This window comes from Rhamphochromis longiceps, linkage group LG22, assembly GCF_057381845.1.
Source record: "Rhamphochromis longiceps isolate RC_006_pf linkage group LG22, R_longiceps_female_GT1.1, whole genome shotgun sequence".
In the NCBI taxonomy this organism is placed as follows: domain Eukaryota; kingdom Metazoa; phylum Chordata; class Actinopteri; order Cichliformes; family Cichlidae; genus Rhamphochromis; species Rhamphochromis longiceps.
In genome coordinates, this window is record NC_140577.1 from 2063200 (window position 1) to 2176851 (window position 113652).

The 113652-nt window shown below is 42.4% G+C and overlaps 6 protein-coding genes and 1 long non-coding RNA gene across 7 annotated transcripts; all 7 read left to right on the forward strand.

Annotated features, from left to right (window-relative positions):
- The first annotated feature begins 2391 nt into the window (after positions 1–2391).
- On the forward strand, positions 2392–6508 carry LOC146643061 (uncharacterized). The gene is made up of 5 exons (XM_085396892.1): positions 2392–2718; positions 3576–3725; positions 4982–5071; positions 5157–5219; positions 5475–6508. Exons 1-5 carry the CDS (start codon positions 2562–2564, stop codon positions 5867–5869), a joined length of 855 nt encoding a protein of 284 aa, XP_085253018.1. The 5' UTR covers positions 2392–2561; the 3' UTR covers positions 5870–6508.
- Positions 6509–18057: 11549 nt separating this feature from the next.
- LOC146643062 (uncharacterized) lies at positions 18058–22041 on the forward strand. The gene is made up of 3 exons (XR_014909220.1): positions 18058–18611; positions 19802–20005; positions 21213–22041. It is a non-coding gene; the product is annotated as an uncharacterized LOC146643062 (long non-coding RNA).
- A 7726-nt stretch (positions 22042–29767) lies between these two features.
- LOC146643063 (uncharacterized) lies at positions 29768–34346 on the forward strand. Its single transcript, XM_085396923.1, has 8 exons — positions 29768–30018; positions 30878–30988; positions 31593–31640; positions 32260–32349; positions 32434–32496; positions 32752–32891; positions 33146–33258; positions 33987–34346. Exons 1-8 carry the CDS (start codon positions 29862–29864, stop codon positions 34105–34107), a joined length of 843 nt encoding a protein of 280 aa, XP_085253049.1. The 5' UTR covers positions 29768–29861; the 3' UTR covers positions 34108–34346.
- A 12404-nt stretch (positions 34347–46750) lies between these two features.
- On the forward strand, positions 46751–50867 carry LOC146643064 (uncharacterized). Its single transcript, XM_085396924.1, has 3 exons — positions 46751–47077; positions 47935–48084; positions 49834–50867. The coding sequence occupies exons 1-3, from the start codon at positions 46921–46923 to the stop codon at positions 50226–50228; spliced, it is 702 nt and encodes a 233-aa protein (XP_085253050.1). The 5' UTR covers positions 46751–46920; the 3' UTR covers positions 50229–50867.
- Positions 50868–59940: 9073 nt separating this feature from the next.
- Positions 59941–87241, forward strand: LOC146643065 (uncharacterized). Its single transcript, XM_085396925.1, has 7 exons — positions 59941–60309; positions 61517–61627; positions 81857–81922; positions 84138–84227; positions 84312–84374; positions 84630–84769; positions 87104–87241. The coding sequence occupies exons 1-7, from the start codon at positions 60165–60167 to the stop codon at positions 87239–87241; spliced, it is 753 nt and encodes a 250-aa protein (XP_085253051.1). The 5' UTR covers positions 59941–60164.
- On the forward strand, positions 65753–71742 carry LOC146643066 (C-type lectin domain family 4 member C-like). The gene is made up of 7 exons (XM_085396062.1): positions 65753–66172; positions 66494–66610; positions 68619–68657; positions 68737–68841; positions 69097–69236; positions 69713–69819; positions 70548–71742. Exons 1-7 carry the CDS (start codon positions 66016–66018, stop codon positions 70666–70668), a joined length of 786 nt encoding a protein of 261 aa, XP_085252188.1. The 5' UTR covers positions 65753–66015; the 3' UTR covers positions 70669–71742.
- A 5732-nt stretch (positions 87242–92973) lies between the features above and the next one.
- LOC146643067 (low affinity immunoglobulin epsilon Fc receptor-like) lies at positions 92974–109647 on the forward strand. Its single transcript, XM_085396927.1, has 7 exons — positions 92974–93118; positions 94567–94674; positions 105461–105550; positions 105634–105696; positions 105952–106094; positions 108429–108562; positions 109291–109647. Exons 1-7 carry the CDS (start codon positions 92974–92976, stop codon positions 109406–109408), a joined length of 801 nt encoding a protein of 266 aa, XP_085253053.1. The 3' UTR covers positions 109409–109647.
- Positions 109648–113652: the final 4005 nt, after the last annotated feature.

A 113652-nucleotide genomic window follows, 5' to 3' on the forward strand; every position in this document is an offset into this window, starting at 1 on the left:
ACTTTCTGCAGGTTCTCAGCATTAACCAGGACAAAGCTGTCCAGTGTCTCCTCAGGTACAATCGAGCCCTCAGATGTGTTTACAATCATATCGCGATTAGATAAAATATCAGATCTGATGGCGCTGATCTTTCCCCTGAAGTGGTCTGCAAACTGCTCACAGAGCGAGTCTGTGGGCTTCTTTGGGAGCTGTTAAAATCAGGGTTAAATAAATGATCTATGGTGGAAAAGAGGACCTTGGGATTATTTTTGTTAATACTGATTATTTTGGCGAAGTATGAATTTCTTGACTTCCTTAATGTATTATTGTACATTTTAAGTTGCTCGGAAAATATTTGATGGTTGATAGTATTTTTATTTTTCCTCCATCTCCTTTCTGCTGCCCTGCAATTTCTTTTGAGTGTTTTGACTTCTTCGTTTCTCCAGGGTGATGCATGTTTTACGTTAATCTTTTTGGTGGTGAGTGGAGAAACGGAGTCAAGGCTTTTCTTCAGTTTGCTGTTGAAATAACTAAAAATCAAATCGCAGGGTGCAGGTAAAATCACAGGGGGGCATTTGACTAAAACCCTGGTAAGATTTGCAGCCACTTCAGAGGTTAGATAGCGCCTCCTCACAGTTCGCACCGAGGTCTCCCGCTGAATAAAACCGGTGATGTTAAAAAACACACAGTAGTGGTCAGAGACAGCCAAGTCAACAACAGAGGACACGCTGGTGGACAGCCCATGGGTGATGACCAGGTCCAGAGTGTGTCCTCTGTTGTGAGTCGGCTGCGTGACGTGCTGGATAAAATCCAAACAGTGAAGAATGTTTAAGAATTCTTTTGTTGCAGGGTCAGAAGGATTATCTATGTGCAGGTTAAAATCACCGGTTAAAATTATCATATTATATTTTGAATGCATGTTTGTTAAAAATTCTGAGAATTCCTTGATAAAAGCAGCGCTGTCTTTAGGTGGTCTATAAACTGTGACAGATAAAACTGGAGGGCTGCTGAAAACAATAGCATGGAATTCAAAAGTGGTAAAATGATCAAATAAAATTTGTTTGGTGGTGAGTGTGTTGTTGGCTAAAGATGCAGTCCCACCACCTCTCTTACCACTTCTAATAGAAAAAGAGAAATTAAAATTTGGTGGGGAGGCCTCAGTGAGAACAACTGGTGCATCCGAGCCCAGCCATGTTTCAGTTAAAAATAAACAGGCAAGTTTATTATCTAAAATTAAATCATTAATAATAAAAGACTTGTTCGACAGAGAGCGTACATTTAAAAGTGCCATACTGATTGAGACTGGTGGATTTTTGACAATAGAGTTGAATGGATGTTGATATTTTTGAAGAGGCCGGAGGTTATTAATGTTTTTGGAGTTACTGGATTTATGATAATTCTGTTGCTCTCTGTTTGTGATTATGACGGGTACATCACCTAATATGCTTAATTGGTAGTAGGCTTTCGAGCCTATACAGCTTGGAGTAAGACAACATGCATGAAGAGGATGATGTGGACAAAATACTCATTTGCCTAATAATTCTGCACTCCCTGTACCCTGGACCCCAGAGAGTTAAACATTTTTTTAAAGTAACACAAAAGTTACTTCTGAAGTAATTAATTACTTTTAGAATCTAGTAACTCAGTTACTTTTTTGAAGAAGTAACTAGTTACTATAATTAATTACTTTTTCATAGGAACTTGCCCAACACTACACACTCCAAACACACTAAACGTGACAAATCTCTCACATCTCAAGACTCGCTGTCAACCTCTCTCCCTCCATTTTATCTCGGCTGTAACATCTGATGATGTCAAATGAGGACACGAGGATGCGTGGCACATTACATGTTGCACAACGTATTCGTGAGTTTCATATCAGATAAGAAAAATATTTTCAGAAACCGTTCAGATGCACTTTTATCATTTTGTCCTATAAATTTGTTCCATCATGTGACTCGGCTGTCATATAAACACGTCTGTGTTCTTATTTAGTCACAGATCAGATCATCACATCTGTCAGGACAGAAAGACTAGCAGCAGTAAAAAGTACTGCAGAGGCTCAGGTTCATGTTCAGCCCAGGCTCTGTGCTGCAGCTCAGCCCCTCTCTCTCCACTTTCTTTACTGTTTCAATGGTCTCTGTCCAAAAAACAACAACAAAGAAATATCTGTGAAAAAGTAGAGTTCATAAACTCAAACCATGAATGAATAAATAAATAAAATAAAATGCAAACATTTTATTTTGAAGGAAATTTAGTTTAATTTGTTGAATAAACCCAGAAAGTTGATTCTGTTTATCTGGACTTTGTGTTATCAGTTTTAATTCTAACTATGAACAAAATGTGGTTTAGCTTTTCCTGTCATGACGTCTGTACCTCCTGTTGAAAGCAGCTCACAGAGAGACAGAGACAGCGAAGCGACAGCAGCATCAGAATACAGAGGACCAACGTTTACTTATGATTTACTGCAGAATCAGAATCAGCTTCACATAGAAAAGCTCCAGTTAACAGAGAAACACAGCGACTGAGTGACGGCTCTGCTGCACAGGAAACTGATACTGCTGAAAACTGAGCATCTTAAAATGTCTTCCATCATTGATGAGGATCCAGAGTTGAGCATGAATGTGAAATACAGCAAAGGAGAGGACAGAGGAGAGAGACTGGAGGGACTGGTCCTCCTCCATGAGAATGTGGACTCCTGCACAGACCGTCAGGTCCATGTTTCAACACAGGACGGAGGTAAGTATCAAATACTGAGGCATCAGGAATCAGGAGAGACTGTTTCCATCTTCTCAATAAAATATCAAACTAATACAGATCCATCAAAGCTTTTGGATCCAGAGACTCAGTTTATTCATGGTGTGGAGGAAAGTTCAAGCTTTGGTGAAGGTGTGCAGTCTCTGCTCTTATCATGGTTTATATGTTTCTATATTTTTTAATGTTTTCTGTTTATTTAGAGAATAAATGATAAAAAGTGTCTAGTTTAAAGTATCAGTGTGTTATTTTAGTAAGTGTAGAAACAAGCTGACAGAAAAGTGTTGGAGGAGTTATCTCACAGATCAGTGGTGAAGGCAGAAATATAAGAAACAAGGAAGTGTTGCTCGACACTGTGGAGCGAGTATAACCACAGAAACTACTCGAAGCACACTTGTCACAGCTAGTTTTAGCTGACAGGAAATCAGACCAATGAATAACAACTCTGTTTTCATTTCAGCAAATCATGGAGATATTGTTTTAATGACATAATATTCATGTTATAATAACCAACATTGTCTTCATGATCTGGTCTTTGTGTGAAACACGCTGATACACATTCGTCTGTTTCTGAGTCACATCAAAGCGTTTCTCTGTCAATCAGAGTCTCTGTTCTCACATATGTAAAAGTCACCTGAAGACAAACATGTGACAAAGTCTCCTGTAAATATCAAAACTGCTGGAATGAACTTGTTCAGCTCATCATCAGGTCGGCTGCAGGTGGAAAGTCTTTCTGACGATAAACCAATAAAATACGCTTGAAAAATGGGAAACAAATTATGATTAAAACATGTTTAATAATTAAATTAACAAATTCTTTTCTCTCCATTTTGCCTTCGTAGAAATAAAAGCCCAGAAGAAGCTTCCAGCTGTGAAAAGAAGCCGTTTCAGAGCTGTTGAAGTGAAGCTGGTGGTTCTGTATCTGCTGATTCTGGCTGGAATCACAACACGCTGTGAGGAGTTTTATTATCATGCTCATGATACACTCCCATGTTAAAATGAGCACCTTTGCTGCAGTAAAAACATGTTTCCATTCAGGACCAAATGAGTTTTGGTCTCTAAGGATAGTTTCCTCTTCATAAAAACTGCACGGTGGCATTTTAAATGGAATTCTCTGATCAATAATATGAGCTGCTGTGTGGTACAGCCTGACCAACACGTTGGTTTTGCTGACTGAGCTTCTAGTATTTCATCAGTCTGTTACTTAGCACTGATTAGCAGGTGTGTGTCTGTGTGCATGATTCCTGGCTCATATCTTGTGTGTGTTGTGGAGTGAATGTTCTTGTTGTTCCTTCAAACTCTTCACTCAACACGCTGATTCTGTGATTACATCAACAAAGCAGACAGGCAGCAGCATCTGCTGCAGACTGATGCAGGTGCAGCCACACTATGTTAGACAGTGGCCGTCTGTCATTGTGCGACTAGTTAGTTCACTTGGTGTATTAAGCAGGTAGCTAACAAGCCAATGTTAGCTCCATTCATCTGCTGGGATACATCAATTAATCTTTTTTTATTACATCAAATCACAACAACAGTTGCCTCGAGGTTCTTTATATTATCAGGTAAAGACTCCACAATAACAAAAACAACAACACAGAGAAAACTCCCAGCAGCTGCTGATGTTTGGATTTTAAGGTGGTTTGATTCTATGTTTTAAATCAGTTGATGATCTTCAGCTGACCTTTAGCTCCTGGTGGAGCTGTGACAGACTTAATGCTGGATCAGCAGAAACATCACAAATCTATGATGTGAGAACAGAGACGCCTGCAAAAGGACGTCTGAAAGCAGGAAGTTCCTGGAAGCTGCAGGAAGAAACATTTATTAATTATAAATAAGCAGAAAGAGGAAGTGTTGAAGCCTCAGAGCAGCTTTGACTGAATGTAAAAAGACATATTTTCAGTGAGAACAGGCACATGTCACATGAGTCAGAATCTATTCTTTCAAAGCATATAGATAACATCTCTGACTACAGGTGTAGAAATGCTGTTTGACTCTTCACCTTCTTCCTCCACACTGAAGCACAATTATTCTGAATCTTGTCAGTGGTTTTTGTTCACAGTTGATACGTATTTAGCTCATCAGATTTCCTGTAGTTCTAACACCTCCACCCACAGGACATGTTAAAGAGCAATGGCTGCAAGTTTCTGACTCTTATTGATATTTGACAAAGCAGAGGAAGAAGATTATTTCTGTTCAACGTTTCACTCATTTTATTTTATTTTATTTTGATTTCACTGAAATATTTCAGATGCTTTGAACAAGAGTGAAAACAACAAACTTCACTTCAAACACAATAAACTGAACCACAGTTACAACGAGCTACAGACTGAACATCAAGGTAAGAAAGTTTTTAAAATTAACAAGAAAATACTAATGTCAGATAAAATTTATATTTACATTTTTTAACATGTTTTTTTCTACAGAGACAAAACGACTCAACAGTCAGTTACAGGAAGAAGTGAAGAAGCTGAAGGAGAAGATAGAAGGTAATAAAGTTTGAATAACTGATAGAAAACATCAGTGTTACACAGTGATAACCTGATTGTGTCTTTGTTTTGAATCCTAAATGTTTGATGCTGTGTAACAGTTTCTCTGTATAAATGTAAGTTTCAGTTCATTATGAATAAGAGAGAAAACCTGAGTTTAAATGAAGCATTTACAGGGAAAATGACAGGAACCAAAGATTAATGTGATACAACAGGACACAAAGTCTGACTTTAAAACATGTGTTTGACTTTAAGGGAAGTGGTGTCCAGAAGAATGGACGAGGTTTGGAAGCAAGTTTTACTTTAAATACACTGAGAAGAAAACTTGGTCTGACAGCAGGAGAGCCTGTCAGGATAAAGGAGCTGATCTGGTGATGATAAACAGCAAAGAGGAACAGGTGGGTGTGTTTGTTCATGTCTGTGTGATCTTTGATGGAGCTGACAGTGAGTTACAAAGTTCTTCATACTGTGAATTAAAGCCACACATTGATGATAAGTATACATGTGCAAACATACAGACACATAAACAAAGCAGCACATTCATTCCATCAGAAACACAACAGTTAGAAACTATGGAGGAAAATAAAGGGGAAAAGATTGAGGGAGAGCTAACCTGTAAAAATGAGTTTCAGCCGTTAACAGTCAGCTGACCTGATAGTCTGAGGAAGGCTGTTCCACAGTTTGGCTGCAACAAGCTCAAAAGCACGATGGCCTCTGGTGTTCAAATCAGAGCGAGGGACAGTTGGGAGACGCTGATTAGATGATCAGAGAGGCCGGCTGCAGTGATAAGGTCCAAGAAGCTCTGCTATATAAGCAGGGGCCTGTTCATGCACAGCTTTATATGTTCATAACAGGATTTAAAAGAGGATTCTGAAGTTCACTGTAAGCCAGTGAAGAGAAGCAAGAATAGGTGAGATATGAGACTGCAGGCCAGGTTTTGTTTGCAGCCTTGCTGCTGAGTTCTGCACTAACTGCAGACCAACTATGGAGGACTGAGAAATGCAGGTGAAAAGTGAATTACAATAATCAGGCAGGAGAAAGTATGAACTCAAAGTTCCAGATGATTGAATCACAGTAAAGATTTGATCTTTGCAATATTTCTGAGCTAAAGGAAACAAGACTGGCTGACCTTTGACATGTGAGGCTCAAAATGCAGCTGTTGGTTCAAAATGATCTTTAACAGGTGATTGGATGTTACTGGTGAGGGGGACGATGTACTGACTGACCTCCTCAGAGAAACTGAGCCAAACAGCACAACTTCAGTTTGAGATGAAGGAAGTTTAAATCCATGAAGTGATGACAGAGAAGCATTCACTGAGGCAGGAGAGGCTCGACAGAAAAGCATTAGTGTGTGTGTCATCTGCACAGCAGTGCTAGGAGATCCCATTAAAACCATTAAGCAGATGTCACAGGGGCAGCATTTATAAAGAGAACAGAACTGGTCCAAGGACTGAGGCATGTGGGACTCAGATGAGGACACACGTTGATTAATATGAAGTATCTGTTTGATATTCAAAGATGGTCGCTCACAGTGGACATAGATGGCTTCTTTCACTCCTCTTTCAAACCATCTGTCCTCTCTGTCCAAAATGTGAACATATCCTTAAGATGCAGATGGACTGCTGAGTCTTGTCCTGTGGAGGTGGCTCTTCTGTGTTGTGCCATGCACTTGTGAAGTGGCTGTTTGGTCTCTCCAATGTAGAGGTCTGGACATTCCTCGCTGCACTGTACAGCATACACCACATTGTTAAGCTTGTGTTTAGGAGTTTTGTCTTTTGGGTGAACCAGTTTCTGTCTGAGTGTGTTGCTTGGTCTGAAATACACTGTGATGTCGTGCTTGGAGAAAACTCTCCTGAGTTTCTCTGATACACTGGCTACATAGGGGATGACAATGTTGTTGCGTCTGTCCTTCTTATCCTCCCTCGCTGGTGTCTGGTCTTCTTTTCTGTGCCTCTTTGCTGACTTTAAGAACGCCCATTTAGGATAGCCGCACGTTTTGAGTGCTTCCTTTACATGTGTGTGTTCCTTCTTTTTTCCTTCAGGCTGTTCTGCCCGGTGGTGTAGGGTCCTAATTACTCCAAGTTTGTGTTCCAGAGGGTGATGGGAGTCAAAGAGGAGGTACTGGTCCGTGTGTGTGGGCTTCCGGTAAACTTCGATGTTGAGGTTGCCGTTCTCTTCAATGTGCACGGCGCAGTCCAGGAAAGGCAAACAGTCGTCCTTTGTGTCTTCCCTGGTGAACTTGATGTTTTTATCCACAGCGTTAATGTGCGCAGTGAAGGATTCCACTTCTTGTGTCTTGATTTTGACCCAGGTATCGTCCACATATCTGTACCAGTGGCTGGGTACTCTTCCTTTGAAAGAGCCAAGAGCCTTTCTTGTGAAGTTGGTCCTGTCCTCCAAGGAGCTGTCTTCTTGTAGTCGTTTTCTGACAGTCTCCACGGCCTCTGTGGTGGGTATGCAAGTGAAGAGAGAGACTACATCAAAGGACACCATGGTTTCATCTGGATCCAGGGTAAGTTTCTGGACCTTGTCGGTGAAGTCGGTGGAGTTCTTGATGTGGTGTGGGGTGTTCCCCACGAGAGGAGCAAGGATGGTAGCAAGGTGTTTAGCAATGTTATAAGTGGCTGAGTTTATGCTACTGACTATGGGTCTGAGTGGGACAGCTTCCTTGTGGATTTTAGGAAGTCCGTAGATGCAGGGTATGGCATCCCCTGGGTAAAGGCGGTGATATGTGAGGCGGTCAATAATTTTGTCCTTTTCAAAGTCTTGAAGGCAAGCTATAACTTTCTTTTTGTAGCTGCTTGTGGGGTCTCGCTTTAAGGCTTCGTAGGTATTGTTGTCACTGAGGAGAGTAGTGATCTTTGTGTGGTAATCTGTAGTGTTTAGGACCACGGTGCATCTTCCCTTATCAGCTGGTAAAACAGTGATGTTGTGGTCTTTGGTCACAATGAACCCACCCGAAACTCTGGCTGATTGGGGCCCACACCCAGTTCCACACCTTGGCTCAGGCGATTAGAGGATCATCAGGGGGTCCTTTTGTCCCTCTGTGGGGGGTCACTCCCACTAGGTTTATATCTGGGACTCTCCACCATTTGACCTTAGAACTGAAGAAGCTTCTCGGATGAGAGGTGAAACGTCTTCAAGTAACTTAAAGAAGTCCAGACGCTTTTCTTTGCAAGCTCCTTTGACTGTGTTAATAAGAGGAGCACCATCAACAGTATGAAGGCTGCAGAGAAGTCAAGCAGGACTCAAATGGAGTCTTTATCCCAGCGCAGAAGAATCTGGTTAGTAACTTTCATGAAAGCTGTTTCAGTGCTGTGGTTTGTCTGGAACCAGGTTGGAATTGATCAAAGATCTGAAGGAGCTGACGAGCAACTTGATTTAAAACAGTGGGATGTAAGGAGGGTTGATCCCACTCACAAAGACTCTGGCTGTTTGAAAGTCAGCTGAAATGAAAGGGACTGGTTTCTAATAGAGAGAAGTCAGGGGGAGATGGCAGCAGGAAGGAGTTTGAACTCCAACAACAGAACTGGAGGAGAGACTTGGGGCGGTTGAAGAGGTACAGACTTGAACTCTGACCTGATACTGTTGATGTTGCCAGTGAAGAAATCTAAAAATGTCCACAGTCATTAGAAGACATGGGAGTGACAGCAGTTTGTCTCTGGGAAGACAACACTGACTGTAAGCCTGTCAAAGATGATACATCTGTGATTGGATAGTAGGTCAGACATGTGGAAGGTCAGCGTTATGTGTGGGGCCGACAACATGATGCACTACATGAAATGATGCTGCAGTGTTCATCAATTGTGTGGCAGTGTTGTTAGAGGGATCATCAATAAGTAAATTAGACTCATCTACTAAAATGACTTTATGAACAATAACCGATGAGAGAAGATTAGAGAATCCATTCAGGAAATGATTGCAGGATTTGGGAGGTGGATCGATTACAATACAGCAAACTGGAGATTCACATTGAATTATGAAGGAGAGAAATTCAAAGCAGTTAAAGAACCAGGATTAAATGGGAACCAGTTCAGATGATCCTTAGAAACCAAGTCAACACAAAACATTGAAATAACAGAAATGTTATAAAATGAGAGAAATCCTCATAATCCAGATTATTTTTCTGATTCAATCCAACTGAATCAAATGATTTGTTAACACTGATTCCACTGCAACACTGACTGAGCTACAGGAGGAGCTGATATTCATTGATTCTTTGGCTCTTTCTGATTTCTGCACAATGGAAGAAAAGTTTCATCACAGTTATTCTTCCTTCAGACATGTTCACAAGATGATGTCACTACAACAGAAGTGCTGAATTATGACTGGAGACAATATTTGTGTCTCTTCTCAAACAGGAATTTATCAATGAATTTGGAGGTTACTCTTGGATTGGTCTGAGAGCCAACCAGACATCAGGAGGATATGAATGGGAATGGGTGGACGGATCAGCGCTGACAGAAACGTGAGACATTAGTTTGTTTCTATTCCAGAGTTATTATTTAGAAGTGAAACACTGATGTTTTGGAAGATAGATCAGCAATACATGAGTTGAGCTATTTTCCAACAGCCCCACAAACTGAATGTAAAGAAAAGCAGAAATCCTCCTTTGAATGAACAGCTGTGCTTGAACTCTCTTCATCTGCAGTCTGTGATGACGTTCAGTTACAACAAGTCAGTTTGAAGGAATCAGGATTGAAACATGTTCAAAGCAGCGACCGACACATTTCACTTTGTTCAATTTGTCTTCATGTTTTTGTGCTGTAATGTTTCTTTTCTCACAGAACAAAAAGTGTTTCAGAGAATTCCTGTCTCTTCTTCTTTGGTGTTTGTAAAACTTCAGAACATATGAAGGAAGAAGCTTCAGTAAATATGACCTGATAGACACACATTTCAAAGTGATGTCTGTAAACAGCTGACAAAACAGTTTCAAACAGCAGAAAGTCAGCTCTGACTTCTTTTTATTCTCCATTTTTACAGCAGGAAGATTTCATATTCATCAAAGCTTGAAAGCTGTTTTAGTGTGCATGATGATTCTCAGAGAAAAGTCTAAAGGAGGGAAAGTGGGCGAGAAACCTGGGAAAGAAATACAGCAAATATTGGAAATATTCCAAAAGAGACGCATATTTATATGAATGTGACAATAGTTATGAGTTTAGTCCAGTTTCATATCAGATTTGATCTCTCTGACAGGTTCTGGGCAGAAGGATGGTCAGATCCTGATTCTGGTTCCTATGGAGTCTGCTGTGACTATAATAGGAAATGGATATGGTCATATGATCATGAATCAATGACCTTCATCTGTGAGAAATGAGTTTGGTGCTTTGATGTAAATGTTTGAATAATCCAACCAAAGACACCTCACTATGAAATGTCCTGCATGAGCCTCAGACTCAGCTTACAGTCTTTACTTGTTCATTCTGCATCATATATTGATTACATATATTGTCCCTCTGTGCTCTGTGCTGTACAGTAAGGTTGGAAGTCATCCACACAAAACCTTGAAGTACTTCATTACTCTGTAGTTCCAGCAAATTGTTCTAATAAAAGTCAAAGTGCAGCTTGTCTTTACTTTGCTTTACTTGGTTCATTCATCAGCCTGTTGGTCCTAAAACTTCAGTAAATGTCTTGTTTGTAAAAGTTCAGCAAAAAATATGTTTGATTAATAAGAATTTTAAAAGTTCTGATCAGCTGGAACATCAGAAGGACATTTTTATACCTCTGTGTATGTGAAAGTGACAGAAAGACATTAAATGTTAATTGTGTTATGTGAGTCATGTATATTTAATTTTGCATTTTATATGGAAGTTGTATTTTGATTTGAAAAACAAATATTTCACATAAAGCTTTAAGTGTTGATGACTTTAATTACAGATAAAATAACTTACTCAGTAACTTATTGTTTAAATAGTAAAAGAGAGAAAACTGCTTCAGAGCTCTAAGTGTCGCTATATTAAAGGTTCAACATTTAACTTGGAGACACTTTGAAATATTTCAAAACTAAAAAACATCAACAGAATATGAAGAAAACATCTCTGACATCATGTTCAACACATCTAAATATGAACTGAAGTTAGCATCCAGCTGATGCCAGCCTGTACTCTCATGTAATACCACTTTGTACCACAGGATGGTGCAGTGAGTCAGCATAGTCTGCACTGAGCTCACATTTGTATAGTTGTTGTTGCACTACAGCATTAGGTCAGACCACAAGTGTGTTGTTCTTTTACAATAAACAGCAACAATCAGAAAGTGTGTTTGGATTGACAACAACTGTGATGACACATTATAACCTGTTATTAAAGTTCTGCCCCTGCTTTGATCAAATGTGGGTTACTGCTGGTTAGTTAGTGTGACTTCATACAAACCTGTGTGTTACACCAGTGGAAGAAGCTTTTCCTTCATCAGTCTTCTTGTTTCTTACTATAGGGCTGAACAGCTACACTAACACTCTCTGGCTCTATGCTGCCCCCCTGTGGTCACAGTTGTAGTCAGTGTTGGTATGAAATGTTTGAAAGCTTCAGCACCACAGACAGCTGCAGGCAGCTCCACCCTCTCTGTACCATGTCTGCAACTTGTAACTTCAGTGTGTTCATTTAAACATTGAAATAAACTCTGGCTGCACATCGTTCTGCTTCTCTTTAAAAACAAAAACGGTTAAATAGTGTAAAATATGTAAATGTACAAAAGTTAGTGGTCCCAGAATAACTACAACTTTAAATAATTATAATCATAGCAAAGTTTGGCCTGATGGTGGCAGTAATGGAAACATTAGAGTACCACCATCATCACTTTCATTTTACCACATTTTATTTGAAGAACACTCAAGGACACTGTACACAGCAGAATAATAAAAGCAACAGAAAAGCAGGCAGTTTACACAATCATAAAGTCATAAGGCATAAAACTAATTTAACATAGCAGAGTGGAGAGGTTATGTGGGATAAGCTATTTTGAACCAGTGAGTTTTTGTCTAGACTTAAAGAGGGAGAAGGAAGAGATATTTCTTAAATCAGGAGGTCGTGAACTCCAGAGTCGAGGAGCAGAGCAGCTGAAGGCCACGGTGGCAAGACAGGGGGCGGGGCTAGAGAGAGAGAAGAAGGAGATCTAAGACACCGAGACGGGATCATCATCAGAGATAGATGATGAACAGCCTTAAATGTGTACAAAAGTATTTTGACAATGATGTGATATCTAACTGGGAGTGATGAGATCTATAGAAGGGGTCCTGGTGATGATACGAGCAGCAGAGTTCTGGACACATTAAAGCTTATTAATGGATTTTTGAGTAAGACCACAAAGAAATGAATCACAGTAATAGAAGATGATCTGGCTAGATGGAAATGTCTACCCATATCACTCATGGGAAGGGTTGCCGCTATAAAAATGATGGTCTTACCAAAAATAAATTATTTATTCTCAATGATCCCAACTAAACCGCCACAAGATTGGTTCAGATCTCTAGATTCATGTATGTCCAAATTCCTTTGGAAAAATAAACCCCCACGTATAAGCTTAAAAACACTACAAAAGACCAAGGATAAAGGAGGACTAGAACTGCCTAACTTTCAGCACTACTTCTTAGCCAACAGGCTTCAGTTTATCTCAGGATGGCTAAAACACACCCTCTTAGATGAACCTTGGCTAGATGTAGAACAAGCACTCTGCAATAATCTAGAGATCTCAGACCTACTATTTATCAGCTCAAACATCCAACGACATGAATGCTTTAAAAGCATCAACATCAGCTCTTCTCTGACAGCATGGTGGGAGTTTCTAAAATTGACGGCGTCTTCATTAATCCCATGCAAACGTACACCTATCTGGAACAACCCTGACATATTACAAAACAATAATATGATAAACTTTTCAGATTGGAGTGATAAAGGAATCAAATATTTAGAACATATACTAGAAGGAACAGAATTTATTTCATTTGACGGACTAGTTACACAATATGGGATCAACAAGAAAAGATTTTTAGAATATCAACAAATTAAATCCATAGTAAAAAAGAAATTTAAACCGGGTCAAGTTGAACTACAAACACCACCAAGTGTGGTTCAATTTCTTACTCTTAAAACCCCCAAATTACTATCCAAAATATACAGAATGCTTTCTAAAACAGATGAATCAATATCACTTCCTATTGCAAAATGGGAAGCGGATTTATCAGTTAACTTAGACCAAAACTTCTGGTCTCAGATTTGCTTAAAAACCTTTCATCTAATTAGAAATCCCAGTCTTCAATTAATTCAATACAAAATATTACATAGAGTGCACTATACAGGTCATCGGATGTTCAAGATGGGCTTTACGTCTACCAACAACTGCTCACACTGCCAAACCAATTCACCGGACAATTATATCCACGCTCTTTGGTTCTGTCCACCAGTTCAGAAGTTTTGGCGCGAGATATGTGAAGACTTATCGAAGTGTCTGAAATGTAACATTCCAACTTCCCCCTTAGTGTGTTTGTTGGGCAGCTTAGATAATGTCACTTCAGAAAAGAATATCACCCATATGGTTTTCACTGCCCTATGCATAGCCAAGAAAACAGTCCTCATGAACTGGAAAAATAAAAATAATCTTAATTCTAACCAATATAGAAATTATCTATTAGATTACATTAGTCTTGACACAGCCTCTGCCACCACATCAGATCAATTGCTCTGGGCTCCTTTGATCAGCTCCATCAACTAGTGGGGGTGGGGGGTCATAGTTTGGTCCCGCCTTCATTGTTGTGATTGGTGTGGGGGTAGGGACAGGCTTAGGGCGTCGGGGGGTTCCCCGGAGGCATCTTCCTTGGGGGGCTCAACCCGGGGTAGCGGTCATGTCCGGTTGGGGGCTCTGTTGGCTCTCAGGTGACTGTTTCCTCGCAGCTTCGTGCAGCGGGGCTAGGGGAGGGTCTGTGCTGACGGACGTGGGTTACTGACCTGGTAGCCTGGCTGCCCCTGGGTGGGTCCGGGATGGGCGTGAGGTTCTGGTGGCGCTCCGTCTCTAGGCTGGGGCCCTTGCCGGGCCTTGGGGGCTTGGGTCCTGGTAGGTGTGTTGCCGGGGTTGTGGGCGGGTGGGTGCATGGGGGCCCGGCCCTGGCGCAGGGTGCCGCCGGTGTGTCGAGCCACCTGGGGGGCTCTTCAACCGGTGGGGGAGATTGACACATCTTGCAGGAGCTTTCCTCTCCTCAGGAACTCTCTGCAGGAGGGGGAGATACAGGAGAGGTGGAGGAAGATCTCAGCCTGGGCGTCTATTGTCTCATGTAGTCTGGAAGATGAGTGGTGGGGGGGTGGGCGCAGTTTTCTCTGTGGTGGGGTTGGGTGGACTGTCCCAGGCTCTGTGGGGCCGGGAGGCGCTGCTGCACTGGGCCGCGGTCTGGATGGGCCTGGGCCCCCTTTCCCTGGCGGGTCGCGGAGTATGGGGATGCCTACTGGGGTCAGCGGGGGAGCTGGCCCCAGGGAGGGGTCACCTGCCCCTCCCTTCCTTCCCTCCCCATCTCCAGCTGCCTCCCTCTTCCTGCTCCACCACAACCACCCACACATGCAGGGCCTTGGAGTAGGGGTATGTCACCAGGGTGCAGAGGAGGCATCCCCCCCCCTCTGTCCCCTTCTGGCTGCCTCTGCCTCAATTTTATCCCACAACTTAGACATTCACATTACTCACACTCTCATTACACATACATATAGGATCTTGGGGGTGGGCACGATACACGGAGTCCAAATCACCATCAGGGTGTATACCTCACCCCTGGCATCGTTGCCCACCTCTCAATTTTAAATACACGTAGACATTGAGGGCTAGCAGGAGGGACCATGCGCTTACCTGCTGCTCTCTGGCAGGTAGCTCCAAGCCCTCCTGGGTTTTAAATGCACCTTAGAACACACATGCATCAACACTACAATGAGCGGGTGGAGGGAGGTTTGGAGTCTTCTCTCACCCCCATTCTCTGCGGCCTGCTGGAGCGGGAGGGCTAGGACTAGGAGGAGGAGTTGGCCGTCCGACTGCGGTCTGGAGTGTGGAGCCTTCCTGCTGCTGCGGAGTCGGGGCGGTCTGCCTCCCCCCACCGCAGGGAAAAGGGAAACACCACCTGGGTCTGGGTGCAGTGCCCCCCTCCAGGGGCGGGGGCACCTAGACCCGGTTTGTAGAGTACGCTTGGGGAGTGTGATCGTGTGTACAACGTCTCTTTATGTCTGTCTCCACGTTGGTTGAGTGTGGAGTAAGTGCATATGAGAGCATGAGGGTGGGAATGGATGTTTGTGTCTGTGTGTGCCTGTATGTCTGTGTCTATATGTCAGGTTGGGTATCAGACGCCACCTCTCTGGGGACATCTCAGGCCCTCCAAGGTATGGGGGCCTATCTCCCCCTACCACCACGTCCCCTGCCAGTGGCGGACCCCCTCAGACATCGGTGCGTTGGTGGTTCTTTGTGTCCGGGGATGGGCGTCCAGGTACACACCGGCTCACTCCTTGGCGGCCGCTTATCGGGGCCTGGAGCCTGGGGCTCGCTCGGGCCACTTCGGAGGTGGGGTGCCCCCGGCCTCTCGGCCTGGGGCTCGGTCACTCAGGCGCAGCTGGCTGCCGGCGGAGCTCACGGGCGCGTCACTGCAACTCCCCCTGGCTTCTGCTCCGCGGCTGCTGAGTGAGCCCTCATCTGGGACAGTGGCGCGGCTGCCCCTCTGTTGGTCTTCCTTGGTCTCTTGTGTTCTGGGGGCCTCTGGATGTCTGGAGTTTTGATCTCCTCCACACCTGCTTCACGCCCTGGAGGACGGGGCTGTGGCCCCCCACACCCTCTAGCAGATCATTACATGAAGGAACCTTTTAAAAAAACAAAAAACAAGCGCGTCCATGCTCACAGGTGTACACACGGGTGATCACACCCACAAACTACACCCTTTTTGGCTCCTACCTCAAAGCACACTGTGTTCTGTTGATCTTATGAGCTGCACAATAATGTTTAACATTTAGTATTTACTGTCATATTCCCATATATCATTGTGATGTTGTTTATTCTATTACTCTTGTTCTCTTCTGCTTGCTTTCTTTTTTCTTTCTCAGCAGGTGACCCAGGTGATTGATATATGCATTTTTTTTCTCTGCCCGTTCTGTTGGTTTTTGTCTTTTGCCCTTCTCCCCCGTCCCTCTTCTCAGCTGTTTCTCTTTCCCTCTTTCTTTCTCCCCTTCTTTCCCCCAGTCAAGTCTGTCCCGTATTCAGTAAGTGAAAATAAAATAAACAATAAAAGGTGAATCAAATGGACCATTACGGCAAGGCTGGGATGGTCAGTTTGGTAAAGTAAATCCGTTGGGCATCTTTCTTTGCCTTTAGACAACAATTCTGATGCAAAAGAGCCAAACGGGACAGGCAAAAAAAAAAAAAAAAAAAAAAAAAAAAGACCACAAAGAAATGAATCACAGTAATCGATCCGAGCAGTAACAACACTGTGAACAAGAACGGCAGCGGCATGTGGAGTGAGAAAAGGACAGAGACGATTAATGTTGCACAATTGAAAATATGCAGACTGAGTAACATCATTAATGTGTGAACTGAACGATAGAGTACAGTCAAGGATGATACCCAAACTTTTCACAGAGGAAGAAACGGAGACCGGCGAGTTATTGATCGTTATAGAGAAACTGTTGGTTCTGGATAATGTTGATTTAGAGTCGACCAAGAGAAGCTCAGATTTGACGGTAACAGCAGTCGGTAAGAAGATTTTTACCCAGAACTAAAATGAAAACCAGAGAGCAGAAACGTAAAAGAACAAAAACAATGGTGGGGTTGGCCCGGAAGCAGAGAGGAGAAGAGGCTCAGAACATGTGGACAGTATGAAAACGGAGGAGATGAAAGAACTTCTCTGGAGGTCGGACGTGTTGCTAACAGTGGAGGGGCTGCTTTGAAGATTGGCTGCAAAGGCAGAGTTTCTCTGGAGACTTGGAGGCAGACAGGAGCCCTCCTGGGGCTTGGCTGGATAACTCAGAGGACTCAGGATACTCGGAAGTTACACCTCCTCCAGCTTATCCAAGGGAACATCAAGGCGTTCCCAGGCCAGCCAAGAGATCTAATTTCTCCAGCTTGTTCTGGGTCTACCCAGTGATTCTATCATAGAAGCATGAACAGGTGGAGACGGAGGCTGCAGCCTGACTGCTCATCAGTTACCTGCTGAAGTTCAGGGTCTGGCTGCTGCGCTAGTTATGGTGTTCTTGATTACAAAAGCACCACAAGTAAACCAGGAAACACTAACTAGAACACTCAGCTGGAGGGATGAGGGAGATCATGACAAGTGTTGGAGTGACTTTGTTAAAAATTGTCATTGTTGTGCTTCGAATTGTGAACCTTGTTTAAACTGCATGATTGAAGATATCCTTGTTTCTGTTCTCCTCCCTGCATGTAGGATGGTGGGGGAGGCTACAGCTATAGTGTTCAACTGCAGGCACATTCCATGTAAAGAGTCTGGTTTCCTTATTTGCTCGGGAACGTCCACTTCCTGCCCTTCATGGGCTCACCTATGCTTGTATATGGTGGACCATTAAGGGGGTTAAGCCATATACAGGGTGGGGGGAGATGACCCTTTTATGAATAGGGATGTTGTTAAACGGTTGTAAACAGATGTTGTGTAGCAGGAAGTCACGTATACAGACACACACACACACATACAAACACATTCACAGTGTGTGTTCTCTGAATAAAAGGCTGCGAGGGGAGTTTGGAGTTGGCTACAGGGAGCTTGTGTCAGTTCTGGGAGGCAATCTCCCCTTGCAAGCAAACCGTACCAGTGGCTCTTGTGTTGTGTTTGCAGTCTCTCGTGGTCTGAATCCAGCAGGGTCGTATGTTCAGACCCAACAACAAGCAACACAAGGGAATGCAGACAATGAATACAAACAATAAGGGAACAGACCACAGGTGGGAACAAAGAGCAGAGTCTAATCGTCAGTTTTACTCACAGAGGGAGGATAGTAGGAGCGTCGTCTCCTCCGGCCTGAGGAAACAGGAGAGTTTGGAGCTGTTGATGCAACATCATTCCAGCTGAAGAGCCTGTGATGAGCCGGCCCGTAAAATCTCCGGCGAGCAAAACGGCATCATCCAGGTGGAGTCGGCAGCTGGTGATAGGTTGTTGCTCCACGTGAGAAGGAAATCTGCACTTTTTTCTTCTTGGTGAAGGAAAAAGGGAAACCGGATAATTGAGCCTCTGATGGCCCCAGACAGGAAACTCTTTGAGGATCGAGGTGGAAGAGCTTATGAGGAGGCAGGCCAATGAGCGGGCAGCAGAGAGGCTGATCAACCCCCGTGAGCAACCAGAGATGGGTGGATGATGCCCACTTTCAGCTGCAGAGCATCAGGTGCAGGCGGGGCAGCAGGTGGACGAACACGGCGTCTTTGAGGACCCCTTAGAGCCCGGTGAGTACCACTGAAAATGTGCTCCTACCAGGGGTGAGCCAACGCTTCCACTTCAGCTTTTCCTCAAGAAAGGAAACGGCTACTTGCTGCCACTTGTAGGTCGGAGTCTGCTGCTTTATTTTAGTGCTCAAGATCTCCTGTCATGTACCGCTGTGTGAGGCAAGGCAGGATAGCAGATAAAATGTGGGAGTCGGAGACAGAAACCAAACTTAAAGACAATTTATTACTGACTACAAAAACACCATAACTAGACCAAGAAATACTAAACAGACGAACACACAGCTGGAGGGAATGAAGGAGGCTGTGAGAAGAAACACAAGGGAACAGATCACAGGTGGGAACAAAGCTGAACATAATCAAACTAACGAGACCAGGAAGCAAAACTAAACAAGATGCACACAGGACGAGAGACTGTCAGAGTAAAACAGGAAACAGCAGAAACACACACTGAGACACAGACTGACTGAACACAGGGAACAGAGGGAGGGAGAGAAACAGAGACACGACTGGGGAACAGGCCAATCAGCATGGAGACAAGACTGACTTCACAGAGAGATACTAACACAGGAAGAGGGCGGGGACACAGAGGGGGGATGATAACAGAAAACCTGAGGCTAGATAACAAACTAAGACCTGGGACACAAACAGAGACACAACAATCATGACCAAAACTTCACCTCAGAACATGAAATGAACCAGAATCAGACGTCAAACACAAACGCTGGCTCACAGACCAGGACCATGAGCCTCCACACAGAAAGACTCCACCCAAAACAGGAACTCTCTTTCTGAGAAGTGATGGTGCTCACCACTGCAGCACCACGCTGCCCTGTTAGTTTCTGTGCTGGTAAAAATAAAGATGAATAAATAGTTCACTCTGACATATTTCCTGTGTCACAAACACTTCTTCTCTCTGCTGCTTCGATGTGCTTACAGTTTGTAGAAGGCAGCGTCTAACAAAGCCGTGTTATTATAAACATACTGCAGCTGCTGAGTTAAAGCTTATTATCTCTGTGATAGAAAATATTAAAAACAAAACTTCTTCCAGTGTTTTACATTCTTGTAACTGAACTTCAGATCTTGTTGAATGTTGTTTTCATTTGTACATAACTGACAGTCTGACGCCTCCTGACGTGTCAGAAGAACTGTGACTCGTCCTGTTTTACTTCCTCTTTGTTTTCTCTTCAAAGCTGTCGGACTTAAAGACACAGACAGACGGTGAAGCTGCTCAAAGATCTTTCAGCTCAAAATGTCTACAGAAATTCAAAGTGTTGAAGATTTCAGGGTGAAATACAGCAGAGGGTCCCAAGAGGATGGAGGAGTGAGAGAGCAGAGTGAGGTGGAGGTGTTAGATGATGGAGAGCAGCACCCTGACGTTGGCCTACAAGAAGCTGGTAAGCAGGAAATCATCAAAGTGACCAAACCAAAGAAAATGTTGGTGATGAAAGTGTTGTCCAGTGTCTTTTAAAGCTCTGATATCCGACCACTTTAAGACATATTAGTGTTCGTGTCACATGTGCCCAGAATATGTTTCCAGTCCAAACTGGCACACAGATCATTTGTTGCACTGGGCCTGTTTACTCCCAGTTAGGAGCTCCGTTTCTAACCGTCTGACTGTTTCAGTGTCTGTGGCTTCAAGTCCAACTGGTTCAGCTGCTGCTCTGCTTTCAGGAAGAGGTCTGTGAGTGACAGAGAGAAGCAGCCAATAGGAGCAGCACAGCTCTTTCTGCTTCCTCTCCAAGTGATAACATGACTGTAAATACAGCCAGATTGTCCACACAGTCATTGTTTTAAACATATGTGAATGTCGAGTTTGTCCGACAATGTTGTGCTTCCAAAAATGCGTCTTTCAGAGGTGCAGAGCAGCAGCTTGGTATGCAGCTCCAGTGTGTTAGCAGCTTCCCCCTGTAGTTAATGCAGCACGTTTAAATCAGTAGTTCATAGTTGTTCTGTGGTCTGACAACAGGAACAGAAAGATGCAGATTCATTGTGAGTTCAGCTGCATCAAAATGCAGTATGAGTGAGTGTAGAGAGGAGAGAAGCAAACTGATGGAAACAGCTAGCAGAAAGCTAACTGAGTGTAACTGAAGCACAAACACAGAGTAACACACACCCAGCACCACTCTGTTATAAATCAGCTTTAAAGTTTCCACAGTTCATGGTTGTTCCTCAGCATTACACTTTCCTCACAGCTCTGACCCGCGTGCAGGTGATCGTCATACAAACTAATATTCTGGGACTCTCCTCCATATTTGTCCCTCAGGTTTCTACACTTCTTTCTACGTTCCCTCACGTCCATCAGGATAGTTTTGCTCATTTAGTCCTTATATTGAGAGGAGGATTGTTTTTCTCTCACTGATCTATTCAAAAGCTGCGACCAAGAAGTGGCCAGAAATGCACCGACCGATCACAACAGCTGGAATGGACTAATGTTACTTTGTCCTTGTTTGAGTTCCTGTAACTTTTTAACAAACTCGACTAATTTGTTTGGTAAATCTGATTTACTTTCTACTGGGATCATTCCTACAGTGAGGATTAATAAAAAGCTCCAAAGTCTCTCATTAGTGCTTCATAAATGGACTTTTTGTTTTATCTTTGTAGATGTTCACACCGAGAAGAAGCTTCCAGCTGTGAGAAGAAGCTGGTTCAGAGCTTTTGAAGTGAACCTGGGAGTGCTGTATCTGCTGATTGTGGTGGGAATCATGACACGCTGTGAGGAATTTGATTCCAATATGTTAGATGTTTGATTTTGAACATTAGAAGTGAAATGATTTGATGCTGCAGACCTGATTGTGTTTAGTTCCTGTTCCCACACTGCAGAGTTTCTCCTACTTCACTGGAAAACACACAAACAGCAAACTTGTTACTGTAATGTTATTGTAGGGTCGACCTCACAACATAAAGCACTTTGAGGCTGTTGCTGTGATTTGGAGCTGTAGAAGTAAAACTGAATTGAATGATTAAGACAACGTGTGTCCTCCAGTTGGACAAACCTCCAACACCTAAGTAGCACACAGGTGTAATCCTAGTCAGGTGCTTTCAGTGTGGAGGAGCTCCAGCTCTGAGCCCACAGACACCTTTAGGTAGAAGCTTGTTTCCACCCCTTGTATCTCACTCTTTCAGTCAGTACTCACAGCTTGTGTTCATTACTGAGGTGAAGGTAAGAATGTAGCTCATCTGATAAATCAGCAGCACTTTCATGCTCAGCTCTCTCTTCACCCCAACAGACAGGATCACTGCACCAATCTGGCTTCTAACATCCTGCTGCTTTCTTTTCTCACTCGAGAACAAAATTCAAGGATTCATTAACTTCTTTACTTGGAAGAAACTCATTTCCAGCCTTAAACAGGCACAACACCCTTTTCCAGCTGAGAACCTCAGAATTGAAGGTGCTAAATGTCATCCCAACTACTTCACACTCAACTTCAACCAACCTACAGTAAGCTGGGCTCATCACTCCCACACATCCTGGAGAGAATGAAGAGCTCGTCCAGTGCTGCATGACCAGGATGGAAACCACACTGTTGCTCTGAATTTGAGATTTCACAATTGGATGGAGTTTCTCCTTCAATATTCTGACATAAACCTTCTCAGGGAGGCTGAGGAGTGTTTGAACCCACCAGCCCAGATTTACAAATCCAGAGGCCGAGTGCCCGACTCTCATGTAATGTTGCAGAGGTGTGTTAACCAGGACGGCCCAACAACAAGGAGTATTTCCTGGTGACCTCACAGTAAGATGTGCAACATTTAAGTGCACTGTAATTTCAAAAAACTTTTCCTCCTTATGTTGGACACTTTTTCACACAAGTACTTCTGTATTCCTTTGAAAATCAAATCAAAGAACACAAAAAATGAACTGCATCAGTTTTCCTGAAAGTGCAAAATGTAGAATTGAAAGGAAAAGTTACAGAGATCAATGTTTTTCATTAGCAATTTAGCAAAGTTGATGGTGGTGGTGTGTCTGTGTGAGTGAAAGACAGAGAGGGAGCGACAGATTTTCTGTTATAACCTTCATGTTATGGAGGCACAGTGTGAGCACTCAGGTCGCATCAGAGCACCGGGCCGTATAGTGTGAGACCTGCATCGTGACCTACCAACTTCTAACCCCTGCGAGTCAATCGTGCAGTTTGAGCAGGAGCTGAATAACGTGACTGAAAAAAATCGCACAGTGTTTGCCCAGCTTTAGGTGTACTGTCGTCCGAGACTTGCACCGCAGTGTCGGGGTTTGTTTCCCTGTTGGCCATGCTTCTTGTTGTGGTCACCTGTTGTCTTCCGGTATTTTCTCCCTAAGTGACCTTTCCTCGACCAATGAGATGAGCGGTAATCTGAATTGTCATACTCGAATTGTCATAAGTGTGCTGTCAGCTCATTGGTCACAAAGCAGGAGAGGGGCTGGGAATTATGTTTTCAAACAAAGCGTTAATTCCATTAACATTTATAGACTACTTTTGATTCTCACTGTATTACGGGACAAAGTGCGTCGCTTATTAGCTCAATACGGGACGAGTACTTTTGTTTCTAAATACGGGACGATTCCGTTTTTTAAGGGACGGTTGGCAACCCTAATCGCATAACCACTTAGCTGGCCGCGGCTGAACTAGCAGGCTCAAGAAAGGAAAAAACACTAAACACTCATAATAAACAAAACTGTCACAACATTGCAATACTATGAAAACACATCTTAAACATAATTAAACACATTTACTACTATTCTGACTGGTTAGTTGTTTTTTTCAGTGCATTGAACTGCAATAGCGGTGCTATGTGAGCTAGGCTAACTCACCAGAATAGTTCAAAAGGCTCGAAGAAACACTCCGACTACTTCGAGGTAGGTACCCGTCTTTGGTTCACCGCTAACGACAGCTCTCTCACAAATATTAATTGAACCTCTTTTCTCTCTTTCAACTGGGAAAAACCGTGCTCCGCGGCAGCATGGAGGTTTTCCTTGCCGTCTTTGTTCTTCTACACCACACCTTCACGCGCACCGAGATGCAGGTGATGCCTTCAGGGCAAGCCCGGGAATTAAGCTATCAGACGAGAACTACGATGCATTCAAAGAACCCTGTACTTCTGATTGCTGTAAATCTTACGAGGGTTACATTTGTTTCTTTTTTCATTCAAGCTGAAGTCCGGGACAAACTGTGTTCCTTTTCAAATCAAATCAAATGACTTTTATAGTCACATCACATGTGCAGGTACACTGGTACACTACATGTGAGTGAAATTCTTGTGTGCGATCTTCACAAGCAACAGAGGTGTGCAAAAATACAATACCATAAGAACAAGCAAAATATAAGAATGGCTAAATCTGAGAATTATATGAATAAATATATGTACAATATGAATGTGTATACTAAATGTGTTTTTCTACGTGTGTGTACATATGCGTGTGTGTGTGTGTGTGTGTGTGTGTGTGTGTGTGTGTGTGTACATATTTTACAAATTAAATAGAGTAAACAATAAGATAAAATACATAAAATATACAGAGGTTGGTAGTTGGACATGTGCAAAACAAGTGGCATTTATATACAGTGTGTAGTGCATAATGTTGAAGTTCCAGTAGTGAAGCTGAGGTGTCTATGACGTGTTCAGCAGTCTGATGGCCTGATGGAAGAAGCTGTCTCTCAGTCTGCTGGTTCAGGACCGGATGCTGCAGAACCTCCTTCCTGATGGAAGCAGTCTGAACAGTTTATGGCTGGGGTGACTGGAGTCCTTGATGATCCTCCCCGCTTTCCTCAGGCACCGCTTCCTGTAGATGTCCTGGAGGGACGGAAGATCACCTCCAATTATCTGTTCAGAGCACCGCACTACTCTCTGGAGAGCTTTGCAGTTGTAAGCGGTGCTGTTGCCGTACCAGGTGGTGATGCATCCAGTGAGGATGCTCTCAATGGCACAGTGATAGAAGGTCCTGAGGATGCGGGGGCTCATGCCGAATCTTTTCAGTCTCCTGAGAAAGAAGAGGCGCTGCTGCGCCTTCTTCACTGTTTTGTTTGTGTGTACTGACCACGTAAGATCCTCAGCCAGATGTACTCCAAGGAAGCGGAAGCTGCTCACTCTCTCCACAGCAGCGCCGTTGATGGTGATGGGGGTGTGTACTTCTCTGCACCTCCGGAAGTCCACTATCAACTCCTTTGTCTTTGCGACGTTGAGGGTGAGATGGTTGTCTTGACACCAGTGGGTCAGGGCGCTGACCTCCTCCCTGTAAGCCGTCTCATCACCGTTGGTGATAAGACCCACCACTGTAGTGTCGTCCGCAAACTTCACAATGATGTTGGAGTTGTTAGTGGCTGTGCAGTCGTAGGTGTAGAGTGAGTACAGGAGAGGGCTCAGTACACACCCCTGTGGAGCACCAGTGTTCAGTGTGATGGGGGATGAGGTGATGCTGCCCAGTCTGGCCACCTGGCGTCTGTCAGACAGGAAGCTAAGGATCCAGCTGCAGAGGGAGCTGCTCAGTCCTAGATCCTGCAGTTTCCTGTCCAGCTTCGAGGGAACGATGGTATTGAATGCTGAGCTGTAATCTACAAACAGCATTCTCACATACATGTCTCTCTTCTCCAGGTGTGACAGGGCAGTGTGTAGTGTCAGGGCTATGGCATCATCAGAATCAGAATCAGAATCGTGTTTATTGGCCAAGTATATGTGCAGACACATACAGGGAATTTGGTTCCGGTAGATGGTGGCTCTCAAGCACAGCAATGTAAATCACACGCGCGCGCGCGCACGTGCACACGCACACGCACGCACACACACACACGCACACGCACGCACACACACACACGCACACGCACACACGCACACACACACAGACACACACGTGTCTATATATACACATTACACATACATACACAAAGCTGTGTAAACCAACTATAAATAACGAATCTAAACTTATATACATAAAATACAGAAATGAATGAGGTGGAATGAATACTACAAAATGTACATAAGGTGCAGTTGCAGTCTGGCAGTGGAAGCAGTGTGACAGGTCAACTGTTAAGAAGGGAGATGGCGAGGGGAAAGAAACTGTTCCTGTGTCGGGTGGTCCTGGTCTGCAGGCTTCTGTACCGTCTGCCAGAGGGCAGCAGATCAAAAAGTCTGTGTGCAGGGTGTGAGGGGTCTGCGATGATTTTCCCTGCCCGTTTCCTGGTTCTTGAGAGGTACAGATCCTGGATGGAGGGCAGGGGGGCGCCGATGATCCTTTCTGCTGCCCGTACAGTCCGCTGCAGTCTGCTCCTGTCCTGTTTAGTGGCTGCTCCATACCAGACTGTGATGGAGGAGCACAGGACAGACTCAATGACCGCAGTGTAGAACTGGATCAGCAGCTCCTGTGTCGACTGTACTCCCCCAGTTGTCTCAGGAAGTACATCCTCTTCAAGGAACTTGAAGATCTTCACAGCTGACACAGGGCTGTCTGATATGGTGAGGGGGAGCAGAGTTGAGGGATGTCTCCTGAAGTCCACTGTCATCTCTACAGTCTTAAGCGTGTTCAGCTCCAGATTGTGCTGACTGCACCAGAGTACCAGCTGCTCAACTTCCTGCCGGTATGCAGACTCATCACCATCTTGAATGAGGCCAATGACAGTGGTGTCATCTGCAAACTTTAGGAGTTTGACAGCCGAGTTCTTGGAGGTGCAGTCGTTAGTGTAGAGGGAGAACAGTAGTGGTGAGAGGACACATCCTTGAGGGACCGGGTTTCAGAGGTGATCTCCCCCAGCCTCACTTGTTGCTTTCTGTCTGTCAGGAAGCTGGTGATCCACAGACAGGTAGCTGGTGACACGATGACCTGGGAGAGTTTGGAGGAAAGAAGTTCAGGCACAATGGTGTTAAAAGCCGAACTAAAGTCCACAAACAGGACCCTGGCATAAGTTCCCGGGCGGTCAAGGTGTTGCAGGATGTAATGCAGCCCCATGTTCACTGCATCATCCACCGACCTGTTTGCCCGGTAGGCAAACTGCAGAGGGTCCAGCTGGTGGCCTGTAATGTCTTTCAGATGGGCTAACACCAGTCGTTCGAAGGATTTCATGACCACAGACGTCAAGGCGACAGGTCTGTAGTCATTCAGTCCTGTGATGGTGGGTTTCTTGGGAACAGGGATGATGGTGGAGCGTTTGAAGCAGGAGGGAGCTTCACACAGCTCCAGGGATGTGTTGAAGATGCGAGTAAAAATGGGAGCCAGCTGTTCAGCACAGGTTTTGAGGCAGGAGGGTGAGACAACGTCTGGTCCGGGGGCTTTCCTGGGCTTCTGTTTCTGGAATAGTCGGCTCACATCCTGAGTGTGTATTCTGAGTTTCAGGGAGGAGGAAAGGGGGGTGAGAGGTGTGGTGGTGGTTGTTGAGTCTTGATTGGGGAGGGTGGGGGTGGTCGTTGAGTCTTGATTGGGGAGGGGCAGGGTGAAGGGGGGAGAGGTGGACCTGTTGTGGCGGTATGCAAATTGTAGAGGGTCCAGTGAGTCGGGTAGTGCAGAGCAGATGAAGTCCCTGACCAGCTTCTCGAAGCATTTGCTTACGATGGGGGTCAGGGCTACAGGTCGCCAGTCGTTCAATGAGGAGATGGTGGAGGATTTGGGTACAGGGACGATGGTGGCCATTTTGAAGCAGGCTGGGACTACAGACAGAGAGAGGGAAAGGTTGAAGATGTGCGTGAACACTCCAGACAGCTGAGCCGCGCATGACTTGAGGACGCGGCCGGGAATCCCGTCCGGACCAGTAGCTTTGCGTGCGTTCACCTTCCTGAAGCACTTCCGCACATCCTCCTCAGACACAGTGTGCGCACTGACGTCATTTACCACGTAATATTTTCTCTGAATGTGGGACGATTCCGTTTGTACGGGACGGCAACTCTACTAACTAACCTTATGAACATCCACCTGCTGGCCTCTGTGGAAGCTCCGCCACAGCCACCACCAAACAACTGAGTTATTTTGACACATCGGCCAGCATCTGGCCAATCCAACACCTTTCATTGTTTATACCGTTACTAAAAAAATGAAATAAATAATCATCGGCCGTAAAAACAAAAAATCACCGCCAGTCCAGCTGTGGTTACTAACAAGAAAATGCACTCGCGTTACTATTTTTCAACAAACAGACGGTTGAAGCTGTGTTCAGCTTACTGCATCTTATATCAGTTGCACGTGAGTAGCTGTAAGTAATCTGGATGCTACAGATTGCCCACGGACAGCAATCACTTTCTGGTAGACGATCAGTTTTTGGCACAACACCTGGAGCTCAGGAGGCAAAACAATGGCACGAGTGCTGCTGTTTGACTGAGGAAGAATAAAGTAGTCGTGGTAAGCCAATCACATGACCACTTCAAGATGACAAAGCAACAAGGTTTGTAAATTGTGCCACGTAAAACCAGAGTCATGATAAACAAGATATACGCGGCGTTTTTCCCTCAATAGTTTCGTCACGTTTGCTGTCTAAGGACAGCGCAGCGAGACCTCTCTGCTTATGAACAAAAAATAAAAAAAACAAAACAAAAACACCCATTTTGTGTTGGTGGAAAAATGCACCATGTCGACCAATTAAAAAATGATATGGCAACATGACATTTGGTTGTTTAGGAAGAGGGAGATGTTTTAGGAGTGACAGAGAGAGAGAGAGAGATTTGTGACATTTAGTGTGTTTGGAGTGTGTGGTTAGTGTGTTGTCTTGTGTAGTTAGTGTGTAGTGTTGTGGATAGTTTTGTGTTGTGTGTCAGAACAATGAGGCGACTGCTGTCTCCAGGTAGGAACAGGAGTGTCACACCTGCTGCTGTCAGACCTGCAGGTATCAGGCTGTGATGTTTCCTTTATAGTGGACAGAAATATTTGGCACAAATAATTTGTGTGACATCTTGTTGAAGAACAGCTGATTGTTCTGTAAATAGTTTGAAATGGTTATTTTAAAAATCAAGGTAAAATTAAATGGATGCAAATAACTTTGTTGTTTGCAAAACTTGTGCATAGGATTTTAAAATTGACAGTTTATATTTGCATTTAAAGTTATGAAATATGATCATTAAACATGTTTGTGGTTGTTACAGTTTTTTGTCTGATTTTGATCAGTTGTGTTAATACAGTTTGTCAAAATGAAAACATGACTGTAAATTCAGACACGTGAGGTTGTGTTGAAGAGAATGAGACCAAACAAGGCAAGTAAATAGTTTTTAAAGGTGAAATGTGGAGGAAACATCAAAAGTAGTTAAAAATGGATTATACCCTGGACCCCAGAGTGTTAAACATTTTTTTAAAGTAACACAAAAGTTACTTTTCAAGTAATTAATTACTTTTAGAATCTAGTAACTCAGTTACTTTTTGAAGAAGTAACTAGTTACTATAATTAATTACTTTTTCATAGGAACTTTCCTGACACTGCTATCTACACACTCCAAACACACTAAACATGACAAGTCTCTCACATCTCAAGACTCGCTGTCAATCTCTCTCTCTCTCTCTCTCTTCCCCCCCCCTCCATTTTATCTCGGCTGTAACATCTGATGATGTCAAATGAGGACACGAGGATGCGTGGCACATTACATGTTGCACAACGTATTCGTGAGTTTCATATCAGATAAGAAAAATATTTTCAGAAACCGTTCAGATGCACTTTTATCATTTTGTCCTATAAATTTGTTCCATCATGTGACTCGGCTGTCATATAAACACGTCTGTGTTCTTATTTAGTCACAGATCAGATCATCACATCTGTCAGGACAGAAAAACTAGCAGCAGTAAAAAGTACTGCAGAGGCTCAGGTTCATGTTCAGCCCAGGCTCTGTGCTGCAGCTCAGCCCCTCTCTCTCCACTTTCTTTACTGTTTCAATGGTCTCTGTCCAAAAAACAAGAACAAAGAAATATCTGTGAAAAAGTAGAGTTCATAAACTCAAACCATGAATGAATAAATAAATAAAATAAAATGCAAACATTTTATTTTGAAGGAAATTTAGTTTAATTTGTTGAATAAACCCAGAAAGTTGATTCTGTTTATCTGGACTTTGTGTTATCAGTTTTAATTCTAACTATGAACAAAATGTGGTTTAGCTTTTCCTGTCATGACGTCTGTACCTCCTGTTGAAAGCAGCTCACAGAGAGACAGAGACAGCGAAGCGACAGCAGCATCAGAATACAGAGGACCAACATTTACTTATGATTTACTGCAGAATCAGAATCAGCTTCACATAGAAAAGCTCCAGTTAACAGAGAAACACAGCGACTGAGTGACGGCTCTGCTGCACAGGAAACTGATACTGCTGAAAACTGAGCATCTTAAAATGTCTTCCATCATTGATGAGGATCCAGAGTTGAGCATGAATGTGAAATACAGCAAAGGAGAGGACAGAGGAGAGAGACTGGAGGGACTGGTCCTCCTCCATGAGAATGTGGACTCCTGCACAGACCGTCAGGTCCATGTTTCAACACAGGACGGAGGTAAGTATCAAATACTGAGGCATCAGGAATCAGGAGAGACTGTTTCCATCTTCTCAATAAAATATCAAACTAATACAGATCCATCAAAGCTTTTGGATCCAGAGACTCAGTTTATTCATGGTGTGGAGGAAAGTTCAAGCTTTGGTGAAGGTGTGCAGTCTCTGCTCTTATCATGGTTTATATGTTTCTATATTTTTTTAATGTTTTCTGTTTATTTAGAGAATAAATGATAAAAAGTGTCTAGTTTAAAGTATCAGTGTGTTATTTTAGTAAGTGTAGAAACAAGCTGACAGAAAAGTGTTGGAGGAGTTATCTCACAGATCAGTGGTGAAGGCAGAAATATAAGAAACAAGGAAGTGTTGCTCGACACTGTGGAGCGAGTATAACCACAGAAACTACTCGAAGCACACTTGTCACAGCTAGTTTTAGCTGACAGGAAATCAGACCAATGAATAACAACTCTGTTTTCATTTCAGCAAATCATGGAGATATTGTTTTAATGACATAATATTCATGTTATAATAACCAACATTGTCCTCATGATCTGGTCTTTGTGTGAAACACGCTGATACACATTCGTCTGTTTCTGAGTCACATCAAAGCGTTTCTCTGTCAATCAGAGTCTCTGTTCTCACATATGTAAAAGTCACCTGAAGACAAACATGTGACAAAGTCTCCTGTAAATATCAAAACTGCTGGAATGAACTTGTTCAGCTCATCATCAGGTCGGCTGCAGGTGGAAAGTCTTTCTGACGATAAACCAATAAAATACGCTTGAAAAAATGGGAAACAAATTATGATTAAAACATGTTTAATAATTAAATTAACAAATTCTTTTCTCTCCATTTTGCCTTCGTAGAAATAAAAGCCCAGAAGAAGCTTCCAGCTGTGAAAAGAAGCCGTTTCAGAGCTGTTGAAGTGAAGCTGGTGGTTCTGTATCTGCTGATTCTGGCTGGAATCACAACACGCTGTGAGGAGTTTTATTATCATGCTCATGATACATTCCCATGTTAAAATGAGCACCTTTGCTGCAGTAAAAACATGTTTCCCTTCAGGACCAAATGAGTTTTGGTCTCTAAGGATAGTTTCCTCTTCATAAAAACTGCACGGTGGCATTTTAAATGGAATTCTCTGATCAATAATATGAGCTGCTGTGTGGTACAGCCTGACCAACACGTTGGTTTTGCTGACTGAGCTTCTAGTATTTCATGAGTCTGTTACTTAGCACTGATTAGCAGGTGTGTGTCTGTGTGCATGATTCCTGGCTCATATCTTGTGTGTGTTGTGGAGTGAATGTTCTTGTTGTTCCTTCAAACTCTTCACTCAACACGCTGATTCTGTGATTACATCAACAAAGCAGACAGGCAGCAGCATCTGCTGCAGACTGATGCAGGTGCAGCCACACTATGTTAGACAGTGGCCGTCTGTCATTGTGCGACTAGTTAGTTCACTTGGTGTATTAAGCAGGTAGCTAACAAGCTAATGTTAGCTCCATTCATCTCATTGGAAAATGAAAAACTTTATTTAAATCATTTTAAATTTTAAATCTTCGGTTTTGTTGCATTTCTAACCAGATATTTTGGTGAGTTTGGAAAAAGAGCAGCTGAAGGACGAGATGGAAGGTAAGAAACTATTAAAAACTGTCAGAGTTGGAGACGGATTTGAAAGGTAACTGATTTTACATTTTGAATCAGCTTCTTGTGTTAAGATAAAAAAAAAAGAAACAAACCAAATGACAGCAGCTGACCTCCCAAACTAACATAAACAGGAGAAACTGTTCACAGTCAAGGGCAGCTCAGCCCTACAAACTCCTTCAGAGTAAAACAGGAAACACACAGTGAGAGCAGTACTTCCACAGGAAGTACCTGATCACATGGAAACACCTTTGATATGAGGAAGTGTTGATTCCCACGGCAGCTTGTCTGTTCTTTCAAAAACCTAAAGATAACATCTCTGACTACAGGTGTAGAAATGCTGTTTGACTCTTCACCTTCTTCCTCCACACTGAAGCACAATTATTCTGAATCTTGTCAGTGGTTTTTGTTCACAGTTGATACGTATTTAGCTCATCAGATTTCCTGTAGTTCTAACACCTCCACCCACAGGACATGTTAAAGAGCAATGGCTGCAAGTTTCTGACTCTTATTGATATATTTGACAAAGCAGAGGAAGAAGATTATTTCTGTTCAACGTTTCACTCATTTTATTTTATTTTATTTTGCTTTCACTGAAATATTTCAGATGCTTTGAACAAGACTGAATTCAACAAACTTCACTTCAAACACAATAAACTGAACCACAGTTACAACGAGCTACAGACTGAACATCAAGGTAAGAAAGTATTTAAAATTAACAAGAAAATACTAATGTCAGATAAAATTTATATTTACATTTTTAACATGATTTTTTCTATAGAGACAAAACGACTCAACAGTCAGCTACAGGAAGAAGTGAAGAAGCTGAAGGAGAAGATAGAAGGTAATAAAGTTTGAATAACTGATAGAAAACATCAGTGTTACACAGTGATAACCTGATTGTGTCTTTGTTTTGAATCCTAAATGTTTGATGCTGTGTAACAGTTTCTCTGTATAAATGTAAGTTTCAGTTCATTATGAATAAGAGAGAAAACCTGAGTTTAAATGAAGCATTTACAGGGAAAATGACAGGAACCAAAGATTAATGTGATACAACAGGACACAAAGTCTGACTTTAAAACATGTGTTTGACTTTAAGAGAAGTGTCCAGAAGGATGGACGAGATTTGGAAGCAGCTGTTACTTTCCATCCACTGAGTGGAAAACTTGGTCTGAGAGCAGGAGAGCCTGTCAGGATAAAGGAGCTGATCTGGTGATGATAAACAGCAGAGAGGAACAGGTGGGTGTGTTTGTTCATGTCTGTGTGATCTTTGATGGAGCTGACAGTCATCTGTTACTTGTGTCTGTGACCTGCTGTCAGTCTGTGACCTGCTTCCTGTCTCCACTCTGATGGATTTCGCTCTGATTTCTGCACAGTGGAAGAAAAGTTTCATCACAGTTATTCTTCCTTCAGACATGTTCACAAGATGATGTCACTACAACAGAAGTGCTGAATTATGACTGGAGACAATATTTGTGTCTCTTCTCAAACAGGAATTTGTCAATGAACCGAACATGAGAGGACGCTCTTGGATTGGTCTGAGACCCAGACAGACATCAGGAGGATATGAATGGGAATGGGTGGACGGATCAGCGCTGACAGAAACGTGAGACATTAGTTTGTTTCTATTCCAGAGTTATTATTTAGAAGTGAAACACTGATGTTTTGGAAGATAGATCAGCAATACATGAGCTGAGCTATTTTCCAACAGCCCCACAAACTGAATGTAAAGAAAAGCAGAAATCCTCCTTTGAATGAACAGCTGTGCTTGAACTCTCTTCATCTGCAGTCTGTGATGACGTTCAGTTACAACAAGTCAGTTTGAAGGAATCAGGATTGAAACATGTTCAAAGCAGCGACCGACACATTTCACTTTGTTCAATTTGTCTTCATGTTTTTGTGCTGTAATGTTTCTTTTCTCACAGAACAAAAAGTGTTTCAGAGAATTCCTGTCTCTTCTTCTTTGGTGTTTGTAAAACTTCAGAACATATGAAGGAAGAAGCTTCAGTAAATATGACCTGATAGACACACATTTCAAAGTGATGTCTGTAAACAGCTGACAAAACAGTTTCAAACAGCAGAAAGTCAGCTCTGACTTCTTTTTATTCTCCATTTTTACAGCAGGAAGATTTCATATTCATCAAAGCTTGAAAGCTGTTTTAGTGTGCATGATGATTCTCAGAGAAAAGTCTAAAGGAGGGAAAGTGGGCGAGAAACCTGGGAAAGAAATACAGCAAATATTGGAAATATTCCAAAAGAGACGCATATTTATATGAATGTGACAATAGTTATGAGTTTAGTCCAGTTTCATATCAGATTTGATCTCTCTGACAGGTTCTGGGCAGAAGGACATGAGAGTCCCAGTTATGATCACTATGGAGCCTGCTGTGACGGTTATGGGAGATGGAGAGCGTTATATTATTCTCATTCAACGACCTTCATCTGTGAGAAATGAGTTTGGTGCTTTGATGTAAATGTTTGAATAATCCAACCAAAGACACCTCACTATGAAACGTCCTGCATGAGCCTCAGACTCAGCTTACAGTCTTTACTTGTTCATTCTGCATCATATATTGATTACATATATTGTCCCTCTGTGCTCTGTGCTGTACAGTAAGGTTGGAAGTCATCCACACAAAACCTTGAAGTACTTCATTACTCTGTAGTTCCAGCAAATTGTTCTAATAAAAGTCAAAGTGCAGCTTGTCTTTACTTGGTTTATTCATCAGTCTGTTGGTCCTAAAACTACAGTAAATGTCTTGTTTCTAAAAGTTCAGCAAAAAATATCAAATGTGGGTTACTGCTGGTTAGTTAGTGTGACTTCATACAAACCTGTGTGTTACACTAGTGGAAGAAGCTTTTCCTTCATCAGTCTTCTTGTTTCTTACTATAGGGGTGAACAGCTACACTAACACTCTCTGGCTCTATGCTGCCCCCTGTGGTCACAGTTGTAGTCAGTGTTGGTATGAAATGTTTGAAAGCTTCAGCACCACAGACAGCTGCAGGCAGCTCCACCCTCTCTGTACCATGTCTTTCTTAAACAGAAATAAGACAAAATAGAAACAGTAGAAGAAAATATAAAAGGCCAATTCAAATATAAAATAGACACAGCGGTCTGCAGCATCAGCAGAAGTGATACAAACAGGTGCTGAGATGCAGTGAACATAGAGCAGCATTATTATTTTCAGACTCGTGGATGGGAAATAATACATACAAATACATATTTAGATATTTCTTTTACTGCATGTTGACTGTTTATATGAAATATATTTATATAAATCACAAAATAAATAACTGGTGTCTAATATGTGTTTTCAGTGCCTAAAGTGGAAACTGGTGAGGAAAATGTACTCAAAACAAGGCTTTACTTGCACAGTCTCCCCATCAGTTTATCAACAGACGTCTCAAATAACAGAAAAAATTGACATACAAACATGGGGGGATCAGACTGAAAGACCACGCTGCATTTTAGATGAAGCTGCTGTCCCAAATACTTCCATGTTAGAACTTTGAATCTTTAGATATTTCAGGGTATTTCAATCGTTTCCCACATTTCTGAACACATTTAGAATAACGACCACAGCACGTCTTATATTTTCAGTGACCAATCTAAAGTCTGCAAACATTTTCATGCACCAGCACATCACAGAGCACAGATGATATCATCACATCTGTCAGGACAGAAACACTAGCAGCAGTAAAAAGTACTGCAGAGTCTCAGGTTTGTGTTCAGCCCAGGCTCTGTGCTGCAGCTCAGCCCCTCTCTCCCCACTTTCTGTACTGTTTCAATGGTCTCTGTCCAAAAACAACACTGAAGAAATAACTATGGGAGTAGTAGAGTTCATAAACTCAAATCATGTATGAATAAATAAAAATATAACATTAATACATGCTGTATAATTTGTTAAATAAACTTTGGACAAACCCAGAAAGTTGATTCTGTTTCTCTGCATGTTGTGTTTTGTTTTAATTATAATCATGAAATATAAAAGTGGTGCAGGGGTTTTGGTTTTTCAGGCCTAGTTTGGACACCACAGTCCTGCAGACGAGGACTCAAAATTTTATTACAGACACAACAGTGCAGGTCCAAACATACCTGAGTGAACCAAACAGTGGAAGACTGAAGAATCCCCACGAGTACTGGGCAGGACTGAAAATGTTCATCCCAACTTGTATAAACTTGCTGTTGCTTCTTCGGCTACACCTGCTTCATCTGTGAGCTGTGAAAGGGTTTTTTCTAAATCAGGTGAAATCATCTCAAAAAAAGAGAAACTGACTGAAGCAAAACACAGTGGAAAAGATTTTATTAAATAAAAATAAAAGGTTATTATGATATAAAAATAAATTACATGTTGTATCATAAAGATCATAAAGACAGATTAAGATTATATTTGGAATTTATGTACTGCCATCACAAACATTATTCACTAATTCTATTCTTTCTATTCTATTTATTCTATTCTATTCTATTCGTTCTATTCAAAGCTTCACACCAAAGTCATGTCATTATAATGTCTTTGCCTGTTTTACATTTATTGTCCACTTGATGGCACAGTAGAGCAAGTGACACGTCATGAAGCGTCGGCTCATAAGTGGCCAGTTGGATGGAAAGCTTCAGTGCTTCATGAAGCTTCATCTTGGCACCACTAACAAAACCTCAGGCAACACATTAAACTAGAAACTAAGAAACTGGGAAACAACTGGGAGGACACAGAACCCATGAAATTCACAGGAACACAGCTTGATGGGACAACATGACAGAGACCAGAGGGAGACAGACAATATTTACTCAGGAGGAGATTAGTGCAGAGTGGACACACCTGGGGAACACAGCTGAACAGAATCTGATGAGACATGAACACCAATATAACGCACACAAAATGGGAGATTATCAAAGTAAAACAGGAAGTAACAAAAACACACTGAGACTCAGATGGCAATATGTGAACTTGACACTTTAACTGTGGATAAACAGACATGAGGACATGACAGACTGAGGAGACAAAAAAAATAAAATCAGGAACTAGAAAATAATTATCCAAAAGAAAAACCCAAAAACTGGGTCATAGACCCAGGACTGTGACAGCATCAGTGTGCAAGCACAGTGAACACAGAGCAGTAACTGTTAGTAAAGCACAGCTGTGACTCAGCTATCTGAGCAGAAAGGTGAAGGAAGAGGCATCAGAGTGTAAGAGGACATGCACATCTACGAGAGTACAGACGATATCAGAGATAATCAAAGAGATTTTCAGTCACAGGAAGAAAATGATGAAAATGTTTAACTCTCGTCTGGTGTTCATATTTTTGTTACTCAGCCAGTGTTGACAGGTCTGGTGGCCCCACCCCCATTATTGTCATATTAAATCAATACATTCATAAATAATCAAAACGCTCCTTTTACATCCTCACATCATTTGTATAAAAGCAGTTTGATCAAAGGTGGGTTACTGCTGGTTAGTTAGTGTGACTTCATACAAACCTGTGTGTTTTCCTTCATCAGTCTTCTTGTTTCTTACTATAGGGCTGAACAGCTACACTAACACTCTCTGGCTCTATGCTGCCCCCTGTGGTGACATTTCATGATGATATAAAATATTAATATTAAACAAAAAGTTTGCAAATGCACATATTTAAACACATTGAACTATGGAAGTTATATTTATATTTAGAGGCCTAAACATCTAAAAATGGTCTCATATTATTTTAGTCACAAAATGTTTCAGCTTCACTTCTATTTGACATCCAGTCTAAGACATAACTGTCAGGTCGAGGTGTGGAAGAGAGGGAAGGACTCGAACGCAGGACTCAGAATAAAAAGAAGTCTTTAACATCCAGATATATAATGAACAAGAGCGAGCTGGAGATCACAGAGGGACATACAGGGAACATAACAGATGTCTCAAAGAGACAGCACTTTATACACAAACAGCTGATTGGAAAACAGGACACAGTTTTGGGGGGGAGCTCCCAATTCTTACTAAAGAGTTCAGTGCATTAGTGATGGATCTATTAAGGTGGGATAAAGTTTTTACAACAGCTCTCACAAATCTTTTCCAATATGGTTTCAAATCTATCAGGACTGTCAAGAGCAGCTTTGTGATAAAAACAAATATCTGTGATGGAGAGGTAATCAAAGAGTGTCATGCTAAAATGCTCTGGGAAAAAAGAATCCTTTGGGAATGTGCTCTTCACCAGGTGAACTGTGACAACATGAATCAGGATTACTGAGGGAAATCTGGAGTTAGTTTATTAGGGTTGAAAATTGAAGGCAGCTGTTTGAATTATTTTATTATACACAATGCAAATGTGCTCATATGAGTTGGCACTCTGTCTTTCGAAGGTCGAAAGCTTAGAGACACAGAGTGCACGGGGACTTTGCAGCAACGCTTACATACACATGAAAATGGTTTTCTGTAAGTCTCTGGGTGTCATGGTCCTGGTCGTTGACCCAGCGTTTTGTGTTCATTTTGGTGTCATCTTATGTGTTGTGTTCATTCTTATTTTGTATTAGTTCTTAGGGTTTGGTTCGTGTGGTTAGTGCTTTAGTGTTCTCCCTCCTGTGCTCTGTTTGTGTCCCTGAGCTTGTCTTTGTGAATTTCCTGTTTTACTTTGAAGGTCTGTGTCTGTTATCACTGTGTCAGCTTGTGTCTTCCTGTCGTCTTGTGAATTAGGTTCAGCTGTGCTCCCCTCCTGTGTGTCATTACCTGATTACCTTGTGTTTGTATATATAGTGTGCGCCTGCCTGTGTTCCTCATCGGTTCGTCTGTGTTACTCTGTTGTTCTGCAGCTTTCTGCTCCACAGCCTGCTCTTTGTTCCCAGCTCACCTCCTTATGTGTTTCCCTGATTGTGACCTTGTGAGTTACAGTTTTGTGTTTTGTTATTTTTAGTTCTCCCCAGTTCAGGGTTTTGTTCAGTTCCGCCCTCACTTTTGTTACTGAGCACTGTAAATAAACCTCACTCGCATCTCCACCACTGTCTGCAACTTGGATCCCCATTCACGCCACCACACGATAGCTGCACCAGCTGTGACACTGGGTCAGAGAGTCCAAACTAGGTATCCTGAACCAGACCTTAGAATCAGTAGAAGAACAATAAATAACAACATTAGATAACCAAGGCTACGCAGGGTGTGTTTTTGTGTCCTTGTGTCTCTGATTCCAGGAAAAGAAGCAGATAGGAGGTCGAGGGAGCAGCAGACGTGGAGTGAATGAGGAGTTGTAGCAGACTGCCACGCCGCTTCTGGAAGAACATAGTCATAATAATACATGTTCTTCTTGTAGTATAAAACTGTACGGCCCGCTCTGAGGGTCATCTTTGGTGTGAGGCTGACTCTGGCATCACATTGTAGCCAACCTTTACATGGAGGAAGTGGAAAGGAAGGCTCTTGGCTCTTTCAAAGGAAGAGTACCCAGCCACTGGTACAGATATGTGGACGACACCTGGGTCAAAATCAAGACACAAGAAGTGGAATCCTTCACTGCGCACATTAACGCTGTGGATAAAAACATCAAGTTCACCAGGGAAGACACAAAGGACAACTGTTTGCCTTTCCTGGACTGCGCCGTGCACATTGAAGAGAAAGGCAACCTCAACATCGAAGTTTACCGGAAGCCCACACACACGGACCAGTACCTCCTCTTTGACTCCCATCACCCTCTGGAACACAAACTTGGAGTAATTAGGACCCTACACCACCGGGCAGAACATGTTCCCTCTAAGCCGGAAGGAAAAAAGCAGGAACACACACATGTAAAGGAAGCACTCAAAACGTGCGGCTATCCTAAATGGGCGTTCTTAAAGTCAGCAAAGAGGCACAGAAAAGAAGACCAGACACCAGCGAGGGAGGATAAGAAGGACAGACGCAACAACATTGTCATCCCCTATGTAGCCGGTGTATCAGAGAAACTCAGGAGAGTTTTCTCCAAGCATGACATCCCAGTGTATTTCAGACCCAGCAACACACTCAGACAGAAACTGGTTCACCCGAAAGACAAAACGCCAAAACACAGACTTAACAATGTGGTGTTTGCTGTACAGTGCAGCGAGGAATGCTCAGACCTCTACATTGGAGAGACCAAACAGCCACTTCACAAGCGCATGGCACAACACAGAAGAGCCACCTCCACAGGACAAGACTCAGCAGTCCATCTGCATCTTAAGGATAAAGGACACTCCTTCGAGGATGCCAATGTTCACATTTTGGACAGAGAGGACAGATGGTTTGAAAGAGGAGTGAAAGAAGCATCTATGTCCACTGTGAGCGACCATCTTTGAACAGAGGCGGGGCTTACGACACCAACTCTCTGCCATCTATAATCCAGTTTTGAGTTCCCTCCCCAGACGCCTTAACACCCACTCACATCCTGGGCCATCTGACCTCAGGAATTCACATGATAAGGTGGGGCCAGGTTTCACAATGAACACACCCGAAACTCTGGCTGATTGGGACCCACACCCAGTTTCACACCTTGGCTCAGGCGATTAGAGGATCATCAGGGGGTCCTTTGTCCCTCTGTGGGGGGTCACTCCCACTAGGTTTATATCTGGGACTCTCCACCATTTGACCTTAGAACTGAAGAAGCTTCTCGGATGAGAGGTGAAACGTCTTCAAGTAACTTAAAGAAGTCCAGACGCTTTTCTTTGCAAGCTCCTTTGACTACGACCACAAATAATTTGTGTGACATCTTGTTGAAGAACAGCTGATTGTTCTGTAAATAGTTTGAAATGGTTATTTAAAAAATCAAGGTAAAATTAAATGGATGCAAATAACTTTGTTGTTTGCAAAACTTGTGCATAGGATTTTAAAATTGACAGTTTATATTTGCATTTAAAGTTATGAAATATGATCATTAAACATGTTTGTGGTTGTTACAGTTTTTTGTCTGATTTTAGATCAGTTGTGTTAATACAGTTTGTCAGAATGAAAACATGACTGTAAATTCAGACACGTGAGGTTGTGCTGAAGAGAATGAGACCAAACAAGGCAAGTAAATAGTTTTTAAAGGTGAAATGTGGAGGAAACATCAAACATCAAAAGTAGTTTGTTAGTAGTTTGTTAAAGGAAAATTGTTTTTATATAATGTGATCAGCTTCATGAAATGTGCTTTTTATTGATCACTAAGCAATCTACATGTCTATGTGACTTTTCACCTAATAACTTTTGTGATGAGCTTATTCAGCTACTAACTGCTTCCTGTCTTCCGAGAACATGCAGATGTAGAGAAGCGAAAAACCCGTAGCTCTGAGTGACGTTGTTATTTTTATACACACACACACACACACACACACACACACACACACACACACACACACACACACCATATCCAACTTCTTAATAACACTGAACTGGTCTGCATTGTTGCATCATATCTTTATTCTCTTTCCCCCTCCTGCCCCCCCCCTCTTTCTTAAATAGATAACTATCATATCTGACATCATATCTCACGGTACAATAATATTGAACGGGTTGCATTGTTGTACTTTGTCATGTTTCTCAGGTCTTTGTCTGAATTTCTTATGAACATTACTTGTCATGTTCTCATGTTGTTGCTAAGGATTGTCTTATTGCACTGGAGTCACACTGGGTTAAATATTTACACTTGGGTTTTAAGGGGTATTTATTATTTTCTTCATTATTTTATTTACGGGTTGTACGGAAGCCCCAAACGCAATTTCATTGTTCTCTGACAATGACGATAAATACTTAAATAAAAATAAATAAATAATAAATAGAAAAGTCGTGTGTCCATGACTGCGAGTAAAAGACAACTGCAGTGTTTGTGTTTTCTAACTCTTAGCTGAAGAACTACGGGGTGATTTAAAGAAATCCCCTGTCATAGTTAAAAATGGCCAATTATACCCTGGACCCCTTGACGTTTCAGCTTGTGTGTCTTGTTCAGTGGTGGTCGTCTTTCAGCCTTTCTTACCTTGGCCATGTCTCTGAGTATTGCACACCTTGTGTTTTTGGGCACTCCAGTGATGTTGCAGCTCTGAAATATGGCCAAACTGGTGGCAAGTGGCATCTTGGCAGCTGCACGCTTGACTTTTCTCAGTTCATGGGCAGTTATTTTGCGCCTTGGTTTTTCCACACGCTTCTTGCGACCCTGTTGACTATTTTGAATGAAACGCTTGATTGTTCGATGATCACGCTTCAGAACCTTTGCAGTTTTGAGACTGTTGCATCCCTCTGCAAGATATCTCACTATTTTTGACTTTTCTGAGCCTGTCAAGTCCTTCTTTTGACCCATTTTGCCAAAGGAAAGGACGTTGCCTAATAATTATGCACACCTGATATAGGGTGTTGATGTCATTAGACCACACCCCTTCTCATTACAGAGACGCACATCAATCAATCAATCAATCAATCAATCAATCAATCAATCAATCTTTATTTATAAAGCACTTTTCATACAGAAAAAATGTAGCACAAAGTGCTTTACATAGTTAAAAGCAGCCCACCCCACCCTCCAACTCACTCCCCACACTCTCAATACACATATATCCCCCCCCCACACACACACACCCACACACACATACACACACGCGCACACTTAAAGAGTAAAAATTGGGCTGGGCTCGCATGAGCCAAGTGAGGAAACACTATAACAGGGAGCCGTCTGCACCGGGAGCCGGTCACAGACCGCAGGCTCCGGGCTGGGCACACAGCAGGAGGGAGGCCAAGGAGCCCCCCAGCCAGGCTGAGAGGACCCCCAGAGACCCAGCAGCCACGGTCAATCACAGCCCCTGTGCAGAGAGCGCCCTCCGAGGAAACACTGGAGATATGACACAATACGATATATACAGGGTAAAATGATAAAATAAATAAGAACAGGATACAATATAAATATAAATATAAATAGAGTAAGAAGATTAAAAAATGAATAAGAATAAAATCAATAACTATTAGGTAAAGTCTAAATTAATAATAGAATAACAGGATAGAATAAATAAGCATAAAAAATAAATAAACGCTAAGTAAAAGCTAAATTAAAAAGGTGGTCTTGAGCCTGTTCTTAAAAACATGTACGTTCTCTGCGGCCCTGAGCTCCTCCGGCAGGCTGTTCCACAGACGAGGACCATACCACTGAAAAGCTTCCTCTCCGTGAGTATGTGTCCTGACTTTAGGGACAATCAAAAGGCCAGCACCAGAGGACCTCAGGGTCCGCGAGGGTTCGTATGGTAAAAGCAGATCTGAGAGATAAGAAGGCCCGAGACCATTAAGACATTTAAAAACCAATAAAAGAACTTTAAAATCGATCCTGAAACACACGGGGAGCCAGTGCAGCGATTCTAAAACCGGTGTAATGTGGGCCCGCCCTCTGGTCTCCGTCAGCACATGGGCTGCCGAGTTTTGCAAGAGTTGTAAAGTTGAAATATTCTTCTTAGGAAGACCAGAGAGCAGGGCATTACAGTAATCAATGCGACTGGTAATAAAAGCATGCATCAGCATCTCCGTGTTGGCCCGAGAGAGAATAGGGCGGACTCTGGCTATATTTTTTAGATGATAAAATCCAATTTTAGTTACATGTTTAACATGTGGGATAAAACCAAGCTCAGAGTCAAAAATAACACCCAGGTTTTTCACTTGTAGCGAAGGACATAGTGAAAATGCCTCCAATTTAGACAAGAGTTTCTCTCTCTGAGCCTCAGGACCGACAATTAAAACTTCAGTTTTGTCCTGGTTAAGCTGTAAAAAGTTTTCTGCCATCCAAGATCTTATATCTGTTTGCTGCTACAGCTACACATGTTTCTTTTCCAAATATTTATTTATAAGTGACTTATGTATGTATGTATGTATATATATGTATATATTGTACTATTCTTAGTTAGCATATTGTCTGTCTTGTCTTAATGTTGGTTTAAAATGGAGCACTGTAACAAAAAATAATTTCCCCCAGGGATCAATAAAGTATTCTGATTCTGATTCTGATTCTGATTCTGATATCTAAAATACAGTTAAAAAGGGCATCCATTGGTCTGGTGTCATCAGGAGACACGGAGATGTACAGCTGCGTGTCATCAGCGTAACTGTGGAAGTTCACTCCATGCCTCCTGATGACACTGCTGAGAGGCAACATATACAAATTAAAAAGTACAGGGCCTAGAACCGACCCTTGAGGCACACCACATGTCATTTTATGGATCTTAGAGGAGCATGTATCCATACTCACCATAAAAGATCTGTCAGAGAGATAGGAAGTGAACCAGTTGTGTACAGCACCAGAGAGGCCCACCATGTGTTTTAGTCTGTTTAAAAGAATAGCGTGGTCTACTGTATCAAAGGCTGCGCTTAGATCCAGTAGCACCAGGACTGAGAGCTTTTGGGAGTCCCAGTTACATCTAAAACCTTTAGGAGAGCTGTCTCTGTGCTGTGGTTCACCCTAAATCCAGACTGGAATATCTCCAGGATCTGTCTATCATTGAGAAAATCAGTAATCTGAGTAAAAAACAAGTTTTTCTAAGACTTTACTTAAAAATGGTGAGTTGGATACAGGTCTGTAGTTATTAAAATCATTACAATCCAAATTGCTCTTCTTCAGAAGGGGTCTCACCACCGCTGTTTTAAAGGCAGCAGGGAAGACACCCAACTGAAGAGAGCAATTCATCATGTATAAAAGCTCAGCCTCAAAAAATCCATAAAGTGTTTTAAAGAGTGAAGAAGGGATTGGATCTAAAAGACATGTGGTGGGTCTCACTGTGGAGAAAACTTTCTGCAGGTTCTCAGCATTAACCAGGACAAAGCTGTCCAGTGTCTCCTCAGGTACAATCGAGCCCTCAGATGTGTTTACAATCATATCGCGATTAGATAAAATATCAGATCTGATGGCGCTGATCTTTCCCCTGAAGTGGTCTGCAAACTGCTCACAGAGCGAGTCTGTGGGCTTCTTTGGGAGCTGTTAAAATCAGGGTTAAATAAATGATCTATGGTGGAAAAGAGGACCTTGGGATTATTTTTGTTAATACTGATTATTTTTGGCGAAGTATGAATTTCTTGACTTCCTTAATGTATTATTGTACATTTTAAGTTGCTCGGAAAATATTTGATGGTTGATAGTATTTTTATTTTTCCTCCATCTCCTTTCTGCTGCCCTGCAATTTCTTTTGAGTGTTTTGACTTCTTCGTTTCTCCAGGGTGATGCATGTTTTACGTTAATCTTTTTGGTGGTGAGTGGAGAAACGGAGTCAAGGCTTTTCTTCAGTTTGCTGTTGAAATAACTAAAAATCAAATCGCAGGGTGCAGGTAAAATCACAGGGGGGCATTTGACTAAAACCCTGGTAAGATTTGCAGCCACTTCAGAGGTTAGATAGCGCCTCCTCACAGTTCGCACTGAGGTCTCCCGCTGAATAAAACCGGTGATGTTAAAAAACACACAGTAGTGGTCAGAGACAGCCAAGTCAACAACAGAGGACACGCTGGTGGACAGCCCACGGGTGATGACCAGGTCCAGAGTGTGTCCTCTGTTGTGAGTCGGCTGCGTGACGTGCTGGATAAAATCCAAACAGTGAAGAATGTTTAAGAATTCTTTTGTTGCAGGGTCAGAAGGATTATCTATGTGCAGGTTAAAATCACCGGTTAAAATTATCATATTATATTTTGAATGTATGTTTGTTAAAAATTCTGAGAATTCCTTGATAAAAGCAGCGCTGTCTTTAGGTGGTCTATAAACTGTGACAGATAAAACTGGAGGGCTGCTGAAAACAATAGCATGGAATTCAAAAGTGGTAAAATGATCAAATAAAATTTGTTTGGTGGTGAGTGTGTTGTTGGCTAAAGATGCAGTCCCACCACCTCTCTTACCACTTCTAATAGAAAAAGAGAAATTAAAATTTGGTGGGGAGGCCTCAGTGAGAACAACTGGTGCATCCGAGCCCAGCCATGTTTCAGTTAAAAATAAACAGGCAAGTTTATTATCTAAAATTAAATCATTAATAATAAAAGACTTGTTCGACAGAGAGCGTACATTTAAAAGTGCCATACTGATTGAGACTGGTGGATTTTTGACAATAGAGTTGAATGGATGTTGATATTTTTGAAGAGGCCGGAGGTTATTAATGTTTTTGGAGTTACTGGATTTATGATAATTCTGTTGCTCTCTGTTTGTGATTATGACGGGTACATCACCTAATATGCTTAATTGGTAGTAGGCTTTCGAGCCTATACAGCTTGGAGTAAGACAACATGCATGAAGAGGATGATGTGGACAAAATACTCATTTGCCTAATAATTCTGCACTCCCTGTACCCTGGACCCCAGAGAGTTAAACATTTTTTTAAAGTAACACAAAAGTTACTTCTGAAGTAATTAATTACTTTTAGAATCTAGTAACTCAGTTACTTTTTTGAAGAAGTAACTAGTTACTATAATTAATTACTTTTTCATAGGAACTTGCCCAACACTACACACTCCAAACACACTAAACGTGACAAATCTCTCACATCTCAAGACTCGCTGTCAACCTCTCTCCCTCCATTTTATCTCGGCTGTAACATCTGATGATGTCAAATGAGGACACGAGGATGCGTGGCACATTACATGTTGCACAACGTATTCGTGAGTTTCATATCAGATAAGAAAAATATTTTCAGAAACCGTTCAGATGCACTTTTATCATTTTGTCCTATAAATTTGTTCCATCATGTGACTCGGCTGTCATATAAACACGTCTGTGTTCTTATTTAGTCACAGATCAGATCATCACATCTGTCAGGACAGAAAGACTAGCAGCAGTAAAAAGTACTGCAGAGGCTCAGGTTCATGTTCAGCCCAGGCTCTGTGCTGCAGCTCAGCCCCTCTCTCTCCACTTTCTTTACTGTTTCAATGGTCTCTGTCCAAAAAACAAGAACAAAGAAATATCTGTGAAAAAGTAGAGTTCATAAACTCAAACCATGAATGAATAAATAAATAAAATAAAATGCAAACATTTTATTTTGAAGGAAATTTAGTTTAATTTGTTGAATAAACCCAGAAAGTTGATTCTGTTTATCTGGACTTTGTGTTATCAGTTTTAATTCTAACTATGAACAAAATGTGGTTTAGCTTTTCCTGTCATGACGTCTGTACCTCCTGTTGAAAGCAGCTCACAGAGAGACAGAGACAGCGAAGCGACAGCAGCATCAGAATACAGAGGACCAACGTTTACTTATGATTTACTGCAGAATCAGAATCAGCTTCACATAGAAAAGCTCCAGTTAACAGAGAAACACAGCGACTGAGTGACGGCTCTGCTGCACAGGAAACTGATACTGCTGAAAACTGAGCATCTTAAAATGTCTTCCATCATTGATGAGGATCCAGAGTTGAGCATGAATGTGAAATACAGCAAAGGAGAGGACAGAGGAGAGAGACTGGAGGGACTGGTCCTCCTCCATGAGAATGTGGACTCCTGCACAGACCGTCAGGTCCATGTTTCAACACAGGACGGAGGTAAGTATCAAATACTGAGGCATCAGGAATCAGGAGAGACTGTTTCCATCTTCTCAATAAAATATCAAACTAATACAGATCCATCAAAGCTTTTGGATCCAGAGACTCAGTTTATTCATGGTGTGGAGGAAAGTTCAAGCTTTGGTGAAGGTGTGCAGTCTCTGCTCTTATCATGGTTTATATGTTTCTATATTTTTTAATGTTTTCTGTTTATTAAGAGAATAAATGATAAAAAGTGTCTAGTTTAAAGTATTAGTGTGTTATTTTAGTAAGTGTAGAAACAAGCTGACAGAAAAGTGTTGGAGGAGTTATCTCACAGATCAGTGGTGAAGGCAGAAATATAAGAAACAAGGAAGTGTTGCTCGACACTGTGGAGTGAGTATAACCACAGAAACTACTCGAAGCACACTTGTCACAGCTAGTTTTAGCTGACAGGAAATCAGACCAATGAATAACAACTCTGTTTTCATTTCAGCAAATCATGGAGATATTGTTTTAATGACATAATATTCATGTTATAATAACCAACATTGTCTTCATGATCTGGTCTTTGTGTGAAACACGCTGATACACATTCGTCTGTTTCTGAGTCACATCAAAGCGTTTCTCTGTCAATCAGAGTCTCTGTTCTCACATATGTAAAAGTCACCTGAAGACAAACATGTGACAAAGTCTCCTGTAAATATCAAAACTGCTGGAATGAACTTGTTCAGCTCATCATCAGGTCGGCTGCAGGTGGAAAGTCTTTCTGACGATAAACCAATAAAATACGCTTGAAAAATGGGAAACAAATTATGATTAAAACATGTTTAATAATTAAATTAACAAATTCTTTTCTCTCCATTTTGCCTTCGTAGAAATAAAAGCCCAGAAGAAGCTTCCAGCTGTGAAAAGAAGCCGTTTCAGAGCTGTTGAAGTGAAGCTGGTGGTTCTGTATCTGCTGATTCTGGCTGGAATCACAACACGCTGTGAGGAGTTTTATTATCATGCTCATGATACACTCCCATGTTAAAATGAGCACCTTTGCTGCAGTAAAAACATGTTTCCATTCAGGACCAAATGAGTTTTGGTCTCTAAGGATAGTTTCCTCTTCATAAAAACTGCACGGTGGCATTTTAAATGGAATTCTCTGATCAATAATATGAGCTGCTGTGTGGTACAGCCTGACCAACACGTTGGTTTTGCTGACTGAGCTTCTAGTATTTCATGAGTCTGTTACTTAGCACTGATTAGCAGGTGTGTGTCTGTGTGCATGATTCCTGGCTCATATCTTGTGTGTGTTGTGGAGTGAATGTTCTTGTTGTTCCTTCAAACTCTTCACTCAACACGCTGATTCTGTGATTACATCAACAAAGCAGACAGGCAGCAGCATCTGCTGCAGACTGATGCAGGTGCAGCCACACTATGTTAGACAGTGGCCGTCTGTCATTGTGCGACTAGTTAGTTCACTTGGTGTATTAAGCAGGTAGCTAACAAGCTAATGTTAGCTCCATTCATCTGCTGGGATACATCAATTAATCTTTTTTTATTACATCAAATCACAACAACAGTTGCCTCGAGGTTCTTTATATTATCAGGTAAAGACTCCACAATAACAAAAACAACAACACAGAGAAAACTCCCAGCAGCTGCTGATGTTTGGATTTTAAGGTGGTTTGATTCTATGTTTTAAATCAGTTGATGATCTTCAGCTGACCTTTAGCTCCTGGTGGAGCTGTGACAGACTTAATGCTGGATCAGCAGAAACATCACAAATCTATGATGTGAGAACAGAGACGCCTGCAAAAGGACGTCTGAAAGCAGGAAGTTCCTGGAAGCTGCAGGAAGAAACATTTATTAATTATAAATAAGCAGAAAGAGGAAGTGTTGAAGCCTCAGAGCAGCTTTGACTGAATGTAAAAAGACATATTTTCAGTGAGAACAGGCACATGTCACATGAGTCCGAATCTATTCTTTCAAAGCATATAGATAACATCTCTGACTACAGGTGTAGAAATGCTGTTTGACTCTTCACCTTCTTCCTCCACACTGAAGCACAATTATTCTGAATCTTGTCAGTGGTTTTTGTTCACAGTTGATACGTATTTAGCTCATCAGATTTCCTGTAGTTCTAACACCTCCACCCACAGGACATGTTAAAGAGCAATGGCTGCAAGTTTCTGACTCTTATTGATATTTGACAAAGCAGAGGAAGAAGATTATTTCTGTTCAACGTTTCACTCATTTTATTTTATTTTATTTTGGTTTCACTGAAATATTTCAGATGCTTTGAACAAGAGTGAAAACAACAAACTTCACTTCAAACACAATAAACTGAACCACAGTTACAACGAGCTACAGACTGAACATCAAGGTAAGAAAGTTTTTAAAATTAACAAGAAAATACTAATGTCAGATAAAATTTATATTTACATTTTTTAACATGTTTTTTTCTACAGAAACAAAACGACTCAACAGTCAGTTACAGGAAGAAGTGAAGAAGCTGAAGGAGAAGATAGAAGGTAATAAAGTTTGAATAACTGATAGAAAACATCAGTGTTACACAGTGATAACCTGATTGTGTCTTTGTTTTGAATCCTACATGTTTGATGCTGTGTAACAGTTTCTCTGTATAAATGTAAGTTTCAGTTCATTATGAATAAGAGAGAAAACCTGAGTTTAAATGAAGCATTTACAGGGAAAATGACAGGAACCAAAGATTCATGTGATACAACAGGACACAAAGTCTGACTTTAAAACATGTGTTTGACTTTAAGGGAAGTGGTGTCCAGAAGAATGGACGAGGTTTGGAAGCAAGTTTTACTTTAAATACACTGAGAAGAAAACTTGGTCTGAGAGTCAAAACCACTGTAAGACCAGAGGAGCTGATCTGGTGATGATAAACAGCAAAAAGGAACAGGTGGGTGTGTTTGTTCATGTCTGTGTGATCTTTGATGGAGCTGACAGTGAGTTACAAAGTTCTTCATACTGTGAATTAAAGCCACACATTGATGATAAGTATACATGTGCAAACATACAGACACATAAACAAAGCAGCACATTCATTCCATCAGAAACACAACAGTTAGAAACTATGGAGGAAAATAAAGGGGAAAAGATTGAGGGAGAGCTAACCTGTAAAAATGAGTTTCAGCCGTTAACAGTCAGCTGACCTGATAGTCTGAGGAAGGCTGTTCCACAGTTTGGCTGCAACAAGCTCAAAAGCACGATGGCCTCTGGTGTTCAAATCAGAGCGAGGGACAGTTGGGAGACGCTGATTAGATGATCAGAGAGGCCGGCTGCAGTGATAAGGTCCAAGAAGCTCTGCTATATAAGCAGGGGCCTGTTCATGCACAGCTTTATATGTTCATAACAGGATTTAAAAGAGGATTCTGAAGTTCACTGTAAGCCAGTGAAGAGAAGCAAGAATAGGTGAGATATGAGACTGCAGGCCAGGTTTTGTTTGCAGCCTTGCTGCTGAGTTCTGCACTAACTGCAGACCAACTATGGAGGACTGAGAAATGCAGGTGAAAAGTGAATTACAATAATCAGGCAGGAGAAAGTATGAACTCAAAGTTCCAGATGATTGAATCACAGTAAAGATTTGATCTTTGCAATATTTCTGAGCTAAAGGAAACAAGACTGGCTGACCTTTGACATGTGAGGCTCAAAATGCAGCTGTTGGTTCAAAATGATCTTTAACAGGTGATTGGATGTTACTGGTGAGGGGGACGATGTACTGACTGACCTCCTCAGAGAAACTGAGCCAAACAGCACAACTTCAGTTTGAGATGAAGGAAGTTTAAATCCATGAAGTGATGACAGAGAAGCATTCACTGAGGCAGGAGAGGCTCGACAGAAAAGCATTAGTGTGTGTGTCATCTGCACAGCAGTGCTAGGAGATCCCATTAAAACCATTAAGCAGATGTCACAGGGGCAGCATTTATAAAGAGAACAGAACTGGTCCAAGGACTGAGGCATGTGGGACTCAGATGAGGACACACGTTGATTAATATGAAGTATCTGTTTGATATTCAAAGATGGTCGCTCACAGTGGACATAGATGGCTTCTTTCACTCCTCTTTCAAACCATCTGTCCTCTCTGTCCAAAATGTGAACATATCCTTAAGATGCAGATGGACTGCTGAGTCTTGTCCTGTGGAGGTGGCTCTTCTGTGTTGTGCCATGCACTTGTGAAGTGGCTGTTTGGTCTCTCCAATGTAGAGGTCTGGACATTCCTCGCTGCACTGTACAGCATACACCACATTGTTAAGCTTGTGTTTAGGAGTTTTGTCTTTTGGGTGAACCAGTTTCTGTCTGAGTGTGTTGCTTGGTCTGAAATACACTGTGATGTCGTGCTTGGAGAAAACTCTCCTGAGTTTCTCTGATACACTGGCTACATAGGGGATGACAATGTTGTTGCGTCTGTCCTTCTTATCCTCCCTCGCTGGTGTCTGGTCTTCTTTTCTGTGCCTCTTTGCTGACTTTAAGAACGCCCATTTAGGATAGCCGCACGTTTTGAGTGCTTCCTTTACATGTGTGTGTTCCTTCTTTTTTCCTTCAGGCTGTTCTGCCCGGTGGTGTAGGGTCCTAATTACTCCAAGTTTGTGTTCCAGAGGGTGATGGGAGTCAAAGAGGAGGTACTGGTCCGTGTGTGTGGGCTTCCGGTAAACTTCGATGTTGAGGTTGCCGTTCTCTTCAATGTGCACGACGCATTCCAGGAAAGGCAAACAGTCGTCCTTTGTGTCTTCCCTGGTGAACTTGATGTTCTTATCCACAGCGTTAATGTGCGCAGTGAAGGATTCCACTTCTTGTGTCTTGATTTTGACCCAGGTATCGTCCACATATCTGTACCAGTGGCTGGGTACTCTTCCTTTGAAAGAGCCAAGAGCCTTTCTTGTGAAGTTGGTCCTGTCCTCCAAGGAGCTGTCTTCTTGTAGTCGTTTTCTGACAGTCTCCACGGCCTCTGTGGTGGGTATGCAAGTGAAGAGAGAGACTACATCAAAGGACACCATGGTTTCATCTGGATCCAGGGTAAGTTTCTGGACCTTGTCGGTGAAGTCGGTGGAGTTCTTGATGTGGTGTGGGGTGTTCCCCACGAGAGGAGCAAGGATGGTAGCAAGGTGTTTAGCAATGTTATAAGTGGCTGAGTTTATGCTACTGACTATGGGTCTGAGTGGGACAGCTTCCTTGTGGATTTTAGGAAGTCCGTAGATGCAGGGTATGGCATCCCCTGGGTAAAGGCGGTGATATGTGAGGCGGTCAATAATTTTGTCCTTTTCAAAGTCTTGAAGGCAAGCTATAACTTTCTTTTTGTAGCTGCTTGTGGGGTCTCGCTTTAAGGCTTCGTAGGTATTGTTGTCACTGAGGAGAGTAGTGATCTTTGTGTGGTAATCTGTAGTGTTTAGGACCACGGTGCATCTTCCCTTATCAGCTGGTAAAACAGTGATGTTGTGGTCTTTGGTCACAATGAACCCACCCGAAACTCTGGCTGATTGGGGCCCACACCCAGTTCCACACCTTGGCTCAGGCGATTAGAGGATCATCAGGGGGTCCTTTTGTCCCTCTGTGGGGGGTCACTCCCACTAGGTTTATATCTGGGACTCTCCACCATTTGACCTTAGAACTGAAGAAGCTTCTCGGATGAGAGGTGAAACGTCTTCAAGTAACTTAAAGAAGTCCAGACGCTTTTCTTTGCAAGCTCCTTTGACTGTGTTAATAAGAGGAGCACCATCAACAGTATGAAGGCTGCAGAGAAGTCAAGCAGGACTCAAATGGAGTCTTTATCCCAGCGCAGAAGAATCTGGTTAGTAACTTTCATGAAAGCTGTTTCAGTGCTGTGGTTTGTCTGGAACCAGGTTGGAATTGATCAAAGATCTGAAGGAGCTGACGAGCAACTTGATTTAAAACAGTGGGATGTAAGGAGGGTTGATCCCACTCACAAAGACTCTGGCTGTTTGAAAGTCAGCTGAAATGAAAGGGACTGGTTTCTAATAGAGAGAAGTCAGGGGGAGATGGCAGCAGGAAGGAGTTTGAACTCCAACAACAGAACTGGAGGAGAGACTTGGGGCGGTTGAAGAGGTACAGACTTGAACTCTGACCTGATACTGTTGATGTTGCCAGTGAAGAAATCTAAAAATGTCCACAGTCATTAGAAGACATGGGAGTGACAGCAGTTTGTCTCTGGGAAGACAACACTGACTGTAAGCCTGTCAAAGATGATACATCTGTGATTGGATAGTAGGTCAGACATGTGGAAGGTCAGCGTTATGTGTGGGGCCGACAACATGATGCACTACATGAAATGATGCTGCAGTGTTCATCAATTGTGTGGCAGTGTTGTTAGAGGGATCATCAATAAGTAAATTAGACTCATCTACTAAAATGACTTTATGAACAATAACCGATGAGAGAAGATTAGAGAATCCATTCAGGAAATGATTGCAGGATTTGGGAGGTGGATCGATTACAATACAGCAAACTGGAGATTCACATTGAATTATGAAGGAGAGGAATTCAAAGCAGTTAAAGAACCAGGATTAAATGGGAACCAGTTCAGATGATCCTTAGAAACCAAGTCAACACAAAACATTGAAATAACAGAAATGTTATAAAATGAGAGAAATCCTCATAATCCAGATTATTTTTCTGATTAGATCCAACTGAATCAAATGATTTGTTAACACTGATTCCACTGCAACACTGACTGAGCTACAGGAGGAGCTGATATTCATTGATTCTTTGGCTCTTTCTGATTTCTGCACAGTGGAAGAAAAGTTTCATCACAGTTATTCTTCCTTCAGACATGTTCACAAGATGATGTCACTACAACAGAAGTGCTGAATCATGACTGGAGACAATATTTGTGTCTCTTCTCAAACAGGAATTTGTCAATGAACTGAACCTGAGAGGAAAGTCCTGGATTGGTCTGGAAGCTAAATGGACACAACCAGGATATGATTGGTCATCAGGAGGATATAAATGGGAATGGGTGGACGGATCAGCGCTGACAGAAACGTGAGACTTTAGTTTGTTTCTATTCCAGAGTTATTATTTAGAAGTGAAACACTGATGTTTTGGAAGATAGATCAGCAATACATGAGTTGAGCTATTTTCCAACAGCCCCACAAACTGAATGTAAAGAAAAGCAGAAATCCTCCTTTGAATGAACAGCTGTGCTTGAACTCTCTTCATCTGCAGTCTGTGATGACGTTCAGTTACAACAAGTCAGTTTGAAGGAATCAGGATTGAAACATGTTCAAAGCAGCGACCGACACATTTCACTTTGTTCAATTTGTCTTCATGTTTTTGTGCTGTAATGTTTCTTTTCTCACAGAACAAAAAGTGTTTCAGAGAATTCCTGTCTCTTCTTCTTTGGTGTTTGTAAAACTTCAGAACATATGAAGGAAGAAGCTTCAGTAAATATGACCTGATAGACACACATTTCAAAGTGATGTCTGTAAACAGCTGACAAAACAGTTTCAAACAGCAGAAAGTCAGCTCTGACTTCTTTTTATTCTCCATTTTTACAGCAGGAAGATTTCATATTCATCAAAGCTTGAAAGCTGTTTTAGTGTGCATGATGATTCTCAGAGAAAAGTCTAAAGGAGGGAAAGTGGGCGAGAAACCTGGGAAAGAAATACAGCAAATATTGGAAATATTCCAAAAGAGACGCATATTTATATGAATGTGACAATAGTTATGAGTTTAGTCCAGTTTCATATCAGATTTGATCTCTCTGACAGGTTCTGGGCAGAAAGACATGGGAATCCCAGTTATGCTTACTATGCAGCCTGCTGTGACGATGATGGGAGATGGACACGGTCATATGATCCTGAATCAAAGACCTTCATCTGTGAGAAATGAGTTTGGTGCTTTGATGTAAATGTTTGAATAATCCAACCAAAGACACCTCACTATGAAATGTCCTGCATGAGCCTCAGACTCAGCTTACAGTCTTTACTTGTTCATTCTGCATCATATATTGATTACATATATTGTCCCTCTGTGCTCTGTGCTGTACAGTAAGGTTGGAAGTCATCCACACAAAACCTTGAAGTACTTCATTACTCTGTAGTTCCAGCAAATTGTTCTAATAAAAGTCAAAGTGCAGCTTGTCTTTACTTTGCTTTACTTGGTTTATTCATCAGCCTGTTGGTCCTAAAACTACAGTAAATGTCTTGTTTGTAAAAGTTCAGCAAAAAATATGTTTGATTAATAAGAATTTTAAAGGTTCTGATCAGCTGGAACATCAGAAGGACATTTTTAAACCTCTGTGTATGTGAAAGTGACAGAAAGACATTAAATGTTAATTGTGTTATGTGAGTCATATATATTTAGTTTTGCATTTTATATGGAAGTTGTATTTAATTTTTTGTATGATGGATTTGAAAAACAAATATTTCACATAAAGCTTTAAGTGTTGATGACTTTAATTACAGATAAAATAACTTACTCAGTAACTTATTGGTTGAATAGTAAAAGAGAGAAAACGGCTTCAGAGCTCTAAGTGTCGCTATATTAAAGGTTCAACATTTAACTTGGAGACACTTTGAAATATTTCAAAACATCAACAGAATATAAAGAAAACATCTCTGACGTCACGTTCAACACATCTAAACATGAACTGAAGTTAGCATCCAGCTAATGTCAGCCTGTACGCTCTTGTAATACCACTTTGTACCACAAGAGGCTGCAGTGAGTCAGCATAGTCTGCACTGAGCTCACATTTGTATAGTTGTTGTTGCACTACAGCATTAGGTCAGACCACAAGTGTGTTGTTCTTTTACAATAAACAGCAAAAGTCAGAAAGTGTGTTTGGATTGACAACAACTGTGATGACACATTATAACCTGTTATTAAAGTTCTGCCCCTGCTTTGATCAAATGTGGGTTACTGCTGGTTAGTTAGTGTGACTTCATACAAACCTGTGTGTTACACCAGTGGAAGAAGCTTTTCCTTCATCAGTCTTCTTGTTTCTTACTATAGGGCTGAACAGCTACACTAACACTCTCTGGCTCTATGCTGCCCCCCTGTGGTCACAGTTGTAGTCAGTGTTGGTATGAAATGTTTGAAAGCTTCAGCACCACAGACAGCTGCAGGCAGCTCCACCCTCTCTGTACCATGTCTGCAACCTGTAACTTCAGTGTGTTCATTTAAACATTGAAATAAACTCTGGCTGCACATCGTTCTGCTTCTCTTTAAAAACAAAAACGGTTAAATAGTGTAAAATATGTAAATGTACAAAAGTTAGTGGTCCCAGAATAACTACAACTTTAAATAATTATAATCATAGCAAAGTTTGGCCTGATGGTGGCAGTAATGGAAACATTAGAGTACCACCATCATCACTTTCATTTTACCACATTTTATTTGAAGAACACTCAAGGACACTGTACACAGCAGAATAATAAAAGCAACAGAAAAGCAGGCAGTTTACACAATCATAAAGTCATAAGGCATAAAACTAATTTAACATAGCAGAGTGGAGAGGTTATGTGGGATAAGCTATTTTGAACCAGTGAGTTTTTGTCTAGACTTAAAGAGAGAGAAGGAAGAGATATTTCTTAAATCAGGAGGTCGTGAACTCCAGAGTCGAGGAGCAGAGCAGCTGAAAGCCACGGTGGCAAGACAGGGGGCGGGGCTAGAGAGAGAAAGAGAAGAAGGAGATCTAAGACACCGAGACGGGATCATCATCAGAGATAGATGATGAACAGCCTTAAATGTGTACAAAAGTATTTTGACATTGATGTGATATCTAACCGGGAGTGATGAGATCTATAGAAGGGGTCCTGGTGATGATACGAGCAGCAGAGTTCTGGACACATTAAAGCTCATTAATGGATTTTTGAGTAAGACCAAAAAGAAATGAATCACAGTAATCGATCCGAGCAGTAACAACACTGTGAACAAGAACGGCAGCGGCATGTGGAGTGAGAAAAGGACGGAGACGATTAATGTTGCACAATTGAAAATATGCAGACTGAGTAACATCATTAATGTGTGAACTGAACGATAGAGTACAGTCAAGGATGATACCCAAACTTTTCACAGAGGAAGAAACGGAGACCGGCGAGTTATTGATCGTTATAGAGAAACTGTTGGTTCTGGATAATGTTGATTTAGAGTCGACCAAGAGAAGCTCAGATTTGACGGTAACAGCAGTCGGTAAGAAGATTTTTACCCAGAACTAAAATGAAAACCAGAGAGCAGAAACGTAAAAGAACAAAAACAATGGTGGGGTTGGCCCGGAAGCAGAGAGGAGAAGAGGCTCAGAACATGTGGACAGTATGAAAACGGAGGAGATGAAAAAACTTCTCTGGAGGTCGGACGTGTTGCTAACAGTGGAGGGGCTGCTTTGAAGATTGGCTGCAAAGGCAGAGTCTCTCTGGAGACTTGGAGGCAGACAGGAGCCCTGCTGGGGCTTGGCTGGATAACTCAGAGGACTCAGGATACTCGGAAGTTACACCTCCTCCAGCTTATCCAAGGGAACATCAAGGCGTTCCCAGGCCAGCCAAGAGATCTAATTTCTCCAGCTTGTTCTGGGTCTACCCAGTGATTCTATCATAGAAGCATGAACAGGTGGAGACGGAGGCTGCAGCCTGACTGCTCATCAGTTACCTGCTGAAGTTCAGGGTCTGGCTGCTGCGCTAGTTATGGTGTTCTTGATTACAAAAGCATCACAAGTAAACCAGGAAACACTAACTAGAACACTCAGCTGGAGGGATGAGGGAGATCATGACAAGTGTTGGAGTGACTTTGTTAAAAATTGTCATTGTTGTGCTTCGAATTGTGAACCTTGTTTAAACTGCATGATTGAAGATATTCTTGTTTCTGTTCTCCTCCCTGCATGTAGGATGGTGGGGGAGGCTACAGCTATAGTGTTCAACTGCAGGCACATTCCATGTAAAGAGTCTGGTTTGCTTATTTGCTCGGGAACGTCCACTTCCTGCCCTTCATGGGCTCATCTATGTTTGTATATGGTGGAGCATTAAGGGGGTTAAGCCATATACAGGGTGGGGGGAGATGACCCTTTTATGAATAGGGATGTTGTTAAACGGTTGTAAACAGATGTTGTGTAGCAGGAAGTCACGTATACAGACACACACACACACATACAAACACATTCACAGTGTGTGTTCTCTGAATAAAAGGCTGCGAGGGGAGTTTGGAGTTGGCTACAGGGAGCTTGTGTCAGTTCTGGGAGGCAATCTCCCCTTGCAAGCAAACCGTACCAGTGGCTCTTGTGTTCTGTTTGCAGTCTCTCGTGGTCTGAATCCAGCAGGGTCGTATGTTCAGACCCAACAACAAGCAACACAAGGGAATGCAGACAATGAATACAAACAATAAGGGAACAGACCACAGGTGGGAACAAAGAGCAGAGTCTAATCGTCAGTTTTACTCACAGAGGGAGGATAGTAGGAGCGTCGTCTCCTCCGGCCTGAGGAAACAGGAGAGTTTGGAGCTGTTGATGCAACATCATTCCAGCTGAAGAGCCTGTGATGAGCCGGCCCGTAAAATCTCCGGCGAGCAAAACGGCATCATCCAGGTGGAGTCGGCAGCTGGTGATAGGTTGTTGCTCCACGTGAGAAGGAAATCTGCACTTTTTTCTTCTTGGTGAAGGAAAAAGGGAAACCGGATAATTGAGCCTCTGATGGCCCCAGAAAGGAAACTCTTTGAGGATCGAGGTGGAAGAGCTTATGAGGAGGCAGGCCAATGAGCGGGCAGCAGAGAGGCTGATCAACAACCGTGAGCAACCAGAGATGGGTGGATGATGCCCACTTTCAGCTGCAGAGCATCAGGTGCAGGCGGGGCAGCAGGTGGACGAACACGGCGTCTTTGAGGACCCCTTAGAGCCCGGTGAGTACCACTGAAAATGTGCTCCTACCAGGGGTGAGCCAACGCTTCCACTTCAGCTTTTCCTCAAGAAAGGAAACGGCTACTTGCTGCCACTTGTAGGTCGGAGTCTGCTGCTTTATTTTAGTGCTCGAGATCTCCTGTCATGTACCGCCGTGTGAGGCAAGGCAGGATAGCAGATAAAATGTGGGAGTCGGAGACAGAAACCAAACTTAAAGACAATTTATTACTGACTACAAAAACACCAAAACTAGACCAAGAAATACTAAACAGACGAACACACAGCTGGAGGGAATGAAGGAGGCTGTGAGAAGAAACACAAGGGAACAGATCACAGGTGGGAACAAAGCTGAACATAATCAAACTAACGAGACCAGGAAGCAAAACTAAACAAGATGCACACAGGACGAGAGACTGTCAGAGTAAAACAGGAAACAGCAGAAACACACACTGAGACACAGACTGACTGAACACAGGGAACAGAGGGAGGGAGAGAAACAGAGACACGACTGGGGAACAGGCCAATCAGCATGGAGACAAGACTGACTTCACAGAGAGATACTAACACAGGAAGAGGGCGGGGACACAGAGGGGGGATGATAACAGAAAACCTGAGGCTAGATAACAAACTAAGACCTGGGACACAAACAGAGACACAACAATCATGACCAAAACTTCACTTCAGAACATGAAATGAACCAGAATCAGACGTCAAACACAAACGCTGGCTCACAGACCAGGACCATGAGCCTCCACACAGAAAGACTCCACCCAAAACAGGAACTCTCTTTCTGAGAAGTGATGGTGCTCACCACTGCAGCACCACGCTGCCCTGTTAGTTTCTGTGCTGGTAAAAATAAAGATGAATAAATAGTTCACTCTGACATATTTCCTGTGTCACAAACACTTCTTCTCTCTGCTGCTTCGATGTGCTTACAGTTTGTAGAAGGCAGCGTCTAACAAAGCCGTGTTATTATAAACATACTGCAGCTGCTGAGTTAAAGCTTATTATCTCTGTGATAGAAAATATTAAAAACAAAACTTCTTCCAGTGTTTTACATTCTTGTAACTGAACTTCAGATCTTGTTGAATGTTGTTTTCATTTGTACATAACTGACAGTCTGACGCCTCCTGACGTGTCAGAAGAACTGTGACTCGTCCTGTTTTACTTCCTCTTTGTTTTCTCTTCAAAGCTGTCGGACTTAAAGACACAGACAGACGGTGAAGCTGCTCAAAGATCTTTCAGCTCAAAATGTCTACAGAAATTCAAAGTGTTGAAGATTTCAGGGTGAAATACAGCAGAGGGTCCCAAGAGGATGGAGGAGTGAGAGAGCAAAGTGAGGTGGAGGTGTTAGATGATGGAGAGCAGCACCCTGACGTTGGCCTACAAGAAGCTGGTAAGCAGGAAATCATCAAAGTGACCAAACCAAAGAAAATGTTGGTGATGAAAGTGTTGTTCAGTGTCTTTTAAAGCTCTGATATCCGACCACTTTAAGACATATTAGTGTTCGTGTCACATGTCCCCAGAATATGTTTCCAGTCCAAACTGGCACACAGATCATTTGTTGCACTGGGCCTGTTTACTCCCAGTTAGGAGCTCCGTTTCTAACCGTCTGACTGTTTCAGTGTCTGTGGCTTCAAGTCAAACTGGTTCAGCTGCTGCTCTGCTTTCAGGAAGAGGTCTGTGAGTGGCAGAGAGAAGCAGCCAATAGGAGCAGCACAGCTCTTTCTGCTTCCTCTCCAAGTGATAACATGACTGTAAATACAGCCAGATTGTCCACACAGTCATTGTTTTAAACATATGTGAATGTCGAGTTTGTCCGACAATGTTGTGCTTCCAAAAATGCGTCTTTCAGAGGTGCAGAGCAGCAGCTTGGTATGCAGCTCCAGTGTGTTAGCAGCTTCCCCCTGTAGTTAATGCAGCACGTTTAAATCAGTAGGTCATAGTTGTTCTGTGGTCTGACAACAGGAACAGAAAGATGCAGATTCATTGTGAGTTCAGCTGCATCAAAATGCAGTATGAGTGAGTGTAGAGAGGAGAGAAGCAAACTGATGGAAACAGCTAGCAGAAAGCTAACTGAGTGTAACTGAAGCACAAACACAGAGTAACACACACCCAGCACCACTCTGTTATAAATCAGCTTTAAAGTTTCCACAGTTCATGGTTGTTCCTCAGCATTACACTTTCCTCACAGCTCTGACCCGCGTGCAGATGATCATCATACAAACTAATATTCTGGGACTCTCCTCCATATTTGTCCCTCAGGTTTCTACACTTCTTTCTACGTTCCCTCACGTCCATCAGGATAGTTTTGGTCATTTAGTCCTTATATTGAGAGGAGGATTGTTTTTCTCTCACTGATCTATTCAAAAGCTGCGACCAAGAAGTGGCCAGAAATGCACCGACCGATCACAACAGCTGGAATGGACTAATGTTACTTTGTCCTTGTTTGAGTTCCTGTAACTTTTTAACAAACTCGACTAATTTGTTTGGTAAATCTGATTTACTTTCTACTGGGATCATTCCTACAGTGAGGATTAATAAAAAGCTCCAAAGTCTCTCATTAGTGCTTCATAAATGGACTTTTTGTTTTATCTTTGTAGATGTTCACACCGAGAAGAAGCTTCCAGCTGTGAGAAGAAGCTGGTTCAGAGCTTTTGAAGTGAACCTGGGAGTGCTGTATCTGCTGATTGTGGTGGGAATCATGACACGCTGTGAGGAATTTGATTCCAATATGTTAGATGTTTGATTTTGAACATTAGAAGTGAAATGATTTGATGCTGCAGACCTGATTGTGTTTAGTTCCTGTTCCCACACTGCTGTGTTTCTCCTACTTCACTGGAAAACACACAAACAGCAAACTTGTTACTGTAATGTTATTGTAGGGTCGACCTCACAACATAAAGCACCTTGAGGCTGTTGCTGTGATTTGGAGCTGTAGAAGTCAAACTGAATTGAATGATTAAGACAACGTGTGTCCTCCAGTTGGACAAACCTCCAACACCTAAGTAGCACACAGGTGTAATCCTAGTCAGGTGCTTTCAGTGTGGAGGAGCTCCAGCTCTGAGCCCACAGACACCTTTAGGTAGAAGCTTGTTTCCACCCCTTGTATCTCACTCTTTCAGTCAGTACTCACAGCTTGTGTTCATTACTGAGGTGAAGGTAAGAATGTAGCTCATCTGATAAATCAGCAGCACTTTCATGCTCAGCTCTCTCTTCACCCCAACAGACAGGATCACTGCACCAATCTGGCTTCTAACATCCTGCTGCTTTCTTTTCTCACTCGAGAACAAAATTCAAGGATTCATTAACTTCTTTACTTGGAAGAAACTCATTTCCAGCCTTAAACAGGCACAACACCCTTTTCCAGCTGAGAACCTCAGAATTGAAGGTGCTAAATGTCATCCCAACTACTTCACACTCAACTTCAACCAACCTACAGTAAGCTGGACGACATCACTCCCACACATCCTGGAGTGAATGAAGAGCTCGTCCAGTGCTGCATGACCAGGATGGAAACCACACTGTTGCTCTGAATTTGAGATTTCACAATTGGATGGAGTTTCTCCTTCAATATTCTGACATAAACCTTCTCAGGGAGGCTGAGGAGTGTGATCTCCTGAAGTTTGAACCCACCAGCCCAGATTTACAAATCCAGAGGCCGAGTACCCGACTCTCATGTAATGTTGCAGAGGTGTGTTAACCAGGACGGCCCAACAACAAGGAGTATTTCCTGGTGACCTCACAGTAAGATGTGCAACATTTAAGTGCACTGTAATTTCAAAAAACTTTTCCTCCTTATGTTGGACACTTTTTCACACAAGTACTTCTGTATTCCTTTGAAAATCAAATCAAAGAACACAAAAAATGAACTGCATCAGTTTTCCTGAAAGTGCAAAATGTAGAATTGAAAGGAAAAGTTACAGAGTGACCTAAAAAGGGAAAAACACAAATGAATGAACACAAACATCTTGTTCTTTGTAAAATCTTCGGTCAGCAGTGAAGCTAAATTTAATTGTTGTTCATTTAAAGAGTGTTTGAGACGTGGTTCAAACTTTCCACATCGACTGGATGAACCTCAACAGTTCTACAGTTTGTTTCTCTATAAGGCAACAGCAAGAAAACAAACTGTAACTGACAAAATAACATTTCCTGGGTCGAACCAACTGTGACACTGAGGTGTGACTGTGTTTGTGCTTTTATGTGTGAACGTTCAACGTCTTTAGAAAAAGAAGAGTTTATACATTTTCTGCTTTATGCAAACTCAGTCAAAAGCTCAACAAAGTACACATACAGTGGGGCAAAAAAGTACCGTATTTCCCGGACTACAGAGCGCACCTGAATATTAGCCGCACAAGCTAAAATCAGGGGAAAATCCTGTTTTGTATATACATTAGCCACACCTGACTAAAAGCCGCAGGTGTTTCAATGTTGACTTATCATATGTAGGAGAATATGCACAAAGGGAATTGTCAGGAAAGAGACGGCTGTTTGGAGACACATCACATCACTTTTTAGGGCATATGTACAAGTAGCGGTAATTACAAGTACGAAACATGTACTGTGCTTCATAAATGAGTAACAAATGTAGTACATAACAATAACCTACAGCACACCAGAAAAATAGATTCGGCCTTTTAGGCTCAGGTGCAGTGACACGGCTTTAACAAGAAGAAAAGTCAGTCATTCACCATCTTTCTTTTCTTCCTGCGCAAAAAACCACCAAAGTCCTCTCCTCCAGTGTCGGAAACGAACAGGTTCAGGATGGCTTCGTCATCCACTCTCCGCTTCTCCTTCGTTGTCCCTTTCAAAACAAAAGAAATCCTCGTTGTCAGTGTCAGAGTCGAACACCCTCAGAAGGGCCGTGGCGGTGTCCTCCTCTCCATCATGCAGCAGTCCAGCCCTTCGAAATCCGTTGGTGATCGTGGATGTTTTCAAACTTTTCCACGCTGTCAGAATCCAATGGTGGAGTTGAGCATAACTTGCTTTTCGCAAGTTTATCGCCGCTCGTCATCCACGCCTCCCGCTGAACGCGTAGTGCTACTTTGAAGTTTGTTTTTCGTGCTACTTCGTACGGCACTACTTTGCCTGGCAGATGGACATGTGACCAACATACCACTCTTGAACCCCGATCCTTCCGCCAAGCAACGTAGTGCCGTACAACAGCGGAACAAACAAAACAAATCCGCTCATGGACAATCCATAGAAAAGCCGCACCTGACTAAAAGCCGCAGGGTTCAAAACTTGTGCAAGAAGTAGCGGCTTATAGCCCGACAATTACGGTATTTAGTCAGCCACCGATTGTGCAAGTTCCCCCACCTAAAATGATGACAGAGGTCAGTAATTTGCACCAGAGGTACACTTCAACTGTGAGAGACAGAATGTGAAAAAAAAATCCATGAATCCACATGGTAGGATTTGTAAAGAATTTATTGGTAAATCAGGGTGGAAAATAAGTATTTGGTCAATAACAAAAATACAACTCAATACTTTGTAACATAACCTTTGTTGGCAATAACAGAGGTCAAACGTTTACTATAGGTCTTTACCAGGTTTGCACACACAGTAGCTGGTATTTTGGCCCATTCCTCCATGCAGATCTTCTCGAGAGCAGTGATGTTTTGGGGCTGTCGCCGAGCAACACGGACTTTCAACTCCCGCCACAGATTTTCTATGGGGTTGAGGTCTGGAGACTGGCTAGGCCACTCCAGGACTTTCAAATGCTTCTTACGGAGCCACTCCTTTGTTGCCCGGGCGGTGTGTTTTGGATCATTGTCATGTTGGAAGACCCAGCCTCGTTTCATCTTCAAAGTTCTCACTGATGGAAGGAGGTTTTGGCTCAAAATCTCACGATACATGGCCCCATTCATTCTGTCCTTAACACGGATCAGTCGTCCTGTCCCCTTGGCAGAAAAACAGCCCCATAGCATGATGTTTCCACCCCCATGCTTCACAGTAGGTATGGTGTTCTTGGGATGCAACTCAGTATTCTTCTTCCTCCAAACACGACGAGTTGAGTTTATACCAAAAAGTTCTACTTTGGTTTCATCTGACCACATGACATTCTCCCAATCCTCTGCTGTATCATCCATGTGCTCTCTGGCAAACTTCAGACGGGCCTGGACATGCACTGGCTTCAGCAGCGGAACACGTCTGGCACTGCGGGATTGTAGTGTGTTACTGATGGTGACCTTTGTTACTTTGGTCCCAGCTCTCTGCAGGTCATTCACCAGGTCCCCCCGTGTGGTTCTGGGATCTTTGCTCACCGTTCTCATGATCATTTTGACCCCACGGGATGAGATCTTGCGTGGAGCCCCAGATCGTGGGAGATTATCAGTGGTCTTGTATGTCTTCCATTTTCTGATGATTGCTCCCACAGTTGATTTTTTCACACCAAGCTGCTTGCCTATTGTAGATTCACTCTTCCCAGTCTGGTGCAGGTCTACAATACTTTTCCTGGTGTCCTTCGAAAGCTCTTTGGTCTTGGCCATGGCGGAGTTTGGAGTCTGACTGTTTGAGGCTGTGGACAGGTGTCTTTTATACAGATGATGAGTTCAAACAGGTGCCATTCATACAGGTAACGAGTGGGGGACAGAAAAGCTTCTTACAGAAGACGTTACAGGTCTGTGAGAGCCAGAGATTTTCCTTGTTCGAGGTGACCAAATACTTATTTTCCACCCTGGTTTACGAATAAATTCTTTACAAATCCTACCATGTGGATTCATGGATTTTTATTTCACATTCTGTCTCTCACAGTTGAAGTGTACCTCTGGTGCAAATTACTGACCTCTGTCATCATTTTAAGTGGGGGAACTTGCACAATCGGTGGCTGACTAAATACTTTTTTGCCCCACTGTATTGTACAACACAGAGTTTTATCTGTAGTTAAGAGAAACACAAAATGCAGTTAAGAAATATTTATGCAAATTAATCACACGGTCTGTGTTTCCTTACACGCTGCCACTTCCTCAAAGCTTCTTCCTGCCTGAAAGCAGACAGAAGGCTGGACAAGAATAAAACAGCTCGATATCTACCAGGGTCAGTACTGCAGAACTGTTAGAGTACAGTTTAAACTCCTGCTCAGCGTCTCCGTCCTCTCACGATGTCCTCAGATATTTATGCCAAACCAGATCTATCAAAGAAGGTGAGATACAGCAGAAAGCAGGACGGAGCAGAGTGGGAGCAGAGGGAGGTGGATATCTACGAGAGTACAGATGAGATGAGAGATAGTTATGATCATTTTCAGTCGCAGGAAGGAGGTAAGTCAATTATGAATCTAAATGTACTTCCAGTTTGTTACAGTCAGCTTTTAAAGCCAAATTACTGCAGCCCACCAAACATCTGTTTCTCCATTTGCTGTATGAACCTTTTTAATTTAAATTCTTTCCCACAATAGTTTGTACGTCACTTATTGATTAACAGGAACTTCTTTCAGTCACAGTGCAGATGTTATATTTCCTTTGTTTTTTGGCAACCAACCCTTTTTTGACATTAAGCTGATACAACCACAACCACAGGTCTGTTAACCACAGACTGACAGGAAATAAGCACAAACCAACATCCACACTGCTTTCTAACAGGACCACAGACTCTGAATCCTCCTTCAGTCCTGAAGGGCTCTTTCAGATGTGCTACACTGGGTCTAAGAGTGCTGTGCCTCCTGATGTTAGCTGGGATCATCATCCTGTCCATATGCTGTAAGATAAGATACAACCTCTGAACTTCTCCTGCAAATGAATGTATGACTGATACTGAATCCCAGCAGCCAACAAACATGCAGCTTCACAACCAGAACGTCTCCTTCTGCCACAGCAAATACAGGAAGTACATGAAGCCAACACAGAAGCAGCAAACACTGCAGTTCCTTTAATGACCACTGGAGGCTGATGCTGAAAGCGAGTCAGTCCCCACAGACTCCCATGTTAAAATGAGCACCTTTGCTGCAGTAAAAACATGTTTCCATTCAGGACCAAATGAGTTTTGGTCTCTAAGGATAGTTTCCTCTTCATAAAAACTGCACGGTGGCATTTTAAATGGAATTCTCTGATCAATAATATGAGCTGCTGTGTGGTACAGCCTGACCAACACGTTGGTTTTGCTGACTGAGCTTCTAGTATTTCATGAGTCTGTTACTTAGCACTGATTAGCAGGTGTGTGTCTGTGTGCATGATTCCTGGCTCATATCTTGTGTGTGTTGTGGAGTGAATGTTCTTGTTGTTCCTTCAAACTCTTCACTCAACACGCTGATTCTGTGATTATCTCAACAAAGCAGACAGGCAGCAGCATCTGCTGCAGACTGATGCAGGTGCAGCCACACTATGTTAGACAGTGGCCGTCTGTCATTGTGCGACTAGTTAGTTCACTTGGTGTATTAAGCAGGTAGCTAACAAGCTAATGTTAGCTCCATTCATCTGATGGGAAAATTGAATTCAGTTCATTTTATTTATATGAAGTGCCAAATCACAACAACAGAACAATACAGAGAAAACTTCCAGCAGCTGCAGATGGTTGGATTTAAAATATACTTATTTTGTGTTTTAAATCAGTTGATGATCTTCAGCTGACCTTTAGCTCCTGGTGGAGCTGTGACAGACTTAATGCTGGATCAGCAGAAACATCACAAATCTATGATGTGAGAACAGAGACGCCTGCAAAAGGACGTCTGAAAGCAGGAAGTTCCTGGAAGCTGCAGGAAGAAACATTTATTAATTATAAATAAGCAGAAAGAGGAAGTGTTGAAGCCTCAGAGCAGCTTTGACTGAATGTAAAAAGACATATTTTCAGTGAGAACAGGCACATGTCACATGAGTCAGAATCTATTCTTTCAAAGCATATAGATAACATCTCTGACTACAGGTGTAGAAATGCTGTTTGACTCTTCACCTTCTTCCTCCACACTGAAGCACAATTATTCTGAATCTTGTCAGTGGTTTTTGTTCACAGTTGATACGTATTTAGCTCATCAGATTTCCTGTAGTTCTAACACCTCCACCCACAGGACATGTTAAAGAACAATGGCTGCACAAGTTTAAGATAAGATAAGATAAGATAACCTTTATTAGTCCCACACGTGGGAAATTTGTTTTGTCACAGCAGGAAGTGGACAGTGCAAAAGTTATGAGGCAAAAATTAGAATACAATAAGAATAAATACAGTACACAACTGTACAGAATAGAATAAAATAAAATACTATATACAGTAGAATAAAATAAAATAAATATACAATAAGATAAAAATAGAATACAAATACAAATACTATATACAACTGAGTAAAAATACAACGATGACAGAAAGGATTATTGCACTTAGTATTATTGCATATGTATGGATGTGTGTGCTTGATCAGTTAAAGTCTTTATTATGGAGTCTGACAGCAGTGGGGAGGAAAGACCTGCGAAATCTCTCCGTCCCACACCGTGGGTGCCGCAGTCTCCCACTGAAGGAGCTGCTCAGTGCTGTCACAGTCTGCTGCATGGGGTGGGAGATGTTGTCCATCAGGGATGACAGCTTAGCCGCCGTTCTCCTGTCACTCACCACCTCCACTGGGTCCAGAGGGCATCCTAGAATAGAGCTGGCCCTTCGGATCACCCTGTTTCTGACTCTTGTTGATATTTGACAAAGCAGAGGAAGAAGATTATTTCTGTTCAACGTTTCACTCATTTTATTTTATTTTATTTTATTTTGGTTTCACTGAAATATTTTTAGATGCTTTGAACAAGAGTGAGCTGCAGGATGAACTTCAAGGTAAGCAAACACCAAGTTCTTATATCACAGATATATTTGTAGAACATTTTAACTTAATTTGAATCTTTTTTCTCTAAAGGCACAAAAACCAGCCTGACTCAGTTACAGAGCCGTTATGATGAACTGAGTAAAAACCACAGTCAGTTACAGGAAGAAGTGAAGGAGCTGCAGGAGAAGATAGAAGGTAATAAAGTTTGAATAACTGATAGAAAACATCAGTGTTACACAGTGATAACCTGATTGTGTCTTTGTTTTGAATCCTACATGTTTGATGCTGTGTAACAGTTTCTCTGTATAAATGTAAGTTTCAGTTCATTATGAATAAGAGAGAAAACCTGAGTTTAAATGAAGCATTTACAGGGAAAATGACAGGAACCAAAGATTCATGTGATACAACAGGACACAAAGTCTGACTTTAAAACATGTGTTTGACTTTAAGAGAAGTGTCCTGATCGATGGACGAGATTTGGAAGCAGCTGTTACTTTAAATCCACTGAGAAGAAAACTTGGTCTGACAGCAGGAGAGCCTGTCAGGATAAAGGAGCTGATCTGGTGATGATAAACAGCAAAGAGGAACAGGTGGGTGTGTTTGTTCATGTCTGTGTGATCTTTGATGGAGCTGACAGTCATCTGTTACTTGTGTCTTTGACCTGCTGTCAGTCTGTGACCTGCTTCCTGTCTCCACTCTGATGGATTTCTTGGATTCTCCTTTTTTGTTGCAGACACATTCAAACGTAAAGTTTTTATACATTTGACAAACATTTAATTTACACAGAAATGTTATAAAATGAGAGAAATCCTCATAATCCAGATTATTTTTCTGATTCAATCCAACTGAATCAAATGATTTGTTAACACTGATTCCACTGCAACACTGACTGAGCTACAGGAGGAGCTGATATTCATCGATTCTTTGGCTCTTTCTGATTTCTGCACAATGGAAGAAAAGTTTCATCACAGTTATTCTTCCTTCAGACATGTTCACAAGATGATGTCACTACAACAGAAGTGCTGAATTATGACTGGAGACAATATTTGTGTCTCTTCTCAAACAGGAATTTGTCAGTAATTTCAGAGGACACTCTTGGATTGGTCTGAGAGCCAACCAGACATCAGGAGGATATGAATGGGAATGGGTGGACGGATCAGCGCTGACAGAAACGTGAGACATTAGTTTGTTTCTATTCCAGAGTTATTATTTAGAAGTGAAACACTGATGTTTTGGAAGATAGATCAGCAATACATGAGTTGAGCTATTTTCCAACAGCCCCACAAACTGAATGTAAAGAAAAGCAGAAATCCTCCTTTGAATGAACAGCTGTGCTTGAACTCTCTTCATCTGCAGTCTGTGATGACGTTCAGTTACAACAAGTCAGTTTGAAGGAATCAGGATTGAAACATGTTCAAAGCAGCGACCGACACATTTCACTTTGTTCAATTTGTCTTCATGTTTTTGTGCTGTAATGTTTCTTTTCTCACAGAACAAAAAGTGTTTCAGAGAATTCCTGTCTCTTCTTCTTTGGTGTTTGTAAAACTTCAGAACATATGAAGGAAGAAGCTTCAGTAAATATGACCTGATAGACACACATTTCAAAGTGATGTCTGTAAACAGCTGACAAAACAGTTTCAAACAGCAGAAAGTCAGCTCTGACTTCTTTTTATTCTCCATTTTTACAGCAGGAAGATTTCATATTCATCAAAGCTTGAAAGCTGTTTTAGTGTGCATGATGATTCTCAGAGAAAAGTCTAAAGGAGGGAAAGTGGGCGAGAAACCTGGGAAAGAAATACAGCAAATATTGGAAATATTCCAAAAGAGACGCATATTTATATGAATGTGACAATAGTTATGAGTTTAGTCCAGTTTCATATCAGATTTGATCTCTCTGACAGGTTCTGGGCAGCAGGACATGAGAGTCCCAGTTATGATCACTATGGAGTCTGCTGTGACTATTATGGGAAATGGACACAGTTATATTATTCTTATTCAACGACCTTCATCTGTGAGAAATGAGTTTGGTGCTTTGATGTAAATGTGTGAATAATCCAACCAAAGACACCTCACTATGAAATGTCCTGCATGAGCCTCAGACTCAGCTTACAGTCTTTACTTGTTCATTCTGCATCATATATTGATTACATATATTGTCCCTCTGTGCTCTGTGCTGTACAGTAAGGTTGGAAGTCATCCACACAAAACCTTGAAGTACTTCATTACTCTGTAGTTCCAGCAAATTGTTCTAATAAAAGTCAAAGTGCAGCTTGTCTTTACTTTGCTTTACTTGGTTTATTCATCAGCCTGTTGGTCCTAAAACTACAGTAAATGTCTTGTTTGTAAAAGTTCAGCAAAAAATATGTTTGATTAATAAGAATTTTAAAGGTTCTGATCAGCTGGAACATCAGAAGGACATTTTTAAACCTCTGTGTATGTGAAAGTGACAGAAAGACATTAAATGTTAATTGTGTTATGTGAGTCATATATATTTAGTTTTGCATTTTATATGGAAGTTGTATTTAATTTTTTGTATGATGGATTTGAAAAACAAATATTTCATATAAAGCTTTAAGTGTTGATGACTTTAATTACAGATAAATTAACTTACTCAGTAACTTATTGGTTGAATTGTAAACGAGAGAAAACGGCTTCAGAGCTCTAAGTGTCGCTATATTAAAGGCTCAACATTTAACTTGGAGACACTTTGAAATATTTCAAAACATCAACAGAATATAAAGAAAACATCTCTGATGTCATGTTCAACACATCTATATATGAACTGAAGTTAGCATCCTCTAAGCAGCTAATGCCAGCCTGTACTAGGGTTGCCAACTCCCTGAAAAATAAATAAGGGACACCTCGTGGCCAGGGCCGGGCAACCCAGTTCACCCTTCCCAGTGTGGTGAATTTTGTAGCTCTTTTTTTTGTGTGTGAAATTATTTTTTAACCATTTGACTTGAATTTGATTTAAGCAGATGCATATTCTTTGTGATATGACCATATGGGAAACAAATGATCATTTAGCCGTTTATTTTTAGCTCAAAATGACAACATTAACACAGTAAAACAGGTCTCTTTCTTAAACAGAAGCCTGTCATGCTTAACTTTTGAGAATATAAGTAAATCTTTCTTTAAAAGAACTCTGTCCTGCTTAACTTAAAATTATATAAATTAATATAAAACAATAGAACAAAAATATTCTTGTAACAGTGCACATATAGTGCATTTAGTACAATTGGCTTCAGTTGAGGTATTATTTCAGCTTTTCTAAAGCTAATCACTGCTCCTGTTTGTAAACCCGCTTGTTCCCATGATTACGCATCTTAACTCATCATCATTATTCATCTATGTATTACTTTTATGTATTAGTCATCTATTTGTTGTAATCATCTATTCTTGCAGTTGTTTATTACACAAAATAAATTATATTATCACACTTCTGGCCACATAGCCCTGATATTCACTGCACATGCCCATATTAACCTTAACCAGAGGGTTTAAACAACAAACAGTGTTTACATATCATATCTGCTTCTGCCGTGGCCTGGTGGACAAAAAATTGGTTAAGGGTTCCCCGAGCTTTCACGCCCCTCATGTTCTTCATGTGCCCACCACTAGAAGCATGCCTATGGAAAAAGTGCGCCGGCACACAGTGCAGTGCGCTTTAAAGGTGTTATCGTGCACTTTTCCAGCCAGGTGTTTCCCTTTTCCCATTCCTCCCTGTACTTTTGCAGCCTTTTTTTTCTTTCTCTGAGTGAACAAACATTGCTGCTCTAATGCTGGGCGCACACTGTGTGAATTTTGGCCCATTTTGAGACGATTTTTGAGTCATGCGACCGACTTGGTGATCGGCCCGATTTTGGCCTTCATCGTGCATCGTGTAGTATACGTGGGATAACGAGAAGCACACTGCTCACGCGCAAACACGTAAACGTCGGTGAAAAAGACTGAGCAGCATGGCTGTGCGGCGTGTGATCTGGACACAAGCGATGGAGGCACAACTTGTAGAACTTTGGAAAGCTCATACGAGCCTTTTCGATGTGGCATCACAAAATTATCACGACCACAACAACCGTGAAAACAGTTGGATTTACATGCTGCTCAATCACAGCTGCCTGATCAATGTTTTTCATTAGCAATTTAGCAAAGTTGATGGTGGTGGTGTGTCTGTGTGAGTGAAAGACAGAGAGAGAGCGCGACAGATTTTCTGTTATAACCTTCATGTTATGGAGGCACAGTGTGAGCACTCAGGTCGCATCAGAGCATCGGGCCGTATAGTGTGAGACCCTGCATCATGACCTACCAACTTCTAACCCTGCGAGTCAATCGTGCAGTTTGAGCAGGAGCTGAATAACGTGACTGAAAAAATCGCACAGTGTCTGCCCAGCTTTAGGTGTACTGTCGTCCGAGACTTGCACCGCAGTGTCGGGGTTTGTTTCCCTGTTGGCCATGCTTCTTGTTGTGGTCACCTGTTGTCTTCCGGTATTTTCTCCCTAAGCGACCTTTCCTCGACCAATGAGATGAGCGGTAATCTGAATTGTCATACTCGAATTGTCATAAGTGTGCTGTCAGCTCATTGGTCACAAAGCAGGAGAGGGGCTGGGAATTATGTTTTCAAACAAAGCGTTAATTCCATTAAAAGTTATAGACTACTTTTGATTCTCACTGTATTACGGGACAAAGTGCGTCGCTTATTAGCTCAATACGGGACGTGTACTTTTGTTTCGAAATACGGGACGATTCCGTATTTTAAGGGACGGTTGGCAACCCTAATCGCATAACCACTTAGCTGGCCGCGGCTGAACTAGCAGGCTCAAGAAAGGAAAAAACACTAAACACTCATAATAAACAAAACTGTCACAACATTGCAATACTATGAAAACACATCTTAAACATAATTAAACACATTTACTACTATTCTGACTGGTTAGTTGTTTTTTTCAGTGCATTGAACTGCAATAGCGGTGCTATGTGAGCTAGGCTAACTCACCAGAATAGTTCAAAAGGCTCGAAGAAACACTCCGACTCCTTCGAGGTAGGTACCCGTCTTTGGTTCACCGCTAACGACAGCTCTCTCACAAATATTAATTGAACCTCTTTTCTCTCTTTCAACTGGGAAAAACCGTGCTCCGCGGCAGCATGGAGGTTTTCCTTGCCGTCTTTGTTCTTCTACACCACACCTTCACGCGCACCGAGATGCAGGTGATGCCTTCAGGGCAAGCCCGGGAATTAAACTATCAGACGAGAACTACGATGCATTCAAAGAACCCTGTACTTCTGATTGCTGTAAATCTTACGAGGGTTACATTTGTTTCTTTTTTCATTCAAGCTGAAGTCCGGGACAAACTGTGTTCCTTTTCAAATCAAATCAAATGACTTTTATAGTCACATCACATGTGCAGGTACACTGGTACACAACATGTGAGTGAAATTCTTGTGTGCGATCTTCACAAGCAACAGAGGTGTGCAAAAATACAATACCATAAGAACAAGCAAAATATAAGAATGGCATATTACTGAATGTGTATACTAAATATGTTTTTCTACGTGTGTGTACATATGTGTGTGTGTGTGTGTGTGTGTGTGTGTGTGTGTGTGTGTGTGTGTGTGTGTGTGTGTGTGTGTGCGCGTGCGTGCGTGCGTATGTACATATTTTACAAATTAAATAGAGTAAACAATAAGATAAAATACATAAAATATACAGAGGTTGGTAGTTGGACATGTGCAAAACAAGTGGCATTTATATACAGTGTGTAGTGCATAATGTTGAAGTTCCAGTAGTGAAGCTGAGGTGTCTATGAAGTGTTCAGCAGTCTGATGGCCTGATGGAAGAAGCTGTCTCTCAGTCTGCTGGTTCGGGACCGGATGCTGCAGAACCTCCTTCCTGATGGAAGCAGTCTGAACAGTTTATGGCTGGGGTGACTGGAGTCCTTGATGATCCTCCCCGCTTTCCTCAGGCACCGCTTCCTGTAGATGTCCTGGAGGGAGGGAAGCTCACCTCCAATTATCTGTTCAGAGCACCGCACTACTCTCTGGAGAGCTTTACGGTTGTAAGCGGTGCTGTTGCCGTACCAGGTGGTGATGCATCCAGTGAGGATGCTCTCAATGGCACAGTGATAGAAGGTCCTGAGGATGCGGGGGCTCATGCCGAATCTTTTCAGTCTCCTGAGAAAGAAGAGGCGCTGCTGCGCCTTCTTCACTGTTTTGTTTGTGTGTACTGACCACGTAAGATCCTCAGCCAGATGTACTCCAAGGAACCGGAAGCTGCTCACTCTCTCCACAGCAGCGCCGTTGATGGTGATGGGGGTGTGTACTTCTCTGCACCTCCGGAAGTCCACTATCAACTCCTTTGTCTTTGCGACGTTGAGGGTGAGATGGTTGTCTTGACACCAGTGGGTCAGGGCGCTGACCTCCTCCCTGTAAGCCGTCTCATCACCGTTGGTGATAAGACCCACCACTGTAGTGTCGTCCGCAAACTTCACAATGATGTTGGAGCTGTTAGTGGCCGTGCAGTCGTAGGTGTAGAGTGAGTACAGGAGAGGGCTCAGTACACACCCCTGTGGAGCACCAGTGTTCAGTGTGATGGGGGATGAGGTGATGCTGCCCAGTCTGACCACTTGGCGTCTGTCAGACAGGAAGCTAAGGATCCAGCTGCAGAGGGAGCTGCTCAGTCCTAGATCCTGCAGTTTCCTGTCCAGCTTCGAGGGAACGATGGTATTGAATGCTGAGCTGTAATCTACAAACAGCATTCTCACATACGTGTCTCTCTTCTCCAGGTGTGACAGGGCAGTGTGTAAGTGTGTAGTGTCAGGGCTATGGCATCATCAGAATCAGAATCAGAATCGTGTTTATTGGCCAAGTATATGTGCAGACACATACAGGGAATTTGGTTCCGGTAGATGGTGGCTCTCAAGCACAGCAATGTAAATCACACACACACACACACACACACACACACGCACACGCACACGCGCACGTGCACGCACACACGCACACACACACAGACACACACGTGTCTATATATACACATTACACATACATACACAAAGCTGAGTTAAACCAACTATAAATAACGAATCTAAACTTATATACATAAAATACAGAAATGAATGAGGTGGAATGAATACTACAAAATGTACATAAGGTGCAGCTGCAGTCTGGCAGTGGAAGCAGTGTGACAGGTCAACTGTTAAGAAGGGAGATGGCGAGGGGAAAGAAACTGTTCCTGTGTCGGGTGGTCCTGGTCTGCAGGCTTCTGTACCGTCTGCCAGAGGGCAGCAGATCAAAAAGTCTGTGTGCAGGGTGTGAGGGGTCTGCGATGATTTTCCCTGCCCGTTTCCTGGTTCTTGAGAGGTACAGATCCTGGATGGAGGGCAGGGGGGCGCCGATGATCCTTTCTGCTGCCCGTACAGTCCGCTGCAGTCTGCTCCTGTCCTGTTTAGTGGCTGCTCCATACCAGACTGTGATGGAGGAGCACAGGACAGACTCAATGACCGCAGTGTAGAACTGGATCAGCAGCTCCTGTGTCGACTGTACTCCCCCAGTTGTCTCAGGAAGTACATCCTCTTCAAGGAACTTGAAGATCTTCACAGCTGACACAGGGCTGTCTGATATGGTGAGGGGGAGCAGAGTTGAGGGATGTCTCCTGAAGTCCACTGTCATCTCTACAGTCTTAAGCGTGTTCAGCTCCAGATTGTGCTGACTGCACCAGAGTACCAGCTGCTCAACTTCCTGCCGGTATGCAGACTCATCACCATCTTGAATGAGGCCAATGACAGTGGTGTCATCTGCAAACTTTAGGAGTTTGACAGCCGAGTTCTTGGAGGTGCAGTCGTTAGTGTAGAGGGAGAACAGTAGTGGTGAGAGGACACATCCTTGAGGGACCGGGTTTCAGAGGTGATCTCCCCCAGCCTCACTTGTTGCTTTCTGTCTGTCAGGAAGCTGGTGATCCACAGACAGGTAGCTGGTGACACGATGACCTGGGAGAGTTTGGAGGAAAGAAGTTCAGGCACAATGGTGTTAAAAGCCGAACTAAAGTCCACAAACAGGACCCTGGCATAAGTTCCCGGGCGGTCAAGGTGTTGCAGGATGTAATGCAGCCCCATGTTCACTGCATCATCCACCGACCTGTTTGCCCGGTAGGCAAACTGCAGAGGGTCCAGCTGGTGGCCTGTAATGTCTTTCAGATGGGCTAGTCGTTCGAAGGATTTCATGACCACAGACGTCAAGGCGACAGGTCTGTAGTCATTCAGTCCTGTGATGGTGGGTTTCTTGGGAACAGGGATGATGGTGGAGCGTTTGAAGCAGGAGGGAGCTTCACACAGCTCCAGGGATGTGTTGAAGATGCGAGTAAAAATGGGAGCCAGCTGTTCAGCACAGGTTTTGAGGCAGGAGGGTGAGACAACGTCTGGTCCGGGGGCTTTCCTGGGCTTCTGTTTCTGGAATAGTCGGCTCACATCCTGAGTGTGTATTCTGAGTTTCAGGGAGGAGGAAAGGGGGGTGAGAGGTGTGGTGGTGGTCGTTGAGTCTGGATTGGGGAGGGTGGGGGTGGTCGTTGAGTCTTGATTGGGGAGGGGCAGGGTGAAGGGGGGAGAGGTGGACCTGTTGTGGCGGTATGCAAATTGTAGAGGGTCCAGTGAGTCGGGTAGTGCAGAGCAGATGAAGTCCCTGACCAGCTTCTCGAAGCATTTGCTTACGATGGGGGTCAGGGCTACAGGTCGCCAGTCGTTCAATGAGGAGATGGTGGAGGATTTGGGTACAGGGACGATGGTGGCCATTTTGAAGCAGGCTGGGACTACAGACAGAGAGAGGGAAAGGTTGAAGATGTGCGTGAACACTCCAGACAGCTGAGCCGCGCATGACTTGAGGACGCGGCCGGGAATCCCGTCCGGACCAGTAGCTTTGCGTGCGTTCACCTTCCTGAAGCACTTCCGCACATCCTCCTCAGACACAGTGTGCGCACTGACGTCATTTACCGCGTAATATTTTCTCTGAATGTGGGACGATTCCGTTTGTACGGGACGGCAACTCTACTAACTAACCTTATGAACATCCACCTGCTGGCCTCTGTGGAAGCTCCGCCACAGCCACCACCAAACAACTGAGTTATTTTGACACATCGGCCAGCATCTGGCCAATCCAACACCTTTCATTGTTTATACCGTTACTAAAAAAATGAAATAAATAATCATCGGCCGTAAAAACAAAAAATCACCGCCAGTCCAGCTGTGGTTACTAACAAGAAAATGCACTCGCGTTACTATTTTTCAACAAACAGACGGTTGAAGCTGTGTTCAGCTTACTGCATCTTATATCAGTTGCACGTAAGTAGCTGTAAGTAATCTGGATGCTACAGATTGCCCACGGACAGCAATCACTTTCTGGTAGACGATCAGTTTTTGGCACAACACCTGGAGCTCAGGAGGCAAAACAATGGCACGAGTGCTGCTGTTTGACTGAGGAAGAATAAAGTAGTCGTGGTAAGCCAATCACATGACCACTTCAAGATGACAAAGCAACAAGGTTTGTAAATTGTGCCACGTAAAACCAGAGTCATGATAAACAAGATATACGCGGCATTTTTTCCTCAATAGTTTCGTCACGTTTGCTGTCTAAGGACAGCGCAGCGAGACCTCTCTGCTTATGAGCAAAAAATAAAAAAAACAAAACAAAAACACCCATTTTGTGTTGGTGGAAAAATGCACCATGTCGACCAATTAAAAAATGATATGGCAACATGACATTTGGTTGTTTAGGAAGAGGGAGATGTTTTAGGAGTGACAGAGAGAGAGAGAGAGAGATTTGTGACGTTTAGTGTGTTTGGAGTGTGTGGTTAGTGTGTTGTCTTGTGTAGTTAGTGTGTAGTGTTGTGGATAGTTTTGTGTTGTGTGTCAGAACAATGAGGCGACTGCTGTCTCCAGGTAGGAACAGGAGTGTCACACCTGCTGCTGTCAGACCTGCAGGTATCAGGCTGTGATGTTTCCTTTATAGTGGACAGAAATATTTGGCACAAATAATTTGTGTGACATCTTGTTGAAGAACAGCTGATTGTTCTGTAAATAGTTTGAAATGGTTATTTTAAAAATCAAGGTAAAATTAAATGGATGCAAATAACTTTGTTGTTTGCAAAACTTGTGCATAGGATTTTAAAATTGACAGTTTATATTTGCATTTAAAGTTATGAAATATGATCATTAAACATGTTTGTGGTTGTTACAGTTTTTTGTCTGATTTAGATCAGTTGTGTTAATACAGTTTGTCAAAATGAAAACATGACTGTAAATTCAGACACGTGAGGTTGTGCTGAAGAGAATGAGACCAAACAAGGCAAGTAAATAGTTTTTAAAGGTGAAATGTGGAGGAAACATCAAAAGTAGTTAAAAATGGATTATACCCTGGACCCCAGAGAGTTAAACATTTTTTTAAAGTAACACAAGAGTTACTTTTCAAGTAATTAATTACTTTTAGAATCTAGTAACTCAGTTACTTTTTGAAGAAGTAACTAGTTACTATAATGTTACTATAATTAATTACTTTTTCATAGGAACTTTCCTGACACTGCTATCTACACACTCCAAACACACTAAACATGACAAATCTCTCACATCTCAAGACTCGCTGTCAATCTCTCTCTCTCTCTCTCTCTTCCCCCCCCCCCCCCCCCACCCCCCCCCCCCCCACCCCCTCCATTTTATCTCGGCTGTAACATCTGATGATGTCAAATGAGGACACGAGGATGCGTGGCACATTACATGTTGCACAACGTATTCGTGAGTTTCATATCAGATAAGAAAAATATTTTCAGAAACCGTTCAGATGCACTTTTATCATTTTGTCCTATAAATTTGTTCCATCATGTGACTCGGCTGTCATATAAACACGTCTGTGTTCTTATTTAGTCACAGATCAGATCATCACATCTGTCAGGACAGAAAGACTAGCAGCAGTAAAAAGTACTGCAGAGGCTCAGGTTCATGTTCAGCCCAGGCTCTGTGCTGCAGCTCAGCCCCTCTCTCTCCACTTTCTTTACTGTTTCAATGGTCTCTGTCCAAAAAACAAGAACAAAGAAATATCTGTGAAAAAGTAGAGTTCATAAACTCAAACCATGAATGAATAAATAAATAAAATAAAATGCAAACATTTTATTTTGAAGGAAATTTAGTTTAATTTGTTGAATAAACCCAGAAAGTTGGACTTTGTGTTATCAGTTTTAATTCTAACTATGAACAAAATGTGGTTTAGCTTTTCCTGTCATGACGTCTGTACCTCCTGTTGAAAGCAGCTCACAGAGAGACAGAGACAGCGAAGCGACAGCAGCATCAGAATACAGAGGACCAACGTTTACTTATGATTTACTGCAGAATCAGAATCAGCTTCACATAGAAAAGCTCCAGTTAACAGAGAAACACAGCGACTGAGTGACGGCTCTGCTGCACAGGAAACTGACACTGCTGAAAACTGAGCATCTTAAAATGTCTTCCATCATTGATGAGGATCCAGAGTTGAGCATGAATGTGAAATACAGCAAAGGAGAGGACAGAGGAGAGAGACTGGAGGGACTGGTCCTCCTCCATGAGAATGTGGACTCCTGCACAGACCGTCAGGTCCATGTTTCAACACAGGACGGAGGTAAGTATCAAATACTGAGGCATCAGGAATCAGGAGAGACTGTTTCCATCTTCTCAATAAAATATCAAACTAATACAGATCCATCAAAGCTTTTGGATCCAGAGACTCAGTTTATTCATGGTGTGGAGGAAAGTTCAAGCTTTGGTGAAGGTGTGCAGTCTCTGCTCTTATCATGGTTTATATGTTTCTATATTTTTTAATGTTTTCTGTTTATTTAGAGAATAAATGATAAAAAGTGTCTAGTTTAAAGTATCAGTGTGTTATTTTAGTAAGTGTAGAAACAAGCTGACAGAAAAGTGTTGGAGGAGTTATCTCACAGATCAGTGGTGAAGGCAGAAATATAAGAAACAAGGAAGTGTTGCTCGACACTGTGGAGTGAGTATAACCACAGAAACTACTCGAAGCACACTTGTCACAGCTAGTTTTAGCTGACAGGAAATCAGACCAATGAATAACAACTCTGTTTTCATTTCAGCAAATCATGGAGATATTGTTTTAATGACATAATATTCATGTTATAATAACCAACATTGTCTTCATGATCTGGTCTTTGTGTGAAACACGCTGATACACATTCGTCTGTTTCTGAGTCACATCAAAGCGTTTCTCTGTCAATCAGAGTCTCTGTTCTCACATATGTAAAAGTCACCTGAAGACAAACATGTGACAAAGTCTCCTGTAAATATCAAAACTGCTGGAATGAACTTGTTCAGCTCATCATCAGGTCGGCTGCAGGTGGAAAGTCTTTCTGACGATAAACCAATAAAATACGCTTGAAAAAATGGGAAACAAATTATGATTAAAACATGTTTAATAATTAAATTAACAAATTCTTTTCTCTCCATTTTGCCTTCGTAGAAATAAAAGCCCAGAAGAAGCTTCCAGCTGTGAAAAGAAGCCGTTTCAGAGCTGTTGAAGTGAAGCTGGTGGTTCTGTATCTGCTGATTCTGGCTGGAATCACAACACGCTGTGAGGAGTTTTATTATCATGCTCATGATACACTCCCATGTTAAAATGAGCACCTTTGCTGCAGTAAAAACATGTTTCCATTCAGGACCAAATGAGTTTTGGTCTCTAAGGATAGTTTCCTCTTCATAAAAACTGCACGGTGGCATTTTAAATGGAATTCTCTGATCAATAATATGAGCTGCTGTGTGGTACAGCCTGACCAACACGTTGGTTTTGCTGACTGAGCTTCTAGTATTTCATGAGTCTGTTACTTAGCACTGATTAGCAGGTGTGTGTCTGTGTGCATGATTCCTGGCTCATATCTTGTGTGTGTTGTGGAGTGAATGTTCTTGTTGTTCCTTCAAACTCTTCACTCAACACGCTGATTCTGTGATTACATCAACAAAGCAGACAGGCAGCAGCATCTGCTGCAGACTGATGCAGGTGCAGCCACACTATGTTAGACAGTGGCCGTCTGTCATTGTGCGACTAGTTAGTTCACTTGGTGTATTAAACAGCTAGCTAACAAGTTCATGTTAGTTCCATTCATCTAAAGTGAGAATAAAAAAGTCCATCTGGGAAAGTGCAATGATTTTAAATTAATTTCCTGTTTTGTTGCATTTCTAACCAGATATTTTAGTGAGTTTGGAAAAAGAGCAGCTGCAGAAAGAAGTGAAGCTGAAGGACAAGATGGAAGGTAAGAAACTATTAAGAAGTATTAAAGTTGGAGATGACTGTATTTGAGAGTGGGTTAATTTTATGTTTTAAATCAGATTCTTGTGTAAAGATAATCTGATAAAAAGAAACAAAACAAGTTGCAGCTGCTGACCTCCCAAACTAACATAAACAGGAGAAAACTGTTCAAAGTCAAAGGCAGCTCAGCCCTACAAACTATCAGGTTATGTTGTCCACGGTGTGGTGGAAGCTTCAGGACCCAAATGCAGAACATGGTGGGCAAATGTTAAACATAAAGTGTGTTTATTCCAGGAAAGTACAGATGGTGGAGAAACAGGAAACATTAAAGTCCATAAGAAAGAAAAACAGGCAAAAACATTAGGAACAGCACAGCTCGTGAGACAACTGGACAAAGGGTGAGGGAAACAATGGGAATGAATACATGAGGTAATGTGGGACGATGAAACAGGAGGGGAACACAGCTGAACCTAATCACAGGAAAACAGAAGGAAAGTAAACTAAATGCCAAACACAGCAGACACAGGTTAAACAAAGGTTAAACAGGAAGTAATCAAACAAAGGAAACATCACTGACTGTAGGGCCAAACATCGCTAATCGAAGATCAAGATACCATACCATACCAACTTTATTTCTAAAGCACTTTAACATAAAACCAGAGTTTCACAAAGTGCTGTACATGTTAATAGCATACGTAAAGAAAATTAAAATGAGATACGATAAAATAAATAGATACAATAAATTGAAACATGTTAAAACAAATTGAGTCAACCCCTCTAATCAATGCCAAAGGCTTCAGCGAATAAATATGTTTTAAGAAGACTTTTAAATTCGATGAGTGACAGGTGCTCTGACCTGTGCAAAGTGTCCATTAATCATTTCCATTAAATTAAAAATGTATTCTTTATTCTTCTAATTTCTGAAGATGACACCAAAAGGATCTCACACGACCTGATTCACACTGATACACGGTCAAAACACTGTTTGCCTCTGTCCCATCTCATCACACCTGAGCACCACTGAACCTGGATTAAAAGGTTATGGCGACAGTGGCAAGTAGGGTTACTACTCCCTCTTGTGCTGAGAAATTGCAATAGCACCAAAAACATAAAATGGCTCCAACACTGACAGAAACTTTACACAAAAGGGCAGAACACTGAAAATATAACATGCAAAACTAGCATATGAATATAAACCCAAAGAGTTAAAGTTACATAAAAATAATAGAAAGGCCAAAAAAAATCTAAATCACATATAACAGACCCAGGACCATAACACAACCTGCTTCAAACTCATCAGGAAACACAGAGTGAGAGCTGCACAGGTGTGGCAGGTTGGAACAAGGAAAAGCTGAATGAGTCGTCTGCAGACGGCAGCCATCTTGGCTCTTTATGTAATCATAAAGCAGCATGTTGGTGCACCAATCACAGCAGAGTACCTGCACATGCCCGTTATCATCCTCTCATTCAGTCACAGCTGAGGCGCAGCATGCAGAGCTTTGCATGAAGGACAGAAAAACACAGCAGTTACACAAAATGACACAAATATGATGACAGTCATAACAACAGGTCAAAGTTCAGTCTGTTACTGTATCATAGACACTGATGCTGTGTGTGCTATATGAGATGCTGCAGGCAGTCAGTGTGAGTCTTCAGCAGTCTGAGCTACAAAGATGGGATCTTGGCTGCAAATGAATGTATGACTGATACTGAATCCCAGCAGCCAACAAACATGCAGCTTCACAACCAGAACGTGTCCTTCTGCCACAGCAAATACAGGAAGTACCTGATCACATGGAAACACCTTTGATATGAGGAAGTGTTGAAGCCTCAGAGCAGCTTTGACTGAATGTAAAAAGACATATTTTCAGTGAGAACAGGCACATGTCACATGAGTCCGAATCTATTCTTTCAAAGCATATAGATAACATCTCTGACTACAGGTGTAGAAATGCTGTTTGACTCTTCACCTTCTTCCTCCACACTGAAGCACAATTATTCTGAATCTTGTCAGTGGTTTTTGTTCACAGTTGATACGTATTTAGCTCATCAGATTTCCTGTAGTTCTAACACCTCCACCCACAGGACATGTTAAAGAGCAATGGCTGCAAGTTTCTGACTCTTATTGATATTTGACAAAGCAGAGGAAGAAGATTATTTCTGTTCAACGTTTCACTCATTTTATTTTATTTTATTTTGCTTTCACTGAAATATTTCAGATGCTTTGAACAAGAGTGAAAACAACAAACTTCAAATCAAACACAATAAACTGAACCACAGTTACAACGAGCTACAGACTGAACATCAAGGTAAGAAAGTTTTTAAAATTAACAAGAAAATACTAATGTCAGATAAAATTTATATTTACATTTTTAACATGATTTTTTCTACAGAAACAAAACGACTCAACAGTCAGTTACAGGAAGAAGTGAAGAAGCTGAAGGAGAAGATAGAAGGTAATAAAGTTTGAATAACTGATAGAAAACATCAGTGTTACACAGTGATAACCTGATTGTGTCTTTGTTTTGAATCCTAAATGTTTGATGCTGTGTAACAGTTTCTCTGTATAAATGTAAGTTTCAGTTCATTATGAATAAGAGAGAAAACCTGAGTTTAAATGAAGCATTTACAGGGAAAATGACAGGAACCAAAGATTCATGTGATACAACAGGACACAAAGTCTGACTTTAAAACATGTGTTTGACTTTAAGAGAAGTGTCCAGAAGGATGGAGGAGATTTGGAAGCAGCTGTTACTTTAAATCCACTGAGTGGAAAACTTGGTCTGACAGCAGGAGAGCCTGTCAGGATAAAGGAGCTGATCTGGTGATGATAAACAGCAAAGAGGAACAGGTGGGTGTGTTTGTTCATGTCTGTGTGATCTTTGATGGAGCTGACAGTGAGTTACAAAGTTCTTCATACTGTGAATTAAAGCCACACATTGATGATAAGTATACATGTGCAAACATACAGACACATAAACAAAGCAGCACATTCATTCCATCAGAAACACAACAGTTAGAAACTATGGAGGAAAATAAAGGGGAAAAGATTGAGGGAGAGCTAACCTGTAAAAATGAGTTTCAGCCGTTAACAGTCAGCTGACCTGATAGTCTGAGGAAGGCTGTTCCACAGTTTGGCTGCAACAAGCTCAAAAGCACGATGGCCTCTGGTGTTCAAATCAGAGCGAGGGACAGTTGGGAGACGCTGATTAGATGATCAGAGAGGCCGGCTGCAGTGATAAGGTCCAAGAAGCTCTGCTATATAAGCAGGGGCCTGTTCATGCACAGCTTTATATGTTCATAACAGGATTTAAAAGAGGATTCTGAAGTTCACTGTAAGCCAGTGAAGAGAAGCAAGAATAGGTGAGATATGAGACTGCAGGCCAGGTTTTGTTTGCAGCCTTGCTGCTGAGTTCTGCACTAACTGCAGACCAACTATGGAGGACTGAGAAATGCAGGTGAAAAGTGAATTACAATAATCAGGCAGGAGAAAGTATGAACTCAAAGTTCCAGATGATTGAATCACAGTAAAGATTTGATCTTTGCAATATTTCTGAGGTAAAGGAAACAAGACTGGGTGACCTTTGACATGTGAGGCTCAAAATGCAGCTGTTGGTTCAAAATGATCTTTAACAGGTGATTGGATGTTACTGGTGAGGGGGACGATGTACTGACTGACCTCCTCAGAGAATCTGAGCCAAACAGCACAACTTCAGTTTGAGATGAAGGAAGTTTAAATCCATGAAGTGATGACAGAGAAGCATTCACTGAGGCAGGAGAGGCTCGACAGAAAAGCATTAGTGTGTGTGTCATCTGCACAGCAGTGCTAGGAGATCCCATTAAAACCATTAAGCAGATGTCACAGGGGCAGCATTTATAAAGAGAACAGAACTGGTCCAAGGACTGAGGCATGTGGGACTCAGATGAGGACACACGTTGATTAATATGAAGTATCTGTTTGATAAGTATGAAGAAAACCATGTGAGAGCAGCACCAGTGATGCCAGTTTGTAGTGTGTTAATAAGAGGAGCACCATCAACAGTATGAAGGCTGCAGAGAAGTCAAGCAGGACTCAAATGGAGTCTTTATCCCAGCGCAGAAGAATCTGGTTAGTAACTTTCATGAAAGCTGTTTCAGTGCTGTGGTTTGTCTGGAACCAGGTTGGAATTGATCAAAGATCTGAAGGAGCTGACGAGCAACTTGATTTAAAACAGTGGGATGTAAGGAGGGTTGATCCCACTCACAAAGACTCTGGCTGTTTGAAAGTCAGCTGAAATGAAAGGGACTGGTTTCTAATAGAGAGAAGTCAGGGGGAGATGGCAGCAGGAAGGAGTTTGAACTCCAACAACAGAACTGGAGGAGAGACTTGGGGCGGTTGAAGAGGTACAGACTTGAACTCTGACCTGATACTGTTGATGTTGCCAGTGAAGAAATCTAAAAATGTCCACAGTCATTAGAAGACATGGGAGTGACAGCAGTTTGTCTCTGGGAAGACAACACTGACTGTAAGCCTGTCAAAGATGATACATCTGTGATTGGATAGTAGGTCAGACATGTGGAAGGTCAGCGTTATGTGTGGGGCCGACAACATGATGCACTACATGAAATGATGCTGCAGTGTTCATCAATTGTGTGGCAGTGTTGTTAGAGGGATCATCAATAAGTAAATTAGACTCATCTACTAAAATGACTTTATGAACAATAACCGATGAGAGAAGATTAGAGAATCCATTCAGGAAATGATTGCAGGATTTGGGAGGTGGATCGATTACAATACAGCAAACTGGAGATTCACATTGAATTATGAAGGAGAGGAATTCAAAGCAGTTAAAGAACCAGGATTAAATGGGAACCAGTTCAGATGATCCTTAGAAACCAAGTCAACACAAAACATTGAAATAACAGAAATGTTATAAAATGAGAGAAATCCTCATAATCCAGATTATTTTTCTGATTCAATCCAACTGAATCAAATGATTTGTTAACACTGATTCCACTGCAACACTGACTGAGCTACAGGAGGAGCTGATATTCATTGATTCTTTGGCTCTTTCTGATTTCTGCACAATGGAAGAAAAGTTTCATCACAGTTATTCTTCCTTCAGACATGTTCACAAGATGATGTCACTACAACAGAAGTGCTGAATTATGACTGGAGACAATATTTGTGTCTCTTCTCAAACAGGAATTTGTCAATGAACTGAACCTGAGAGGAAAGTCCTGGATTGGTCTGGAAGCTAAACGGCCATCAGGAGGATATGATTGGCTATCAGGAAGATATAAATGGGAATGGGTGGACGGATCAGCGCTGACAGAAACGTGAGACTTTAGTTTGTTTCTATTCCAGAGTTATTATTTAGAAGTGAAACACTGATGTTTTGGAAGATAGATCAGCAATACATGAGTTGAGCTATTTTCCAACAGCCCCACAAACTGAATGTAAAGAAAAGCAGAAATCCTCCTTTGAATGAACAGCTGTGCTTGAACTCTCTTCATCTGCAGTCTGTGATGACGTTCAGTTACAACAAGTCAGTTTGAAGGAATCAGGATTGAAACATGTTCAAAGCAGCGACCGACACATTTCACTTTGTTCAATTTGTCTTCATGTTTTTGTGCTGTAATGTTTCTTTTCTCACAGAACAAAAAGTGTTTCAGAGAATTCCTGTCTCTTCTTCTTTGGTGTTTGTAAAACTTCAGAACATATGAAGGAAGAAGCTTCAGTAAATATGACCTGATAGACACACATTTCAAAGTGATGTCTGTAAACAGCTGACAAAACAGTTTCAAACAGCAGAAAGTCAGCTCTGACTTCTTTTTATTCTCCATTTTTACAGCAGGAAGATTTCATATTCATCAAAGCTTGAAAGCTGTTTTAGTGTGCATGATGATTCTCAGAGAAAAGTCTAAAGGAGGGAAAGTGGGCGAGAAACCTGGGAAAGAAATACAGCAAATATTGGAAATATTCCAAAAGAGACGCATATTTATATGAATGTGACAATAGTTATGAGTTTAGTCCAGTTTCATATCAGATTTGATCTCTCTGACAGGTTCTGGGCAGAAGGATGGTCAGATTCTTATTCTGGATACCGTGGAGCCTGCTGTGACCGTGATGGGAAATGGCTGCATTCATCTTATTCTAATTCAATGACCTTCATCTGTGAGAAATGAGTTTGGTGCTTTGATGTAAATGTTTGAATAATCCAACCAAAGACACCTCACTATGAAATGTCCTGCATGAGCCTCAGACTCAGCTTACAGTCTTTACTTGTTCATTCTGCATCATATATTGATTACATATATTGTCCCTCTGTGCTCTGTGCTGTACAGTAAGGTTGGAAGTCATCCACACAAAACCTTGAAGTACTTCATTACTCTGTAGTTCCAGCAAATTGTTCTAATAAAAGTCAAAGTGCAGCTTGTCTTTACTTGGTTTACTTGGTTTATTCATCAGCCTGTTGGTCCTAAAACTTCAGTAAATGTCTTGTTTCTAAAAGTTCAGCAAAAAATATGTTTGATTAATAAGAATTTTAAAGGTTCTGATCAGCTGGAACATCAGAAGGACATTTTTATACCTCTGTGTATGTGAAAGTGACAGAAAGACATTAAATGTTAATTGTGTTATGTGAGTCATATATATTTAGTTTTGCATTTTATATGGAAGTTGTATTTTGATTTGAAAAACAAATATTTCACATAAAGCTTTAAGTGTTGATGACTTTAATTACAGATAAAATAACTTACTCAGTAACTTATTGGTTGAATAGTAAAAGAGAGAAAACGGCTTCAGAGCTCTAAGTGTCGCTATATTAAAGGTTCAACATTTAACTTGGAGACACTTTGAAATATTTCAAAACATCAACAGAATATAAAGAAAACATCTCTGATGTCATGTTCAACACATCTAAATATGAACTGAAGTTAGCATCCAGCTAATGTCAGCCTGTACGATCATGTAATACCACTTTGTACCACAAGAGGCTGCAGTGAGTCAGCATAGTCTGCACTGAGCTCACATTTGTATAGTTGTTGTTGCACTACAGCATTAGGTCAGACCACAAGTGTGTTGTTCTTTTACAATAAACAGCAAAAGTCAGAAAGTGTGTTTGGATTGACAACAACTGTGATGACACATTATAACCTGTTATTAAAGTTCTGCCCCTGCTTTGATCAAATGTGGGTTACTGCTGGTTAGTTAGTGTGACTTCATACAAACCTGTGTGTTACACCAGTGGAAGAAGCTTTTCCTTCATCAGTCTTCTTGTTTCTTACTATAGGGCTGAACAGCTACACTAACACTCTCTGGCTCTATGCTGCCCCCTGTGGTCACAGTTGTAGTCAGTGTTGGTATGAAATGTTTGAAAGCTTCAGCACCACAGACAGCTGCAGGCAGCTCCACCCTCTCTGTACCATGTCTTTCTTAAACAGAAATAAGACAAAATAGAAACAGTAGAAGAAAATATAAAAGGCCAATTCAAATATAAAATAGACACAGCGGTCTGCAGCATCAGCAGAAGTGATACAAACAGGTGCTGAGATGCAGTGAACATAGAGCAGCATTATTATTTTCAGACTCGTGGATGGGAAATAATACATGAGAGGGGGCAGAGAGGGAAGGACTCGAACGCAGGACTCAGAATAAAAAGAAGTCTTTAACATCCAGATATATAATGAACAAGAGCGAGCTGGAGCTCACAGAGGGACATACAGGGAACATAACAGATGTCTCGAAGAGACAGCACTTTATACACAAACAGCTGATTGGAAAACAGGACACAGTTTTGGGGGGGAGCTCCCAATTCTTACTAAAGAGTTCAGTGCATTAGTGATGGATCTATTAAGGTGGGATAAAGTTTTTACAACAGCTCTCACAAATCTTTTCCAATATGGTTTCAAATCTATCAGGACTGTCAAGAGCAGCTTTGTGATAAAAACAAATATCTGTGATGGAGAGGTAATCAAAGAGTGTCATGCTAAAATGCTCTGGGAAAAAAGAATCCTTTGGGAATGTGCTCTTCACCAGGTGAACTGTGACAACATGAATCAGGATTACTGAGGGAAATCTGGAGTTAGTTTATTAGGGTTGAAAATTGAATGCAGCTGTTTTAATTATTTTATTATACACAATGCAAATGTGCTCATATGAGTTGGCACTCTGTCTTTCGAAGGTCGAAAGCTTAGAGACACAGAGTGCACGGGGACTTTGCAGCAACGCTTACATACACATGAAAATGGTTTTCTGTAAGTCTCTGGGTGTCATGGTCCTGGTCGTTGACCCAGCGTTTTGTGTTCATTTTGGTGTCATCTTATGTGTTGTGTTCATTCTTATTTTGTATTAGTTCTTAGGGTTTGGTTCGTGTGGTTAGTGCTTTAGTGTTCTCCCTCCTGTGCTCTGTTCGTGTCCCTGAGCTTGTCTTTGTGAATTTCCTGTTTTACTTTGAAGGTCTGTGTCTGTTATCACTGTGATGTTGACCAGCAGGCGTTTAGGAGTCTTGTAAGGGCGGCTTCAAGATGGGGTCCGCCATGCTTCAGCATTTCGGCGAGGATTTCGTCCAGGCCTGCGGCCTTTCCACTCTTGAGGAGTCGGATCGCTGTCTTGACTTCAGTGATGCTGATTTGTCCGATATCGACAGGAAGAAGATCCATGGAAGGTGCCAGGTCTTTGGCCTCGAACCATTGGGGTGGCTCAGGTTGGTTCAGAGTATCGCGGAAGTGTTCGACCCATCGTTGGTCTCTTCCTGTTGGTAATTGACTTCATCATGCGACGATCAGTTGACCAAGATGGCATCGGTGTGCCCATGGAACGAAGCGCGTAATCTCACTGACTTGGACTTCGCAGATGACATCGCCCTGCTGGGCTCGACTCAGGAAGACCTCCAAAAGTTGACCACGGCCCTGCAGAGGGAGGCAACGAAAGTTGGATTAAGAATCAGCGCCAAAAAAACCAAGGTACTCCGAGTTGGCTATGCACGTGCCCGCATTCCTGTTATGATCAACCAACAACGTGCTGAAGAGGTGGAGAATTTTACATATCTTGGCAGCATCATCTCGAATGACGGGGTCTCTGATCGGGATGTCGACGCCAGAGTAGGGAAGGCAGTTGGTGTCCTGCGACGTCTCCAACCTATTTGGAACTCGACCTCCCTGAATGTTAGGGTCAAGATCAGACTACTGAACTCTATCGTCTTTGCTACTGCACTTTACGCTAGTGAAACCTGGCGCTCAACAAGTGCAATTATTCAACACCTGAATGTGCTTCAACAACGTGGCCTGCGGCGAATCCTGAGAATTTCCTACCGGGACCGAATAACAAATGAGGAGGTCCTACGAAGAGCAGGCACCCGCCCATTAGCCGATGTTGTTGCAGAAAGGCGCTTCCGCTTTGCGGGACATATTTTACGCCTACCCCCTCATCGCCCAGCTAAGATTGCCATGACATGGCATCCACGCACTGGCAAGCGAAAGCAAGGCCGACCAAAGACCACATGGCGTCGAACATTTATGGACGATCTGAGAACTGTCGACATTGCCTGGGACGAAGCTGAAGCAGTCGCTGCTGACCGACATCGATGGAGATCACTAGCTGCCCGATGCGCCGCCCGGCGTAGGAGGAACTAAGTCTAAGTAAGTCTGTTATCACTGTGTCAGCTTGTGTCTTCCTGTCGTCTTGTGAATTAGGTTCATCTGTGCTCCCCTCCTGTGTGTCATTACCTGATTACCTTGTGTTTGTATATATAGTGTGTGCCTGCCTGTGTTCCTCATCGGTTCGTCTGTGTTACTCTGTTGTTCTGCAGCTTTCTGCTCCACAGCCTGCTCTTTGTTCCCAGCTCACCTCCTTATGTGTTTCCCTGATTGTGACCTTGTGAGTTACAGTTTTGTGTTTTGTTATTTTTAGTTCTCCCCAGTTTAGGGTTTTGTTCAGTTCCGCCCTCACTTTTGTTACTGAGCACTGTAAATAAACCTCACTCGCATCTCCACCACTGTCTGCAACTCGGGTCCCCATTCACGCCACCACACGATAGCTGCACCAGCTGTGACACTGGGTCAGAGAGTCCAAACTAGGTATCCTGAACCAGACCTTAGAATCAGTAGAAGAACAATAAATAACAACATTAGATAACCAAGGCTACGCAGGGTGTGTTTTTGTGTCCTTGTGTCTCTGATTCCAGGAAAAGAAGCAGATAGGAGGTCGAGGGAGCAGCAGACGTGGAGTGAATGAGGAGTTGTAGCAGACTGCCACGCCGCTTCTGGAAGAACATAGTCATAATAATACATGTTCTTCTTGTAGTATAAAACTGTACCGCCCGCTCTGAGGGTCATCTTTGGTGTGAGGCTGACTCTGGCATCACATCACAGTCCAGTGCTGTAAAATTGGAATTTCAAATACCAAAGCAAATGAAATCTTTTTAATAGACAGATATTTTCTCCTGAAATTCCTTCTGACATTTTGAACACGACAAGCTTCAGTTGAAAAACAGAGTGACTGCATCTCTATTTTGGTGGTGTCTAAGACCTGAAGACACACGCAGTAAGTGGACAAGCTCACTGTGGCCGGTTGGGAGAAGCTGGAACTAAATCCTATAAAACACATTTCCCTCAGTCGGGCTCAACAGCAGAGCAGCTCAGTCAGAAACATTTCATGTGTGTGCTGGAAAATAAAGTGTGTGACCTGAAGAGGCTGTGGTGGCCAGTCTGTGCTGAGAGAAACACACCAGTGACACAGGGCCCGACCTCATATTTCCTGTGACACTCATGTGCTTCTATGTACTTATGATGTGTACAGAGTCATGAAACCAGGAAGACTCATGAAAAAGGCATTATGTGCCGATTATTGCTGCTGACTTATATTTATAAAGAACTTTTTAGCTTCTTTTTTTATTTTAAACAAACTCTCAGTAAAAAGTTTGCTAACCACAATGCAAAGCAGAAATGAAGTTGGCCCCTCTGTTGGTGGTTTGGTCTGCTGCTACTTCCTGTTTGATGTCTATTAAAAGCTGCCCGACTCAGAAACAAACCAGACAGACACTGAAGCCTCGTCAAACACTTTCACCCACCAAGATGTCTGCAGAAATTCAAGCTGCAGCAGATTTTAGAGTGAAATACAGCAGAAGGACCCACAGTGATGGACGACAGAGAGAGTACAGCGAGGTGCAGATGATAGACGATGGAGAGCAGCATCCTGATGTTGGGATACAAGAAGCTGGTAAGTAGGAAGCAACAAACATTTGAAAAGTTTACAATGAAGGAGGGAAGTGCTGCATGACTCTAATGGCTTATCCAGCAGGAGCTCTTCGGTGGTGCAACAGAAGTTTAAAAACAAACTCTTGCTAGAAACTGTGTGGAGCACAAATAACCTCAGAAAACAAGTTGACGTATTGTTTTCAGAGCTGTTACGATTCGGTGTTGTCAGTGTTTTGTTTTTCCGTGACTGTCATGTATTTCCTGTTTTACTTTGAAAGTCTGTGTTATCTTAGTGTGTTCAGTTTACGTTTCCTTGTCTCGTCAGGTCTAATTTGCCCCAGCTGTGTTTCCCTCCTGTGGTCCATTCCCTGATTGCTCCTTCTATGTATTTAAGCCCTGTGTTTCAGTGTGTCATGTTCGCGATCTTCCCCGTGTTGTAAATAGTTTGGTGTTTTGTTGTAAATAAATAGTTTGTTGTAAATAGCTGTAAATGGGTTTTGTCACTACTTTTGTTTTGAAACACTTTCGTTTTGGGATTTTGGTGGAGAGCCTTAGTGTTTTTCTTCGTGGTTTTATTTTCCTTATCTTTGTTTTTCTACGTTGCACCCCGGTTGCCTAGGCCGGGGTGTAACAGAGCCAATTATAATATTAGGTTTTTCCAAGGATTTAGTGACACAGGCCTAGACACAAGTTAGTAACCCATTGGTGGCCTTCGTACACTATTGCTGGTAGATTGGTCTTGCAACGTTTGTGTGGAAGTGATCAAGTGTGTTGCATCGAGTGCGATGCAAACTAGAAACAGAGAACATTTACCTTCAGGGTTAAAGTTGCTAAAGCCAGTTTGTACAAAAGGTTCAACTTTTACTTTGAAGGTAAATGTTAAAGAAGAATCTTCATACACAAAAGTGAATTATGGAGTTCCACAGGGTTCAGTGTTAGGACCAGTTTTGTTTACATTATACATGCTTCTGTTAGGCAGTATCATCACAAGGCATAGCAGACATTACCACTGCTGTGCAGATGATACCCACCTTCATCTGTCTATCAAGCCACACACCAATGAGTTAAACTGGCCATCATTAAGTGGTCTCTATGCCTGCTTGGCTGGGACCTAACATCTCAAAATAAGTCTTCCTGTGAGCAAATTATGAAGATTATTCATAATTATCATTATTAATATTGTCCTTTGCTTTAAAAGAGGTTTGTCAGACACTGTTGAAGAATCAATACATGTGGGAATAAACTAAAGATATGATTTTGCACCAAATTATATCAACCATGTTTTCCTCCAGTAGAACATTTTACCTGATTTCCTGTAATTCTCAAATATACAAGATCAACTTGTTGGAGATATCATTATTACTACAAGGCAGATCCATTTAATTAAGGCATGCTCCAGTATTAAAAATCTCAATTAAAAAGAAATCAGTAATATTATTATATAAAAAAGTTGGGTTTTTTCCCTTTTAGGTGTTGACACTCAGAAGCTTCCAGCTGGGAAACGAAGCAGTTTCGGAGGTTTTGAAGTGAACCTGGGAGTGCTGTATCTGCTGATTCTGGCTGCAATCACGACACGCTGTGAGAAATTTTATTACCATGTTGTGTTATCTCTCCAAAACCCCATGTACTTAGAGACTGTGTCTGCACCCAAACCAACAAAAAACAAATGAAGAATGTGGATTATTAAACATTAGGTGTCTCTCTTCCAAATCTCTGTGAGTACATGAATTAATAATGATCATCAAAACTGTCTTACTCTGGCTTACAGAAACATGTTTACAGCAGGATGATTATATTAGTTTCAATGAATCAACACCTCCAAGTTATACTAATTGTTAGAATTCTCTACCCTTAGGCAGGATCGTGAGAAGACATAGCATACAGTTTCACTGCTATGCAGATGACACCCAATTCTATCTGTCCATGAAGCCAGATAACACACACCAATTAGTTAAACTGCAGGAATCTCTTAAAGACAGAGACTTAGAAACTAGACTATGAACAGAACACACAGCTGGGTATGAGGGAGACCGCAACGCAGGACAGAGGGAGATGCAGCCATAAATACACACAAGGGCAAACATAAAGACTGCTAATGAACCTAAAACATAAACCATAATACAAAAATGACACCAAAACACAAGAACTCAAAAACACTGGGTCACAATGACCCAAACCATGACATGTTTTTATTACAGGCTTTTGACAGCATGGCTCTCTGTTGTTGAGTAAATGTTCGATGGTTGCTTCAGACCACTCATAGTTCTTTGATTATATTCAAGTGCATAGTTATAGCTGAAGTGGCTGCTATATGACAAACATGTTATAGTGAGACAAAAACATAACATTTAGATTGGACCCCATAACAGTGGCAGGCAGCCTGCATGCTTCTACCAGTGGTTGGACCGGATCTGCCCACAGTTTTTCCTATCTTTGGAAGGCTGACACTCCACTGTTTTCCTCAGCTGTCAATGAGTGATAAACATCAATCTTTATTTACTCTGGAAAGTGTCATAAAACTTTGTGAAAGGAGTCAGGGAAGCTCAGCCATACTGAGGTTTGAAGATAGGTTGAAATGTTGATAGTTCCTTTGCGATGAGAGGGTTGCATGTCTAATCTGCTGACAATAAGTAATTGTTACAATATCAAGAAAAAACAAGCTTGTCTATGCACGTTTCATGTGTTAGACTCCTGACTTCAGCTCAGGAGATGAGGCATGAAGTGAGGATGAGGAGGAGCATTTTATTAAGATTCTGTTCAGGTTTTCACTTCTTCTTCTTCTTCTTTCAGACTTCTTGTTGTCTGTGCTCTAGCCATATACAAAAAGAAAATAAAACAAAACAACTGAGTGGCATCAATCAATAGTGCAAAATATGAACGTAGGCTAAACTACTGGAGTAAAAGATGGCTATAGCCACTGTGACTTCACCTGATGGATGAAATGTGTTTGAAACAGGATGTGGAATGTATCTGAGTAAACTGCTGAGGAAAGAACAGGCTAACCTAACAATCAGTCACAAGTCATTAGCCAGTAGGCAGACCCTTAATAATCCTACTCATAAAACGACCATATGTTACAAAACTGACTTAATATTCTGTTCAATTAGACATGAAGCTGATATGTCGTTTGGGTGTCATTCTCAATATTTGGTTCACAACACTGTGACGTACCGTAGTGAAAACTTTTTGATGTTTAATTATGGACTGAGAAAAACTGAAAAAACAATTTAGTAACTTTGGTCACATGAAATCTTAAATTCAATAAAACCTTATTGATCCTGAAGGTTGACCCCGAAGGAAATTGGGTTAAGGCTGCCAACCTTTGCCAGCACCATCTTACCCTCTGACCATACATACATTACACAAAACATCACATGGGGAAGACAGGTCAGAGAGGTATAACATGGAAAATGCACCACATGAGGAAAGATAAGGAGAAAAAAATAACTCCCCCCAGACTGAGCTCCAACAGGGAGATCAGTTTGAGAACAGAAAAAACACCTCTGCACATGAAAAAACTCTTAATACACCAAAGAAACACATGACAAGCAACAGGGGGGGGGGGGGGTAAAGGGTGAGAGACAGCTAGTGTAGACAGTACATCCGGGCCTGTGTGCGCTGGTCTCCTTGATCCACCGTCAGCATCGGAAGGGAATAAGCGTCAAAGGCGTTTGGAGGGGGGATGAGTGCACATCTGCATGTGTATATATGTCTGTGTCTGTATGTGTGTGCGTGTCCAGAGTTCAGCTGAGACAGTGTCCTTCGCCCTGCCAGGCTAAGTAAACAGTCTTCCAGCCAACCCAGGTGGCCTTGCATGGAGTGGGAAGAACAGTCTAAACACAGTCGTTATCAGAGTGTTGATGTTCAGCTCCAGCCTTGAGACCGCAGCTGGCACAGAAGGGGTAGCCACATGAAGTGATGGTGGTTTTTACTTTAGTGCGAACAGCTCATATGAATTTCAAAGCTGCTGTAACAGTCCAACACTGGTCTCTCAATCTCCTGTTGGAGAGCCGTGAGCTTCTCCATGATGTTATCAAACTTGCCGTCATTCTTGTGCTCAAAGAGCCGATTCTGAGAACTCACGACCGCAGTGAGCTGCTCCAAGATGTGATCCAGTTTGTGCTCAGAGGTCTTATTCTGAGTATTCACGGCAGCCGTAAGCTTCTCCAAGATCTTATCCATGCTGCACTCAATGAGCCCATTTTGAGAAACTCACGCCTCGTCCCATCGTTTCAATCCCAGCGGGCAGCCTTGTGGGGGTTTGAACAGCCGGTTCCGCTTTCTTAATTCTTCGATAAGTCAGGGCCAAGCCAGCTCCGATCAGCCAGAACCCTGTTATCATGGTTCTGAATACGTAGATATCTTCAGCACTCAGGCTCACCCGAGCCCAGACTTCACGTTGAGAAAAGGGTGTCAATTGCATTCAGGGACCAGTTGATCAAATCCATAATTCCTCTTTTACGTTTTAGAGAACAGACTGTGAGAGAGTGTCCAGGGAAAAGTAAAAACACTAGACAAGACAAGGACATAAGAGGCTAAGCAGGGAAGCTAAGGAGCGATTTCATGGAGCGAGTGTTCATTTTCTGTTTGTTGTAAAGCAGGCGGTTAGCTGTGCAAGTAACAGAAATGGAGGGGTCCAGGCACAGAGGTTCAGCTGTAGCCAAAATCAACTGACTGACTGGAGGAGGAGGGGAGGAGAAAAGTGCGACCGCCTTCGTCAAGAGCAAGTGTTAAAACTTAACATGTTTTTCTATCAGGCAAAAGAAAAAGGTGTTGCTGACAAAGAGACATTTCCTGCTTTGTGCACACTGTGAGCATGAGGTATGAATGTGGTTGTGGTTTGTCTCACCATGAGCTCACCTTTAGTTAAACAAAGAAAAATTTATTTATTCTTGTTTCATGCAAAATGTTTTCACACTTTTCTGAGTGGCTTTGCAAATATAAATACAATGAAATGTTCTATTTGTGTGTTCCACCACACTGGAGGTTTTTATTCACATTAATTAAATGACAGTTTAGGTCTGTGGTTCTTTGCATGCTGCCACTTCCTCAAAGCTTCTTCCTGTCTGAAAGAAGACAGAAGGCTGGACAAGAAACACTGAGAGCAGCATCAGTACAGAACAGCTTGATATCTTCCAGGGTCAGTACTGCAGAACTGTTAGAGTACAGCTTAAACTCCTGCTCAGCGTCTCAGTCCTCTCAACATGTCCTCAGATATTTATGCTGAACCAGATCTATCAAAGAAGGTGAGATACAGCAGAAAGGAGGACGGAGCAGAGTGGGAGCAGAGGGAGGTGGATATCTACGAGAGTGCAGATGAGATCAGAGATACCGTAGTTATGATCATTTTCAATCGGAGGAAGGAGGTACAGTGGGGCAAAAAAGTATTTAGTCAGCCACCGATTGTGCAAGTTCCCCTACTTAAAATGATGACAGAGGTCAGTAATTTGCACCAGAGGTACACTTCAACTGTGAGAGACAGAATGTGGAAAAAAAATCCATGAATCCACATGGTAGGATTTGTAAAGAATTTATTCGTAAATTAGGGTGGAAAATAAGTATTTGGTCACCTCAAACAAGGAAAATCTCTGGCTCTCACAGACCTGTAACGTCTTCTGTAAGAAGCTTTTCTGTCCCCCACTCGTTACCTGTATGAATGGCACCTGTTTGAACTCATCATCTGTATAAAAGACACCTGTCCACAGCCTCAAACAGTCAGACTCCAAACTCCGCCATGGCCAAGACCAAAGAGCTTTTGAAGGACACCAGGAAAAGTATTGTAGACCTGCACCAGACTGGGAAGAGTGAATCTACAATAGGCAAGCAGCTTGGTGTGAAAAAATCAACTGTGGGAGCAATCATCAGAAAATGGAAGACATACAAGACCACTGATAATCTCCCTCGATCTGGGGCTCCACGCAAGATCTCATCCCGTGGGGTCAAAATGATCATGAGAACGGTGAGCAAAGATCCCAGAACCACACGGGGGGACCTGGTGAATGACCTGCAGAGAGCTGGGACCAAAGTAACAAAGGTCACCATCAGTAACACACTACAACGGCAGGGAATCAAATCCCGCAGTGCCAGACGTGTTCCGCTGCTGAAGCCAGTGCATGTCCAGGCCCGTCTGAAGTTTGCCAGAGAGCACATGGATGATACAGCAGAGGATTGGGAGAATGTCATGTGGTCAGATGAAACCAAAGTAGAACTTTTTGGTATAAACTCAACTCGTCGTGTTTGGAGGAAGAAGAATACTGAGTTGCATCCCAAGAACACCATACCTACTGTGAAGCATGGGGGTGGAAACATCATGCTATGGGGCTGTTTTTCTGCCAAGGGGACAGGACGACTGATCCGTGTTAAGGACAGAATGAATGGGGCCATGTATCGTGAGATTTTGAGCCAAAACCTCCTTCCATCAGTGAGAACTTTGAAGATGAAACGAGGCTGGGTCTTCCAACATGACAATGATCCAAAACACACCGCCCGGGCAACAAAGGAGTGGCTCCGTAAGAAGCATTTGAAAGTCCTGGAGTGGCCTAGCCAGTCTCCAGACCTCAACCCCATAGAAAATCTGTGGCGGGAGTTGAAAGTCCGTGTTGCTCGGCGACAGCCCCAAAACATCACTGCTCTCGAGAAGATCTGCATGGAGGAATGGGCCAAAATACCAGCTACTGTGTGTGCAAACCTGGTAAAGACCTATAGTAAACGTTTGACCTCTGTTATTGCCAACAAAGGTTATGTTACAAAGTATTGAGTTGTATTTTTGTTATTGACCAAATACTTATTTTCCACCCTGATTTACCAATAAATTCTTTACAAATCCTACCATGTGGATTCATGGATTTTTTTTTTCACATTCTGTCTCTCACAGTTGAAGTGTACCTCTGGTGCAAATTACTGACCTCTGACATCATTTTAGGTGGGGGAACTTGCACAATCGGTGGCTGACTAAATACTTTTTTGCCCCACTGTATGTCAATTATAAAAACAAGAATTTGTAGAGCTCTGTGAACAGGAAATTTATTTACACACTTTAGTCACAGTGCAGATGTTATATTTCTTTTGTTTTTGGCTAAGCTGATACAACCTCAACCGCAGGTCTATTAAGCCTTTCGTGCATGAATTACTTTTCAAAGAGTTTTTTACATGTCCACTTAGGTGGACAACATACATTTGAAATTAAGTATTTGGTATGGAGTGACGCATCAGTGTCCAATGTAGTGGTTTATGTGTAAGTAGACCATCAACACTGACACAAATACAAGACAACAGCCTGTAGTGACCACTATGTGTTAATCACAGAGTGACAGGAAATAAGCACAAACCAACATCCACACTGCTTTCTAACAGGACCACAGACTCTGAATCCTCCTTCAGTCCTGAAGGGCTCTTTCAGATGTGCTACACTGGGTCTAAGAGTGCTGTGCCTCCTGATGTTAGCTGGGATCATCATCCTGTCCATATGCTGTAAGATAAGATACAACCTCTGAACTTCTCCTGCAAATGAATGTATGACTGATACTGAATCCCAGCAGCCAACAAACATGCAGCTTCACAACCAGAACGTCTCCTTCTGCCACAGCAAATACAGGAAGTACATGAAGCCAACACAGAAGCAGCAAACACTGCAGTTCCTTTAATGACCACTGGAGGCTGATGCTGAAAGCGAGTCAGTCCCCACAGACTCCCATGTTAAAATGAGCACCTTTGCTGCAGTAAAAACATGTTTCCCTTCAGGACCAAATGAGTTTTGGTCTCTAAGGATAGTTTCCTCTTCATAAAAACTGCACGGTGGCATTTTAAATGGAATTCTCTGATCAATAATATGAGCTGCTGTGTGGTACAGCCTGACCAACACGTTGGTTTTGCTGACTGAGCTTCTAGTATTTCATGAGTCTGTTACTTAGCACTGATTAGCAGGTGTGTGTCTGTGTGCATGATTCCTGGCTCATATCTTGTGTGTGTTGTGGAGTGAATGTTCTTGTTGTTCCTTCAAACTCTTCACTCAACACGCTGATTCTGTGATTATCTCAACAAAGCAGACAGGCAGCAGCATCTGCTGCAGACTGATGCAGGTGCAGCCACACTATGTTAGACAGTGGCCGTCTGTCATTGTGCGACTAGTTAGTTCACTTGGTGTATTAAGCAGGTAGCTAACAAGCCAATGTTAGCTCCATTCATCTGCTGGGATACATCAATGAATCTTTTTTTATTACATCAAATCACAACAACAGTTGCCTCGAGGTTCTTTATATTATCAGGTAAAGACTCCACAATAACAAAAACAACAACACAGAGAAAACTCCCAGCAGCTGCTGATGTTTGGATTTTAAGGTGGTTTGATTCTATGTTTTAAATCAGTTGATGATCTTCAGCTGACCTTTAGCTCCTGGTGGAGCTGTGACAGACTTAATGCTGGATCAGCAGAAACATCACAAATCTATGATGTGAGAACAGAGACGCCTGCAAAAGGACGTCTGAAAGCAGGAAGTTCCTGGAAGCTGCAGGAAGAAACATTTATTAGTTATAAATAAGCAGAAAGAGGAAGTGTTGAAGCCTCAGAGCAGCTTTGACTGAATGTAAAAAGACATATTTTCAGTGAGAACAAGCACATGTCACATGAGTCAGAATCTATTCTTTCAAAGCATATAGATAACATCTCTGAGACATCCTCCGGCGCCCCCCGTGTGCGGCAGCCTGTTACAGCAGCTCTGCTCAATCTGAGTTTCTTTCTTTCTTATCTTTTCTTCTCGTAATTTTTTATAACTAACGTATCAGTAATTAGACTCTGCAACCATGTTCTACCGTTTTGTGCTAGTTCTGGTCGTTTTTTTCAGTTTATTTCTACTTTTTTCACCCGTGTCTGGGGACCCAGAGCAGAGATCCTTTGTTTACAGTAAGGATCAGCTGTTAGCGCTGCGTCCTGCAGCGGTACTGCCGGCGGACAGACCCGATATTCCCAGCGAGCTGAGGAGGAAAAGACGGGGGTGTCGTGCTGGGAAGGAGCGCCGTCGCCCGAGAAGGAGACGTTATCGACCATCTCTTCCTTCTGTAATTATTGGAAACGTAAGATCTTTGCCCAATAAGATGGATGAGCTCACGTCGCTAACCTGGTCACAGAGGGAGTACCGGCAATGTAGCATCATGATGCTAACGGAGTCGTGGCTAACACCGCTAACTCCGGACACAAGCGTGACACTACCGGGATTTCAGATGCTGCGAGCGGACAGGACGAGAGACAGCGGTAAGAGGAAAGGAGGGGGACTGGCAGTTTTTGTGAACGACAGATGGTGTAACCCTGGGCACATCACTGTAAAAGAGCAACTCTGCAGCAGAGACATTGAGCTGTTAGCCGTTAGCATGCGTCCGTACTACCTGCCCCGGGAGTTCTCGCATGTTATCGCGATAACAGCGTATGTCCCCCCCTCGGCCAACGTGGATGCAGCCTGTGACACTCTCCACTCTGTGGTCAGCAGACTGCAAACACAATCACCGAGAGCCCTTCTCATAATATCAGGGGACTTCAATCATGCCTCTTTGGACTCCACACTGCCCACCTTCACCCAGTATGTGACCTGCTCAACCAGAGACAATAAAACACTGGACTTACTGTATGCCAATGCTGAAGAGGCATACAGTTCATCACCTCTCCCTCCACTGGGCAGATCTGATCACAACCTGGTGCACCTTGTCCCTGTGTATGAGCCCTTAGTGCGCAGGGAGCCACCAGCCACCCGCACAGTGCAGAGATGGTCAGAGGAGAGCGAGGAGGCTCTTAAGGACTGTTTTGAGTCGACTGTGTGGGAGGTGATCTGTGACGACCACGGAGAGGACATCGACAGCCTTACTACATGCATTACTGACTATATTAATTTCTGTGTGGATAACACCGTACCTACCAGGACTGTACGGTGTTTCTCCAACAACAAACCTTGGATTACCCCAGAAATTAAAACCGTCCTCAAGCAGAAGAGGAGGGCCTTCAAATCCAGAGACAAAGAGGAGTTGAAAAGGGTGCAGAGAGAGTTGAGGGGACTGATAAGGAATGGGAAGGAGAGCTACAGGCAGAAGATGGAGAACCAGCTTCAACAAAACAACGTTGGTGAAGTCTGGAGAGGCCTCAGAACCATCTCGGGCCACAAACAGCAGAACTCTCTGCCTGGGAGGGATGTGAGGTGGGCAAATGAACTGAATCATTTCTTCAACAGATTTGATTCATCCATGAGGCAGTCTACAACATCGGCTGCAGACTCACCCACCCCCACTGCTGCTGTTCCACCTCAGACACTTCACACCTCCTCTATTCACCCTGCTCACTCCCCCCCACCCCCAACAACAGCATCCAATACACACTCAACACAAGGCTCCAGCCTGTCTCTCTCAACCACCCAGGTTAGGAGGGAACTGAGGAGGATTAATGGCAAGAAGGCAGCGGGTCCAGATGGCATCAGCTCGAGGGTCGTCAGGTCCTGCGCGGACCAACTGTGTGGGGTGATGGAGCACCTCTTCAACCTGAGCCTGAGGTTGGGAAGAGTCCCACAGCTCTGGAAAACCTCCTGTGTTGTACCAGTGCCAAAGACTTCACGCCCCAAGGACCTCAACAGCTACAGGCCGGTGGCTCTGACATCCCACCTGATGAAGACCCTGGAGCGGTTGGTCCTGGCTCAGCTTCGGCGCCTAACAAGCTCATCACTGGACCCACTTCAGTTTGCCTACCAGCCTGGCATTGGAGCGGATCATGCCGTCATTCACCTCCTACATCGTTCCCTCGCTCACCTGGAGACCGCTGGAAGCACTGTGAGAATCATGTTCTTTGATTTCTCCAGTGCCTTCAACACCATTCTTCCCTCGGTTCTGAAGGACAAGCTGGAGAACTCTGGAGTGGACCATCACCTCACTACCTGGATCCTGGACTACCTCACCGACCGACCACAGTATGTGAGGACTCAGGGCTGTGTGTCGGACAGGGTCGTCTGCAGTACGGGGGCCCCACAGGGAACGGTTCTGGCTCCGTTCCTCTTCACCATCTACACTGCAGACTTCTCCCACAATTCCACCCAGTGCTTCCTGCAGAAGTTCTCTGATGACTCTGCAATAGTCGGCCTCATCACTGATGGGGACGACAAGGAGTACAGAGGACTGACTCAAGACTTTGTGGACTGGTGCCAGCTGAACTACCTCCAGATCAACGCCAGTAAAACCAAGGAGCTGGTGGTAGACTTCCGCAGGCACAAGCATTCTGCACTGCAACCACTGAACATCCAGGGTATGGACATTGAGGCTGTGGACAGCTACAGGTACCTTGGTGTTCATCTGAACAACAGACTGGACTGGACTCATAACTCAGACGCCCTCTACAGGAAAGGGCAGAGCAGGCTGTACCTGCTGCGGAGACTCAGGTCGTTTGGGGTGGAGGGCCCACTCCTGAAGACCTTCTATGACTCTGTTGTGGCTTCTGCTATCTTTTATGGCGTGGTCTGCTGGGGCGGCAGCATCTCTGCTGGGGACAGGAAGAGACTGAACAGGGTGATCCGAAGGGCCAGCTCTGTTCTAGGATGCCCTCTGGACCCAGTGGAGGTGGTGAGTGACAGGAGAATGGCGGCTAAGCTGTCATCCCTGTTGGACAACGTCTCCCACCCCATGCAGCAGACTGTGACAGCACTGAGCAGCTCCTTCAGTGGGAGACTGCGGCACCCACGGTGTGGGACGGAGAGATTTCGCAGGTCTTTCCTCCCCACTGCTGTCAGACTCCACAACAAAGACTTTAACTGATCAAGCACACACATCCACACATGTGCAATAACACTAAGTGCAATAATCCTTTCTGTCATCGTTGTATTTTTACTCAGTTGTATATAGTATTTGTATTTGTATTCTATTTTTATCTTATTGTATATTTTTATTCTATTTTATTCTACTGTATATAGTATATTATTTTATTCTATTCTGTACAGCTGTGTACTGTATTTATTCTTATTGTATTCTAATTTTTGCGTCATAACTTTTGCACTGTCCACTTCCTGCTGTGACAAAACAAATTTCCCACGTGTGGGACTAATAAAGGTTATCTTATCTTATCTTACAGGTGTAGAAATGCTGTTTGACTCTTCACCTTCTTCCTCCACACTGAAGCACAATTATTCTGAATCTTGTCAGTGGTTTTTGTTCACAGTTGATACGTATTTAGCTCATCAGATTTCCTGTAGTTCTAACACCTCCACCCACAGGACATGTTAAAGAACAATGGCTGCAAGTTTCTGACTCTTATTGATATTTGACAAAGCAGAGGAAGAAGATTATTTCTGTTCAACGTTTCACTCATTTTATTTTATTTTATTTTGGTTTCACTGAAATATTTCAGATGCTTTGAACAAGAGTGAATTCAACAAACTTCACTTCAAACACGATAAACTGAACCACAGTTACAACGAGCTACAGACTGAACATCAAGGTAAGAAAGTATTTAAAATTAACAAGAAAATACTAATGTCAGAAAATTTATATTTACATTTTTTAACATGTTTTTTTCTACAGAGACAAAACGACTCAACAGTCAGTTACAGGAAGAAGTGAAGAAGCTGAAGGAGAAGATAGAAGGTAATAAAGTTTGAATAACTGATAGAAAACATCAGTGTTACACAGTGATAACCTGATTGTGTCTTTGTTTTGAATCCTAAATGTTTGATGCTGTGTAACAGTTTCTCTGTATAAATGTAAGTTTCAGTTCATTATGAATAAGAGAGAAAACCTGAGTTTAAATGAAGCATTTACAGGGAAAATGACAGGAACCAAAGATTAATGTGATACAACAGGACACAAAGTCTGACTTTAAAACATGTGTTTGACTTTAAGAGAAGTGGTGTCCAGAAGAATCGACGAGGTTTGGAAGCAAGTTTTACTTTAAATCCACTGAGAGTAAAACTTGGTCTGAGAGTCAAAACCACTGTAAGACCAAAGGAGCTGATCTGGTGATGATAAACAGCAAAGAGGAACAGGTGGGTGTGTTTGTTCATGTCTGTGTGATCTTTGATGGAGCTGACAGTGAGTTACAAAGTTCTTCATACTGTGAATTAAAGCCACACATTGATGATAAGTATACATGTGCAAACATACAGACACATAAACAAAGCAGCACATTCATTCCATCAGAAACACAACAGTTAGAAACTATGGAGGAAAATAAAGGGGAAAAGATTGAGGGAGAGCTAACCTGTAAAAATGAGTTTCAGCCGTTAACAGTCAGCTGACCTGATAGTCTGAGGAAGGCTGTTCCACAGTTTGGCTGCAACAAGCTCAAAAGCACGATGGCCTCTGGTGTTCAAATCAGAGCGAGGGACAGTTGGGAGACGCTGATTAGATGATCAGAGAGGCCGGCTGCAGTGATAAGGTCCAAGAAGCTCTGCTATATAAGCAGGGGCCTGTTCATGCACAGCTTTATATGTTCATAACAGGATTTAAAAGAGGATTCTGAAGTTCACTGTAAGCCAGTGAAGAGAAGCAAGAATAGGTGAGATATGAGACTGCAGGCCAGGTTTTGTTTGCAGCCTTGCTGCTGAGTTCTGCACTAACTGCAGACCAACTATGGAGGACTGAGAAATGCAGGTGAAAAGTGAATTACAATAATCAGGCAGGAGAAAGTATGAACTCAAAGTTCCAGATGATTGAATCACAGTAAAGATTTGATCTTTGCAATATTTCTGAGCTAAAGGAAACAAGACTGGCTGACCTTTGACATGTGAGGCTCAAAATGCAGCTGTTGGTTCAAAATGATCTTTAACAGGTGATTGGATGTTACTGGTGAGGGGGACGATGTACTGACTGACCTCCTCAGAGAATCTGAGCCAAACAGCACAACTTCAGTTTGAGATGAAGGAAGTTTAAATCCATGAAGTGATGACAGAGAAGCATTCACTGAGGCAGGAGAGGCTCGACAGAAAAGCATTAGTGTGTGTGTCATCTGCACAGCAGTGCTAGGAGATCCCATTAAAACCATTAAGCAGATGTCACAGGGGCAGCATTTATAAAGAGAACAGAACTGGTCCAAGGACTGAGGCATGTGGGACTCAGATGAGGACACACATTGATTAATATGAAGTATCTGTTTGATAAGTATGAAGAAAACCATGTGAGAGCAGCACCAGTGATGCCAGTTTGTAGTGTGTTAATAAGAGGAGCACCATCAACAGTATGAAGGCTGCAGAGAAGTCAAGCAGGACTCAAATGGAGTCTTTATCCCAGCGCAGAAGAATCTGGTTAGTAACTTTCATGAAAGCTGTTTCAGTGCTGTGGTTTGTCTGGAACCAGGTTGGAATTGATCAAAGATCTGAAGGAGCTGACGAGCAACTTGATTTAAAACAGTGGGATGTAAGGAGGGTTGATCCCACTCACAAAGACTCTGGCTGTTTGAAAGTCAGCTGAAATGAAAGGGACTGGTTTCTAATAGAGAGAAGTCAGGGGGAGATGGCAGCAGGAAGGAGTTTGAACTCCAACAACAGAACTGGAGGAGAGACTTGGGGCGGTTGAAGAGGTACAGACTTGAACTCTGACCTGATACTGTTGATGTTGCCAGTGAAGAAATCTAAAAATGTCCACAGTCATTAGAAGACATGGGAGTGACAGCAGTTTGTCTCTGGGAAGACAACACTGACTGTAAGCCTGTCAAAGATGATACATCTGTGATTGGATAGTAGGTCAGACATGTGGAAGGTCAGCGTTATGTGTGGGGCCGACAACATGATGCACTACATGAAATGATGCTGCAGTGTTCATCAATTGTGTGGCAGTGTTGTTAGAGGGATCATCAATAAGTAAATTAGACTCATCTACTAAAATGACTTTATGAACAATAACCGATGAGAGAAGATTAGAGAATCCATTCAGGAAATGATTGCAGGATTTGGGAGGTGGATCGATTACAATACAGCAAACTGGAGATTCACATTGAATTATGAAGGAGAGGAATTCAAAGCAGTTAAAGAACCAGGATTAAATGGGAACCAGTTCAGATGATCCTTAGAAACCAAGTCAACACAAAACATTGAAATAACAGAAATGTTATAAAATGAGAGAAATCCTCATAATCCAGATTATTTTTCTGATTCAATCCAACTGAATCAAATGATTTGTTAACACTGATTCCACTGCAACACTGACTGAGCTACAGGAGGAGCTGATATTCATTGATTCTTTGGCTCTTTCTGATTTCTGCACAATGGAAGAAAAGTTTCATCACAGTTATTCTTCCTTCAGACATGTTCACAAGATGATGTCACTACAACAGAAGTGCTGAATTATGACTGGAGACAATATTTGTGTCTCTTCTCAAACAGGAATTTGTCAATGAACTGAACCTGAGAGGAAAGTCCTGGATTGGTCTGGAAGCTAAACGGCCATCAGGAGGATATGATTGGCTATCAGGAAGATATAAATGGGAATGGGTGGACGGATCAGCGCTGACAGAAACGTGAGACATTAGTTTGTTTCTATTCCAGAGTTATTATTTAGAAGTGAAACATGGATGTTTTGGAAGATAGATCAGCAATACATGAGTTGAGCTATTTTCCAACAGCCCCACAAACTGAATGTAAAGAAAAGCAGAAATCCTCCTTTGAATGAACAGCTGTGCTTGAACTCTCTTCATCTGCAGTCTGTGATGACGTTCAGTTACAACAAGTCAGTTTGAAGGAATCAGGATTGAAACATGTTCAAAGCAGCGACCGACACATTTCACTTTGTTCAATTTGTCTTCATGTTTTTGTGCTGTAATGTTTCTTTTCTCACAGAACAAAAAGTGTTTCAGAGAATTCCTGTCTCTTCTTCTTTGGTGTTTGTAAAACTTCAGAACATATGAAGGAAGAAGCTTCAGTAAATATGACCTGATAGACACACATTTCAAAGTGATGTCTGTAAACAGCTGACAAAACAGTTTCAAACAGCAGAAAGTCAGCTCTGACTTCTTTTTATTCTCCATTTTTACAGCAGGAAGATTTCATATTCATCAAAGCTTGAAAGCTGTTTTAGTGTGCATGATGATTCTCAGAGAAAAGTCTAAAGGAGGGAAAGTGGGCGAGAAACCTGGGAAAGAAATACAGCAAATATTGGAAATATTCCAAAAGAGACGCATATTTATATGAATGTGACAATAGTTATGAGTTTAGTCCAGTTTCATATCAGATTTGATCTCTCTGACAGGTTCTGGGCAGAAGGATGGTCAGATTCTTATTCTGGTCACTATGCAGTCTGCTGTGACGGTGATGGGAGATGGACAAAGTCTTATTCTGATTCAATGACCTTCATCTGTGAGAAATGAGTTTGGTGCTTTGATGTAAATGTGTGAATAATCCAACCAAAGACACCTCACTATGAAATGTCCTGCATGAGCCTCAGACTCAGCTTACAGTCTTTACTTGTTCATTCTGCATCATATATTGATTACATATATTGTCCCTCTGTGCTCTGTGCTGTACAGTAAGGTTGGAAGTCATCCACACAAAACCTTGAAGTACTTCATTACTCTGTAGTTCCAGCAAATTGTTCTAATAAAAGTCAAAGTGCAGCTTGTCTTTACTTGGTTTACTTGGTTCATTCATCAGCCTGTTGGTCCTAAAACTTCAGTAAATGTCTTGTTTCTAAAAGTTCAGCAAAAAATATGTTTGATTAATAAGAATTTTAAAGGTTCTGATCAGCTGGAACATCAGAAGGACATTTTTATACCTCTGTGTATGTGAAAGTGACAGAAAGACATTAAATGTTAATTGTGTTATGTGAGTCATGTATATTTAGTTTTGCATTTTATATGGAAGTTGTATTTTGATTTGAAAAACAAATATTTCACATAAAGCTTTAAGTGTTGATGACTTTAATTACAGATAAAATAACTTACTCAGTAACTTATTGGTTGAATAGTAAAAGAGAGAAAACGGCTTCAGAGCTCTAAGTGTCGCTATATTAAAGGTTCAACATTTAACTTGGAGACACTTTGAAATATTTCAAAACATCAACAGAATATGAAGAAAACATCTCTGATGTCATGTTCAACACATCTAAACATGAACTGAAGTTAGCATCCAGCTAATGTCAGCCTGTACGCTCATGTAATACCACTTTGTACCACAAGAGGCTGCAGTGAGTCAGCATAGTCTGCACTGAGCTCACATTTGTATAGTTGTTGTTGCACTACAGCATTAGGTCAGACCACAAGTGTGTTGTTCTTTTACAATAAACAGCAAAAGTCAGAAAGTGTGTTTGGATTGACAACAACTGTGATGACACATTATAACCTGTTATTAAAGTTCTGCCCCTGCTTTGATCAAATGTGGGTTACTGCTGGTTAGTTAGTGTGACTTCATACAAACCTGTGTGTTACACCAGTGGAAGAAGCTTTTCCTTCATCTGTCTTCTTGTTTCTTACTATAGGGGTGAACAGCTACACTAACACTCTCTGGCTCTATGCTGCCCCCTGTGGTCACAGTTGTAGTCAGTGTTGGTATGAAATGTTTGAAAGCTTCAGCACCACAGACAGCTGCAGGCAGCTCCACCCTCTCTGTACCATGTCTTTCTTAAACAGAAATAAGACAAAATAGAAACAGTAGAAGAAAATATAAAAGGCCAATTCAAATATAAAATAGACACAGCGGTCTGCAGCATCAGCAGAAGTGATACAAACAGGTGCTGAGATGCAGTGAACATAGAGCAGCATTATTATTTTCAGACTCGTGGATGGGAAATTAATACATGAGAGGGGGAAGAGAGGGAAGGACTCGAACGCAGGACTCAGAATAAAAAGAAGTCTTTAACATCCAGATATATAATGAACAAGAGCGAGCTGGAGCTCACAGAGGGACATACAGGGAACATAACAGATGTCTCAAAGAGACAGCACTTTATACACAAACAGCTGATTGGAAAACAGGACACAGTTTTGGGGGGGAGCTCCCAATTCTTACTAAAGAGTTCAGTGCATTAGTGATGGATCTATTAAGGTGGGATAAAGTTTTTACAACAGCTCTCACAAATCTTTTCCAATATGGTTTCAAATCTATCAGGACTGTCAAGAGCAGCTTTGTGATAAAAACAAATATCTGTGATGGAGAGGTAATCAAAGAGTGTCATGCTAAAATGCTCTGGGAAAAAAGAATCCTTTGGGAATGTGCTCTTCACCAGGTGAACTGTGACAACATGAATCAGGATTACTGAGGGAAATCTGGAGTTAGTTTATTAGGGTTGAAAATTGAATGCAGCTGTTTTAATTATTTTATTATACACAATGCAAATGTGCTCATATGAGTTGGCACTCTGTCTTTCGAAGGTCGAAAGCTTAGAGACATAGAGTGCACGGGGACTTTGCAGCAACGCTTACATACACATGAAAATGGTTTTCTGTAAGTCTCTGGGTGTCATGGTCCTGGTCGTTGACCCAGTGTTTTGTGTTCATTTTGGTGTCATCTTATGTGTTGTGTTCATTCTTATTTTGTATTAGTTCTTAGGGTTTGGTTCGTGTGGTTAGTGCTTTAGTGTTCTCCCTCCTGTGCTCTGTTCGTGTCCCTGAGCTTGTCTTTGTGAATTTCCTGTTTTACTTTGAAGGTCTGTGTCTGTTATCACTGTGATGTTGACCAGCAGGCGTTTAGGAGTCTTGTAAGGGCGGCTTCAAGATGGGGTCCGCCATGCTTCAGCATTTCGGCGAGGATTTCGTCCAGGCCTGCGGCCTTTCCACTCTTGAGGAGTCGGATCGCTGTCTTGACTTCAGTGATGCTGATTTGTCCGATATCGACAGGAAGAAGATCCATGGAAGGTGCCAGGTCTTTGGCCTCGAACCATTGGGGTGGCTCAGGTTGGTTCAGAATATCGCGGAAGTGTTCGACCCATCGTTGGTCTTTTGCTGTTGGTAATTGACTTCATCATGCGACGATCAGTTGACCAAGCTGGCATCGGTGTGCCCATGGAACGAAGCGCGTAATCTCACTGACTTGGACTTCGCAGATGACATCGCCCTGCTGGGCTCGACTCAGGAAGACCTCCAAAAGTTGACCGCGGCCCTGCAGAGGGAGGCAACGAAAGTTGGATTAAGAATCAGCACCAAAAAAACCAAGGTACTCCGAGTTGGCTATGCACGTGCCCGCATTCCTGTTATGATCAACCAACAACGTGCTGAAGAGGTGGAGAATTTTACATATCTTGGCAGCATCATCTCGAATGACGGGGTCTCTGATCGGGATGTCGACGCCAGAGTAGGGAAGGCAGTTGGTGTCCTGCGACGTCTCCAACCTATTTGGAACTCGACCTCCCTGAATGTTAGGGTCAAGATCAGACTACTGAACTCTATCGTCTTCCCTACTGCACTTTACACTAGTGAAACCTGGCGCTCAACAAGTGCAATTATTCAACACCTGAATGTGCTTCAACAACGTGGCCTGCGGCGAATCCTGAGAATTTCCTACCAGGACCGAATAACAAATGAGGAGGTCCTACGAAGAGCAGGCACCCGCCCATTAGCCGATGTTGTTGCAGAAAGGCGCTTCCGCTTTGCAGGACATATTTTACGCCTACCCCCTCATCGCCCAGCTAAGATTGCCATGGCATGGCATCCACGCACTGGCAAGCGAAAGCAAGGCCGACCAAAGACCACATGGCGTCGAACATTTATGGACGATCTGAGAACTGTCGACATTGCCTGGGACGAAGCTGAAGCAGTCGCTGCTGACCGACATCGATGGAGATCACTAGCTGCCCGATGCGCCGCCCGGCGTAGGAGGAACTAAGTCTAAGTAAGTCTGTTATCACTGTGTCAGCTTGTGTCTTCCTGTCGTCTTGTGAATTAGGTTCATCTGTGCTCCCCTCCTGTGTGTCATTACCTGATTACCTTGTGTTTGTATATATAGTGTGTGCCTGCCTGTGTTCCTCATCGGTTCGTCTGTGTTACTCTGTTGTTCTGCAGCTTTCTGCTCCACAGCCTGCTCTTTGTTCCCAGCTCACCTCCTTATGTGTTTCCCTGATTGTGACCTTGTGAGTTACAGTTTTGTGTTTTGTTATTTTTAGTTCTCCCCAGTTCAGGGTTTTGTTCAGTTCCGCCCTCACTTTTGTTACTGAGCACTGTAAATAAACCTCACTCGCATCTCCACCACTGTCTGCAACTTGGATCCCCATTCACGCCACCACACGATAGCTGCACCAGCTGTGACACTGGGTCAGAGAGTCCAAACTAGGTATCCTGAACCAGACCTTAGAATCAGTAGAAGAACAATAAATAACAACATTAGATAACCAAGGCTACGCAGGGTGTGTTTTTGTGTCCTTGTGTCTCTGATTCCAGGAAAAGAAGCAGATAGGAGGTCGAGGGAGCAGCAGACGTGGAGTGAATGAGGAGTTGTAGCAGACTGCCACGCCGCTTCTGGAAGAACATAGTCATAATAATACATGTTCCTCTTGTAGTATAAAACTGTACCGCCCGCTCTGAGGGTCATCTTTGGTGTGAGGCTGACTCTGGCATCACATCACAGTCCAGTGCTGTAAAATTGGAATTTCAAATACCAAAGCAAATGAAATCTTTTTAATAGA

Coding starts and splice junctions, on each gene's coding strand:
- LOC146643061 (XM_085396892.1), top strand. CDS start 2,562: ATGTCTTCCATCATTGATGAGGATCCAGAGTTGAGCATGAATGTGAAA. Junction 2,719..3,575: donor TGTTTCAACACAGGACGGAG/GTAAGTATCAAA, acceptor TTGCCTTCGTAG/AAATAAAAGCCCAGAAGAAG. Junction 5,072..5,156: donor GCTACAGACTGAACATCAAG/GTAAGAAAGTTT, acceptor TTTTTTCTACAG/AGACAAAACGACTCAACAGT.
- LOC146643063 (XM_085396923.1), top strand. CDS start 29,862: ATGTCTTCCATCATTGATGAGGATCCAGAGTTGAGCATGAATGTGAAA. Junction 31,641..32,259: donor GCTGAAGGACGAGATGGAAG/GTAAGAAACTAT, acceptor GAAATATTTCAG/ATGCTTTGAACAAGACTGAA. Junction 32,350..32,433: donor GCTACAGACTGAACATCAAG/GTAAGAAAGTAT, acceptor TTTTTTCTATAG/AGACAAAACGACTCAACAGT.
- LOC146643064 (XM_085396924.1), top strand. CDS start 46,921: ATGTCTTCCATCATTGATGAGGATCCAGAGTTGAGCATGAATGTGAAA. Junction 47,078..47,934: donor TGTTTCAACACAGGACGGAG/GTAAGTATCAAA, acceptor TTGCCTTCGTAG/AAATAAAAGCCCAGAAGAAG. Junction 48,085..49,833: donor TGCTCATGATACACTCCCAT/GTTAAAATGAGC, acceptor TTTGACTTTAAG/GGAAGTGGTGTCCAGAAGAA.
- LOC146643065 (XM_085396925.1), top strand. CDS start 60,165: ATGTCTACAGAAATTCAAAGTGTTGAAGATTTCAGGGTGAAATACAGC. Junction 61,628..81,856: donor GGTGGGAATCATGACACGCT/GTGAGGAATTTG, acceptor ATTTCTAACCAG/ATATTTTAGTGAGTTTGGAA. Junction 84,228..84,311: donor GCTACAGACTGAACATCAAG/GTAAGAAAGTTT, acceptor TTTTTTCTACAG/AAACAAAACGACTCAACAGT.
- LOC146643066 (XM_085396062.1), top strand. CDS start 66,016: ATGTCCTCAGATATTTATGCCAAACCAGATCTATCAAAGAAGGTGAGA. Junction 66,611..68,618: donor CATCATCCTGTCCATATGCT/GTAAGATAAGAT, acceptor AAATATTTTTAG/ATGCTTTGAACAAGAGTGAG. Junction 69,820..70,547: donor GGATCAGCGCTGACAGAAAC/GTGAGACATTAG, acceptor TCTCTCTGACAG/GTTCTGGGCAGCAGGACATG.
- LOC146643067 (XM_085396927.1), top strand. CDS start 92,974: ATGTCTGCAGAAATTCAAGCTGCAGCAGATTTTAGAGTGAAATACAGC. Junction 93,119..94,566: donor TGTTGGGATACAAGAAGCTG/GTAAGTAGGAAG, acceptor TTTCCCTTTTAG/GTGTTGACACTCAGAAGCTT. Junction 106,095..108,428: donor TAAACAGCAAAGAGGAACAG/GTGGGTGTGTTT, acceptor CTTCTCAAACAG/GAATTTGTCAATGAACTGAA.